Source organism: Camellia sinensis, chromosome 5 (genome assembly GCF_055761805.1).
Source record: "Camellia sinensis isolate YWXY chromosome 5, ASM5576180v1, whole genome shotgun sequence".
In the NCBI taxonomy this organism is placed as follows: domain Eukaryota; kingdom Viridiplantae; phylum Streptophyta; class Magnoliopsida; order Ericales; family Theaceae; genus Camellia; species Camellia sinensis.
In genome coordinates this window covers 187,656,547-187,800,725 of record NC_138965.1, presented here as the reverse complement: position 1 = coordinate 187,800,725, position 144,179 = coordinate 187,656,547, and the positions used below count along the sequence as shown (strand labels likewise).

Here is a 144,179-nt window from a genome sequence, read left to right as displayed (position 1 = left end):
CACTCAAACAACAGAAAGCACAGGAACTAGCAACCCACAACATACGGTAGAAGATCCAGTAGAACCAATGCACTATGAAGTAGGAGGAAGAAGACCATTAACCAATACAGGACGTAGTAAAGCAGATCCTAACAAAAAGTATAAATTTCAAAGAAAGCGAAGACAACTAGATATGAGTATACAATTACAGCCAGCAACCAACCAAGGAACCCTTTTAGACTTAGTAAGATTCGACCCTCAAATATGACAGGAAGTGATAGAAAAATGGGAAAAAGATGCGGTAAAGGCATGGATGAACAATCCTTTATGAGTTATGATTTTTTAATTTGGTTTCATAGTATTTTTATAATGCTTTGCTTTCATAATTCTTATTCTTATCTTATAATTTTTATTTAATATTTTCTTTATTTTTTTAATTTTTAGTTATATATTGTTTGTCGCTTGATTTTACTTATCTATTAGTTTATTTGCCAACAATTCCTAGTTATAAATTACATTGCTTTTGGGTCTCAATGTTTATTGTTAAAAAAATGAACGTCTCTCTCCAAATCTCCATTGAGACTATAAGTTCCGTCTCATATTTCTTGGCACTCAAATTTGTGATCTTAACTCTCGGTATTCCGGTTTCCTTAATTATGGCATTTTTGAGTTATGGATTTTATTTTGGTTATATGGTAATTATTTTTATAATGTTTTGGCTTCATAGTTCTAATTCTTGTTTTTCAAATTTTTTTTCATTATTTTCTTTCTTTTTGATAATTTTTCTCTAATTATTTGGTTTTCTTCTTGCTAAGTATATATTATTTATTGCTTGATTTTACTTTATCTATTAGTTTGTTTGCCAATAAATCACGGGAACAAATTACATTCGCTTTTGGGTCTCAATGCTTGATGTTAACAAAACAGACTTCTTTCTCACAATTTCCTTTGTGACTAAGTTCCTTCTGAGATTTCTTGGCGATCAAATTTATAATGTTAGCTCTCAATTTCTCGGTTTCTTTAATGGGTTTTTTTATTGATAAATCCTATTTAGAGGTGTTTTAACCCAATAAGTCCACCAAGAAAAATTATAACCTAATTAGTCACATGTAGTTATACTTTTATTCCATGAGGTCCTTTTTTCCTAATTTATATTATTTGTTGGACTATTATACCCTTATGTCTATTTGTTGATATATATTATATACAAAATAATGTACATGTTTCCCTCTGTTTTTGTTGTGGTAGGATTTCGTTCCTATAAGAGAGAAGACGACGGCACATAGTTCGCGGTAGTGTTTCATTGCGATACGATTTCATTCCTGTAGAAGAGAAGATGACGATTCAGAGTTTATGCTCTACTTTTTTTCTTTTTTTTTTTTGGCCATAGGTATGATTTTAGCCAGAAATCAAAGGAAGAGAAAAGGATTTGAATCAAAGAAACAGGGGTAATGGCTTACAAACTTGTTCAGTAGATTGACTAGAACCCACATTCAACTGGATTGAATCAAAGGGAAAGATGAGATGGATTTGAATGCTTGTTCTTCGAAAGTGGGTTTAATTTGATTTGGATTGGTGGAATGGTGAAATTACACGGGTTGTTAATGATAGTGATATGATGAAGCTGAAGATGTGGGTGATAATTTTTTGTTTTCAGAGAGATTGAGTTTTTTTTTTTTGGATTTATAGTTCTATTGCTGCCATTATTTTTGGTTTTTCTGTCAATCAATGTGAATGTTCACATTTCATATTGTTTGGAAGCTTAAGAAATGAGTGTTAGAATTGTGAAGAATGAGGTTTCTGATACAGTAATTTAGCTTTCTTTATAAAGAGATGAGGAGTGTTTGGTTTGATTTGGATTACTGTAATGGTGGAATTGTAAGAGGTGTTAATAATAGTGATAATGATGAAGATGGAGACGAAAATTATGAAGATACAAAGGAGGATTTGTGTGATGGTTTTTTTTATTTTTTGAGAGATTGAGATTTTTGAATTTGGAGAAGACGAATACTGTGCTCTGTTTGATTACATTGTCTTAAGGTTAGTATGTAATGGATGCATGTCATTTGTGATTGGATTTATATGAAGTGTTGTATGCTCTGTTTTTTGCTTCCAATTTCATTTTCTAGAATTGATGGACATGCAAGTTTTTTTTGGTTGTATGGGGTTATGGATTTTGGCTGGTTATGTGGTTGAGTTATAGCTCTATTTTTTTGAATGTGGTGAATATTCATATCGCATTGAGAATGTGAATGTATATGAATGATTGTATAATCTATTTCTTGCTTTCAACATCATTATCTAAATTAAATTTTGGTTGGTTATATGAGGATATGGGTTTTTCCTGGTCATGTATATTGTGAGGCATGTATGTGTGTGATGTGAATATTTACATTCTTGTTACCATTGATGGTATCAAAGTAGTTAACATGAATATTTATATCACTGTAACCATTCACATTACCAACACATTACCAAATCATTTATGTGAATATTCAATTTGTATGAGTGTTTTTTGCTAGCAAAATGGGATGTTATTGTGTATATTATGATGCACGCATGGGCGCGGTGTGAATATTGACATGTCTGTTACCATTTACAACATGAAAACATATGATGTGAATATTCACATCATCTGCAATATGCTATTTGATGTGAATATTCACATTCTTGTTACCACTGACAACATCAAAGTAGTTAACATGAATATTTATATCATTGTAACGATTCACATTATCAAATCATTTGATGTGAATATTCAAATTTGTATTACGAATTGTCATTGTGAGCATTTTCTGATAGCAAAACGGGATTTTGTTATGTATATTATGATGTATGCATAGGCACGGTGTGAATGTTGACATACCTGTTACCATTTACAACATAAAAGTATATGATGTGAATATTCATATCATCTATAACTATTAACATCATCAAATTATTTGCTGCGAATATTCACTTATGTGTTAAGAAATATGATATTCGCACCAGTTACATTGTGTTACAATAATATTTTAAGTAATATTCACATCCATGTGAATGATCAACATGAAATAGGCCTTAAAATGCGTATACATATATTGAATGAAAAATTGGAGTACAAGCATTGATGCAGAATTGATTTACACTTAAGCTAGTCTGCTCTAATATGTCAAAACTATTGATACTAAATTATCTTAAATGTGATAACAATTATGGATAACAATTACAGGTAGACACCCCCCACCTATAGGTTTTCATATTGCACTGTCTTTGTGTGATTCAGAAAAATGTGTACAATGAGTCTCTTATTTGACACCATTCAAAGCAATTAAGGCTGTCAACAAGTTCCTTACGGTATACATGCGCCCTGATGATGTAACACACTGCGGGCCTGCAATCCACCCTGAAAATGCAAAGTTGTTATTGTTAGAATTTGAAATTTAGGTGTGTATAATGGTTGTGGAAGATGTGTACAAATTGATGTAAGGCTTACCATTGGTTTGTAGTTATTATCAATATCTAACAATCTGATGTAAATATTGACATTGTGTACAATAAAATTCAGATTGAACCAAAAAAGGGTTGACAACTATTCAAGATTAGGGGATTTTCATCAACAAGCAACAATACTAACAACTTTGTTAATATCTACATCATATTCCATGGATAACAGAAGGTGAATATTGACATTGATGTTAGAATGTGAATATTGACATTATGTTCAGAATGTAATTATTTCATCACCATCAACAACCAACAACATTAACAAATCTAACATTGACACAAGGGAGGAGATAGGGAGTGTATTACAAAAGAGTGTATTACACGTGACAATTTAAGACAAACAAGTCAATACCAATATATAGCAGTCTGATGTAAATATTGACATTATGTATAATGAGATACACATTGAACCAAAAGAGAGTTGACAACCATCCAAGATTAGGAGCTCTAATTGCTATATAACCATTAACACACAATAATACCAACAACACTGTAAATATTTACATCATATTTCATTGATGTTAGAAGTTGAATATCTACATTATATTGATAATGTGAATACTGACATTGAAGTAGATATTTACATCAATGTCAATATTTACACCATATTCACATCATATTTGATCATCTTTTAAATATTATACAGATTATGTATAATGGAATACACATTGAACCAAAAAAAAGTTGATAACCATTCAAGATTAGGGGCTCTAATTGGTTTATAACCATCAACACGCAACAATACCAACAACTCTGTAAATATTTACATCATATTCCATTGATGTTAGAAGTTGAATATCTACATTATATTCATAATGTGAATATTGACATTGAAGTAAATATTTACATCAATGTCAATATTTACACCATATTCACATCATATTTGATCACCCTTTAAATATTGTATAGATTATGTATAATGGAATAGACATTGAACCAAAAGAGAGTTGACAATCATCCAAGATTAGGAGCTCTAATTGGTTTACAACCATCAACACACAACAATACCAATAACTCTGTCATATTCCATTGATGTTAGAAGTTGAATATCTACATTATATTCATAATGTGAATATTGACATTGAAATTAGAGATGTGAATATTCACATTACTGCTAGGGTACAAATAGGAGTGAGACAACACCAATATATGTTGATTTTTCATATTGACACAAACAAAATTTCACAACATAAAGGAAACAACACATGTGAAATAGCTAGCCTTAGAATGTGAATGTTCACATTGATTGTTACTCAATGACAGATAATCAACAAACAACACAAACATTGATTGTTACTCACATTACTGCTAGGGTACAAATAGGAGTGAGACAACACCAATATATGTTGATTTTCCATATTGACACGAACAAAATTTCACAACACAAAGGAAACAACAAATAGGAAATGGCTAGCCTCAGAATGTGAATGTTCACATTGATTGTTACACAAACATTTGAGACTACGAAACTGAGAATAAAGCAGATAATCAACAAACAACACAACAAACATCATAATGCAAATTTATAAAATGGCTAGCCTCAGAATGTGAATGTTCACATTGATTATTACTCAATAAAAAGAGAAACAATAAGATGCTATTATTTACAACATGCCTACAAGAATTCACATTGAACTAAAACAACGTTGACAACCATCCAAAATTAAGGTTGTAATTATTTGATCACCATGAATAACCAACAACACCAACAAGTCCGACATTGACATAAGGAGGGAGATACAACATACACCATAATGTAAATTCATAAAATGGCTACCCTCAGAATGTGAATGTTCACATTGGTTGTTACTCAATAATAATAGAAACAATAAGATGTTATTATTTATAGCATGCCTACAATAATTCACATTGAACTAAAATAGGGTTGGCAACCATAAAAAATTGGGCATCAACACCAACAAAGACAATGTAAGTTTATCCAGTAATGAACAGTAATGTGAATGTTCATCTATGTTTGCAAAATCAATTCCGAAAACAACAACAGTTATAGAGCAATGTAAATGTTTACATGAGTGATCACATTATGTTATAATTGGCTAAAAAACAAAGGGTGGAACCAACAACACCAAACAACACCCAATAACACCAACAAGTCTGACATTGATGTCACAATGTGAAAGTTTACATCATATTCCATCACATTGTTGAGTGAAGATTGGGGGTTCCATGAACATTAACAATCAACAATATCAACAGTGACAGTAATGTGAACATTCACGTCATTATACACTGATGTGAATGTTCACATCAGTATCTACTAATGTAAGTTTATCCAGTAATGAACAGTAATGTGAATGTTCACATCATCTATGTTTGCAATAACAGATATAATATAAAGTTCACACATTGAATGAATAAGGTCATATACTATGAAGCTCACTACTGTAGAAGTTCATATTGATGAAATGGGTATAAGAGATTCACATGATTAAAACATATAATAACAACAACAACATCTGAAATAATTGGCTGGGCCCAACATTTTTCATTCCCATGCAAATGTTCACAGCTTTTGACAACACAACGTAATTGCCATTGCATTATTTTTGGGTGAACAAAACCATATACTTGGAGATTGGGATTGAGGGGTTCACATTAACAATTAGGGCATGAACAATAAAAATATGAAGTTCCACACATTGTATGAATAGAAACAGGGGATATTGGAAGTTCACAATGGTGTAATTTAAACAAGAGATTTAGGGTTTACATACAAGATTGGTGAGATTACTTACTCTTTTTCCATATTGGCGGTTGGGTTGTCACAAATGGTCATCGGTGGTGATTTTGACGAAGATGGAACTTCAGGATGTTCACCAATGGTGATTTCCACATTTCCGTAGACAGATGGTGGAGGTATGACGAAGCCAACGATGAGACGATGGAACAATGAGATACGTATGGGTGTGAGACGATATGGAATACGATTTTGGGTTTTCGAAAGGGTGGAGATATTGTGTGTGATTTTCTGCAAAAAAGATAGGGGAAGAGAAGAAGGGTGTTTTGGTCTTCTAATATAAAATAGGACCTGATGGAATAGTAGAAAACACTATGGGGTTTATGGAATAGGATTCTTAGAGAATGGACTTATAAAAAGCTCCCTTCTTTAATTATGACATTTTTGTCAATTATGATTTTGTAATTTGGTTACATGGTAATTATTTTTATAATATTTCGTTTTCATACTATAGTTCTTGTTCTTGTCTTATGACAATTCTTTGTTTATTTTTTTTTTTTCAATAATTTTTCTCTAATTATTTGGTATTGTTCTTGATAAATATATATCATTTATTTCTTCATTTTACTTTATCTATTAGTTTTTTTGTGCCGAGAAATTCGCGGAACAAATTACATTGCTTCTGGTTCTCAATTCTTGATGTTTACAAAACGGACTTTTTTCTCGCATTCTCCATTGTGACTAAGTTCCTTCTCAAATTTCTCAGCAATCGAATTTTTAATCTTAACTCTCAATTGCCCAATTTCACTAATTATGACATTTTTATGAGTTATTGTTTTTTAATTTGGTTCCATGGTAATTATTTTTATAATGTTTTGGTTTCATAGTTCTTATTTTTGTCTTGTGATAATTCTTTGTTTACTATTTTCTTTTTTTTTTTTCCAATAATTTTTCTTCAATTATTTAGTTTTGTTCTTGATGAATATATATTATTTATTGCTTGATTTTACTTTATCTATTAGTTTGTTTCCCAAGAAATCTGGGGAACAAAATTCATTGCTTTTGGGTCTCACTGTTTGATGTTAAAAAAAGAAGAATCTTTCTTCCCATCTTTGTTGAGACTAATTCCTTCTCAGATTTCTTAGTGATCAAATTTATAATCTTAACTCTCAATTATTTGGTTTATTTAATTATGTCATTTTTTTAGATATGTTTTTTTTTTTTACATGGTAATTATTTTTATAATGTTTTCGTTTCATAGTTCTTATTCTTGTTTTATAATTCTTATAATTTTTTGTTTAATATTGTATTTATTTTTGATAATTTTTTCCTAATTTATTATTGGATTTTACTTTATCTATTAGTTTGTTTGCCAAGAATTCCAAGGAACAAATTACAATGCTTTTCGGTCTAAACGCTTGATGTTAAGAAAACGAACTTCTTTCTTCCAATTTCGATTGCAATTGAGTTCCTTCTCAAATTTCTTGGCAATCAAATTTATAATCTTAGCACTTATTTCCCAGTTTCTCTAATTATGTCATTTTTATGAGTTATGATTTTTAATTTTGGTTACATGGTAATTATTTTTATAATGCTTTGTTTTCATAGTGTTGTTATTCTTGTTTTATGATAATGCTTTGTTTACTATACAATGCTTTTGGGTCTTAATGCTTAATTTAGAAAAATGGGCATCTTTCTTGCCATATCCATTGAGACTATTCTTTATTTAATTTCTTGGCAAGTAAATTTATATTCTTAAATTCCAATTAACCGATTGCCTTAATTATGACATTTTTATGAGTTATGTTTTTTTAATTTGGTTACATGGTATTTATTTTTATAATGTTTTGGTTTCTTAGCTCTTATTTTTGTCTTATAATTTTTTGTTTAATATTTTCCTTATTTTTGGTAATTTTTTCCTAATTATTTTGTATTCTTCTTGCTAAATATATATTATTTATTGCTTGATTTTATTTTATGTATTTGCTTGTTTGCCATGAAATCCTAGGAACCCAAGACAATGCTTTGATGTTAAAAAAAAGGGACTTTTTTTTTTTTTTTGCAATCATCTCTATTGAGACTAAGTTCATTCTCAGATTTTTGGCAATGAAATTTATATTCTTGACTCCTAATTAACCGGCTTCCTTAATTATGACATTCTTATTATAATTTGGTTACACTGTTATTTTTATAGTGTTTTGTTTTCATGGTTCTTATTCTTGTCTTATAATTTTTTTTATTTTTGATAAATTTTTTAATTAAATATAGTTTATTGTTTGATTTTACTTTATCTATTAGTTTGCTTGCCAAGAATTCCTCAGAACAAATTACATTGCTTTTGGGTCTCAATGCTTGATGTTAAAAGAAACGGACTTCTTTCTCACAATCTGGATTGTGACTAAGTTCCTTCTTAGATTTTTTTGCAATCAAATATATAATGTTAGCTCTCAATTTTCTAGTCTCTCTAATTATGACATTTTTAAGTTATTGTTTTTTAATTTGGTCACATGTTAATTATTTGGATAAATTACAAATAAACCCCTTGAGGTTTGATTAAAATATAAATCGCTCCCTATAATTCTGAAAATTACATTTCACCCCTAAGGTTTCTAATTTCATAACAAATCGCCTCTTTTATTAATAAATCATCAAATCAATTAACAGTTTTTACTAATGTTAGAAATATGTTTCAATTAACAATTTAGGTAATTTTATTGTTGTATAGGAGGGCAATTATGAATTTTATTTTTTTAATTAATTCTATTAAATAAAAATTTTTAACAAGGGGTGTTCGTAATTTTCCAAATCATAGGGGGCAATCTATTCTTTAAGCAAACCTCAAGGGGTGCATTTGTAATTTACCTTAATTATTTTTATAGTGTTTTTTTTCATAGGATACCACGTGGCACTACCTTTTACTAATTACAAATGTATATACCCACTATTGTTCCCCAGACACTCAACATAAATATAGTGAACCCTACTACCAAAGTCAATCACAATAGTAGAAGGTACCACATGGCATGTACGCTATTCACATACAAAAATTTCTCTCTATGATAATTTTTTGTTTACTATTATCTTTACTTTTAATATTTTTTCTCTAATTATTTGGTTTTTTTCCTAACAAATATATATTATTTATAGCTTGATTTTACTTTATGTGTGTGTTTGTTTGGGAAGAAATCCTGGGAACAAAATACAATGCTTTGGGGTCTCAATGCTAGATGTTTAAAAAAGCGGACATCTTTTTTGTAGTCATCTCTATTGAGACATAGTTCCTTCTTAGATTTCTTGACAATTAAATTTATATGATGTACTCCCAATTAACCAACTTCCTTAATTGTGACATTTTTATGAGTTATATTTTTTTTAATTTTGTTACATTTTAATTAGTTTTATAATATTTTGGTTTCATAGTTCTTATTCTCGTCTTATAATATTTTGTTTTATATTTTTATTATTTTTGATAATTTTTCCCTAACTCTATATTGTTTATTGCTTGATTTTTCTTTATATATTTGTTTCTACAAAATGTTCCAAATCAAACCTTGCTGATGCAGGAACTTGGGAACAAATGACATTGATTTTGGGTCTAAATTCTTGATGTTAAAAAAACCAACTTCTCTCTTGCAATCTCCATTCAAAACCAAGCTCATGTTCCAAACCAAAACCCCGCTAATGCAAGTGCTTGGGAATAACTAACATTGGTTTTAGGTGTCAATGCTATTTCTTGCAATATGCATTGTGATTAAGTTCCTTGTCAGATTTTAGGCAATCAAATTTGTAATCTTAACTCTTAAATTCTCGGTTTCCTTAATTATGACATTTTTATGAGTTATGATTTTTTAATTTGGTTACAAAATAATTATTTTTATAATGTTTTGCTTTCGTAGTTCTTATTCTTTTCTTATGATTCTTTGGTTAATGTTTTCTTTGCTTAATGTTTTTTAAGTTGGTTACTTGGTAATTCTTTTTATAATGTTTTGGCTTCATAGTTCTAATTCTTGTTTAATAATTTTTTGTTTAGTATTTTCTTTCTTTTTGATAAATTTTCTCTAATTACTTGGTTTTCTTCTTGCTAGATATATATTCTTTATTGCTTGATTTTACTTTATCTATTAGTTTGTTTGCCAATAAATCACGGGAACAAATTATATTGCTTTTAAGTCTCAATGCTTGTGTTAAAAAAAGGGACTTTTTTCTCGCATTCAGCATTGTGACTATGTTCCTTCTCAGATTTCTTGACAATCAAATTTATAATCTTAACTCTCAATTTTCTAATTTCTCTAATTTTGACATTTTTATGAGTTATTGTTTTTTTTAATTTGGTTACATGGTAATTATTTTTACATTGTTTTGTTTTCATAGTTTTTATTTTTGCCTTATAATTCTTTGTTTATTATTTTCTTTGTTTTTGATAATTTTTCTTTAATTATTTGGTTTCTTTTTCTTGATAATTATATGTTATTTATTGGTTGATTTTATTTTATGTATTAGTTTGTTTGTCAGGAAACCATTGGATCAAAATAGATTTCTTTTGGGTTTCAGCGATCAGCAGCGATGTAGAGCAGAGAGAGAGGAGTAAAGCACAGAGAGAGGGTTAGGGTTCAGAGAAGGTATATAAAGAGAGTGTTTGTGATTATGTGATGGTATTGGGACCGTGTATCTATATATAGGGATATTTAGTCATTTTGTTTAAGCTTGTCCATTTGGCCAACGTATTTTAGCGCATGGACTTTTGATCAGACAAAATTAAAATTTAGATTTATGAACCGAGTGCCCTTTCAAAAATATCTCAAGGTTTCAACCTTTAAAACAAAATAAGCTTTAATTTTGATTTAGGACACTCGATCTAAAAGTCCAAATTTCAATTTTTATTTACTCAAAAGTCCAAGCGCTGAAACACTTTGTCCAAAAGGGCAAAGTTCAAACAAAATGACTAAATTGTCCTTCCTATATATAATATACACAGTGGACCAAAACTCCAAACCGTCTCTTTCTCTCTCTCTCTCTCTCTCTCTCTCTCTCTCTCTCTCTCTCTCTCACATCCACCGACAATTCCAAACCCTCTCACTCAAATCTTTGCCTCCGATGACCTTGCAACCGTCCACCGTCCTTTTGTCGCAATTGAAGTAGCGGCGTCGTCTCGCCTACCAGCTCTTAAATCCTCTATTCTCTGCCATTCATCGCCAGTTGAGACTTGAGATCCACTACACTAATGATCTCGTCGACCGTATAGTCTTGCAAAACGTCGCATTTTCTTTCAATCTCGCCATGCCTACTGTTAGCGTTGGAAGAGATCGTCTCTTCGAAGCCCTAGGCTGTACATACAGTAAGTTCTTTAATCGTTCAATCAATTTTCAATTCATCAAGTTCACAATTTGTTTACTCAGTTTCAGCTCTCAAATCCACTCACTGCCTCTCTCTATTTCACCTTCGCGCAATTGAAGAGTGCCATGAGCCACCATTATCATCATCTTCAAAGCTCAAAAATAGATTTGTTTATATATATAGCGAAATTAGATCTGAGAAATATATATATATATATATATATGAATATGATTTTTTCAGAATTTTTTTTTTTTTTTTTTGGTTAAGATTTGAGCTCAGATTTGGAAAAGAATAATCTGTGTGTAAGTACAGATAATCATCAAGATCCTTCTTCTTCTTTTTGAGAAAATTGGTGAAAAATTCACTTTAATAATTGTCTAAGGCAATAGGTCCAGTGAATATTTTTTTATTGGTGAGAGATTTATCTTTTGTGAAATAATTTGGTAAAAAGTCTAAAATGATATTTGTTTTCAATTTTAACCCATAATTTATCTGTTGAATTTTTTTGATTATCTATTAAAATTTATACCTATCTGTTCAAATTTTTTATCTATCTGTTTGAATTTTTTTAACCTATATGTTAATTTTTTTTATCTGTTGAATTTTATAATCTAATTTTTTTTTTCTATCCATTCAAACTCACACAATTTCCAAACTGTCTCTCTTTGTTTCTCTCTTCCACACTCTTTTCTCTCTATCTATTGAAAAAATTCCACTATTTTATTGTTTTATCTGTTAAAACAATTCTCTCTTCCTTCTTCTACCACCACCTTACATATGTCTATTCAAATTTCAAAAAAAAATTCTGTTTAGATTTTAACTTATCTATTAAATCTATCTATTCAAATATTTTATCAGTTCAATTTTTTTAACTGTTCAAATTTGTGTTTTATCTGTTCATCATCATCATCAAATTTGTGTTTTATTTGTTATTCATTATCATCATCAATAACAACAACAACAACAATCTGAGTTAAGAAGAATAAGAGGGAAAAAAAAAACGCATAGCTTTGTTTCATCATCAACAACAACAATAACTACAAAAATAAATAAATAAATAAATAAAACAAAAAAATCATGGAAACAAGAAGTTGATTGAGGTCTCTAGGGTTTCCAAAGTTCAACATTACACACACATATATACGTATAGTTGCCCTTGTCGGCAAGCAAGAAAATTCATCAATTACACAAATCCACTTCAAAATTAGAACTAAAACACAATTTCATACATATATACAACAAAATCACTGGAGCCTTGGGGTTCTTTCAGCCTGAAGTCGAGGGTCGATGAGGAAAATTGGTGGTTGTCCCCAAATGGCGGCTTCATCGAAGAGAATGGCAATTAGCGCTTCAAAGGCAGTTGATGTTGTTGTTGTGGCACGATCTGCTTTGTCGGATGATTAGCTTGCAAAGTCGACATCGAAATTGAGTGAACTCAGAAGTTAACAATTTGTTGAAGGACAGAGAGATAGATCGAGCCCTCCTTTTTGGGGGGTTTTGGGAGAGAGGAATTGGGAATTGGAGAATCTGATAAATGAAATTGAAAAAAATTGAAAGGAGAGGAATTCAATTGGAGGGTGAGATCTTCGTTGTCGCCAGCGTGGACCACTACGATCTGTGCCAGTTGAGGTGGATCGAAGCACCTTCAAGTTTCATTTGTAACTCTGACGAAATGGACTTCGATGACATCATCTCGACCAACTGTACTTTACGCTGCCGTTGAGTCGATTGAAACACCCGCTTCAGGTGGAAGTGATGTCGGCGGCGGCGATGAGGGCGACAGTCAAGCTAGCTCCGCTTTGATGAATAGCAGCGGCAACGAAGGAACTTAGGCCGGTTTGTTTTGGGAGATAGAACGGAGGGAATTGGTAGTGGGGAATTAATAGTGAGAAGATTGATAGTGAGGGAATTAATAATAAGGAATTGTTAAATTATTTTTATACAAAATAATAAAAAAAATATAAAAATATAAAAAATTAAACATTATATTTAAAAAAAAATTTCCAATGTACAAAAAATAAAAAAATTTCTAATCCCCTCACAATTTTCTAATACCATCTCTACCTCCTCCTTACTGATCCTCCTTCTAAGGGTATTAGTAATACCAAGGGACTAATAGTCCCAAGGCTATCTCTGCAAACAAATAAGGACATTAGTAATACCTTGGTATTACTAGTCCTAACACTCTCTCTATAGCCTAAAACAAACGGGGCCTTAGGGTACGGTTCTAGAAAAGGTTTACATACGCACGTACACACACGCACACACAAAGAAAGCTATTCACCTTGCTTGTTTTTATTTTTTAAAAAATATATTTTAAAAAATTTTATTTTTTTATTTTTATTGAATTTTTTTAATATTTTTAGTAATTTTTTTACTTTTTAGACACACTTAACATAAATACACTTAAAAAATAAAAAAATTGTAAAAAAAATATTTTAAAAATTCACTAAATACCAAAAATATAAAAAAAATATAAGAATTCAGTACATTTTTTGTATTTTTATGTATTTATTAATTTTTTAAAATATTTTTCACAAATTTTTACTTTTTAGATACATCTAAGTAGGGTGCATCTAAAAAAGTAAAAAAAAATGTTTAAAATTTTAAAAATATTCACTAAAAATAAAAAAATACGAAAACCAAAAATTCAATTTTTAAAAAATTTAGTCCAAAAAACTTAAACCAAACACACTGATTGTTGTTTGAGACTGAGAGTATATGACATATATATATATATATATATCAACAATGATAGAGGGCCCTAATTTTTGTGGCTCAAATGGCTCGAATTTGCCAAAACGACGTCGTTTTGAGTACAAAACAATATCAAAATTGCCAAAACGACGTCGTTTTGGCAAATTTGAGCCATTTGAGCCACAGAAATTAGGGCCCTCAAACATTTTCCTATATATATATATATATATAAGTGGGTAGTTTGGTCATCTTATAAGACTTTTTACCACCAACTTCCTTGATTATCAGTTAAATTGAAAGTTACTCTAATTTTGTGCCTTTATGTGATTTATTTGCTAATGTATGGAAAATTATGTGTCATGACTTGTTTGATGTATGTTTTGAGTAACAAATATGATGGTGTATGGAAAGACCTATTTGATCCATTAAATTAGAAGGTTAAAAAGTAAATGGGCAAAGCCTAATTCACCTTAGCAAGAGTAAGTTTGGGTTAGGTTAATTAGACTATAATGAGGATTGATTTGATTAAGTAAATTGGATTGAATTTAGTTTAAGCTTAAAATTTGACTAAAGAAAATTAGGGCTAGCTCAAGTCAACAAAAGAGGAGTATAGGGGAAGAGAGAGAGAGATAGGGTATGTTGTAGAGAGACTTGGGAGAGTTCTAGAGAAATGAAGAGAACTCTAGGGTTCAAGGAGAAGAAAAGGGAATTGAACAATCTTTATCAAATCATTAACTTAAGATAAGAAATTTTCCCCTAAACCTCATGAATTAAAGTTGTTCTCATCATAAAAGTGTGAAGAAATATGTGTAAGTTATTATGATAAACTCTAAAGGGAGAACTTGTAAGAATAACTCAAAGTCTTCTCATACTTGTCATCTTCCATGATTACTCCCTTGTTTCTTGCATGATTCTTGAAGATGGAGGATGAAACTCCATGGATTTTGAGTTAGGAAGTGAATATTTGCATAGTTGGTGATTTTTGGCTCTAAAGGCTAGAGTTTGATCTTGTTGTATAGCAAATGAGCTTTATTTTGAAATCATGGTTGAACTTGGTTATTCAACTTGTTTTTGTGAGTTTTGGGTTTTGATTTGCATGAATTTGAAATTTGCAAAAATGGAACTTCAAACTTAGAGTAGATTTTTGGCCTGAGCTTCAACCTAGACCGCTCGTGTGGCCTGGTCCACCGCACGAGCGATTAACCCTGTTTTGGCCAAAGTTGCATTCTAAAGTTCGCCCACTCGTGCGTCCCAGGCCACTGCACCAGTGGCCAGACCACCGCACGTGCGGCTAGGGCCACCGCACGTATGGCTAACAAGGCCAACCCAGTTTGACTTTTATCCTGTTTTCTCTGACTTTCGGGCCTCCAATTGCATGGTATGTGCATGGGATGAACACAAGAGGGAATGAAAGAATGAATGGGATCGGGTTAAATAATCAGTAATGGATAAGTAACAGATAAGTAATGACTAATTGAATGGAATGATTGTATAATGAACCATTGTGCTTTCATGTGTCTATGTAGGTCAGACGTCGCATCCTAGTTACATACCACACGGAACTAACTGCAAATAACAACTGTGTAAAAATATGTTTGAGTTTTATTTCTTTCTAAACTGTTATTGTTATTGTTAAGGACTGTTGAATGAATTAGTATTCCACCTCATGTCTTATGTTCACGTGGCCCATATCCGGGGGTAACAATACCGTATTTCTATTCATGTGGCCCTTACCCGGGAGTAATAATATCGTGGTCTATGCTCACGTGGCCCTCGCCCGAGGGTAACAATACCGTGGCCTATATTCACGTGGCCCTCACCTGGGGTTAATAGTACCATGGCCAACTGTGTATGAGGCATTGAGTTATATGATTATGATTTGAGAGACTGACATATACGCACGTAGATCCTTATGATTGCTAATGCTGTGTGACTTGACTTTCATGTTTAAACGAACATTATTCCTAACCTCTTTATATATGGTTGTTCACTAGGCTCACAGTTTATATCTTTCATGTAGGTGATCAAGCTCAAGAAAGGACTTAAGGACGTCAACCTACCTTCTAGCTGTCAAGCCAACTGTTGTGCCTCCCTTTGAGGTTTCTTTTGGGTCTAACTCCAAAGCTTTTGGGTGGTTATGACTTCACCCTTTTGTTAAGTAGTCAAGAGGTAGTAAAGATCTTTTGGTTCTATAAATGTTAAATGAAGGGATTAAGTCCCCAGGTATTGTATATACTTTTGGTACTGATATATGTTATGGTATTGGATAATGTGCAATGATGCATATACAAGGTTGTTTATTCATTTTGGTTCACAACTCATTAGACGATGTATTGTGATATTACTGGCTTCCGCCAACCCCGTTTACTGTTTATTGTTAAGTAGGCCTTTGGTAGTTTTGGATTACTGGCCGGTTACGTCCTTATTCCTATGGAGCGGGGGTTGGATCATGATAGAGTGGTATCAGAGCACGAGTTCTACCGCACATACGCGTCCAAATGAGCTATACGATGTCCTAGAAAAGGAATTAGGCCATTATATTGCATGTGTGAGTGTGTGTGGATTTGATATTGGCATAAATGATATGACTATGAGAACTGCCTTGCTTATGTTTATTATTTCCTGTTTTTATATAGCCAAATGGATGCAAGAAATGTAGATGATTCAGAGTCGTCGGGTGCTAGAATAGACAGACTGGAAAGGATAGTAGAAATGTTGACTAAATCTTTGAGGCAAAGAGAGCAAGTCCCACCTCCTCCTCCATTTCCGGTGCAACAAGAACCGATCAACAATGATGACATCATAGCCTTAACACAGAAGTTTAATAAATTGAAGCCGCCAACCTTCCAATGAGGTCTTGATCCGTTGAAAGCCGAGGCTTGGATCTTGGAAATAGAAAAGTTGTTTGAGGTTTTCCCATGTTCAGAGGTACAAAAAGTTTTGTTAGCTACTTTTACTCTTCAAGAGGAAGCAAGATGGCGGTGGATGCTAGTCCAAGAGGGCAACAATTCTATGATATGGGTTTAATTTAAGCAGGTGTTTTATGAAAAATATTTTCCCCAATGTGTTTGTGACCGTAAAGTATCAGAGTCTGAGTAGTTGAAGCAGGGTACCATATGCGTGGCTGAGTATGAGGCTAAATTCACAGAGCTTGCTCGATATGCACCACATATGGTAGACACGGATTATAAGAAGGCTCACAAGTTTGAAGGTGGACTTGATGTGGAAGTGTTGGGCAGGGTGAATGTTCTTCACCTAACAAAGTATATAGATATTCTTAATCGCGCTCTCATGGTCGAGGCCAATATTGCGGCACTTAAGCAAGCTAAGGCACAAGTGATTGAGTGGAAGGGAAAAAGACAAGGGTTCAATTTTTAAAAAAGGCCGAACTAATTTCCAGAATAAGAAGCAGAATACAAGGTCAACGAGTTCCAATCAAAGAAGTAATTCTATACCGCCATGCTCTGAATGTGGAAAAAGGCATAAAAGGGTGTGCTATAAACTTTCTGGGGCTTGTTTCCAGTGTGGCAAAATATGCCACATGGTTAAGGACTGTCCTCTCTTATCCCAAGGCACAAACAGACCACTAGCAAGCTCGACAACATCCGTTTCTGTACCGAGATCAAATTCTAAAGCTATGACAGGAAAAGAAACATTAAGGCAAGGCCGGGTTTTTGCTCTTGTGCCAGGAGACGTCCAGAACACAGAGACAGTAATGTCAGGTATACTCCCTATCTGTGCCCAGAATGCTTATGTTTTGATTGACTCAGGGTCTACGCATTCGTTTGTTTCATCTGCTTTTTCTCTCAAATTAACTAGACCCTTGGAACCGATGAATTCTTTGTTAGTTGTATCATCTCCAACTAGAGGGTCTATGATGTGTGCCTATAAATATCCTGCATGTGACATTGTTGTTGGGGATATGCATTTATATGTTAATTTGTTGCCCTTGAATATTGATCATTTCGATGTAATTTTGGGGATGGATTGGTTATCGAAATATCATGCGACGATTGACTGTGTAACTAAGCAAGTTATTTTTCGCCCACCTGATTTGCTTGAATTTACTTTTAACGATGTTGGTGTTGTGCCTCCCCCATATTTGATTTTATCTATGAAGGCGTGCAAACTAATAAGAAAAGACTGCAGAGGATATTTGTGTTGTGTATTGCATACGCCTATTATTGAGAAATAAAAGGTAGACAGTATTCTTATAGTCCAAGATTTCCCAAATGCATTTCCCGATGATTTGCCAAGGGATTTAATTGATAGGGAAGTAGAGTTCACTATTGAGACAATACCGGGTACACAATCGGTTTCCAAGACTCCATACTGAATGTCGACCACTAAATTGAAAGAGTTAAAAATACAATTGCAAGAGTTGCTAGATAAGAAATTTATCAAGCTTAGTACCTCACCATGGAGTGCTCCGGTCTTATTTGTAAAAAAGAAGGATGGCTCATTGAGACTTTGCATTAATTACCGTGAATTAAACAAGGTGACCGTGAAAAACAAATATCCATTACCCCGTATTGATGACCTATTTGACCAATTGCAAAGGACGCAAGTTTTCTCCAAAATCGATCTTAGATCCAGATATCACCAATTGAAAGTCAAAGCAGAAGATGTAAAAAAGACTGCTTTCCGGATAAGGTACGGCCACTATGAATTTCTTGTTATGCCCTTCGAATTAACTAATGCGCCTGTTGCGTTTATAGATCTAATGAATAGAGTCTTTAAGCCGTTCTTAGATGAGTTTGTTATTGTTTTTATAGATGACATTTTGGTTTATTCCAAAAGTCAAGAGGAACATGAACGTCACTTGCAACTTGTTTTGCAAACTTTAAGGGAGAAGAAATTGTACGCCAAATTGTCTAAGTGTGAATTCTAGCTCGATAGTGTGACATTTTTGGGGCATGTAATCACTAAAGAGGGCATTTTAGTTGATCTGCAAAAGATAGAGGCAGTTGTCAATCGACCTAGACAGACCAATGTTACCGAAGTTTGGAGTTCTTGGGTTTGATCGGATATTATTGCAGATTTATAAAAGATTTCTCCAAAATTGCCTTACCGCTTACTTAGCTGACACAGAAAGGGGTACCATTTGATTGGACTGATATAAGGGAATCAGTTTTTCAAGAATTAAAGACTCGGCTTGTGACTGCCCCAATTTTCACCTTACCCTTAGGTACGGATGGTTTTACTATTTTTAGTAATGCGTCTTATAAAGGGTTGGGATGTGTGTTGATGCAGAATGGAAAGGTAATTGCATATGGCTCCAGCCAACTGAGGCCACATGAAAAAAACTACCTGACTCATGATTTGGAGCTTGCCGCAGTAGTTCTTACATTGAAGATTTGGCACCATTACTTGTATGGGGTGACATGTGAAGTTTATACGGATCACAAGAGTCTCAAGTACTTTTTAACCCAAAAGGAGTTGAATACGAGACAACGACGATGGTTGGAATTAATCAAAGATTATAATTTACAAATCTTGTATCATCTGGGGAAGGCGAACACTATTGCTGATGCCCTCAGTCGGAAAGCAATTGGGAACTTAGCTTGTTTACTCACCGGACAAAGAGAATTGTTTCAAGAGTTAGAAAGACTTGAAATTGAAATTGTTTTGCAAGAACAAGGTGGGACTTTGGCTGCTTTAACTGCACAACAGGTACTCATTGAGGAAATTAAGGAGAGACAGCAACAAGATGAGTTCCTAAAGAAAACGCTTGATGAAAGAGAATCTAAACCGAGACCGGGTTTCATTTTTGAGAGTGGGGTATTGTAGACACCCCATTTTTGACCGACCTTAAAACTTAGACGTCACTGATTGAGTGCTCAGTGATGATGCATATTATGCTCGTTTTGAGGTTTCGGAGTCTTGGCTGAGAGCCTTGCCTCCGGACTTCGGGGCTCTTTTGTGCTTTGCCTCGGTTTGTGAACCAGGTTCTGTTTTCTCTTCCCGAAGGGAGGGAGAGGTCTCGTAGACTATCTCTCAGTGGCCGTAGGCTACGTTTCGTGGTCGTAGGCCATTTTTCCCGTTTGGAGACCAGTTTCTAGTTTTCGGAGCCGTCGGCCACGCACCTCGGTTCGGGACCGCTTAACTACCTCCGTTTGCTCTTGTTTTTGGCACACACCTTGTTTCCTCTCCCTAAAGGGACACTGTGTCCTGGGAGACCACCTTCGTGGTCGCACGCCACTTCCGGTACTTGATAGTCAGTTTTCGGGGTACCCGGCTGCGCGTTTTGACCCTTGAACCCTCGTTTTGTATCGGTGTGGGTTTATTTTTGGCATGGACCCTATTTTCATTGTTAGGAAGGTGGTACAAGGGTAGGAGACCACCTTTTCCCCTTGAAAACCAGTTTTCTCCTTAGAGACCACTTTTCTCTCTCCTCTAGCTAGTTTTCTTATCGGGAAACTGGTCTCCCTCACTTTTGGGCCATAATTTCTGGTCTCCCATACCACCATTGTGTTGCATTCATCTGGGAGGCCACCTATTTGGTATGACCGACCACCTTTGGTGCTTGACCCTTTTGACCCCTTGGTCTCTCTCACTTTTGAGCCACATTTTCTGGTCTCCCATACCACCACTGTGTTGCATTCACCTGGGAGACCGCTAATATGGGTAGGCCAACCACCTTTTCTTCTTGAACCTTTTGACCCCTGGTCGACCGGCCTTCTCCTTTTTTGTCCTTTTGAGTGCAATACAGTTGTGCCAGCTGGAAGGCATTTGCCCCATCCTCCGAGATTTAACCCTATTGTTTGTCTTCTTAAGGAAGCTTGGTCCCTTTGCTTGAGGCCTCTCCAAGAAGCCTTGGACCTCTTCTTCTATAAGAGAGGCTCTCCTCTCCATTTGCAAAGGTTGAACACTTTGGCTAAGTCATACATACACTCTTCTCCATATCCCTCTATTCCAAGCCTCAAACTCCATAGTTCTTGACCCTTTTGCCTACCACCTCACAACCACACCTCCCCATCATCCATCTAAACATCTTGGAGCTTGTTTTCAGAGGCTAAGGAGTCATATTGTTGGTCCAGAGCTGCTGGAGTTGCTGTGCTACAAGGGTAACACATTTCTTCCCTTTCAAACACTCTTTTTGCTTCATATCTTAGCTCTATTTGCAAGCATCTTTGGGTTTCGTCATAAACTGAAAAAAGTTTTTTTTTGAGCTTATAATCATGTTTGTTTAAGGTCATTTTTCTGTTAGGGGTCATCTACCCCCTTGCATGCTTCACTTCCTCATGTTTTGAGCTATGCATTAGAGCATTTGAGTTGGCCTTGGTTTAGCCTTTTAGCCACTGAAATCCATCAGATTTTCAGTGGCTAACATGTGTCTTTGAGCCTCAAAATCAAAGAGGGGTGACCCTCTCACCCCTTGATTTGTTTACTAGCTTTGTTGGCCTTCCAAAGGGGCCCCTATTTGCATGTTTCAAAGCCATATTTCAGGCCCTATTTGGTGAGTTTTAAGGTCTGCATAGGCTCTGTCCAGATCTCATTTTGCCATATAAAGTGTCTATTATGCATGTGTAGAGTAATCCTCTTCAAGGCCTTTCAAAGGGCCCTTCACTTGTATGCTTCCTAGCCTCATTCTAGGCCCTTTTTGGTGGGTTTTAGGACCCTCATAACCTCTGTCCAGAGGTGGTTTTTTCATTTTGTGTGTCCATCATGTATGTGTAGAACAACTCTTTTCATGGCCTTCTAAAGGGACACATCATTCTTGCATGCATGGACTGTATTTCAGTGGGTTTTTGGGCATATTTTGGCATGACATACTTCTATTTTTTGCTGGTTTGGTGACCTCTCATGTGCTTCATATAGTTGTAGTGCAAATCATGGTTCACTAGCTTACTTTGCGTGCCATGTTGACCCTTGTTTTTAGCACTTTTTGGCCATGCCTTAAATTGATATTGTGCATATTTTGGACTGCCCTAGCTCTGTTTTTGGGTCTCATGGTCGAATGATGCTTGTTTTGCATACTTGTAGTTCAATGTCCATGCCTAGCTTTGAGATTTGAGGTCTATTGCATGCATATACTGAGGTGTTTTCATGCTTCGGGGTCATTTTGCATCATATTTCAGAGCCTATGTGAATGTCATATCCTCATGTTTTCTCCTCTTTAAGTGTGCTTGAGAGTTGGGCATGAATGCCTTGTTTTCGGACCATTGAATGAGCTCCATTTCTTTGCATTCCGAGCCATCATTTTAGGCCATTTCCCTACTATTTCAGACCTGCCTAGGGTCTGTTTGGGGTTGGTTTTGTCATTGGTGCATTGCTTTGTGTACCTCTAGTGTAACCTGCTTCACTAGTTTCGGCACCCGGGCCATCTAGCATGCATTGTGTGACATATTCGCATGTTTCGGAATCATCTTTTATGCCATTTCAGAGCTGTGTCATGTGTGCTTGTATGCCATATTTCACCCTTTGTCATGCTTAGTTAGAGTCACATGTTGTGCCTTAGGATCGGTCCATTGCATTCGTGCATGCTTGCATGTATTTCGGTTGTCTCATTTTCATCCCATGGCCACTGATTTGGGCACGGCTGGGGCTTTTCTATTTTGGTATAAGTCCATCGTGCATTGTGTATGCCATGTTACAATGTGTTGTGCATGTTATGTTGTTTTAGGCATTGTGTATGCCATCTCATTTCCTTGCATTGCGTATGCTAGGTTGTTAGTCGCATTGTGTATGCCATATGGTTCATAGCATTGTGTATGCTAGTAGCATGTTTGCATCTCATCCTTGTATGTTTGCATGATTAGGTCGCATTGCATTAGGATTGCATGCTAGTTGCATTTGTGCATGTCATGACATCCTTATTTGTTATATTGTGTTTGGAGTAGGGTTTAGTCCAAACACGGGAAACGAGGGACGTTTCTTACTCCAAGTGACGAAACATGCCTCGATTCTCGGTCGCCGACACTCTTGACTGTCCATGATAGAGTTGTTGGCTTTACTTGCTTATATGTGCATTTATTCCATACTAAGTAGTGCAATTCGACTTCTCGGCCATCATGCATCGGGATGCGTGATTGGTGGCCCGAGGATCGAGGACTACACTCCTTAGAGCTCATGTAATGACGGGGAGAGTGGTCGTGCACACATTTGTTGAAAATACATTGCCTTCTCTCTCTCTTGCCTTTGTTGCAGAAAAACCAGAATCCAGGGGCAGAAAGTGGTCGGCCGACCAGGTTTTCTGGCAAGCCGACCACCTTTTTTAGTTCTCACCACAAAGGGTGGTCGGCAGGTGTCTCCCAAGCTAATATCTAGTCGACAGCCTTCCCAGGGTGGAGTTTCAGCCTCTTGGAGCCTTGTGCAAATTTCTAAAATCAGTCGCAAACAAAGGCGAGACGAGGCATCGCGATGGAATTTCCCAACGAGGCGACTCGAGCATGCATGCATCCATCGTTACCCAAAACAGAGCCGAAGCAGTTACATTCATGTAGTTTACATGCTTACTTAGCTAGTTTGTTAATTAGTCAATGTTGTGTAATAATTAGCTGTAGCTGTTATTTATTCGGACTGTATTATTTATTCGGACCCCTCGAGGGGGGGCAATGTTGTAATAAGTGTGCGTGTGTGTGATGTATGTCTTCCAACCCCACGTCTTTCTCCCTTTTATTTATCAGCTTATGATGGTTAGATTAGGGCATGTTTCAATTAGCATACTTATGCTCGCATGTTTGCATTCATTCATCTGTCTTGCATGCACCGAGCTCGGCGCATCATACTAACTGTATTGTATTTCAATTCCGAGTTGAATAGTTGTTAGTTATAGCATTTCACATGCCATCTTTAAAATAGCCGAGCCTATTGTAGTTGCATTCCTGCATGTATTGCATTAGGCATTTCAGCATAGTTAGGATCATGCATGGATTTCTAACATAGCTTCTGTTTTGGCTTGGAGTACTTGGTAAGTGTTTATGCTTTAGCATCCTTGCATGTGTGTGAGTGACTGTCATGATAACATGCTTACCATGAGGCTATGTGCTTATGTGATATACCTGCCTGAATGCCTGTGGGTGAAGGTTGGATTATCTGAATTGGAATAATGCATTGACTGTGAGTTTTAAGCCCACTTAAGAGTGGCAAATCATCTTGTTTTCTAAGCCCACCTGAGGGTGGCAAATTCGCATTTTAGCCTACTTGCGAGTAGCAACCCGTTTCAAAAGCAAACATGAGGTGTTTTGTTCCAATTCAGGTGATCCAATCTATACTTGTATGCTGTGCGCATCACGTAGTAAATATAGGCTAATAACCGGAATAAAAATGCATAATGTTTCAAAACTTGATATCATGGTTAGTAGAGGCCGATCTTTGATCGGGCAAGCGGGGGTGCTCACAAAGTGACCTTCTCCAATCGTACCCAAGTTCCCGAGCCGAGGCAACTTTGGTGATGACGGACACGTGGCCTTAGGCACGAGTCAGGGTTTCCTAAATTCCCCTGAAATAAAATATTTAGATGGCGACTCTGTATCTGGCAAAGCAGTCCATGTTTGGCACTTCTTTCTAAAAATCTGTTTTTCAAAACGATTTGCCGGATTTGGACTCTTTGATGATTCATCGATCTTGTATTGCACTCTGCGAGATTAGATACAGGACCATGACATTGAGTCCGAACTGTAGTGAGCCTCGAATGAACAAAATGAGATTCATTCCCGGGACGTTCGGGGACGTCTACAGGTATTAAAATTTCAAAGGAGGTTGTCTGTATCCAATAATGTTGACTTGAAGAGATGAATTATGCAAGAAGTCCACAGTTCAAAAATTTTCGTTCATCTGGGGAATACAAAAATGTATCAAGACTTGAAGTTCAATTTTTGGTGGCTGAGAATGAAGAAAGACATTGCTAAATTTGTGTCAAGGTGTTTACAATGCCAACAAGTCAAAGCCGAGCATCAACAACCCGCGAGACTGCTCCAGCCACTTCCAATACCGGAGTGAAAATGGGAGAACATCACTATAGACTTTAAGGTTGGACTTCCTCGTTCTACTAGAGGTATGGACTCAATTCGAGTTATTGTTGACCGTTTAACAAAATCTGCTCATTTCTTACCTGTGAAGACATTTTATAATGCGGATAAATTAGCTACAATCTATATTAATGGAAATGTGAGATTGCACGGAGTTCTTGTGTCTATTGTTTCTGATAAGGATCAGAAATTTACTTTAAGATTTTGGCAAAGCTTGCAAAAGGCATTAGGAACTGAATTGCAACTGAGTAGTGCATATCATCTATAGACCGATGGGCAATCGAAGAGGACAATACAAACGTTGGAGGATATGTTACGTATGTGTGTGCTAAACTTCCAAGGAAATTAGGAGACTCATTTGACCCTAGCAGAATTTGCTTATAACAACAGTTCTCACTTAAGCATTGGCATGGCGCCTTATGAGGCTTTATATGACAGAAAATGTCAGTCACCGATTTGCTAGGCTGAGGTTGGAGATAGACCTTTGTTAGGGCCCAAAATTGTGCAAGAAACAACAAAAAAAGTGAAGTTGATTCATCAACGGTTAAAGACAGCACAAAGCCGACAGAAAAACTACGTAGATGTGAGTAGGCGGGATAGAGAATATGAAGTGGGCGATCATGTTTTCATAAAAGTGACACCGATAAAAGGGTAAACTCATTTTGGAGCTAAGGGCAAGTTAGCACCCCGGTATATTGGGCCTTATGAAATCATTGAGAAAATTAACTCGATAGCGTATCAAGTGGCACTTCCCCCAAGTATGGAGCGCATGCATAACGTGTTTCACGTGTCCATGTTATGAGATTATCTTCAAGATCATTTTCATGTGATTGAGCCGACTGACATCCTTTTGACTGATGATTATACCTATGAATAACGGCCCATTCAAATTGTTAACTAAGAAATTGAAGAACAAGGAAATACCGTTAGTGAAAGTGGATTGGCAAAATCACGGTGGCATGTATGCAACTTGGGAAAGAGAAGATGATATGAAGCAAGGATACCTGGATCTCTTTCTATTAGACCCTACATTCTTCACAGAAGAAGGTATTTAAGTTTGGGGGACCAAACATCTTAAGAGGAGAAGAATGTAACACCCGCCTCCTTGATTACCAGTTAAATTGAAAGTTACTTTAATTTTGTGCCTTTATGTGATTTATATGCTAATGTATAGAAAATTATGTGCCATGACTTGTTTGATATATGTATTGAGTAACAGATATGATGGTGTGTGGAAAGACCTATCTGATTCGTTAAATAAGAAGGTTAAAAAGTAAATGTGTAAAGCCTAATTCACCTTAGCAAGAGTAAGTTTGGGTTAGGTTAATTAGACTATAATGAGGATTGATTTGATTAAGTGAATTGGATTGAATTTAGTTTAAGCTTAAATTTTGATTAAAGAAAATTGGGGCTAGCTCATCAGCTTATTAACTCAAGTCAACAAAAGAGAAGTATAGGGAGAGAGTGAGAGAGAGAGAGAGAGAGAGAGAGAGAGAGAGAGAGAGGGTATGTTGTAGAGAGACTTGGGAGAGTTCTAGAGAAATAGGAAAAGAAATGAAGAAAACTCTAGGGTTCAAGGAGAAGAAAGGGGAATTGAACAATCTTCATCAAATCATCAACTTAAGGTAAGAAATTTTCCCCTAAACCTCATGAATTAAAGTTGTTCTCATCGTGAAAGTGTGAAGAAATGGGTGTAAGTTACTGTGATAAACTCTAAAGAGAGAACTTGTAGGAATAACTCAAAATCTTCTCATACATGTCATCTCCCATGATTACCCCCTTGTTTCTTGCATGATCCTTGAAGATGGAGGATGAAACTCCATGGATTTTGAGTTGGAAAGTGAATATTTGCGTTGTTGGTGATTTTTGACCCTAAAGGCTAGAGTTTGATCTTGTTGTATAGCAAATGAGCTTTGTTTTGAAATCATGGTTGAGGTTAAAGTTAGAACTTGGTTATTCAATTTGTTTTTGTGAGTTTTGGGTTTTGATTTGCATGAATTTGAAATAAAATTTGCAAAAATGGAACTTCAAACTTAGAGCAGATTTTCGCCTTGAGCTTCAACCTAGACCGCTAGTGCAGCCTGGTCCACTACACGAGCGACCAACCCTGTTTTGGCCAAAGTTACATTCTGAAGTTCGCCCGTTTGTGCGGCCAAGGCCACCACACGTACAGCCAACAAGGCCAACCCAGCTTGATTTTCCTCTTGTTTTCTCTAACTTCCAGGCCTCCAATTACATGGTTTTCAACTGCTTTCATGTGTATGTGCATGGGATGAACATAAGAGGGAATGAAAGAATGAATGGGATCGGGTTAAATAATCAATAATGGATAAGTAACGAATAAGTAATGACTAATTGAACGGAATGACTGTATAATGAACCATTGTGCTTTCATGTGTCTATGTAGGTTAGACATCGCATCCTAGCTACATACCACACGAAACTAACTATGAGTAACAATTGTGTAAAGATATGTTTGAGTTCTATTTCTTTCTAAACTATTATTGTTATTGTTAAGGACTCTTGAATGAATGAGTATTCTACCTCATGTCATATGTTCACATGGCCCATACCCGGGGGTTAACAATATCGTGTTTCTATTCATATGGCCCTTACCCAAGGGTAATAATACCGTGGTTTATGCTCACATGGCCCTTACCCGGGGGTAATAATACTGTGGTCTATACTCACGTGGCCCTCATCCAGGGGTAACAATACCGTGGCCCATATTCACGTGGCCTTCGCCTGGGGGTAATAGTACCATGGCCAACTGTGTATGAGGCATTGAGTTATATGATTATGATTTGAGAGACTGACATATACGCACGTAGATCCTTATGATTGCTACTGCTGTGTGACTTGACTTTCATGTTTAAACGAACATTATTCCTAACCTCTTTATACAATGTTGTTCACTAGGCTTTGGCTCTCAGTTTATATTTGTCATGTGGGTGATCAAGCTCAAGAAAGAACTTAAGAACTTCAACCTACCTTCTAGATGTCAAGCCAACCGTTGTGCCTCTCTTCGAGATTTCTTTTGGGTCTAACTCCAAAGCTTTTAAGTGGTTATGACTTCACCCTTTTTTTAAGTGGTCAAGAGATAATAAAGATCTTTTGGTTCTATAAATGTTAAGTTAAGGGATTAAGTCCGTAGGTATTGCATATACTTTTGGTACTGAAATATGTTATGGTATTGGATAATGTGCAACGATGCATATATAGGGTTGTTTATTCATTTTGGTTCATAGCTCATTGGACGATGTATTGTGATATTACTGGCTTCCGTCAGTCCCGTTTACTGTTTACTGTTTAGCAGGTCTTTGGTAATCTTGGATTATTGGCCAGTTACGTCCTTAATCTCGTGGGACGGGTGTTGGGTCATGACAACTTTGTTCTTTTAGATAAATGATTTAAACGTCTGGATCTTTAGCCAAATAAAATTAAGATTGGACTTATGGACCGAGTGTCCTAAAAATAATAATTTTTACTAAAAACTTAAGGGAAAATTATTTTTAGAAAAATCATAATTTGATAATCTAATCTCACATTTTGGAGAAATGTGAATTATTTAAGTTTACCTTTGCTATCGAATGATGAAATTGAGAGGTCGTTTGTCAACTAGTTAAAAATAATAATTTTTACTAAAAAACTTAAGGAAAATTTATTTTTTAAAAAATCATAATTTGATTTTTATAACAAAATAAATTTATTGTATCAATTTAAACTCAATTTTTTTTATTTGTTTTCAATTTAAACATCCGCCAATTTCTATTAAGTAAAATTGACGAAAAAATTTATATTTTAGTCATTAAACTGTGTATGAAAAATTTCTAAAATATCCGTTTTTATTAAGTTTAATAACAAAAATATACGCTTTTGATCGTGTTACTTAATGGAAATAGGTGAAAATTTTAAATTGAAAAAAAATCAAAATATTAGAGTTTCAGTTGACAAAAATAAGTAATTCATAATTTATTTTGTTACAAGATTCAAACATTGAGATTCTTTTGTGATTTTTTAAAAAAATTTTAAAAATCAAGTGTAATTTTTTTTGCACCACAATTTTACCTCATTACATCATTTTTTAATAGACATTCCCCATCTTTTAAATAATAATTTTTTAAAAACTTAGTAAAGCTATTATGGTCTATGATAAATTATAAACAAAAACTATACCAAATAATTTGAGACAGACTTTCGAATTAAATAAGTGATAATCAACTTATTTTTTTATTCTTTTTAGATAGGTATAGATATAAAATAGATAGATAGCTAGATAGATGAGATTAAAAAACATTACCACAATGTTGTAAAATTATTTTAAAAATATTAAAATTAAAATTATTAATATTTATAAAATAAAATTTATCACTTATTTGTAATTAATTTTTAAAAATATATACTGAATTATTATTTATTGATGAGAAATTGGTGGGACCCACCGGATATTGTGTTGTTGCATATTAGTTATATAAAGTCCAAATAAAATTATCAAATGGAAGAGAGTCCAAAGGGAGTGAATCACAAAGGGATGTTGTCAATTGTTAGGTGAGAGAGGGGGATCCTGACCTACTCCCCTCCAAACTCTAAAAATCAACACTACACAGGGTACCATCAATGGTATTGTACACGGACGAACGTGCCCTCATTGGTTTTGGTTTTCAAATTTTAAATTATAGGATTTTTTAAAATTTTATTTCTTTATAATTTAATCGAACCTTCGGAATTTATTTGTAGGGAGATGTAATTTCCACTTCATTTGTTTATAAATACATTTTTTAAATATATATTAGGACGAATTACACTAATAGTTTTTAGGATTTGGACCTTATGTCATTTTGATCCTTGACTTTTCAATTGTAATATATTTGACTTTGAATTTTGAATCTCGTTTCAAATAATGACAATTGAACACATTGTTGCTCCATCTGAAGGGTAAAGTCATCCTATAACTTTTGTATTGGTTAATTTATATGTTGTTTGAAATATAATAACTTTTTTTTTAATGAATAATGTTGAAACTTTTTTTGTTATAAAGTTTTTTTATTTTGTTTTCAGAATTTTTTTCTAAGAAATTAAAAATTAATTTGATGAAAAAAATTACAAACATATTAAATTACTATTATTATTATTATTATTATTATTTTAAGTCAAACATAGTGACAGATTTGATATTATTATTAAACCAATTCATTAAATAAAAAAATCTAAAATAAAAAATATTTCATATATTAAATATATCGATTATACATTAAAAACCTAATGATCATTCATTACATGATAACCATCTAAAAATATATGTTAACAACAAATATAACCATCTACTATATGATAACCATAAAAAAAATATTAACAGAAACCACCTATTATATTATTATCATCCAAACACATATTAAAAAATAATTTGATAAAAAAATAAACATGTAAAATATTAATCATTTTTATATAATTTTATCTTTGGTGAGTATAAATAATTTTTAAAAATTTAAAAATAATTTTTTGACATTTATTTTTATCAAGTTAATTTATATTTTATTAAGTTGATGACTTTACTTTTAAAATAGAGTAATAATATCCTTAATTATCCTTATTTAAAACGAAATTCAAAATTCAAAATTAAATATATTATAATTAAAAAATTAAAAATAAAATAATATAAATCTTAAATTATAAAGACTATTAATATAATTTACCTTATATATTAAAAGTCATATTATATATGTGTTGTTTGGAAAGAGTTTATAAAGTGAATACATAGAACAATGTGAAGATTTGATGTGATTTTTTGCTCTCCCCTCCCCCCCCCCCCCCCCCAAATTTTTCATTTTACTATTGTTTTAGTTCTGTATAAATTAAAAAAAAATAACTGTGATACGTTGGTCCTTTTACATTGTAGAAGTCAATTTTTTAAATGAATAATTCTAAACTTTTTCTTTGTAACTTTTAAATTTTTTAGTTGAAACAACTTCTTCTCAAACGAGGTGATAACTTTTAGATATTAATGAGGCATTATTTATAAAAAAAAAATAATCATAACTATAATAAAAATGAGCGTAACATTCATCTCTAATTTGGGGTAATAAAAGAAACTTAATATATTTTTTTTATTAATTAAGGTTTCTTAGTAATATTATTAGAAAAATTTTAACTCTACACATAGAAATTTAATTAAAATTTTTATATAAAAATATTAAGAGATCCCAATTACTATAAAAATATCACATACCTTTAATCTTATAAAGTTATAATATCAAAGATATTAAACTAATTTTTTTTATTATAACTCATCGTCACAAGCAGGGGCGGAGGGAAGGAAGGATTTGGTGATTAAGGTGGGCATTTTGGGAAACACAAAAAATCCAATAAGGACTGTTTGGTAGTTCCGCAAATTCGATGTCTTATTCTGGCCTTCTATGTTTTTTCAGTTTTCATTACGGGAGTGCGGAGTCTACGAGAAACAGAGAAAACCCGATTAGTTTCGCCAAATCGTCACGCTCATTACTATAAGATCGTCACAACACCATCGCAGAGCAAAAACTTGAAAAAAAACAAAAAAGTCTCTGTCCAAATTCCTTTACTTTTAGAGAGAGAGAGAGAGAGAGAGAGAGAGAGGTCGATCCGTAGTTTCTGAATTAGCCATGGCGTGTTCGAGCTTGGTGAAGTTAAACGCATCGTCTTCTCAGTGGATCGGTCAGCAATCCTTCAATCAACGGCCTGGATCTTCCTGCCGATTCGCTTCTCCTCGTGTCTCCGTCGTCCGTGCCGGATCTTACTCCGACGAACTCGTCAAAACAGCCGTGAGTTCATAATATGCATCACTGAGCGGAGTTCGTTTTTATTTATTTATTTTTTGTTTTTTGGGTTTAATTATTGAAAGTTGTGAAAGTCAAATTGATTGATGATATTTCTACTTGAATTTCATTGTTTCTATGCTAATTTTTCTGGGGTAGTTTGGTTGTGATTAGTTTAGAAGGCGAACTTTTGTTGATTGGTATGAAATCAAGATTTGAAGATGGAATCTTATTTTTAATTATGGTTGATTAAATAAAATATTTCAGTCACGTTATAGTTGATGGTTTGTTGTGGAGGTGGGGTGGGGTGGGGTGGGTAGGTGGGTCAACTTGCTTTTTATTTTTTGAGGGCTACCCCTTTTTGACTTAAAATATATAAGTTTTAAGAGAAATACTGTAAATCTTACAAATTATTTTATACTATCTAATGTCATGCAATAAAGAAAGAAACTTTGGAAACTAAAACAGTACCCATTTTTGCAATATGATAAAAATTTGTAAGCTTTGTTAGTTTGTATTGCTCTGTTCAAAAGTTTACCATGTCTAGTTTTTTTGTTTTTTTTTTTTTTTTTTGGTTTGTAGTTTTATCTAAAATTTTCTCTCCCTATGGTTTAATTTGAACAATGTTAACCTTAGGTCCTTCCATCCAAAAATGGACTATGCTAAAATTGTTAAAACCGAATTAATAAAAACTAAAGTGAAATTTGGGATTCAAATTTCAAGGGTTAAATGTGTAATTTACCCTTTTGGGGGGGTTTATTTGTTGTTGGAAAAATCTCATATAAATGAAAATTGAGAAAACTAATTGCAAATCATTGGAGTGCCACAGTTCTCCTTTGCATTTCATTGATTTGCAGTTAGTTTCTTCATTTTCTACACAACGATTTTCCCCTTATGTTGTTTTGTTTTTATTTTTTATTTTTAAACTGCAATTAAGGTGAAATATGTTTCATCCTCTTTTGTACAATTTCGGGACAAATAAAATATTTTCTAACGTTCGATATATTGTTGAGAATATTCCCATTTGTGTCATCAAATTTTGAACATTTATTTTATGCAAGATATCCCGAGTTCATAAGAATTCTTTTGATTTGTGACTAATCATACTTCAGTGCTACATGAAAAATTATGGCGTTTCCACTTTCTCTTGATGCTTAGTACCATCAATTTATCACACTTTCTATATATTGGAGAGTATGAATGTGCAACACGGTGCTTATTTGCTATGGGTTTCTTCATTGATGGTGTAGAAATCTATTGCATCTCCTGGTCGTGGCATCCTTGCCATTGATGAATCAAACGCCACTTGTGGGAAGAGATTATCATCTATTGGCCTGGACAACACTGAAGTGAACAGGCAGGCTTATAGACAGCTTTTGCTGACTACTCCTGGCCTGGGTGAGTATATTTCTGGTGCGATTCTTTTTGAGGAGACACTTTACCAGTTGACAACAGATGGGAAGAAGTTTGTGGATTGCTTATGTGAGCAGAATATTGTACCTGGAATCAAAGTCGATAAGGTATGCTTTCTCGTTCATGTTAATTATTTGGCAAATTGTTCCATCTTATGACTAAACCTTTCTTTATATCTTTGTCTTGTTAAATTAACTCTCCCACTTTTTACACATGTATTCAGGGTTTAGTTCCCCTACCAGGATCCAACAATGAATCTTGGTGCCAGGGATTAGATGGATTGGCTTCTAGATCTGCTGAATACTATAAGCAAGGTGCTCGCTTCGCAAAGTGGTAAGGCTCCAAAAGAATAGTAGTACTAGTTTCTATTGACATGGAAGAGTAAATGTCATGGTTTAATACTTTATTTACATTTCTGTATGAAATTTATAGGCGCACAGTTGTCAGCATTCCTTGTGGTCCTTCTGCTTTGGCTGTGAAAGAAGCAGCATGGGGACTTGCTCGTTATGCTGGCATTTCTCAGGTATGACACCCTCTCTCTCTCTCTCTCTCTCTCTCAGAGTAAGAAATAGAGGATATTTAGTCTAAATTGAACAGAGGAAGGAAATTGTTGATATAGCTTTGCTGCACAGGTGCATTATGCTTAAAGGGAAGTTATTAAATGATAACTTCATTTTTTAATTATTGGTAACTATAGAATGCAAATGGGCTAAGTAAAATTTGTCTTGTAATATATTTGACAAGTACCTGCTCGGCAATGGATTCAAGATGATGACAGAAATTATTCATCTAAAGCAAGCATAAACATTCATGTCAACTCCACATTCTATCCTCATTGAGCATTCACATCAGAACCTCCTTATCCATAAGTTATGATTTGTATTGGAGTTGATAAAACAGTTAGAGAATTTTGCGAAGTCTAAGTTTGTTGACTGTTTCTCACATATGTTCTTTTAAGTTCTCATCACAAATTTGCCATTTTCTGCTTGATTGTGTGTGGTAGAATTCTGAGTTACTCTAGTTTTCAATATTTCCGCTTTGATAAATTCATAGAAGTTTTCTGCAAGAATATTGTCTTGTCATTCTGCGATTTAGTATAATAAACAGATTAGAAGTGAAGTTGGTAAAGCATAGGGAAATTTTTGGTCAATACAGTTTTTTTATCACTCTTAATCATTCAATATATTTTCTTTTCCGATGGTACACTAATTTTTCAGGATCAAATTTTTAATCATTTTGGTTTCTTGTGTAGGATAATGGTCTCGTGCCTATTGTGGAACCTGAGATTCTTCTTGATGGGGAGCACCCTATTGAGAGGACACTAGAGGTTGCGGAGCGTGTTTGGGCAGAAGTCTTCTACTACCTAGCTGAGAACAGTGTGATGTTTGAAGGTATCTTGCTTAAGCCCAGCATGGTAACCCCAGGAGCTGAGCATAAGGAGAAAGCTTCTCCAGAGACCATTGCCAAACATACACTCACTATGCTTAAGAGGAGAGTGCCTCCATCAGTTCCAGGAATCATGGTAAAATTGTCTGAACCATTTCTGATAAATTTGCATGCTTCATTACTTTTCTCTCTGTTTTTGTTACAATTTTGTTCAAACTCTTTGAGCTCTTATTCTCAATATTTATTGAACAGAGAATTAGCGTTCCAATTTTTCACACAAAGACCATGCTTCTAGTCTGAGTTCATAAACAAAAAAATGTTCGACTTTAAATGATTTTGGTAAAAAAATGTGGCTAACATGTGGGCCTGTTTGGTGCAATTTTTTGTAAGCTGAAAACTGATAATCAAAAAGCAGAAGCCAAAGGTACCTCTCCTGCAGCTTCCATATAATCAGTTTTTTCATGTTATGCAAGTTATTTCTATCTAATAAGCTATAAGCAAAAGCTGTACCAAACAATTTGGCACAAGCTCCGAAATTTTTTATTTTTTATTTTTAACTATAAGCTGCATCAAACAGCCCCTAGTGTTAACATTGAGTTTTATGATGGTAATTTAAATTGATTTCTCTGTGGTTTGATTCAGAGCAAAAATGGTCAATTGGTCCCCTTGGGTCTTCTAGTTGGGCAACAGATGATACCTTTTTGTGTTCATCCTGAGATCAAAATCACATGTATTCTATCAGTATCTAGATGCTGTATTGTTTTCCACTTTTATGCTAGTTGATTTCTATTTGTGGGTTTGTTGTTGATTTCTAAAGACAATGTCCTTGTTTATTTTTGTAGTTCTTGTCGGGAGGACAATCTGAAATGGAGGCAACATTGAACCTAAATGCAATGAATCAAAGTCCCAACCCATGGCATGTTTCTTTCTCTTATGCACGTGCATTGCAGAACTCTGTTCTCAAGACATGGCAGGGACATCCCAAGAATGTTGAAGCCGCACAGAAGGCTCTTTTAGCACGTGCAAAAGCTAACTCTCTAGCTCAGCTTGGAAAGTATACTGTTGAGGGCGAGAACGAGGATGCTAAGAAAGGAATGTTCTCCAAGGGCTACACCTACTAAGCCAGAGTTCAGTTGTTTCTCGGTCTCTACTAGACTTGTACTCTCTATTTTGCTTGCTTTTGCCTTTTTCTTTGTTAGCTATGAGTGCTGAGGAGGCTTGCTAGATAAGCTTATTTTTGCTCATTTGTTGTCTACTTGTTTTGAATAATGACTTGTGATAAAAGCTCATTTCCAATTGCAACCCTGGAGGAGGTGGGTTAGAGAAAGCAAAGATATACTTTTACAATTGTTAAGAGTTTATGTTTATTGAACACCACCATTGTTAAGTTTGTGTTATTGAGCAACCTTTTGGGTTGGTCAGGTTTGATTCTATTTTCATTTTTTGGAAAATAGTCCTCGAGTTCATTTCACTGGTGAAATCTGTGAATTGCTTGAAAATTCTGTGTGTTATGTGTTATACCATCCTTATTTGTTACTTTCCTGCTGTAGATGGAATATTACTTGTATGGATATTTGTGGGGGCATTACCATTCTATGATGAGGCCTCGGTTAGCAACTTGATTTTTTGGCTAAAAAATTCAATAAATTACTATAAAAAAAATTTTTAAAAAAAACCTCAGTGATTCATTTTTATTTTATTTGTTTTCAATACAATTTAAAAAGTATATTTTTAATATATTATTGTTTTTACCTTGCAAAAAAGTCATAGTCAAAAAAAATATTAAGGGATTATTTGGGGTGTTCTAAATAAGTGTATTTTTTGTCTTTTTAGACTAAAAGGTTGAAGAAAAAAATATGGATGTTTGGGTTAATTTTTTGACTTTTTATGAAAAAAATGTGTATTAAAAAATTATATAAATTGTGTAAGGAAAAATTAGAATTGGGAGTTGTGCAGTCGTAATTTTTGACTTTTAGTAAATAGTGATAACTTTTTAACTTTTTGAGTAATTTTTTTACTTTTTAAATTTTTTTGTAAGTTGCCAAACTTGATCTAAATAGGATGGCTTGTGAATTAATTGCTTTCAATACAATAAAAAAAAGTTTATTTTTAATATATATATTTTTTTACCATATAAAAAAGTCAAGAGTCAAAAAAATTACTAAAAAAGTACATTAAAATGGCTTGTGAAGTTAAATTGCGCATGTTTTTTCTGAATGCAAGTTAAGTTGTACATTGAAGCTAACATACTTAACCAAACATGAACTTGTCTAATATTATCCAACTTATCTAAATTACAACTGAGTTATCAATTGGTTGCATCTTAAATGACAAATCCACCACTATATCACCACCATCAACTCCACTGCCAAGGTTTAACCACCTCTATCACAAATTTTAATGTTTGAGATCGGACGCTTTATATTTTTTATCGTGGAAATGATTCGTTTAGACATTTCTGTCCACAAATTATTATCTTCTACAATTCTTTCGTTTCTTATTTGTACTCCTCTTTCACTCTCTCTATCTCTTGCAATGAACCACTCGCTACTGTTATCTCATTATCACTATATTATCAAGTCACTTTTATGTATCTCTTTAAATTATGGTACCCTCTTGAAGTGGGTAAAAATTAATCAAGTCTTGGTGCTAGGTCCATTGCGATGCTCACTCCAAGTGGAGCTGGGTCGGACCTCAGCCCTATGGCCAACACTTGCTCCGAAGCAAGACAATCATAGGAGTTTGGCCCAATGTACGAGCGTCACTCCAAAGTGGGGCGAGCAACATGGTGGACCTTCTGGATGGACAGAACCACTCCGAAGTGGGTTGAGCAACATGCTGGACCTCCTGGTTGGACAACCGTTCTAGAGCAGACCAACTTAGAGAATGCCAATTCACTAAAGATCTTTCTTGGGCCCACAAGAGACAAACAACCCTGCTCCTCCCCCTCTGTATGAACAGAACGTGGAGACATGGAGGCGCAGAGGGACAAGGTGCATATATGACAGACCTGCATCTGAATGACAGGCGGAGTGGTCGTCCTCCTCCAATGAGAGATGTCCGCTAATGAGACAAACAAAACAGACCTGCACCTGAGTGTCAGGCGGAGTGGTCGTCCTCCTCCAATAGGAGACGACCACGAATAAGACACATTGGACAGATGGCGGAGAGAGAAGGACTTGAACGACAAACAACCTTCTCCTATAAAAGGTGAACACTATTCACCCTCAAGGGATCCGAAATCCACACACTTAACACATATACACTCTTTGTATTCTCTCTTCTTTCTTCTTCCTCTCCCTGAGTCCCTGACTTTACCATCGGAGGGGTTTCCGACCAAACCCCGGTCGGGCAGCCTCACCGTTTGTTACTCTGTGCAGATCTTCAATTCCTAAAGCCTGATGTTCATCCACGAAGTTCAACCCTTCTTCATAGTGCGGAAATCACCCCCCCACAATTGGCGCCGTCTGTGGGAATACCACTGTTTGCTTCGTGACGAACTCCGGCGATGGGATTCGAAGATACACCCCACTCTGGGCTAGCAGAGAGGACTCCAATGACGGAGAGAACCAAAGATAAGGGTCTGGCATTCCCTCCAGCGCACGATGACCTTATGGACCACGATGGTCAGACACCCAATGCGGCGGAGCGACGCCGTGTCATTGCTGCTGAGACGTCTCAACGCCTTTTTGTTGAGAAAGACCACTGTGACCGCATCATCGACTCAATGGGTTTGGAGATCACTGAGCTTCGCACCCAATTGATGAAGTTCATGGCGACCCCAGCAGAGCCAAGAAAATCCGTTGGTGGACCATCGCAAATGAGACGTACCCCTTCTCTCCCTCCGCCTCGCAAAGAGCACTACAGTCGTGGTCCTACTGGTAGAGAGCATAGCCGGCCGATTCCGATGCTTAGTGAAGCGGCTAGCAGTAGGACGAATAACCTACAAAAAAATAACCCACGAGAGAATGCTCATAAAAAGCAAAGGACCGTTAGCCGCCTATCTGAAACCTTTCATTGTCGTCGCGACGAGCGACCACACGATTTGAGAAGTTGGCTGAATGATAACAGAGAAGAGGCGCGACGGCTATGCAGAGAAGGAGAACGTCGACGAGATAGGGAGCAGGAACGCCGGCTCGATAGGGAAAGGGATCAGTTAGATCGGTCCATACACCAACAAGAGCGTCGTGCTCTAGACCGGTTGGTGTCCACCCCCTTCTCCCCAGAGGTAGAAGCTGTCGAACTTCCACGGAAGAATAGCCCGCCGAAATTCATTCTCTATGATGGGAAGACGGACCCTCTGACCCACATCAGCCATTACCGCCAGATGATGTCCCTCTAGAACCGTAACGACGCACTCATGTGCAAAGTCTTCCCCTCTAGCCTTAGAGAACTTGGCCTCCGATGGTTTGACAAACTCCCCAATGGCTCGATTTATGACTGGACGCAGCTCTCGGAGGCGTTCTTAGCCCGATTCGTCTCCAACAGCAGAGTCCTAAAGCAGTTAGATACCTTGTTCAATATCCGAAAGGACAGGAAAGAGACCCTACGCCAGTACGCGCGACGGTATTGGGAGGAGTATGGTGACCTGGAGGAAAATGTTTGCAGTGAACAATTGGCCGTGCTATACTTCAAGCAAGGCCTACCTCCTTCGCACAAGCTAAGACAGTCGTTGACAAAACGACCTGCCTCCACCATGAAGGATTTGAGGGCTCGAATAGAGCAACAAGCTCGCGTGGAAGATGACGCTGCTTCAGTACATGTTGCGGTTGCTGAAGAAGAAGTCAGACCGCCTCGACCGCCTAAGACTGAGCAGCCAAGGAGGGATGAGCAGCGCAAGAACTATGGCCAAAGGAACCGCTCCACAGTAGAAAATGAGGAGGAAAGGGCCAAGTCTTATGAAGGCATCACCACCGTCTTCAAAGAGCCAATATACAGGCTCGTCGAGAAACTTAAAGGGGAAGCCTTCTTTGTCTGGCCAGCTAAGATGCCTGGAGACCCTGCTCGGCGCAATCAGACACTGCGTTGCACCTATCATCGAGAGAAGGGACACAAGACGCAGAATTGCAGAGCTCTCAAACAACACTTGGAGGACTTAGTTACGGCGGGACACCTCCAACAATGGATAGACGTTGATAAGACGAGGGAAAAGAAAGGACTAGACCAAGCCCCCCTTGAAGAGAACCATGCCCCGAGGTTGGTCATCAATGTTATCCATGGAATGACTGACCCCGAAAGAGAAAACATCATTCGAGGAGAAATCCAGCGAGCCACCCACATTCAGCAGGTAATGTCGGTAGGACCTCCTCCCAAAAAGTCCAAGACAGAAGCTAGACCTACTCGGTTTAACGTCGTGTTCACCGAAAGGGACCTAGAGGGAATCCAGCACCCCCACACCGATGCCCTTATCGTTACAGTTGGTGTGGCCAACAAGTTCGATGTGAAGCGAGTCTTGATTGACCAAGGAAGTGCCGCAGACATCATGTATTATGAGCTTTTCAAGAAGCTCGGCCTCAGTGAGCAACACCTGACACCGGTCACCTCCCCTTTAGTTGGCTTTAACTCACAAACAGAATGGCCGCTCGGCCGAATAACTCTGCCTATCATAGCTAAGTCCAAGGTGGTCTCTGTTGACTTCTTGGTGGTAAACACCCCATCTCCCTACAATGCCATCCTCGGCCGACCTTGGATTCACCAGATGGAGGCAGTCCCTTCCACCTATCACCAACTCGTTCGCTTTCCAACCAAGTATGGCGTAGAGGAGATTCGTGGAGACCAAGTGGCAGCCAAACACTGCTTCATTGCCGCCATGAAAACCAAACAAGTCTGCGACCAAGTACAGATGGTAGAAGTACCTGACCAGCCAGTTTTGGAAGACGTCGGCGGAGTGCCGACCGAGAAGATGGTAAAGGACTTAGAGACGGTCTTGGTAGAAGAAGGAAACCCAGATAAGTTCTTCCTGCTCGGCACTTCCCTCACTGTTGGAGAGAAAGAGCAATTACTGGCTCTACTCCGTAAACACATCGAAATGTTCGCCTGGTCGGCCTATGACACTCCTGGGTTAGACCCCAACTATGCCTGTCATCAACTTAACGTCCAATTAGGAGCGCGGCCGGTTATTCAGAAGAGTAGACGATCATCCGCGCAACACACCGATGCAGTGATCGAAGAGGTGGACAAACTTTTGGCTGCTGGAGTCATTCGAGAAGTGCAGTACCCAAAGTGGCTGTCCAACACCGTCGTGGTGAAAAAGAAGAATGGCAAATGGAGAGTCTGCGTTGATTTCACTAGCCTTAACAAAGCTTGCCCCAAGGATAGCTTCCCCCTTCCACGAATAGATCAACTTGTTGACGCAACGGCTGGACATGAGCGCATGAGCTTTCTAGACGCCTATGGTGGCTACCACCAGATTCCTATGTTCGGTCCTGACCAGGAGAAAACGGCTTTCATCAGCCCTAGAGGCACTTACTGCTACAAAGTGATGCCCTTCGGCTTGAAAAACGCTGGTGCGACCTAGCAACGAATGGTCACCAAAATGTTCAAGGACCAGCTTGGTAAAACCATGGAAGCATACATTGATGACATGGTCGTCAAAAGCAAGTTAGCCGCGCACCATCTAAGGGACCTTGAGCAAGTGTTTGGAATTCTGAAGACTCACAAGCTTCGATTGAACGCCTCAAAATGTGCCTTTAGAGTAGGATCGGGGAAGTTCTTGGGGTATATGGTAACTAGGCGGGGCATTGAAGCCAACCCCGACCAAATCAAAGCCCTCCAAGACCTTGAAGTACCTACAAAGGCTAAAGAACTCCAGAAACTCGCTGGTATGGCTGCAGCACTTAACCGTTTCATCAGTCGGTCCTCTGATCGGATGAAGCCCTTCTTCCAACTTCTAAGGAAGAAAACCAGTTTTGAGTGGGGAAGTCAGTGCTCCGAAGCGCTAGAAGATTTGAAGAAGTATTTGTCCTCTCCTCCCCTTCTATCAACACCTGTCGCCAACGAAGAGCTTTTCCTTTACTTGGCTGTTTCTGATTATGCTGTCAGTGCAGTGCTAGTCAGAGAGGATGGGAAGGAGCAAAAACCAGTGTATTATGTTAGCAAGACACTCCTTGATGCCGAAACTAGGTACTTGTCATTGGAGAAATTGGCATATGCACTATTAATTGCCTCTAGGAAGCTTGTTCACTATTTTCAAGGACATACCATCAACGTCCTCACTGAATTCCCTCTCAAGTCGGTGTTCAGTCGAGCAGATTTCTCAGGCCGAACAGCAAAGTGGGCGGTGGAGCTTGGAGAGTTTGATATCAAGTTCCAACCTTGAACAGCAATCAAAGCTCAAGTCCTAGCAGACTTTGTTGCAGAATTCACCCCGGGACCGGCTGTCCCCTCCGAAGGGAGCTCTGCTTTGGTCACTATGACTGCCCAGCATAAAGGGCAATCCCCAGCCGAAGCATGGAAGCTTTTTGTTGGAGACGTATGGAAGCTGTTTGTAGACGGTTCTTCTAACCAAAAAGGCTCTGGAGCAGGAGTTGTCCTTATTTCTCCTGAAGGATTCATGTGGGAGCAAGCCATTCGGTTGGGCTGGAAAGCTTCTAATAATGAAGCAGAGTATGAAGTTCTACTAGCCGGCTTGCGAAGTGCCGAACACTTCAACGCGGAGGAGCTACTCGTCTTTAGTGACTCCCAATTAGTGGTCAACCAACTCTCTGGAGTTTACGAGGCTCGCGATGAACGGATGGCCACTTATGCAGAACATGCCAAAAATTTGATCAGAAAGTTCCGAGCCATCAGAGTCGAGAAGATTGGCCGAGAGGGAAATGGTCATGCTGATGCTTTAGCTTGCCTAGGTTCCTCGGTCGACTCCAGAGACGCCGGCAAAATATGGGTGGAATATGTACCCCAACCAAGTATTCGACTAGTCGAAATGGTCCTCTGCACAGATTTGGGCCCAAGTTGGATGGACCCACTCCTGGCCTTCTTGAAGAATGGCACCCTTCCTGAGGACAAAAAAGAAGCGCACAAGACAAGGCATAGAGCTGCTCGATTTTGGGTCTCCCCATCTGGTAAGCTTTACAAGAAGTCCTACATGGGCCCTTATCTACTCTGTGTTCATCCAAGTCTGGTGGAAGACGTGCTTTATGAGATCCGTGATGGAATCTGTGGGAGCCACACTGGTGGTCGGTCCTTGGCACACCGAGCCCTAACACACGGGTATTGGTGGCCGCGCATGCAAAAGGAGGCCCAACAATATGTCCGCAAGTGCGACAAGTGCCAAAAGTTTGCTCCTCTCATTCACCAGCCAGCCAAAGCCCTAACTCCCCTCACCAGTCCTTGGCCATTCGCTCAGTGGGGCTTAGACATTGTTGGACCATTAGCTAGGGGAACTGGGAATAAAAGGTTTTTCATCGCTGCAACTGACTACTTCACCAAGTGGGTGGAGGTGGAGGCCTTATGCAAGATCAAAGAAGCAGACACTAAGAGGTTTGTTTGGCGCAATGTTGTGACTCGATTTGGCATTCCCAGAATCCTTCTCTCTGACAACGGTACACAATTTGATGGAAAGATCTTCAGAAGATTTTGCGCTGACTTGAAGATAGAGTTCCGAAACTCCACTCCGGCCTACCCACAGGGCAATGGCCAAGCTGAAGCGTCCAATAAGACGATCATTGATGGGCTAAAAAAGAGTCTTGAAAAAGCCAAGGGCAAATGGGTGGAGGAGATACCGAATGTCCTCTGGGCTTACTGAACTACTCCTCGTCGGTCAACCGGTGAGACACCTTACTCTCTTACTTATGGGATAGAAGCAGTCATCCCTTTAGAGGTTGGCCTTCCTACCATCCGTTCTGAGATCTTTGAGCCGACAGACAATGATGAAGCCATCGCCCAAGCTCTGGACATGGCCGAAGAACGTAGGGAAGCTGCCCTTATTCGGTTGGCGGCCTACCAGCAACAACTCACTAAGAGCTTCAACAAGAATGTGCGTCCAAGGCAATTCCTACCAGGTGACTTGGTACTCAGGAAGGTAATGGATCACAAGAAAGTCCCTGGGGAAGGGAAACTCGGTGCTAACTGGGAGGGGCCCTACAAGGTTACTTCAGCACTTGGCAATGGCGTATACTATCTGGCTGACTTATTAGGGAAGGCAATCCCTAGACCATGGAACGTCGCCAACCTAAAGAAGTACTTCCAGTGATATGATTCTTAGGATGAAGTACTTACAGTAATGTATTTCTCAGAACATGCCTTGATGTAATCAAAAGTTACAAGTATCAATGAATGAAAATTTGTTTTGTAGTTTGTCCTTATTTACTTGTGTTGTACATTTATGCTCGGTGGAGCAAATTGGCCACGGGTCTTAACTCAAGCCAATCCCGGATGCTCAACCCTTTGGTTGGAGCGGGGTGCCAAGTGGTATAGCTTGGTGGAATTTGTGCCAAGTATCGTTACTTAAAGCACGGTCCAAATTCACAATTTGCGCTCGAAGACGGGCAGAATTACACTCTACGAAGGGTTAAATCACGCCAAAACTTGACCAAGTCAGGTGGCGGCCGACCAACATGATAAAAAACTTTCACAATTTTTTCTCTATGAAGGCATAAAGGATGGTCTGACCGAACAGACAACCTTCCGAGCCACAGAGCTCATGCTCGGCTGGGGGCATCAACAAACTCACTCAATTTTTTCTAAGGCACGAAGCCTGATCAGACCGAACAAATGGCCTGCTAGGCCACAGAGCCTCTGCTCGGCCGGGGGCAAACATTACATACAAGCAAAAATTGAAGATAAGTAGTTCAACACTTGCGAAAATGTAAGATCGAGTGCATTGAAGTGAAACTTCGATTACAAAAAGAGTTCGGCCTTACAAAAGAAGAGGTCCAGTCGACCGAACTCCAAGACAAATAAAAAGTACAAGTTGCAAGTTCAACAGTTGGCAAATTTAGAAGTCACTTCATTACAAAAGAGAGCTCGGTTTGTATCATAGCCTATCCAACCAAGCACTAAAACAAAAGTCGAAGATACTTCATTAACTTCCAAGTTTCATTACAAAAGAACTACTAAAAAGCAGAAGTAAAAGCAAAACTCGAGGCAACCTAACAACTTACTCCTCGCGTTGCTCCTCCTCGTAGTGTCCATCCTCGCGATGCTCCTCTTCTGTAGGATTGACAGTCTGTCTAACCAAGGAAGAGCTCGGCAGGAAAGGAGAAAGGCCAGAAGGATCAACATCCGTAGCTCCACCTTGGCGAGGCCTTCTCATCCTAACCCTTGCAGCGGTCTTCAAAGGGACTGGGATATCGTCAATATCATAAAAAGGAGAAGCCTCTTCCACTTTAGCAGCACGCAGAGCCCCAGTCCAACCCTTAGTAAAGATCTTGTCCCTCAGCTTCAAAATCTCCTCTGAATAGGTCTTTTCGGCCTCGTCATAGCCCCTCTGTTCGGCCTCGTCCACCATCCTTTGATAATTAGCCTTTAAAGACTTCAAAGCAGCATCGGCATCTACGGCCCTCCGCTCGGCCATGAACATCAGTGCTTTGGCCTTCTTCTTTGCATCTTCCATCTCCTTTATATCCTCTCTGGCCGCCTTCAAGGACATATCAGCATCAGCCAACATGTTGATCGTCTTAACCTTCTCTTGCTCCTCACGATGCCGCCTTTCATTCATGATGTGCATCCTCTGAATGCACTGCACCAAACCAAAATGTCATATTCTCAACAACCAAATTTAAGTAAATGACAAAGACATAAAAGAAGACTTACTGCGGTTAACATCTGCACCGAACCCTTGATCAACACGTCGCTTGAAATGTTTTGCTCTGCCATATCCAAAGGTAACAGCAATGTCTTTGATAAGTCAAAGGCCAAGTCGCTTGAGTAGATTGTGCTGTCCGATGTAGTGATTGCTCGGCCGTTATGCTCCAAGGGAGGCACCCATTCTTCATCTGAGCCCTGCTCATTAGAACCCCCAGCAACTTCTTTACCTTTGGATCTCTTCCTCTTTGAGGCCCTATCAGCAGGAAGAGCAAGAGTAGCAACGGGAGGAAAAGGAATAACAACATGCTTTTGTCCACCCTTAGACCTCTCAATCGGTGGAGAAGAAACTCGTGTGTCGACCGTCGAAACAGCTAGAAGGTCCTCATCATCAGATCCAAAGACTAAGGCATCAAGATTGAGCTTTTGGCGACGAGCCATTTCGCTTGCTAAGTCTGGCGACGGAGAGTAGCCTCTACTGAGTGATCCACTTGATGAACAAACAACAGCGGAAGAGGAAGCTCCGGTAGTATGGCCAACTTGTTCTTCGGTTTCAATCTCAAGTGAGTCCCTCGCGAAGTTGTTTACTTTGGGTTTCCGTTGGATGACATGTCTGTAAGTTCGCACATAGTTAAGCAAATGTGAAGCCGACCGATCTTCGTACCTTAGTGCAACTTTGATATCCCTCGGATGCTCTTTCTCTGGCCTCCTTTTTAGCTTCTTTGAACCTGCAAGTACGAACAATAACACTTTAAAAAAAATCACAGGCGATAAGCGAATGGATAAAAGGAAGCTACAATAAAGAATGACCTGGGTGGCCGTTCTCTCGTGGAACCCGCTTCGATCGGCCCACCTCCTCGGCCGCAAACTCCCAATTACCTCCGACTTGAAGGAAATCAGAGCAATGCTTGTCATTATCAAGAAGTTCAGTAACGAGTTGGAGGTCCAACGACCGAACTTTGACATAATAGGTTTTACCGCCTTTATTACGACATAAGGAGTAGCAATGAAGGATATCCCAAATACCCAAGTCCAAGTCTAAGAGGTCATTCAAGACCGAGACACCGTTTACCACTCTAAACGTGTTCATTGATATTTGCATTGGTGTAAGTTCAAAATAAGAAAAGAATCGACGCAACAAAGGGTTCAACGGAAACCTAACACCCCCTCTACGATAGAGGCAATTGAGAAAGGCATTGTGGTGCTTGTACATGACCGATCTGCGTCAACCGCCGCCAATGTCAATGCGACATCATTGGGAATGTTATATCTTCGGCAGAACTCATCCATTCCTGCCGGAGTGTCCACTAGGTTCCGAAACTTACCCATTGGAGGTGCGACGTTCCACCAAACAACCACACTAAGGATGACTTGCAAGGTTGGAGGTACAATGGCCGACCAAGCAACCGTGTGCTAAACGACTCTCAGCGTTACACTTAACCAAAAAAGTAATGGTGAAGGTGGAAAGGAAATACATGGGTTCTACGACTTACAGTGCCAAAATCAAGGGGAACTTGATGGCGAGCCTCTCCGATGAAGCAGTCCCACTGTGGCAACCAAGAGAAAAATTATGAGTTGCAAAAAAAAATAAAAAAAATAAAAAATAATAATAATAAATAAATAAAAAAAGAGAGCAAAAAAAAAAAAAAAAAGCAAAAAAAAAAAATATATATATATATATTTATACATGTATTTTTTTAAAATAAATAATAATAATAATAAAAAACAAAGAGTCAAATGTGGAACCTCGTGCAGACAGAAATTATTTCGAATCAGTTTCATATGATAGTGAAGGAGATGGGGAGAGCACTTGATATATTACCTCTGAGCTTGCTTGATCTAACTGTAGACACTAAAGAGCAGATTGAGCTTCTTCATAAGCAAGCGAAAAGAGTCCAATTGTTTGTTGATACAAGGGAGATTCAGAGAAAAGAGGAACTTCTCCAAGTTATGGCTGCAAACAACGAGAAGAACAGCAAAAACAAGGGTCATTGATGCAAGCTCTCAATTTTCTAAGGAGGAGTTTGGAATTTATAGAAAAAGAGCTGGGGGTCAAGTTATCAGATTATTAAATTTCAAAATTGCTTTACAGTTCCAAGAAAAAGAAAGATGTAAGAGCAAAACTAAAGTCAGACTTTTTTTCCGAAAATGGGTTCTGTTATTCCTGGAGTCAAAAAGTGAGGTAGGAAGGAAATGGGAAAAATGGGTTTGGAAATCCAAATTTCTAGAGGGAGAAAGTATTAAGCAAAGTGGGTTTGCTTGTTTTCATTAAAAAACTTTGAATTGGGCTTGCTTTTACGTCACATTAGCAGCCCTAAACTAATCAGATGTGGACGCGTGGTAGCTCGACAGTCAAGTATGTGCTTCCGTCAATGCCGAGCTTGAAATCTAATGGCAAGACGAAGATGGTGGCCAGCCGAGCACGACACTGAAAAGATGTAACCGAGCACAAACTGGAGGCCAACGAGCAGCGTGAAAGCTGGTGCGAACCAAGCTACGGAATAACGGCAACCGACTGAACTCATTCGTTGACGGCGACGAGCCGAGCTAGCGACCGAGCTACGAATTTGATGGCATGCTCCTCTAAGGCTGAGCAGTGGCAAACCCATGGCCGAGCAACGGTCCAACCGAACAACAAAGACCACGGAAGAAATATGCTGCTGGATATGAAAAAAGATGACGACCGAACAAGAATGAATCGAGCAAAATTGAAGACAACCGTGCAACGCTACACAAATTTGAAGACCAAAATAATGACTGAGCTGAGTAGACGTCGTGTGAAAATTAAATGGAGTTGCTCGGCCCATCAAGGGTCGAAAAAGGGTCAACCAGGTAGCAACGATGACCGACCGAATTGCAACATGCATAAGGTAGGCCAAGATGGGTGTGCGTAGAATCTATGGACTGAAATGAATCGAAGAAGCTGCGTCGGGCCGAACAAGACGCAAGTCCAACCGAGCTACAACACGAGCAAACCAGCCAAAGTATTTTCGACCGAGCAGCAATCAAAGACATGGCCAACCAAACTCTGAAGGGACGCACGGGATCGTGAAGAGCTGCGCTGTGCAAAGGGCCGAGGGCCCATTCAAATTGAAACTACCGATCTCCATGCTCAACAATGATATTTAATTCCTGAGTACGAAATGGCCTACAATGGACCAGACACGCACCAACAAACCGAGCAGAAGAGATGAAGTATGGGCTGAACAAAGTGGGGCATGATTGAGATATTTTGAAATAAGTCAAAGAGCTCCACCGATTGGGCAATAGACAACCTTCCTAAACTCTATCAAAACCGAGCAAAATAAGCAGCTTAACTTCTGGGTGATGGGCCCAAACAAGCACTGGAAATATTTCTTCGGACGAGGTGAAGGCTTGGCCGATCAACTAAGCAATAACAAACATGACAGAGGACCGAACAATGCAAAAACACATCCATGACCGACCAACAAAGGCAGAGCTACAGGCAACAACAAAATAGGCCAAGCCCATTTTTATTTTTATTTTCATTTCTTGGCAGTAAAGAGCTTCACAGATGACCGATATACACACTATATATGCAAGAAACGGCTCAGGCGGGACCAAGCATACACGAGGCCGAGCTATAACCAATCTCAGAACGTCCAGTATGCTATCTGAAGTCCATTATTTGATTACAAACCAATTTTTATAAGGCATGAATATGAACAAGAAGTCAAGCAGCGGGCCCACCAAACAATTAAGCTAATTGTTTACACAAGTTGGACATTATGTGAAGTGTGCTGAGTAAAAGAATGCATGAGTTGCTTAGTGGGTATTGGGGCTGTCACGACCCAAACCCGGCCCTATGGGTTTAGCACCGTAACCGGCCAGTAATCCGAGATTACCGAAGGCCTGCTTAACAGTAATACAGTAAAACAGAGTACAGGGCCTGGCGGAAGCCAATACAGTAATTAGACAATGTCCAATGAGCTGTGACAGTCTGTATGCCAAAAAGATTTTTCATGCATTAATACATAAACAGTACAGAACAGTATGCACAATATTTACATTCATTCAAACTAGGGACTCTACCCTAGATAGCGGTACAGTGGACAGTCAGTCTATACAAAACAGTACGGTCTATACAGAATTTACAGTCACTCAGTACAGGGACCTAATCCCTTTATAACAGTACAGTAGTCCAAACAGTATGGAAACAGACGGGGGAAAACAAACAAAACACCCCCAAGCCATAGCATGGCAACTCGGAACCTCGCAGTGAGGCACATAGGCTGGCTTGACAAAACTGGAGTTACCCTGACGCTCCTAGCTCCGATCTGGTGCCTGCACACCTACATATATATATAAACAGTGAGCTAAAGCCCAGTGAATAACATAATGCGTAAAGGGGTTTAGAATGAATGTCCTTACAGTGATGAAAACAGTTCAATTCAATCAGTATTTCAGTTGTTCAGTACAGTAAACAGTCATATGTGGTACATCCATTAGCATAACAGTAACAGTAGGTCTTAAAAGACCGAACAGTAATGATGGCCATCAGTCAGTAAACAGTAGTGGTTCCACGAGGGAACCGACAGAGAATTCTGTCGCAGTAACAGTAACAGTAAACAGTAAGTACTAAGGATGCCACAGTACAGTTCAGAAATAAAGGACATACATTCATTCAGTAAATAATACCAGTTCAGTAAACAGTTCAGTTCCGTATTCAAAAGATATCAGTTGAACATATCTTTACACAATTGTTACTCACAGAGTTCTGGGCTACAGTATGCTAGAGCGTGTCTCCCCAGTTGCCAACCCTACACAGTTCACAGGTTGAACACACACTAAGCTACACAGTTGGGAAATATCATAACTTAATCCCTAATTTGCCTTGGTGTGTTCTACAATGATATCCTCATCTACATGCCTTAAACTAGGCCTAAGAATACCTAGGATGGGATGAGGATGCAAAAATGCACATTTAAAAGCATTTTCAGGATTTTCAGAAAAACAGAGTCCCGCTCGAGCTCAGGTTTCCCCGCTCGAGCGTACAGGCAAACAAAGGTACACGCTCGAGCGTAAACTTTCACGCTCGAGCGTACTGTAAAAGTACTGGATGGGTGAAATCCCCGCTCGACGCCCGCTCGAGCTTGAGACATGACTCCGCTCGAGCGCCCAATACTCCGCTCGAGCGGACTGTAAAACAGTGCAAGATGCTGGAAGCTCGATTTTCCCGCTCGAGCGGCACTTCCCCCGCTCGAGCGGACGACTGAAATCTGGAAATCCCAGATTCGAGCTCCAGGTCCAAAACCAAGCTCAAAAGCATCAAAACCAATCCTCTTGGGCCCATTTTCTGGAAAACATTTAAAAACACATAGGATATCATGTTTCAAAGCGCAATTTGAGAAATCAAAGCCCAAGGGTGTTTAATTCAAACCCAATTTCAAATCATTTTCAAGAACAATCTTCAAACATGACATGCATGATCTTAAATCATTTTCAAAGCTTTAATGCTGTTTCAAAAGAGCTCAAGCCGTCAAAACCAAGATGAACTCATGGAGTATGACCAAAAGATGGACATGCAAACATGCATGAATTCAAACCATTTTGAAGCTTCAATTTGATGCTCTCAGGAGCCAATTCTTTTCAAAACATGGTGAAATCATGGACTTAAACATGATTATGAACATGCATGTAACCCTTTGCCATGAAAACAACTCAAACATCTACAATACAAACATGCATGCATGAAATGAGCTTCAAATCAACAACAATGAACCAAAATATGACTTAGTTCTACAATGAAGCATGACTCATGCAAGAACTAGCTCAATTCACAAACAAGAGAGTAATTACTCTACCTTAGGTCTCCAATGCAAGGCTAGAGGCTCAAATTAGTGATCTACACTTCAATTACCAAGCAATTCCACCAACAAACTCGAACTCAACTCAATTCCCTCTCACTCTCTATTTCTCTCTCTCTAGTCGGTGCTGTGCTCAAGAATGAGCTAACAAAATGTGTATGTATGAATGTAATGAGATGAGCCAAGTAGTGGGCCACTCTAGTGGCAAAATGGTAAATAAGACCAACTATGCAATTTAACTCATTTTAATCTAATTCAATCATACCTAATCAGTTTTCAGATAATTATACTATAAAATCACATTAATTCTAAGGATCATTAAACATCAATCGATTCCGGATTCGGCCGCCGATAAGGCCTTCAATTAGCAGTCTAAACACTAAAATACGAACAGATCAAATAAACAATCAATAGATAGAATGCAGTTCAAACAGATGTATTCATTCAATTCAGTTTCAATTTCGGTCAGTCAGTTCAGTATTTTAATCAGTTCAATTATCAGTCATTATCAGTTCCATTTCGCAGTAGTCTATGATTAACGGTAATCATTCAGTCATTAATCAGTAAACAGTATGAGGGTTGTTACAGTCTCCCCTCCTTATAAAGAGTTTAGTCCTCTAAACTCGAGTTACCTTCATTCTGGAAGAAAACAGGATTCAGTGGAAACAGTTCGGGATATCGTTTAGCCATGTCATCTTCCCTTTCCCAAGTGGCGTACACACCACTATGGTTCTGCCAGTCAACTTTCACTAGCGGAATCTCTTTGTTCCTCAGTTTCTTGATCCGTCTGTTAACAATCTGTATAGGCCGTTCCTCGTAAGTGTAGTCATCACTCAACACTACGTGGGTAGGCTCTATTATATGAAAGGGATCCCGGAGATAGTCTCTCAACATAGAGATGTGGAAGACGTTATGCATGTGCTCCATTTCTGGAGGAAGCGCAACTTGATACGCCACCGGATTGATTTTCTCAATAATCTCGTATGGTCCGACGTATCTCGGTGCTAGCTTGCCTTTGACTCCGAAACGAGTCTGGCCTTTCATTGGTGTCACTTTCACAAAAACGTGATCACCCAGTTCATACTCTCTGTCCCGTCTTCTAACATCTGCATAACTTTTCTGTCTACTCTGTGCAGTTTTCAGTCTTTGCTGTATCAGTTTCACTTTTTCAGTTGTTTCATACACGATCTCGGGCCCAAGCAAAGGCCCATCTCCAACTTCTGCCCAGCAAATTGGAGACCTACATTTCCTGCCATACAATGCCTCGAAAGGCGCCATACCTATACTCGAATGGTAGCTGTTGTTGTAGGCGAATTCAGCTAAGGGTAAGTGACTTTCCCAGTTTCCCTGAAAATCAAGGACACACATTCTCAATAAATCCTCCAGAGTTTGGATGGTCCTTTCTGATTGGCCATCTGTCTGAGGATGATAGGCACTACTCAGTCTCAGTTCAGTACCCAGTGCAGTTTGTAGGCTTTGCCAAAACCTCGATGTAAACTTCGAATCCCTGTCAGAAACAATAGACACAGGCACTCCATGCAGTCTCACAATTTCATTAATATAAATCACGGCCAATCTATCCGCATTATAAATTGTCTTGACAGGTAAGAAGTGAGCAGATTTAGTCAGTCTATCAACAATAACCCAAATTGAATCCATACCTTTTCTGGAGCGAGGTAACCCAACGATAAAATCCATCGTGATATGCTCCCATTTCCATTCTGGTATGGGTAGGGGTTGCAATAATCCGGCAGGTCGTTGATGTTCAGCTTTGACCTGTTGGCAATGGAGACATTTGGATACAAAATCAGCAATTTCTTTCTTCATTCCCGGCCACCAGAAATTCTGTTTCAGATCTTGGTACATTTTCGTATTCCCCGGATGGATAGACAATTTCGAATTGTGGCCTTCTTGCAGAACTCTTCTTTTCAGTTCAGTATCATTTGGTACACACAGTCTTTCTTGAAATTTCAGTACATTATTCTCAAATTTGAATCCCGGTCTCTGCTTGGATTCTCTTTCCTCGATGATCTTCTTCAAGAAATCATCCAGTTGCTGTTTTTCTTTAACCTCTTCAATCAGTGCCGGTTGAGCAGAAATAGCAGCTAAGATTCCACCTTGTTCTCTCAAAACAATTTCAATTTCAGATTTTTCAAGGTCACAAAGCAACTCTTTCTGTCCTGTAAGCAAACAAGCTAAGTTTCCAATCGACTTCCGGCTCAATGCATCGGCAACGGTATTGGCTTTTCCCGGATGGTACAATATCTGTAGGTCATAGTCTTTAATCAGTTCTAGCCATCTCCGCTGTCTCATGTTCAGTTCTTTCTGTGTGAAGAAATACTTTAAACTCTTGTGGTCGGTGTATACTTCACATGTCACCCCGTACAGATAGTGACGCCAAATTTTTAGTGCAAACACCACTGCAGCAAGTTCCAGATCATGGGTCGGGTAGTTCTTTTCATGTGGTCTCAACTGTCGGGAAGCATAAGCAATGACTCTCCCATTCTGCATTAAAACACACCCCAGACCCTTATGAGAAGCATCACTAAATACAGTATAACCATCCGTACCTGAAGGTAAGGTAAGAACCGGTGCAGTCACTAATCGAGTTTTCAACTCCTGAAAAGCAGATTCTCTTTGGTCAGTCCAGTCAAATGGTGTCCCCTTCTGAGTCAGTTGAGTCAATGGCAAAGCAATTTTGGAGAAATCTCTGACAAATCTTCTGTAATACCCAGCCAAACCCAAAAAGCTTCGGGCCTCAGTCACATTTGTTGGTCTAGGCCAGTTCACTACAGCTTCAATTTTCTGCGGATCAACAGAAATCCCATCTTTGCTAACAACATGCCCCAAAAACATAACATGGTCAAGCCAAAATTCACATTTAGACAGTTTAGCATACAGTTTCTGTTCTCTTAAGGTTTGTAGGGCAAGTCTCAGATGATGTTCATGTTCTTCTATACTCTTGGAGTAAATCAATATGTCATCAATAAATACAACAATAAAGTCATCAAGGTACGGTTTAAAAATTCTGTTCATGAGGTCCATAAAAGCAGCAGGTGCATTCGTGACTCCGAATGGCATAACTAAAAATTCATAATGTCCATACCTCGTTCTAAAAGCAGTTTTATCAATGTCTCCTGGTTTAACCTTCAGTTGATGATACCCCGATCTGAGATCGATTTTGGAAAACACTTGTGCACCCTGTAACTGGTCAAATAAATCATCAATACGCGGTAATGGGTATTTATTCTTTACAGTTACCTTGTTCAATTCACGGTAGTCAATGCACAGTCTCAGTGAGCCATCTTTCTTCTTTACAAACAAAACAGGCGCACCCCATGGCGAAGTGCTAGGTCTGATAAACTTCTTATCCAGTAGTTCCTGTAGTTGCACTTTCAACTCCTTCAGTTCAGTTGGGGCCATTCGGTACGGAGCTTTAGAAACTGGTTGTGTTCCGGGAATCACATCAACGGTAAATTCAATCTCCCTGTCAGTCAAATCTCCTGGAAGATTATCTGGAAAAACATCTGGAAATTCTCTGACTATAGGAATGCAATTCACATCAGTTTTAACACTATCATCAGTAGACACAGTCAGTACAGAACACAGATATCCTTTACACCCCTTTCTAATTAATTTAACAGCCTTCACAGATGAAATCAGATACGGGGGAGGTACTACTCCAACCCCATTAAACACAAATTCAGGCAGACCAGGTGGACGGAAAACAACTTGCTTGGTCACACAGTCAATAGTGGCATGATATTTTGTTAACCAGTCCATTCCCAATATGACATCAAAATGATCAATGTTCAATGGCAGTAAATCAATAAACAGATGCATATCCCCAACAATAATTTCACATGCGGGGTACATATAAGCACATGTCATGGATCCCCCTACGGGTGATGATACGGCTAGCAGATAGTTCATAGGTTCTAAGGGTCTATTCAATTTCCGTGAAAAAGCATGCGATACATAAGAATGTGTAGACCCCGAATCAATTAATACATATGCATTTTGTGCACAAATAGAAAGAATACCTGACACAACGGTCTCGGTATTCTGCACATCTCCCGGTACTAGTGCGAACACTCGGCCTTGCCTCACAGGCTCTTTCCCGGTAGCTTTAGGGTTAGGCTTTGGTGGAGCATTTGATGCTGCGCCGCTGGCTGCAGCTTTGGTATTGCCTTGAGGAGCAGAAGGGTAATCTTTAACCATGTGGCCCACCTTGCCACACCTGTAACAGGCTCCAGATAATTTGTGACAAACCCCTTTATGCTTGTTACCACATACAGAGCAGGGTGGAATGAACCCACTCCCTTGGCTGGGGCTAGTCATTGATCCCGTGTTCTGTTTCTTATTGGCTGGGTTGTGCTTGCCTTTCTTGAATTTGAAACCCTGCCTTTTACCATGCCATTCAGTTGTTGGTGTTTCAGATTGTTTCACTGCTGCAATGTTCGACTCGGCCATCAATGCCCGGTCGAGAACACCTACAAAAGTCGGTAATTTCAAAACATTTATCCGGTCAAGTATTGCCACATTAAGGCCACCTTCAAATTTTCTGGCCTTCTTATATTCAGTATCCACCATGTGCGGTGCATAACGGGCAAGTTCAGTAAATTTCGTTTCATATTCGGCAACCGACGTGGTGCCCTGTTTCAGTTGCTCAAATTCAGTCACTTTCCTATCCCGGACACACTGAGGGAAGTACTTTTCAAAGAAGGACTCCTTGAACTGAGCCCAAGTCATAACAGTATTTGTATCACGGATCAACATCCACCACCTTCTAGCTTCTTCTTGGAGGGTGAAGGTAGCTAACAATACCTTATTCGCTTCCGAGCACGGAAACACTTCAAATAATTTCTCTGTTTCCAGAACCCAAGCTTCAGCTTTTAACGGTTCAAGGCCTCCCTGAAAGGACGGCGGTTTCATTTTGCTGAACTTCTGGGTAAGAGCAATAATATCCCCATCATTCACATTCACATTAGGTTCCGGCTGAACAGGAGGAGGAGGAGGTGGGGGCGGTTGGTTCTGTTGTTGTTCAAGTCTAGCAGTTATCAGTTCTATCATTCTTTCCATTCTTTCCATCCTTGCCTCGGTAGACGAGGATTCAGGTTCATTTGCATTATCCATTTCACTATAAGCAGTTATAACAGTTTTAAACATAAGCAGTCATTTGTTTAACAGTTTACCACATTAGCATGTATTCAGTCATAACATAACCACACACTTATCAAGTTCATGAAATGCCCTAATCACTTTCTAGGACACCTTATAGCTCATTTGGACACGTGTGTGCGGTATAACTCGTGGTTAAGTATCGCTCTGATACCACTCTGTCACGACCCAAACCCGGCCCTATGGGTTTAGCACCGTAACCGGCCAGTAATCCGAGATTACCGAAGGCCTGCTTAACAGTAATACAGTAAAACAGAGTACAGGGCCTGGCGGAAGCCAATACAGTAATTAGACAATGTCCAATGAGCTGTGACAGTCTGTATGCCAAAAAGATTTTTCATGCATTAATACATAAACAGTACAGAACAGTATGCACAATATTTACATTCATTCAAACTAGGGACTCTACCCTAGATAGCGGTACAGTGGACAGTCAGTCTATACAAAACAGTACGGTCTATACAGAATTTACAGTCACTCAGTACAGGGACCTAATCCCTTTATAACAGTACAGTAGTCCAAACAGTATGGAAACAGACGGGGGAAAACAAACAAAACACCCCCAAGCCATAGCATGGCAACTCGGAACCTCGCAGTGAGGCACATAGGCTGGCTTGACAAAACTGGAGTTACCCTGACGCTCCTAGCTCCGATCTGGTGCCTGCACACCTACATATATATATAAACAGTGAGCTAAAGCCCAGTGAATAACATAATGCGTAAAGGGGTTTAGAATGAATGTCCTTACAGTGATGAAAACAGTTCAATTCAATCAGTATTTCAGTTGTTCAGTACAGTAAACAGTCATATGTGGTACATCCATTAGCATAACAGTAACAGTAGGTCTTAAAAGACCGAACAGTAATGATGGCCATCAGTCAGTAAACAGTAGTGGTTCCACGAGGGAACCGACAGAGAATTCTGTCGCAGTAACAGTAACAGTAAACAGTAAGTACTAAGGATGCCACAGTACAGTTCAGAAATAAAGGACATACATTCATTCAGTAAATAATACCAGTTCAGTAAACAGTTCAGTTCCGTATTCAAAAGATATCAGTTGAACATATCTTTACACAATTGTTACTCACAGAGTTCTGGGCTACAGTATGCTAGAGCGTGTCTCCCCAGTTGCCAACCCTACACAGTTCACAGGTTGAACACACACTAAGCTACACAGTTGGGAAATATCATAACTTAATCCCTAATTTGCCTTGGTGTGTTCTACAATGATATCCTCATCTACATGCCTTAAACTAGGCCTAAGAATACCTAGGATGGGATGAGGATGCAAAAATGCACATTTAAAAGCATTTTCAGGATTTTCAGAAAAACAGAGTCCCGCTCGAGCTCAGGTTTCCCCGCTCGAGCGTACAGGCAAACAAAGGTACACGCTCGAGCGTAAACTTTCACGCTCGAGCGTACTGTAAAAGTACTGGATGGGTGAAATCCCCGCTCGACGCCCGCTCGAGCTTGAGACATGACTCCGCTCGAGCGCCCAATACTCCGCTCGAGCGGACTGTAAAACAGTGCAAGATGCTGGAAGCTCGATTTTCCCGCTCGAGCGGCACTTCCCCCGCTCGAGCGGACGACTGAAATCTGGAAATCCCAGATTCGAGCTCCAGGTCCAAAACCAAGCTCAAAAGCATCAAAACCAATCCTCTTGGGCCCATTTTCTGGAAAACATTTAAAAACACATAGGATATCATGTTTCAAAGCGCAATTTGAGAAATCAAAGCCCAAGGGTGTTTAATTCAAACCCAATTTCAAATCATTTTCAAGAACAATCTTCAAACATGACATGCATGATCTTAAATCATTTTCAAAGCTTTAATGCTGTTTCAAAAGAGCTCAAGCCGTCAAAACCAAGATGAACTCATGGAGTATGACCAAAAGATGGACATGCAAACATGCATGAATTCAAACCATTTTGAAGCTTCAATTTGATGCTCTCAGGAGCCAATTCTTTTCAAAACATGGTGAAATCATGGACTTAAACATGATTATGAACATGCATGTAACCCTTTGCCATGAAAACAACTCAAACATCTACAATACAAACATGCATGCATGAAATGAGCTTCAAATCAACAACAATGAACCAAAATATGACTTAGTTCTACAATGAAGCATGACTCATGCAAGAACTAGCTCAATTCACAAACAAGAGAGTAATTACTCTACCTTAGGTCTCCAATGCAAGGCTAGAGGCTCAAATTAGTGATCTACACTTCAATTACCAAGCAATTCCACCAACAAACTCGAACTCAACTCAATTCCCTCTCACTCTCTATTTCTCTCTCTCTAGTCGGTGCTGTGCTCAAGAATGAGCTAACAAAATGTGTATGTATGAATGTAATGAGATGAGCCAAGTAGTGGGCCACTCTAGTGGCAAAATGGTAAATAAGACCAACTATGCAATTTAACTCATTTTAATCTAATTCAATCATACCTAATCAGTTTTCAGATAATTATACTATAAAATCACATTAATTCTAAGGATCATTAAACATCAATCGATTCCGGATTCGGCCGCCGATAAGGCCTTCAATTAGCAGTCTAAACACTAAAATACGAACAGATCAAATAAACAATCAATAGATAGAATGCAGTTCAAACAGATGTATTCATTCAATTCAGTTTCAATTTCGGTCAGTCAGTTCAGTATTTTAATCAGTTCAATTATCAGTCATTATCAGTTCCATTTCGCAGTAGTCTATGATTAACGGTAATCATTCAGTCATTAATCAGTAAACAGTATGAGGGTTGTTACAGGGGCCCACCAATTTGACAAGTATTTAATTTAACAATTACAAAGCATGGCAGCAAAGCAAATACAAACTTGGCCTACTAAAAAAGTTTTGGGTGGGCCGAGATGCTCTTACTTATTCTTATATAAATATATAAATCTAGTTTTCTTGTAAATTGGAGGGACGAGATCCGTCTATAAACGCAAAGGTAGTACATTTTGAACAAATCAGGCCGATGAACAACAATGGCTTCCACACAATAAATTTGAATGCAAGGCAGGGGGCAAATGAAGTGGGTAAAAATTAATCAAGTCTTGGTGCTAGGTCCATTGCGATGCTCACTCCAAGTGGAGCTGGGTCGGACCTCAGCCCTATGGCCAACACTTGCTCCGAAGCAAGACAATCATAGGAGTTTGGCCCAATGTACGAGCGTCACTCCAAAGTGGGGCGAGCAACATGGTGGACCTTCTGGATGGACAGAACCACTCCGAAGTGGGTTGAGCAACATGCTGGACCTCCTGGTTGGACAACCGTTCTAGAGCAGACCAACTTAGAGAATGCCAATTCACTAAAGATCTTTCTTGGGCCCACAAGAGACAAACAACCCTGCTCCTTCCCCTCTGTATGAACAGAACGTGGAGATATGGAGGCGCAGAGGGACAAGGTGCATTTATGACAGACCTGCATCTGAATGACAGGCGGAGTGGTCGTCCTCCTCCAATGAGAGATGTCCGCTAATGAGACAAACAAAACAGACCTGCACCTGAGTGTCAGGCGGAGTGGTCGTCCTCCTCCAAAAGGAGACGACCACGAATAAGACACATTGGACAGATGGCGGAGAGAGAAGGACTTGAACGACAAACAACCTTCTCCTATAAAAGGTGAACACTATTCACCCTCAAGGGATCCGAAATCCACACACTTAACACATATACACTCTTTGTATTCTCTATTCTTTCTTCTTTCTCTCCCTGAGTCCCTGACTTTACCATCGGAGGGGTTTCCGACCAAACCCCGGTCGGGCAGCCTCACCGTTTGTTACTCTGTGCAGATCTTCAATTCCTAAAGCCTGCTGTTCATCCAGGAAGTTCAACCCTTCTTCACAGTTATTTCAAAATTAACTTATAGATGATATCTTTGTGATTTATGACTCGTTTATAAATTAACTATTTTAATTGATTTTTTATAAAATTATATATATATATAAATAGAGAAAGTAATGTTATAATTTTGAGTGACTTTTTTACTATTTTATTCACTCTCCAAATGAGGCCTTAAAGCATTAGATTTACTTTGTTGGCTATTTCCTACAGTGAAATTTCAATATATTTTTACATATAAATTTTAAAATTGATAGGTAGAAATGAAAAATGAAGGAGTAATCATTTTGATTTTAAAGGTTAAAATCTCAAAGTTGAGGGGTAAAAAATGATAAAATTATTTGAATGTTTATGTTATTTTTTTTTTTTGTAATAGTAAAAGTATACTGTATTTGAACGGTGATATCTTATTATTTATATATATATAAATCTATAAATAAAATAAAAGTTAACAAAAAAATTACTAATTTGTTAGCAGTAAAATCATGGGTTTTGAAGATATAAAGATATATATTTTTTTAATTTTATAATTTGTTGAGGAGTGGTGTTTGTGGCTATGATGACAATGGTAATTTGGGGTAGAATACAATAAAATAGATGTTGTACGGGGAGTAAATATTCGTCATTATCCGTACTCTCCGTGTCTAAGATTCGCTTTGCTCTGAATAACCTGAAAATACAACGACGGTGAACTACCCGGAGGGTGTGCTATCGGAAAACCCCTCTGACAGTCAAGTTAACACCCTTAGAGAAGAAGAAAAAGAGAGAGGAGACAAAGTGGTAGGTGAGCTCTGATCACAAGATTTCCCAGACCTGTGTATGGAGGCGCAGCACCGTTTTATATAGTTTCTGCACGCGCCTCTACGTCCATTCCCCTCTGAACGCATGGACCTGCTCTCCTCTTACGTTCTCCCATGTATCAACGCTAATACAGCTAAACACCAAATGACGAAACCACCAAATGGTATTGACACGTGTGGATGATGGAATCTTCCTCCCGCAGCCCTGATGCGCCGCATAGCACTTCCCACCGAGCTATGCTAAGTGCAATGCCACACCCTCACTTTAGGACCGTGCTACTTGTCTGGTCTCGTCGATAGTTCTTAATTATAAGCTCAACTAAGCTCCACAATCATGACCGAGCTTCCACTCGATCGAGTCTAATCTTCTAAGGACAAATCCTGTCTAACTTAGCAGGATGCACAACTCCACCGGGCTGAAGGTTCAAAGTTGTCCTAACTTGACTAGATTGAATCTTCCATCTTGTGTGCACCTAACGCTTGACCAAGTAGAGACCCCGGACTCTGGCCCAAACTAGCTCGGCCCATCATGTTAGAGAGCCATCGAGGGTAGTACACCTCCTAGATAGCCCTTGCTTCCAGCAAGTTCTTCACCTCTTCCGCCACCACCTCGGCGTAATGAAGTATCGATCTTCGTGTTTTTTAAATGACAAGCCGGGTGTTGGGGAAAACATTGAGTTGATAGAAAATGAAGCTTGGATCGACGCCAAGCATGTCGTAAGGCACCCATGCAAACACTTTGATGTTTGCCACCAAGAAATTGACCATCTCTAATCGTTCTTGAGCGGTCAAGCTGGATCTCAATAGAAATAACTTCTCAGGATCGCTCTCATTGATCCTTACCTCTACCAAGTCTTCAACAGCCTTCTTTTCGACCCTGGTATCTACATCGTCCAGGACACTTTGATTTTCCGGTCCTTCGATCATTTGTACAAAACCTTTGGCTGCTCGGCTTCCGTTCACGGTCACGAAACACTGCTTGGCCATGACTTGATCACCCCAAATTTCTTCTATTATCCTGGGGGTGGAAGGGAACCTCATGACTTTGTGGTAAGTCGACGCCACCGCTTGCATGACATGAAGCCATTCTTTACCTAAGATCAAGTTATATGTTGAGGACACCTTTAGGACCTAGAACTCCACTTGCTTGACGACCGACCCACTTTTGACCGGTAGGATGATCTTTCCTACTGGCCATCCCAGCTGTGAGTTGAAGCCGACCAATGGTAAGGTTTCTGGGGCCAAGTCTCTGTCATTCACTTAAGCTGTTTGAAGGCGTCATAATACATTATTTCAACCGAGCTGCCTTGGTCGATCAAAATGCGCCTAATGTCAAAATCCTTAACGTGAAATGTGACCACCAATGCGTCATTATGTGGCGTCTGAATGCGGTCAAGATCTTGGCTTGAAAAGCTGAGTACGTTTTTTTGCCTCGGTCTTGTCCCTCTTGACTGCGGGCTAGACAGATAGCACTTCAAGCATGTGCTCTACCTTTTTTATCATTCCCCGGAGCTCACATACCCGCGCCGGCTCAACAATCCATGGATCAAGTTGATTACGCCTTGGGGGGGCGTCTAAGGCATCCAAACCGTTAGGTTCGGCTGGAGCTTGGGGCATTACCTTGACGCCTCTATCAATATAATGGTCCAAGTGGCCAGCAGCCACCAACTCCTCCAGATGTTGTTTCAAAGGCCAAAAGTCCTCGGTACGGTGCCCTCGCTTATTGTGAAAGGTGCAACAATATTGTGGATTGAAGCCCCGTTGTGCGTCGCCCAACTTTAGCTAGAAACATGACGTATGTCTCGTCGCGGATCTCGCTAAGGATGCGGTAGATTGGGATCTTGAAAACCGTAGTGATGCCTGTTCGGGAGTTCAACTTTATTTTTGCATCTTTTGCGGCATTGTGGGGGTAGTCAGCTCGGTCATTGCGACCTTTATCCCGATTGTTGTGGTTACCACTGCAATCTGATTATCTTTTACGGTTATTTGGACGGTTTTCCTCCTGTCCAACCGCGTGAACCTTTCCGGCCACCATCTTGTTCGTCGCTACCGGATTCGCCTTCACGGTAGCTACGGTCTCATCATCCTCAACTCGGATATGCTCGTTGATACGTTGCATTAGCAGCTTCATGGTAGTTGGTTGACTTATAGCAAGCGAGTCCCGCAGTCTATGTCCGACCGGGAGACCGCGCTTGTATTGGGTGATTGCCAGGTTGGTTAGGAAATCGAGAATTTCGTTAAAGGTTTCCCAATACTTGGCGTTGTATGCCTTAAGTAAGTCGCTTGGTTCTATCTTGACGATGAGAAGGTGGTCGACTTCCTTAGACATTTTGGTGCTGGTTTTAAATAGGGTTACAAACGCCTCCGCCAGCTGCTGCCACCTCTTGATACTTTCCTCCGACAGCCTCTCGAACCACTTTAGGCCCAACTCACCCAAACTTAATGGGAAAATAAGACACATAAGGGCGTCATTTCGCCTGTAGCCAGCCATGACTTGTCAGTAGTGGCTTTACGTTCATATATGGATTAGTTTTTCCGTCGTAGAGTGTAAACTTGGGTTGGTGGAAGCCTGCAGAAAGTGGTGTGATTTCTATCTCGAGGGAAAAATGAGTGGCACTTAGCCTTGCCAAATCTTTGTCTAAAGACACATGTGCAGCTGGGCGTGGTGGCGGCATTACGACTTCTTCACTGGCACTAGCATGACTTCCGCGGGATAGCCGTTGCAATGCCGGCACCTTTGTGCCTCACACCGGCGCGCTCACTTTTCCAGGACATCCCTCAAATCCTCCGAACGGGCAAAGTAAGAGTATCTCGACGTCGTCAACGGACTTGAGGGACGATAACTGCTATCTCGCGCACAAGACTTCTCCACCGACTGGCCAGAGTCACCAACCTCATAGTTTTTGGTGATAGAAAGGGAGGGGGTCCTCCGTTGGTTTTAGCTGCCTGAGCGACGGGATAGGTTGCGCTCACTGTGTTTACCTACTCCAGCAACACCCTTTTCTTTGACTTGCTGCTTCAAAACTTCTATCTCCGCTACCATTTTCCTAATGATAGCATCTTGGTCTCTCAGTTTGTGCTCCAGACGATGATCGTGTGACTCTTTTCACCGCTTGTGCCCATCTAGTGTCACGACCCAAACCCGGCCCTATGGGTTTAGCACCGTAACCGGCCAGTAATCCGAGATTACCGAAGGCCTACAGAACAGTAATATAGAAAAATAGAGTACAGGGCCTGGCGGAAGCCAATACAGTAAATAAATAATGTCCATTGAGCTGTGACAGTCTGTATGCCAAAAAGATTTTTCATACATTCATACATAAACAGTATAGAACAGTATGCAATATTTACAATCATTCAGATTAGGGACTCAATCCCTACATAATAGTACGGAAACATTCAGTCTATACAGAACAGTAAAACAGTACAGAAGGGGGAAGTGTAAAACACCCCTAAGCCTTAACACAATAGGCTCGGAACCTCGCGGTGAGGCACAATGGTTGGCTTGACAAAACAGGAGTAACCCTGACGCTCCTAGCTGCGGTCTGGTGCCTGAACACCTACATATATATATGAGCAGTGAGCTAAAGCCCAGTAAATAACATAATGCGTAAAGAGGTTGAGAATGAATGTCCTTACAGTAATGAAAACCGTTCATTTAAACAGTAGTTCAGTTGTTCAGTCAGTACAGTCATATGCGGTACATCCATTAGCATAACAGTACAGTAAACAGTAGGTCTTAAAAGACCGAGCAGTAATGATGGCCATCAGTCAGTAAGCAGTAGTGGTTCCACGAGGGAACCGACAGAGAATTCTGTCACAGTAACAGTAAACAGTAGATGCTAAGGATGCCACAATACAGTTCAGAATATAGGACATACATTCATTCAATTAACAGTAACCAGTTCAGTAAACAGTACAGTTCATTTTGTTCAGAAGATATTCGTTTATGAACATATCTTTACACAATCGTTACTCACAGAATTTGGGCTACAGTATGCTAGAGCGTGTCTCTCCAGTCGCCAACCCTACACAGTTAACAGATTGAACACACACTAAGCTACACAGTTGGGAAATAACATAACTTAATCCCTAATATGCTTCGGTGAGTTCTACATCTATATCCTCATTAAGATGTCTTAAACTAGGCCTAAGAATGCCTAGGATGGGATGAGGATGCAAAGATGCTATCAGAAAACAGTTTCAGAAAAACAGAGTCCCGCTCGAGCGCATGCTTCCCCGCTCGAGCGGTTATGCAACAAAGGTACACGCTCGAGCGTAAACTTTCCCGCTCGAGCGTACTGTAAAAGTACTGGATGGGTGAAATCTCCGCTCGACGCCCGCTCGAGCTTGAGACATGACTCCGCTCGAGCTCCCAATCCTCCGCTCGAGCGGACTGTAAAACAGTGCAGAGAGATGCTGGATGCTCGAATTCTCCGCTCGAGCGCCAAGTTCCCCGCTCGAGCGGAAGTGCAGAATCTGGGAACTTCCAGATTGCACCTCCAAGCTCAAACTCAAATCTAAATGCATCAAAACTCGACCTCTTGGGCTGTATTTCCAGAAAACACTTGTAAACACATAGCACAACATGTTTTAAAGCTCAATTTTGAGAAACCAAAGCCCAAGGGTGTTTAATTCAAACTCAATTTCAAACCATTTTCAAGAACATGAAGAACATGCAAACATGCATGAATTCAAATCGATTCAAAGCTCCAATTTGATGCTCTAAGGAGCCAATTCTTTTCAAAACATGGTGAAATCATGGACTTAACATAATTATGAACATGCATGTCACATTTTTGCCATGAAAACAACTCAAAACTCAACCAAGAACACATGCAAGCATGGAATGAGCTTCTTTCAACATGTATGCACCAAAACATGGCTTAGCTCTACAATTGAAGCATGAATTGTGCAAGAATGCATTCTAAGACAACAACAAGAAGATGAATATCCTACCTTAGTCTTGTGTTCAAGGTCTAGGAGCTCAAAGTAGCAATCAACACTTCAATTCCAAGCAATTCAAGCCAAAACTCTCAAGAACAAATCAACCCTCTCTCACTCTCTAACTTGGGTCGGTTGAGTGCAAGAATAGGAGAAGAAAAGTGTGTTTTGATCACATACGTGGAGTGTAATAAGGCTCAAGAGGTGTGAAGTGGTGGCCACTAAGTGGCGAAACGGTAAATAAGCCAAACTATGCGATTAATCAATATTTAATCCAATTTAATCATACCTAATCAGTTTTCAGATAATTATACCATAAAATCACATTAATTAAGAGGGTCCTAAAACACTAATCAATTTCTAATTCGGCCGCCGATAAGGCCTTCAATTAGCAGTTCAACCATATAAGCATGAATAGATAATCACACAGTCAAACAGATAGAATGCAGTTCAAACAGATATACTCAATCACTTCAGTTTCAATTTCAGTTAGTCAGTTCAGTACCTTCATCAGGTCAATTATCAATCATGATCAGTTCAGTTATCAGTAATCAATGTTTAACGGTAATCAGTGGTGAGGGTTATTACATCTAGGCTCTTCGAGTGGTCATTGCTCCTTACGTGCTTGTCTCGTACATCTCTGGGAGGCACTCTATAAGAAGTTTCCAGGCTAGCCATGGTCGGGATGGCTAGAGGACCATCTCTTCTCCAGACGGACTCCAGAGTGATGCCATCGATGGCAGTTAACGAAATGTCGTCGTTGTTCGCCACGAAAGATGATCGGATAAGCGAGGATGGAGGACAAGGTTTTGTCTGTCAAAGCTTCCCATAGACAACGCTAATTGCATGGGGAGCAAATATTCGTCGTTGTCCGTACTCCTTGTGTCCAAACTTCGCTTCGCTCCGAATAACTTGAGAATACAACGACGGTGAGCTACCCAGCGGGTGTGCTACCGGAAAATCCCTCCAACGGTCAAATTAACACCCTTAGAGAAGAAGAGAGAGAGAAAGAGAGAGAGAAAAAAAAAAAGGAAAAAAAAAAAACAAAGTGGTAGGTGAGCTCTGATCACAAGATTTCCCAAACCTGTGTATGGAGGCGCAACACCGTTTATAGTTTCTGTGCGTGCCTCTGCATCCATTCCTCTCTTGAGGTGTGGACCTGTTCTCTTCTTACGTTCTCCCACGTGTCAACGATAATACAACTAAACACCAAATGATGAAACCACCAAACAGTATTGACGCATGCGGATGACAATATTTTCCTCCTGTGACCTCGGTGTGCCGCGTGGCACTTCCTACCGAGCTATGCTTAGTGCGGTGCCACGCCCTCACCTTAGGACCATGCTACTCGTCTTGTCTCGTTTGTGATTCCTAATCGTAGGCTCAACCGAGCTCTATAATCATGACCGAGCTTCCGTTCGATCGAGTCCAGTCTTCTGAGAACAAATCCCGTCCAACTCCACCGGGCTGAAGGTTCAAAGTTGTCCCAACTTGACTAGCTTGAATCTTCCATCTGGCGTGCACCTAACATTTGACCAAGTAGAGATCCCGGACTCCGCCCCAAACTAGCTTGACCCATTATTAAGTTATAAATGTCCATCTTAAATGGAATTCTTATAATTGATGGTAAATTTTAAAATTGTGAAAGAGTTAATATAATTATATTAAAATTATAAGATTATTATACGTGTAATTTAATTAAACTTAATTTACAAAATAAAAATAAAAATAAAAATAAAGTCTATGTTTGGTTGTATTTTTTAAATATATTTCTATCATTTTATTTGCGTTTAATGTTTGTTTACGGTTTTCAAAAGTTAATTGTACTTTCAATTTTGAAAACTCTGTCCGAGGCGAGAAAATTTGTACTAAACGGTCGTCCCGCCAGACGTCCCATCGATTGACTGGAGCAGTAATTTTTTTTTTGACACATGTTAATTTTCATATATTCAATAAAAAAAAATTTTAAAAATTTTTATGAGCTTTAAATAGAATTTTGAGTTGTGTATTTAGTTATGAGTTGTAAATTTTTGTATCAAATATCATATGCCACATAAAAAAATTCCCACTCAATTCAAAAAAAATTTTAAAATTCATTTACCAAACAAATTTTTCATACTTAAATCATAATTTCAAAACTCACAAATTTAAAACACAAATCTTATTCTAAATTAAATTATATTTAAAAAACTCTACCAAATCTATCAAAAATACAAATAACGATGTTGTACTTGAAGTAGTGTCGAAGCTATGATCAGCCAGCCCAAAAGAATCAATATAGTACTTGAAATCAACCAGTCGTGCACAATGAAATTCACCGAAGAATCTCCAAAACCTTGCATTAACGCTGCTCATACTTAGCTCCAATTTCTCCATCTACATTTATTCACCTCAAAACCCTAATCCATAAAACCACCACCACCTCGCTGCCGCAATGAAGGACCGGTCGCCACCGTCATCGTACGGCGCCGTCTACGTTCCTCCCCACCGCCTCCGCTCCGTCATCACTACCCCTGCTTCGTCCAATCACTCTTCCTCTGCTTCCGTCGTCGACTCCAAGACTGTCAGCACCAACAGCTTCGCAAACCCTAGAGCCAATCCCTACCCTTACTTGCCCCACAATCAGTATCAACACAATCAACAGCACCAACAGCAGCAGCGAAAGAAGAATTATCAGTTCGTTTTCGACGATGATTTTTGCGAGGCAGGTTCCGATCGTGACATCGAGCCTTCGTCCAATCCAGTGAGTCTCTCGATGTCTCTCTGATTTTAAGTTGACTTTTGTTTAATCAGTGTGGTCGTGAAGTGAAATTACTTGGCTATGCCAAAGCTGAAATAATTTATTGTTAAGGTGGACTGGCAATTTCAATTCGAGGTCCACATGCTTACATTTTGTTTCAGAAAATAAGACTGTAAACTGTATGATTGAATTCAAAATCTGAAAATTGAAATGAATCTGAAAAATTTGAAAGTTGAGAGATTTGAATTTAAAAAAGAATAAATAAATTGAATATTGTGCATAACTGCCCATATAACTGATATAGGGGTATTTTTGAAAAACCCAAAATCTGAGACATAAACACCAGAGAAGACTTCTCTTTTATAGTAGTACTAGATATATATATACCTTTATTCAGTACTTCACTTGGTAATATCAAGGTGGGGTTATATACTTGAATCTGCCGTCTATTATACTATGAGAAAAGGTATTTGTCACCTGATTTATTTCACTATACTATTTTACCCTCTAGGTGTATTTATTCAATTCAAGACAATGGGCATATTTAATAAAGGGCAAATTTTACTTTAATGTGCATGTGCAAACTACCCATATCATTTGGAAATAACTATAATGTTCTTGTGGTTTGTGGACTAAATGAAATATACCGTCAAACGTTCTATCCAAATTAACATTAAGTGTGAAACATGTGCTAGGTCATAAGGGGGTTATGTTCTTATTTTCAAATATCAGAGGTAAATCACACATGGAGTAAAGCAAATGGGGTTAAAGTCAATTTTATCTTTCAAAAAAATGACAAAATGCCATTGATTTACTTATATACAATACTATTCTAGCCTTTTTGCTTAAGGAGCTAACGGGCCTAACGGTACACTTTAGTCTACAAAACACATAGGGGTTAGGTGTTTATATCCAAATGATTAGGGGTTTATGTGCAGTTGGGCCAAAGCACTAGAGGTTAAAGTGAAGTTTGTCCTAAAATAAATGATGGATCCACTATACCACATGAGAAACCACATAGAAGGTGCAGTGTTCCGATAAAATATTCCAATGATATATAGTAGATCTCTTATAGTTTTGAATATTTTTAATGGTTAGCAGCTGTGACATTGGCCCGAAATAACACATAGGTTGGTCAATTTTATCCTAATGGTAAATTTTTGACTCAGCTGGAGTCTAAGTGACATTAGTTCTATCTAGGTTCGTAATTACGTTAAAATTACATGTTAGAACTTTATTAGCATATGTCCCTTTTTTTCCCATAGACAAGTGGGGGGAAATGTGCTAAAGAGTGCCAGAAGGAAGCAACTCTTGTGGAAGTCATTTTCTCTGTCTTCTGGATATGTCAATTTTGGTTTTCCCCTTGTTCTCATTAGCCTTTAATTTGAGCCATGTCAAGTCTGCACCTTGGTTCAGTTTCTTATGAATGTTCCATTTTTAACTGTCTTTTTTTGCCATGTCACTCGTTCATCTCGGTATCCATTGCTCTGTGTAACTGGTTTCATATTCGCTGGATTAGCTTTGTGTGTTTGTCTGTATGGACAAATGATTTCCCCCCATGGCTGTGGGTTTGTTACTGGTTGTCTGAACTTTCTACTATGTTCTACAGGGCGCTTCTATCTCTGATGACGTTGGCGGGTGGAGATGGAAGTTGACTACATTTTTACGTAGCAAGGATAAACAAGAATTGGTGTCTAGGGAGAAAAAGGATAGACATGATTTTGAGCAAATAGCGGCTTTGGCAAGCAAAATGGGTTTGTATAGGTATCTTCACTCTTCATCTAAATTTATAAGAACAGATTATTTGTCGTTACATTTGTTACTGAATGCTTTTTCTTGGCAGCCATTTATACATAAAAGTTGTCGTTGTTAGTAAGGTCCCACTGCCAAACTATAGATTTGATCTGGATGATAAGCGGCCACAGAGAGAGGTACTTTCTTGAGGTTTTCTCCACTTAATGCATCGAGTTATTGTTTGACCAAATTCTGATTTCTTTGGTATAATGCTGTTGTGGATTTTTTAATGTTCTATAAAATAATTGGTTCCTTTTTATTTGTCCAAAACTTAATCCCTTATTTTAATTTTGAGTAAGATTAATGTTATTGCGTAGGGTGTTACGTAATGATTCCCTTCTTTTTATTATCGACAACATTTTAACCCCTTTGTTAGGCCATTTAACTGGATCTTTTAAGGATTGACAGGTGATCTTACCTCCTGGTTTACAAAGGAGAGTGGATTGTTATCTTGGAGAATGCCTTTCTCAAAAGTCAAGGAGTATGGAAGGTTTTTGGGATATTTCAAGATCAAACAGTAGCTGTAGCATTGCCACTGACGAGGGGCTTTTTGAGCAACCAGAGCCACTGCCACAGAGTAAGGCTGCCATGGAGAACATCATTTGGAAAAGAAGTTTGCAAATGCGCAGTCAGCAACAAGTTTGGCAGGTTCATACCTTCTTGGCATTTACAATAGCGTCCTTTTTGTTTAATTATCTGAATGCATTTGTTTTGCTTGTCCTCATTTCAGAGGTTGGAAACGAGCATGTCTTTGGGTCACTTTTCTATACGTGGAAAGTGCTTTTTCTAAATCAAATCATTCATGTGTAGGTTTAGGAGATAAAACTGTTAGTGCAATTTATGGTGCTATTACATCTGTTGATTGTATAATACTTGTTTGATTGTGTCATAATGAACTTAATAACTGAATTATCAGAAACAAGAAACAAAAAACAAGAAACAAGAAACAAATGAAACAAAATAAGGACTCTCACTTGGATGTTGAGAATGATTAAATTCTTAATGCATACATGTGGTCAATCAACAACTGAAGTCTTATACCCTGTTGCTATTCTAGCACATTTTATTCCTAATAACATCTACTTTTGAAACATAAATTTATATTAATAAATATCAATTATACAAAGACAAACCTTCTATTCAGGGGAAAAAGAACACAACGAAACACGAGGAAGCCCTCCAAGTCAAATTACAATCGTAACCTCACCTAGGGTGAGGAGGAGAAAGCTTGCCTCCCACCTAGTATGATGATACAGATCATGGAGATTCTGTGTGTCCTTATCAAGATACAGTCTCCAAGGTCTCTCTAGACCACTGAAAACCTCCTGGAACCACAGCTTGAGCAAGGAGACCCCCAAAAAGAGTGTGAGTGTAGTAGTAGAGCATGCAAAGCCATCATCACAACGGGGAGAGCTGTGGTGGCAGAAGCGGATTGGGCACCTGTTCCAGCTCAGCAGATGGAAGTGACCCAGCAGTATGCACCACGCGGGAAAAAGGCTGGAGGGTGTGAAGGTGACAAGTGGATGGATAAGGACCCTCACAACAAAGAGGAGGACCACCAAGGAATAAAAGGGTTGTATAGAAACAGACACTTTAGGAAAAAGAGGAACACACACACCCCAACCCCAACCCCCCCCCCCCCCCCCCCCCCCCCCTCTCTCCATTTTGAGTGTTAGTTTGGTTTGGCCTCAATGGTAAAATGAAATCACTTTTTTTGTTTATCAAAATGTGCTTTTTTACAAATAGCCAGCCCATTTTAGTAGGTATTTCATTCATTAAAAATAAACATAGCACAAAGCTTGTTTAGGTGTTCACACTAGAAAACACATAGTGAACATAAGGACCCATAATTGTCTTCTTCTTCTTCTTATAAAGAGTGTTTTTTCTTTATTTACTTCAGGAATCATGCAAGTTATGGTAGTTTGTCTGATCCTGAATTTTTAGAATAGAATGGTACAAATGTTGTGATAAATTGATTTGTTATAGGAATCTTCAGAAGGTAGAAAGCTGCTGGAATTTCGTAGGAGTCTTCCTGCTTATAAAGAGAAGGAGGCTTTATTAATGGCCATTTCACAGAATCAGGTATGTCAGGATTTCAAATTCTGCTTTTGTTGATTGGTTGCCTGGCCCCAGGTTGCTATGAACTTCTTCTATTTGAAATGATGGAAAAAAGACTATTACAAATTTACGATGACTAAAGAGGCATGCCTTTTTTTCCTATTAATTTTTTATATTTGTGTTATTTGACTAATGAAACTTTGGCCTTACTTGTTTACCGGACATAAAGGCCGGATATGGGTGTGGGACCGAATATAATATGAGGTGGGTCCCACATTTTTTGTTTTTATCTCCCTATATCCCGTGTTTGGTTGCTCCATGTGGAGTTTGGATAGTATGTGATACAAAGGGGAGATATGTAATAACACCCCCCCCCCCAACACCCATAGTATTGTATAGCCCCCACCATTGGATATAGCTCATATTTCTTCTAAAGGTCAAAAATAATTATTCTCCTCTTATCCCATCTTATATCCTATCTTGACCAAATATAGTATAAGTGACTCCACAGTATATATAATCCATCTCATATCTTATAACATATTTATATTCCATCCTTATCTTTAGGTATTACATATCTTCCTCAAACTCTTATGTCCAATCTGGACAATCAAATGGGGCTTGTTTGTCTAAAAGGATGTGAAGTCCTTATCACCACCCACAATAATGTATAATTTTATTAAAAGTTTTTATATATATATATTTTAAAACTTGCTTTTCTTGTCTTTTGCACGTTGTTTGGATTGATGGTTTAGGAGGGAAAGTGAAGGATTTGGAGAAGAGTTAGTTAATATCATGATTGGTTTATTTTTAAGGAGGGAAAAGGAAGTGTGTGGAGGGTTATGAGGAGGAGAGCGAGTGAACATGCTAAGCATTGCGCTTTCCCTGCAAAATTGGGAGGGAACGGAAGGGAAGTAAAGTGCTTCTCATAATAATATTTTGTAATACCTAATGTGTCCCTCACCCCTTAATTAAGTATTGTGTAGCCAAATAAGTTGGAGGATACCTCCTCTGTTCCCTTTTCCTTCCTTCCCTTCTCCTCTTAACTAACTTTTCCCTTCACTCTCCCTCCCCTCAATTAGAGCCCCAAAAGTTTGTAACCAATTCCTATTATGGCCCCATTTGGGATGCCAAAGTATGGCTAAAATAGCCAGTTAAGAGAAAAAAGGCTAAAATAGCTAGTAAAACAAAATGTCACATCAAAACCATAGCCATTTTACATTCTCTCACAACCATCAAATCAACTACAAAAAAAAAGAAAAGAAAAAAAAAAGCCAACTATCATCCAAAACACAACTTTTTTAGCCAGGCTAAAATAGCCAAATAGCCAAAAAGTCAACTAAAATAGCCAAGTTCCCAAACAGGACCTATGTATGGAGTAGTGTAGACTTAATCTTTTTTATCCACGAGAATGGTAAATGATTTTGTCTTTATTAGCTACAACACCAAATGATGAATTGTGGTTGCTCTACTTGATTTGGATACGTGGGTGGTGTCCCCTTAAAGCCTTTATATTGCACATCTTTAATTATCAGGATTTGTAACTTTATAAATGATATAACTTGTTTTGAGTAGTGTTTATGTCCCTTTTCTTTTTCCCACCGGCATTAAGTGATTTGGTGCAATTCTATAATAGGTAGAATTTTGTATTTTTACAGGTTGTTATCGTCTCAGGTGAAACTGGGTGTGGGAAAACCACTCAGATTCCCCAATTCATTTTAGAATCTGAGATTGAATCTGTTCGTGGAGCACAATGTAGCATTATCTGTACTCAGCCTCGACGAATATCTGCTATGTCTGTTTCTGAAAGGGTTGCCACAGAGAGGGGAGAGAAATTGGGTGAGATGGTGAGTTTTCTGATGCAAATACAGCCACTTGAGGTCACTGTGCCATCCATTACCTTTCTTGGGGTTTTTATCCTAAGTAATATTTCTCTCTTTGTTGGTTTCCTTCTTTGAAGATTGGTTATAAAGTTCGGCTGGAGGGTATGAAAGGGAGGGACACCCACCTACTCTTTTGCACCACTGGCATCTTATTGAGAAGATTACTGGTAGATAGAAATTTGAAGGGTATAACCCATGTTATTGTCGATGAGATTCATGAACGTGGAATGAATGAAGGTAAAATGTTGCCTTAATGGATGTTATCCTTGAGAATATGGGATGTGGTTTCTAACATGATGCATATTTGATTCTAGATTTTCTACTTATTGTACTGAAAGATCTTCTGCCTCGGCGGCCTGAACTGAGGCTGATTTTGATGAGTGCAACCTTAGATGCAGAGCTTTTCTCTTCCTACTTTGGTGGGGCTCCGACTGTTCACATTCCGGTGAGATGCTTGTGAATAGTGTTATTCTATACATAAGTGAATTAAATCATCTAGAATATTAATTGAGATTCTTTTGCCTCCGTTTAGGAAGTGGGTTGGCTTTTTGGCTTTTTGGCTTTTTTGGCTATTTTAGCCTGGGCTTAAAAGCTTGGTTTGGGAAGGGCTTTTTGGCTTTTTGGCTTTTTTGAGTTTTTTTGTGAGAGAATAATGTAATGATTATGGGTTGGATGTGATGTTTTGTTTGTTATGGCTAAAATAGCCTATTTTGTTTTTTGTGGCTAAAATAGCCAAAAAAGCCCAAACCATGGCTTCCCAAACGAAGCCTTTGTTGTGCTGCTATGCATGTTGCATTTTGTAGTTTTACTAGTAATCAGTAGTGTTGCCCATTTTTAGGCACAAAATTTTGTTTAAGTTAGCTTCTACTTGCGGGTAGCGCATGTCAAGTTCTGATTGATGCTTTAGATTTTTCTAACAGTATGATGCTTAATGATAGAGCCAGTGTTTAATGCATAATCTATGTTTTTTCACTGGATATCATTTTCTGTGGTTTCTTTTGGCATAGTCTTTGAGCTGTCTTCCTGTTTCGATTTCCTTTGATTCAAGGAAATAGGAATGACTGAATCTGGTAATACCATGGTTTATGTGAGTTCAATATTAAAATCAAGGAATCGATTACTCAGTTGAGGCTGTTCTCTTAATAGCAGATGATTTTTTATTTTTATTTTTGTAGTGGAATTGCAGAGTGGATAAAAAAAGGAGTATTTTCTTTTGTTTTTTTGAAATTGCATAAAACATTATTTCTACACTATTTTCTGTGAATGAAGACCGATGATAATAATATATGCCCCACACCCATGTGAGATTGTGTAGGATAGTGTGTGCCTCTGACATTATTAATACTTTAATCATATCACTGCTTAGCCTCTATTGTTGTAAATTGAAATCAATCTGTCGAGGACATGCACAACTAGAATGATGATAACAGATCAATTAGACCCCAAAATGTTTAGCAGGTCACTAATTAAGCCGACATCCTAAGAAGCTTGCTAGCCTTTGGAGCTGTTCTCGTTGAACATCGATGTCATTAATTGGGTGTGCTTGGTGATGGCGCCAAAGTATTTGTGGACTACTTATGGATGGGAACTTTGATTTGTTCCTTAGAGGAGAAAAATGATAAGCAATTGTGGAGTAATTACTTCCATCCTATCCCTACCAGCCTGAAAACCTTCAATGGTAATCAAAGCCTTAGTTTTCTTATTAAATCTGTTGAGGATGTGCACACCTAAAGTGAATTGGGGGAAGAGGGGAGTGGATCATGTTCCTCAAAGTGCTAGAGGAATTGGACCAATCTTTAGGTTCCCCATTGAAAATAACAGCAAAATTAGTAGGATATTACATGACCATAACAACGATCTTTGTTTCTCCTTACTCTTTTCTTTTTTAAAGCCTTTCCTTTCAAGAATCTGATCAAGGATGCCCCTCTCAACATGGTTGTTGGATTTTTTTTTTTTTTTTTTTTTTCTGGAAATAACTTTGAAAGCAATGTGGGCTCAACTGCAAATTTGTCTCACAAAAATCAATAAGGGATTTGCAAATGCCTAATGAAAGAAGGATTGGTTCTTGGATGATTACACAAACTCCTAAAATGCCCAAATAATTATCTTCTAATGACTATTTTTCCTTTTTCCCTCTATGTGAACCCAAAAAATGTGTAAAATAATTTCTTAATATTATGTAAATATCCCAAGTATTGTGAAAAGAAATATAATTAAAAACTTACCAGAACCACCCTTGGCCTGGGCATATAATTACGATTTCTGTTATTATTTACTTGGTAATCCATGTCTTTGTTTGTTGTTTGCAAGGCTTCCTTCAGTGACTTCTCGTACACAAATTAGAAGGTCTTCTTCTCTACACAAAGGAAAAAGGAAGGGGCGGGGATTGTTATTCCCTTTTTTGTTTTTTTGGATAAATAACCAAACTCTATTGAAAAAGCATCAAGGTGATGCAAAAAATACAAAAATACAGATCAACAAAGGCCGGAAAGCTAACTAATCAAATCCTCCACAAAATCTACAAATGCCAAAACATCCGGATCAACAAATAACGTAACCCAACTATATAACACATTAAGAAGCTTCCCCTCCAACCACGCAATTGAACGAGACACCCCCTGAAAAACACGCCTATTCCGTTCTAACCAAATCACCCACATTAAGCAATGGCAAGCAAGCATCCACGCCTTTTGGCGCCTTCTCCCCAACTACATAAAACCTCCACTACAGAACCCAGTTGCACCCAAACCAAACCACAAGTTGCAACAATAAGCATCCAAAGATGATGTGCCAGACAGTGAATAAGCAAGTGGCATCCCTGCAACACAATTGTTTATTGTCTAAGAAATCAGGTAAACTAGAATGTTTATTGTTGTTTGTACTTTGTAGCATATCTTTGCATGAAGAAAGATATTCTAGATGGGTTTATGGCGCACAAACTGGTTAGACTGCCAATTGATGGTTGAATTCTCCTATTGGGAAAGATTTTTGTTTAGGCAAATATACAATTCTGAAAGTGCATGAGACTGTTGAGGGCTGCCATCATTTAATAATTTGGGTTTTTGTCATAATTTCCCCTGCAATATCCTGAGGGCCCCTTATGCATAATGGTTTGACATCATTATCCTCGTTTTGTTTTATGATGATATTTACATACACAAGTAATTGTTGTTTGACTTCAGAGAAAATTTAGGTATTGTAAAAAATCTGAAGGGATACACGGAGTGGGAGTTTCTTTTTAATAATGGGGTATATAATATATATATATATACATATATATTTACATAAAACACTTAAAAAAGTTATGTGTTACTTGTGAGGGTTGTCCTTTCAAGTTTTAGGTCTCATCTTACTTGTTTCTTATTTCATGCTACAGCAATTTTATTACCATTTTCTGGCAGTATTTTTTATCAGATTGCAAAGGATGATACTTTCATTTAATGTGATATGCACATTTAACGATTCTTGTCTGATCATGTTACCTATCGATTTAATATTGAGCATAAGTTTTTGTCTTCTGGTTTAATTAGGGCTTTACCTACCCTGTTCAAACTCATTTCCTGGAAAATATTCTTGAAATGACGGGGTACCGATTGACCCCATACAATCAAATAGATGATTACGGTCAGGAAAAGATGTGGAAAATGAACAAACAAGCTCCAAGAAAGAGGAAGAGCCAAATTGTTTCTGCTGTTGAGGTAGATAAAATTGTGGCAGCTACTTCATAAAATTCATGTTTTAGGATTTCCTGTGCTGATATGTTCTTTTGGAAAAATGTAATTAGGAAGCACTAAGAGCTGCTGATTTAAAGGATTTTTCTCCAGACACACAAGACTCTTTGTCCTGTTGGAATCCAGATTGCATTGGTTTTAACCTCATCGAATATCTTCTATGCAATATATGTGAGAAAGAAAAGCCTGGAGCCGTTTTAGTTTTTATGACGGGGTGGGATGATATAAGCTCTCTGAAGGATAAGCTCCTTGCTCATCCTATCTTGGGAGATTCAGGCCGAGTTTTGTTGCTTGCGTGCCATGGTTCAATGGCGAGTGAAGAGCAGGTAATTTGGACATATAATAATTGTTTTTCCCGTGCTTTGGCTTTGGTCATGTATGCTACTCATCTTTCATGTATTTCAGAGTAATATTAACTAATCCATTAGTGTACCTATAGCTGTGGTGTTTCATTTAATTGATTTTGCTTATCAATTGGTGTTTGGGCATTTAAACATCTTTCTGTTAGTTCAGCAACCTAAATAAGTGTTAGTTGGGTCTTTTGGCCTATAAATTGGTAGTTAGGTCCTTTAGTAGGGAGCTTTATGATATTTTGACATTGTATTTTGTGTGCTTGAGAGCTCTTGTATCTCTAATTGAGATTTTCTCTCTCTAATGAAATCCATTTGTCAAATTTGGTTCATCATCTTCATTTTACTAATTAACATATTTTTGGTTTGTCTCATCATTGGCATTTTGGGTTTTCTAGGTTCAGTTTTATTTTTGAGTTCAATGTTATAGTTGCGATGTTTTCTTTTTTTGGTGCTTTTACATTTTTGTTCTCTTTTGGTAGCTGAGACATGGAAGGAAAAGAAATGTGGAGGAAAAAGTTTAAGGTAGCGTTTGGTAGAGTTTTCTAAATATGATTTGAGAATAGAGTTATATTTTGAGTTTGTGAGTTTTGGAATTATGATTTGAGTGTAAAAAATTTGTTTGGTAAATGAGTTTTGAATTGAGTGCAGAATTTTTGATGTGACATGATATTTAATACAAAAACTTACAACTCATAACCAAACTTACAACTCAAAATTCTATTCAAAGTTCATAAATTTTTTTAAAAAATTCCAATTTTTTTTGTTTGAAATATAAAAAATAAGAGGTGCCAATTGTGTAAAAAATAAAAAAAATTGCACTGTTTTGATCAACCAGTCGGGCTAGACATCCAGGAGAACGACCGGCCGGACGTCCGGGAGGACGACCAGTTAGCCCAAATTTTTCCGCCTTGGAAAGAATTTTCAAAAGTGGGTGTGGAATTAATTTTTGAAAACTATAACCAAACACCATGTTCTAATCAAGAGGTGGAATTACATTTCTAAAACTCTTCCAAACAATTTTTAGGCTGTGTTGGTTTTGATTCTTGAGAGTACAAATTTTGGCCTTTTGAAATCAAAATTTATTTTCTTTAGTTGTCTTTGTGTTTTGATCTACTGACACTGTTGGGTTTGTTTGGCTGGTGAGAAGGTTGAGTGGAAAAAAGGAAAAGCAATTTGAAGTCTTTCATTTATTCGTGAGTGCTGCAAATAGCAACCCACTTTTTTCTTTGGATCTCCACCACTCCATATTTTTATTACATTTTTACCCTAGCATAAAATTCCCATTTTATCCCATCTCTGACATCCCTAATCCTACCCCTACCCACCACCACCACCACCAGCAGCAGCTCCGGCCCACCATCCGTCTCCCCTCCTAGCCCTTGTCTGCCCCTCTCAGCCACATAAGCGGTGGGGGTACCTATCACCGTCCCCAACCCAACACCCATCAGGGATCCAAAAATTAATACTGTCCCCAACACTATAGGGGGAAAAATGGCAAAAACTGCCATAGTAGCTGAGGGGAGGGGTAGGGCCAAACTGCTATTTCTAGTAGTTCATGACTGTTTCCAGGGGGTCTCTAGAGGCGGGACATGCATGTTCATGATGCGTTCCCAACATGTCCAATGAGAAAAAAGTAACATGAAATAGACACGTTATGTGGTGTGTCCGTCATGTGTCCCAGAATATCTGACATATGTCAGATAACTACGACGACTAATTTGAAGTTTCCGTGCTTCATAGAAATCTGCTAATCGGTTTTGTATCTGGCTCGTCTGAGTTTTCCTTGTTTAATTTCACTGGCATATCTTGTTTTATTTTATTTTGCCTTCAGAGGAAGGAAAGGTTTCAAATTTCATTGTCCAGCTCTTTTTAGATACTTCTTGAAGATTAAATTTATATATCCATATGTTTTTTGTTGATTTTTTTAGTTAACTGATTTTTTCTTTTTTAAATGCATACAGAGGTTGATATTTGACGAGCCCGAAGATGGAGTGAGGAAAATAGTATTAGCAACTAATATTGCTGAGACTAGTATAACAATTAATGATGTCGTTTTTGTTGTTGACTGTGGAAAGGCGAAAGAGACATCATATGATGCACTGAATAATACTCCTTGTTTGCTTCCTTCCTGGATATCAAAGGTTTCTGCTCAACAAGTAAGTTATTTTTGCAGTTGAAAAATCAATAAGGGGATTATTGTATTTGTTGTTCATGGCTTACCTGACATTTATTGAATGTTTGATTAATATTTGTCAGGCAAATGGAATCTATTATATTTGTTGCACAGGAAAAAGTTTTTTTTTTCCTGCAAGTGACATTACAGCTAATATTGGTATTCTATTTATTTATTTATTTGATAAGTAATATTGTTGCTCTCTTTAATGTGATGTTGACGGCCTTGTACATGGTCCCCAGCCAGTGGTAGGAGTATTGATTGCCAGCTTAAAATCTTTATTTAAATCCTTGACAAACATGAAAATTTCCAGAGTTGAATTATTGGCACTTCCCAGTCAAGTCAGTCTCATTGACAAACTGAAAGCCGGCAAGATTATTGATTGAAGCCAAAAAGCTCGACGAGTAATTGTTGTTCTCCTGTAGAAAAGACGTGAATTGGCTATTTTAGTTGTTTTTTTTATTTTTTACAAGATGTGTAAAAAACGAGAGAGAAGAGTTGACTTTTTTGTAGTGGCTTTTTGGCTATTTTAGCCAATTGCCAAAATAAGCTGTTTAGTACACACATGAAACGACCACATAAGATGAATGCCACACAACTTTCAGGCACATGCAGGAGGCTGTACTGTACATGGGAGTCTTCTGCGTTTTCGACTACATGAGGGGGCTCATGATACTTCTAATACTGTGGCCTGGATACTCCAACCATAGCAAAGGAATTCAAGCAGCTCATCACATGGAGGGTGAGCAATGCTTAGAATACATGTATGGTCTACTAAACTAGTCAAACTGGAGATTTTCAGTGATACAGACTTAGCCCACATGAGAAAATTATAAGAAACCACGGAAACCAGTTGCCAAATATTTCTTTGGGAACAAGTTATGCCATGCGCACAAGGCAGCAGTTTCTAATTTTCAAACTAGAGGTCAAGATCTTTATCTTGAACTCATAATGGATGACATTATTATTGTAGGAAAATGATCAAAAGACTTGTCCTCCATACGACCCTCTATAAATTTTCCTTTGTAGGACTCTCTATAAAAGAAGAAGTTGGGATTTGTACCACATTATACACAGATTTACGTGGTTTGGCCCAAATTGCCTAAATTCACGAGAGAGAGAGTTTCCACTATGATTAAAATAGAGAATACATGTGAGATAGCCGAAACACTCAAAACCCACACTACCTGAACCCCATTTTCAAAGGTAGTTGAGCCCCTTTCCCACCTCGGTGCCCTTGGTATTTTTTCTCACCCCTTACATCTCTATTTTTTTTTTCCCCTCACCATTCTTTTAATCTCTCTCACAAGAAACCCTATAGTTCACATGACTATTTATAATAATCTACCCACGAGAACTTAATTTCATATAATTAGGCATCCTACTCATATTAGGTTTCTCAGTAGATTCTAAACTCTACTATCCTAACCCAAATGCATGTATAAACCAACTTAATAACTTTATGGGATTCACTTTTTATTACATGGGTGGACTAATTCTAACAATCACCCCTTCCACCCATGTGGGGTAAATTTTATATACATCCTCCAACTTGGATGTCGTAGTTTGCATGAAACACTCCACTCTCACCTAGAAGATATTGTGAACACTCCACCTTCACCTGGAAGATATTGTGCCCCTTTGAACCAAGTGCCCACATTATTCGCACCTCATGCCATAGTGCTCAAATGTGTCCATCGTAGCTTCCTTTGTTCTCATGCTCGAGCCCATGAGAACCGTAGCACCTCCCTAAGGTGTCTCCACTACCACGGACCAAAACCTTCATAGAAAAGAGAATCGCGTCCTCCCTTGGTGTACACCATCTCAGATTCTATGCCCGAAGCTTCCTTTTATGAACATCCAGCAACCCGTTGTCTTCCTATTGGTGACCACCAAATATCCCTACAATTGTTGCTCACCAATGTTCACCCACGACTCATATTATTCGTCTGATGCTTGACAGTAACTCCCCTCTTGTCACAACATACTTTATGAGCCTGTACAAGTTGCCAATCATGATGCCCGATCAAAAAACACCGTCTGATTGTCCCCGCAAGGACTAGACTTCCTGGTTGATTGAATTAGATTACTCCTAGATCACCCTTGATCACCTGCGGTCAAACCTGATCACCTAGATCACCGTTGAATCTGTCCAATCCCTTTAAACCTGTTCAGAATCTGAAAATTCTGATTGTACTAATGAATCCACAACCCCTGAAAACCTTGAGATCTATTTTGCTTTCTGCCATGTTTCTTCTTGCGGAAGCCTTCATTAGATTTGAGCATTTTTTTTCCCTGTATCACCGGGATTTCTCTCTTTTGTGTGAATCCTTCGTGTGCAGTAATCGCACCCTCTGCTAACCGTATCTAGAATCGGTAACCTTTATATCTGATTTTACTTTTTGGGATTTATTTTATACCACATCCTACCAACGCAAACAGAAGTACACACACACACCAAAGAGAAAAATTGATCACACAAAAATTTATGTGATTCGGCCCAAATTGCCTACCTCCACAGGCGAGAGAGTTTCTACTATGAATAAAATAGAGAATACATGTGAGACGGATGAAATACTCAAAACCCACACCACTACCTGAATCGCATGCTCAAGGGTAGTGGAGCCCTTGGCTCATCTCGATACCTTCGGTATTTTTTCTCTTATCCCTTACATCTCTATCTTTTTTTCCCTCACCACTCCTTTAATCTCTCTCATATGAAACCCTATAGTCCATATGACTATTTATAGTAATCTATCCACGAGAATCCTAGTTCCATATAATTAGGTAATCAAATTCTATACATATTAGGTTTCCTAGTAGATTTTGAACTCTACTATCCTAACCCAAATACATGTATAAATTGTTGGAATAGGAAATAAGTGATTGTATTTTATTATTCTTATTTATTCCTTTGGTTGGAGTAATTGGCTGGCCCATATATTATGCCCTATGGCACTCCTGTAATTACTCAGTATTATTAATATAAAAGGGAATGAAGTTTAACTCATTTCCTAATTACTTCTCTAAACCTACATAGTATTAGAGCCAAAACCCTAGCCCCATCTCTCTGTTGCCTTTCCTCTCCCGTCAAAACAGTCCAGATCAACCACTGTAGCCCACACCCAGCCTACCTACAGTCAAACCCCAGTCCCCACACCTTTGCCCAGCTTTCTCGACAGCCTCTTAGGCGTCGTCGACCGTCCTTCTCCCCTTGTAGGGGGCTATCAGCAGTTCTTCTGGCTTCCTAGGGAGTTGTCGGTAGTCCCTCTAGTTTCTTAGGCCTCTGTCGGAACTCCCTGGGGGGTTGTCGGTAGTCCCTCTGGCCATTTGGGCCTCGTCGACCAGCCTTCCGTCTGCCTCTGCCTCTGCCTCTGCCTCTGTTGCCATCTTCAACTTTGACTCTTGCCTCTAGGTCTACCTTCGTCTGTCTTTGTCTCCCTTCGTTTTTAATGGTTGGTTATTAAACACCCTTTAATTCTCTTTCACAAAAAAAAAAAAAAAAATCATAGTTCTTTATGCATTTCTAGTTACTATTGTGCTTGTTTCTCCACTCTCATCTTTCAGGTTTGTGATTGGCATTGTGATTGAGGAATAGTTAGTAGTGTCCCCATGGCAGATTTAACTAGTGAATCTACTACCTCTCAGGGCGAGCGTTATGTCCTCCCTTCTACTATGATTGATACCCTCCACACTGGCCTTAGAATCACCACCTCTCTATTCAATTTTCAGAATTACCTAGCGTGGTTGCAGTGTCTGACTATTTTTTTAAAGAGCAAGGGGAAGATGAGATATGTTGATGGGCTGGTTCAGGCACCCAATATTATCGACCCTCATTATGACCAGTGGGAGATCACCAATTCTCTGATTATGGACTAGTTGATCCATTCTATGGTTCCGGAGATTGGAGAGGGCTATTTGTCTATGGACACTACCCAGGATATTTGGGAGGCCGTAGCAACTACTTACTCCAGGAAGGGAAACTTCTTACAGGTGTTAAGAGTTACGCCGCTCCATTGAAAGGTCGGTACAAGGTGAGCAGATTATCCTCCAGTATTTGACCTTCCTTAGTAATAGGTGGAAGCGGCTTGATCATCTTCAAGATTATAAGCCTGTCTGTCCCACTAATTTTGCTGGTTACCGGAAGTTTGTGGCGCAAGAGCGGCTCTTCAAGTTCTTGGAAGGCCTAAATGTGGAGTATGATCCGGTTCAGAGTAGGGTACTTGGCATGGATGTGCTTCCTTCTCTCCAGGAATATTTTGCTTTTGTGCAGAATGAGGAGAGTCGCCGTTCTGCGATGCTTTCTTCTGCTGCTACAGATTGCTCAGCCTTGGTTTCTGCACCCTCTCGCGATGGTGACCGTGTGACTCGTGGGTCTTGTCCTTCATCTGAGAAGGATAATCTGTACTGTGACTACTGTTGTCGACCTTGCCACACACGAGGGACTTGTTAGAAGCTGCATGGCACTTCCTCTGGTGGCCGAGGCAATCGTCCTTGTACTCGCGGAGGTTGGTTTGGTCCTAGAGGCCACGAGGCCAATGCACGAGCCCATCTTTCAGACACTGTTGAGCCATCATCTTCTTCTCCAGTTGTCTCCTCTGCTGCTGATGTTTCGGGGTTATCTGCCTCAGATTTTGAGATTGCTCTTCGCCATTTGCTAGACCGTCACGCCTCCACTTCTGCTACAGGTGCACCCTCTTCTTCCTTTGCCAGTTCAGGTAACTTAGCTTCCTCCCCATGTGCATTGCTATCTCATACGACTGTACTATGGATTATTGATTCCCGTGCTTCCGACCATATGTCCGGCTCCTCTAATTTATTTTCTGAGTATAACTCCTCGTCATGTCAGGAAAAAGTGCGTATAGCTGATGGTACCATTTCGCCTATGTTAGGGAAAAGTTTAATTCATGCCACCTCTTCCCTTCCTTTGTCTTCTGTCCTTCATGTTTCCAATTTCAGCGTTAATCTTTTATCTTTGAGTCGTATTATCCGTGACTTAAATTGTAGCGTGACCTTTTTTTCTAATCATTGTCTTTTTCAGGACCTTATCACGAGGAAGAGGATTGACAGTGGTAGAGAGGAACATGGGCTCTACATTCTGGATCAGACAGACAAGTTGGCTCATTCCTCTATTTAGTTGCCATCCACTAAGGATGACATTTGGCTGTGGCACCGTCGCTTGTGACATCCCTCTTTTTTTATTACTTAAGCATTTATTTCCCTCTGTTTTTGAGAAAAATAATGTGTCTGATTTTCAACGTGAGTCTTGTCAATTTGGAAAACAACACAGAGCCTCTTTTGCTTATTGTATTAATAAAAGTTTAGTTCCTTTTTCTTTGATTCATTCTATTGTATGGGGGCCATCTCATTTTGTGTCTTTAATTGGTCAAAAATGGTTTGTTACCTTCATAAATGATTGTTCCCAGGACACTTGGGTCTATTTGATGAAAGATAAAGTGAAGTTTTTTTTGTGTTGCAAAACTTTCATAAAATGGTTTGTACTCAGTTTGGGGCGGTAGTCAAAATTCTACGTTCTAATAATGGGGGGGAGTATATTGACTCTGGTCTTGCCACTTACTTCGCCACACATGGCATTATTCACCAGATTTCTTGCACTAATACCCCTCAACAAAATGGTGTTGCAGAACGCAAAAATCGCCATCTCCTTGATGTCGCTCGTTGTCTATCTTTTGAGATGTGGGTTCCTCGATCCTATTGGGGGGAAGTAATTCTCACTGTTGCTTATTTGATTAATCATCTTTCTACCCAAGTCCTTCACAAACAAACACATCTTCAAGTTTTGTTCGGGTCTACCCCTTCCGGGTTCTCCATTCCTCCTAAGACTTTTGGCTGTGTTTGCTTTGTCTATAGTCATTCACCCACTCGTGGTAAATTGGATCTTAGGTCTCTTAAGTGTGTTTTTCTGGGTTATTCTGTCACCAAAAAGGGTTATAAGTGTTGTTATCCTCCCACTCGCAAATGATTTGTCTCCATGGGTGTCACTTTCTTTGAGTCTCAGCCTTACTTTCCGACCCTCCTGGTCTCACAGTCATCCTTTCAGAGGAAGCCTTGGTGTGAAGAGATTCTCGTTCCACTTCCGCCAGTGGTTGAACAGATAGAGGATGATGAGCCAGTAGTTGTTGAGGAAAAGGAAGCATGCAAAGTTTATATCAGGGACAAAGACAGACAGCAAGTCACCTGGATGCAAGAGACTACTTTCCTTCCTCTACTGGTAACTTCTTCTCCAGATGAGTGTCCAGAGTCGCCCCTTCTTCTGAGAGTCCAGGTAATTCTGATTCTAGTGTTTCTATTCTTGTTTTGTCAGATCTTGATGTTCCCATTGCTAATAGGAAGGGGGTTAGGTCATGTACTCAGCATCCTATTAGCAATCATGTCTCTTATTCTCATCTAAAGCTTTTCTGTCTAAAGTGTCTTCTGTGAATCTACCTACCAATTTTCAGGATGCTCTCTCTATTCCTGAATGGAAGCATGCCATGATGGAAGAGATGAGAGCTCTCAACAAAAATGACACTTGGGAGTTAGTGGAGTTACTTAGAGGGAAAATCCAGTTGGGTGTAAATGGGTGTACACGGTAAAACACAAAGCATATGGTTCCATAGAACGGTACAAAGCAAGACTAGTTGCTAAGGGCTTCACTCAGACTTATGGGGTGGATTACCAGGAGACATTTGCACCGGCTGCTAAGATGAATTCTATAAGAATCTTACTCTCTTGCTGCAAATTTGGATTGGCCACTTCATCAAAGAATGCCTTCCTTCATGGAGACCTAGCAGAAGAGGTCTACATGGATATTCCTCCTGGTTTTGCGGATGCTAAGTCCAACGGTAAAGTATGCAGGCTCCGAAAGTCACTTTATGGGCTAAAGCAGTCTCCTAGGGCTTGGTTTGAAAGGTTTGCTCAAGCTATGCTGAAATATGAGTTCAAGCAAAGTCAAGTTGATCACACCTTGTTTGTGAAACACTCCTTAGATGGTAAGACCACAGCTCTTATTGTCTATGTTGATGATATTGTTCTGACAGGAGATGATGTTGAGGAGATTCCTCGTTTGAAAGAATATTTAGCCAAGGAGTTTGAAATCAAAGACTTAGGCTATTTAAAGTATTTTTTGGGCATTGAAGTAGCTCGATCCAAGGATGACATCTTCATATGCCAGAGGAAGTATGTACTTGACTTGTTGAAGTAAACTGGAATGCTTAGAGGTAGACCATGTGATACACTTTTAGAACCAGGCCAGAAATTGAGTGAGGATCAAGAGGGAGATCCACTGGACATGGGGAGATACCAGAGACCATTCGTGTCCAGACATTGCCATTGTTGTGAGCATGATGAGCCAGTTTATGCATGCTCCTAGAGCTTTCCACTTGGAGGCAGTTATGAGAATCTCGAGATATCTGTAAGTCTTCTCCTGAAAAGGGTCTTTATTGCCATCTCAGTGTGGAGGCATTTACTGATGCAGATTGGGCTGGATTAGTCACTGACAGACGATCAACTTCCGGATACTACACATTTGTTGGTGGCAACCTAGTAACATGGCAAAGTAAGAAACAAAATGTGGTTGTTAGATCTAGTGCTGAGGCAGAATTCAGGACTATGGCTCAGGGTGTATGTGAGTTACTATGAATTAAACTATTGTTGGGTGACTTGGGAATCCATCAGATTGAGTCCATGCGACTATACTGTGACAATAAGGTCGCAATCAACATAGCTTGTAATTCAATTTAACATGATAGAACTAAGCATGTAGAGATTGATAGGCACTTTATCAAGGAAAAACTCACTACTGGTATCGTATGCATTCCCTTTGTGAAGACTGGACACCAACTAGTCGATGTTCTTACCAAGGGGTTAGGGAGCAAACCATTTCATGGCATTCTCAACAAGCTGGGCATGAGAGATATCTTCGCACCAGCTTGAAGGAGAGTGTTGGAATAGGAAATAAGTGATTGTATTTTATTATTTTTATTTATACCTTTGATTAGTGTAATGGGTTGGCCCATATATTATGCCTTATGGCACTTCTGTAATTACTCAGTATTATTAATATAAAAGGGAATGCAGTCTCACTCATTTCCTAATTTCTTCTTTTCTCTAAACCTACATAAACCAACCTAATAACTGTATGGGATCCACCTTTTATCACATGGGTGGACTAATCCTAACGATGGTACCTAATGAAATAAGGTATTTCTCTGAATTAGTCATATTTTTTATTTTAATCTAATGAAATGACATTCCAAGCCTTAGAAGTGCCTCGTGCATTTCAAATATTGTCTTGGCATACTGTCACAAGTTGACCTTTCAAGTCCAACTCTGTGATGGTTGCATGTGTGGTGACCTTTGGAGTGCTCAAACAAGGCCTTTAGGGGTGCTCATGCACGTGGCATTGAGATTCCAAGTCAAGTGGTTTGACACATCCCAATGTGGCTTGGAGGATGGCCCCGAGTAGTCCAATGCGTGCATGTCGAGTAGCACACCCAACGGCCCGCCTAGCACAATACCCGCCCAAGCTTGCCCATTTGTGCATGTCAGGCAGTCTGGTGGGGCATTTTGGCTAAACCTTTGTCATAGGGGTTTAATGGTCAAATGATGGAATTCGCTATTCCAACACACTAGATAATAGTAACCCTATGAGTTCAATTTTTGGCATAGGGTATATTGTGAAAGGGCATGATTACTATTAGCCAAACGATGACATAATTACTTTAGTACTCAGGCAATGTGGGACTTCGCTTCACAGTGTACACATATCATAAAGTTGAAGATTATTAGTTGCAATGTACATGTTTGAATGTCATGCTTTGGTTCTCGTGACCTGATTGTGCGATAAGGAGTAAAGGGATTGGAATGAAACCAAGGCCAAACCGGTCAACGAAATGTAGAAAGGTCTTAAAGAGGTTAATCCAATCAAAGGTTCAAAGGTAGAAAAGTCAACAAAACTAGTCAAGTGGGTCAAACAATCCGCAACTAACCAAACAACGTCCAATTCTAGAAAGTAATTAAATGATACATTCTATAATTTCCCATGGAATCTTATGCAATCTCAACCCATACATTTTATCAAAACCTCCTTTCTCATCCCATTTTCACAAAATTGAGCTTGAGGCTCTAGTTTCCAATGCACACAATTCATTATTCTCATTCAATGATTTTTAGATTTGTGTATTAATTAGTGACTCTCAAACACGAGTTACCTAATCCCCACTTCTTGTGCTACTAATCTCAAGGATATTTGGTAGCTACATTGCTCTGGTTTCCAAACTTCAACTTACTCATTCCCAAACTCACAAATTCAATTTTGAAAACCATTTCGAGGTTTACCCATTTCATCTCAAAATATCCATTTTATTTTACAATTTGAGTTTTCAACACCAAAAGCAATGCTTGAAGGCCCAATTTACGTTTCAAATATGCATTTCACAATTTGATCCTATATTTCCAAAATCTCACAATTTCATCAAAACACCCTACATGAGATTTTTAACAATGACTCTATTTACAAGTTGAATATAACCTTTCTCATATATTTCCAACACATAGTAGATAATAGTAATCATGCCTTTTTACAATATATCCAGTCATCATGTTAATCAACATATACGTAAATTTTGAACATTTATTGTAGCCTACGAAGCATGGATACTCCAAAATCGGTGCCGTGGCGGTGTCCGACACGCAGACACATCGGGGACACGTACGGGACGCGCCAGATTGCGTGTCCCTTTAATTTAATGATTTTTTGGTAGGGGACACAGCTGGGACACACGTGTCCATATCAGGACATGCCATGGGACACGGCGGGGCTTATTTTTAAATTTGTTATATTTATTTGGGGTCAAAGTGTAAAATTTAAAAAGTTTTTTAAAAAAAAAACAACGATGTAAAGCCCTAATCGAACAAATGAAAGAGTGAAGGAATAGAGTCAGACCTGCGAAGACCCTCTCTCTCAGTCGAAGACCTCTGATCTAGTCGTCTCAGTCTCTTATCTCAGTCGATCTGCGTCCAGTCTTGCTCCATCTAGTCGTCTTTCATCCAGACGACTTCGAAGGTAAGCCCCCCTCTCTCTTACGCTCGCTCTGTCTTTGTCTCTGTCTCTCGCTCTCTCTCTGTGCTCTGGTTCTCGACTAAGTAAATTGATTTTTATTTTTATTTTTTTATACGTTTATATATACGACTTTATTTTTTTTGTAATTATATGTTTATATATCTAAAACTGTATTTTTTTTTAAAAAAAAAAAGCTATAAGTTTATATATATATATATATAGTATGTAAACCTTTTTTTTTTAATTATTTTTTTTAATCCTTCTAATGTTAATGTTTATTTATAATGGTTATAATTTATAAGAAAAATGTCTAGTTCAAATTCTGCCAATGACACACAATCTGCCTTCGATGCTGAAGATGATAAGCCACTGTGGAAATATGTGACTAGATTAGAAATATCTGGTGCAAGAGGGGGGAATTGTACTTTTCAATGTAACTTTTGTCGGGCTACACGTAAAGGTTCATACACTAGGGTAAAAGCCCATTTGATGCAAATTAAAAATCAAGGGATAAGAGTGTGTCCAAAAGCAGCAAGTAAGGATAAAGCTGAATTTGAGAGAGTAATTGCAGAAGCAGAGTTGAAATTGAAAAACTCTAGGTTAAAGAAAGTCCCATTGCCTCTTTCTAGTTCAAATGCATCATTAGGTTTATGTTTCAATTACTCCGAGGAGATCTATGGATCAAAATGGAAGAGGTCAACTGCTATAGGGAGTGGAAGTAGTAACCTTGTCATGAAGGCATTTAACATTGGGGCTCGAGAATGATTAAATAGTGAGATAGCTAGAATGTTTTATTCAGCAGGCTTGCCATTTCATTTGGCAAGAAATCCTTACTATGTTAGTGCATTTACTTTTGCTGCAAATAACAATGTATAAGGATATGTACTGCATGGGTATAACATGTTGAGAACTACATTGCTTCAAAAAGAAAAGATAAACATTGATAGGTTGTTAGACCCTATTCGAGGCACATGGAGAGAGAAGGGTGTGAATATAGTCAGTGATGGATGGAGTGATTCCCAACGAAGGCCATTAATAAATTTTATGGCTGTTGCTGGAGGTGGGCTTATGTTTCTTAAAGCGGTTGATTGTTCAGGGGATACAAAGGATAGTATTTTATTTCCAACTTGATGAAGGGAGTAATCATGGAGGTTGGGCCTAAAAATGTGGTTCAAGTCATTACAGATAATGCCCCAAATTGCATGGCCGCGGGGTACCTAATTGAAGCACAATTTCCTCACATCTTTTGGACTCCTTGTGTTGTGCACACCCTCAATCTTGTCTTGAAGAATACTTGTGCTGCCAAGAATATGGAAAATAATTCAGCTGCATTTGAAGATTGTAATTGGATTAGTGAGATTGTGGGTGATGTGATGATGATCAAAAATTTTATTTGTAATCATGCCATGAGGTTGGCAATGTACAATGAGTTTGTGAGTTTGAAGCTTCTTTTAGTTGTCGAGACACACTTTGCTTCTTTCATTGTCATGCTTAAAGAGGGTCAAGTTGATAAAGTAAGGTTTCCGAACGATGGTAATCAGTGACAAATGGAGTTGTTATAGGGATGATGATATTGGTAAGACCAAGTTTATGAAGGATAAGTTGTTGAATGACTTTTGGTGAGATCAAGTTGACTACATACTTTCCTTTGCTGCTTTATTTATGACATGATTGGAGTTTGTGACACCGATAGATCTTCTCTTCACTTAGTTTATGACATGTGGGATACAATGATAGAAAAAGTGAAGATGGTGATATATAAGCATGAAGAAAAGCGACTAGAAGAAGAGTCTACATTCTATAATGTAGTACATCAGACTCTTGTAGACCGGTGGAACAAGAACAACACACCATTATATTGCTTGGCACATTCATTGAATCCAAGGTGATTACAACATAATTTACTATTTTTATTAATTTAAGTTTAATATTATTCTTTCACATTTATAATGAGTAATACGTTTTTTTCATTTTAGGTATTAGAGTGATGTGTGGCTTTATGAGAATCCAAGCTGAGGCCCCCCACATAGGGATGAGGTGGTCTGCCTTGAGAGAAAAAAGTGCTTGAAAAGGTTCTTTGATGATCCAATGGAGCGCACCAGAGCGAATTTGGAGTATGCTAAGCTCTCAACCAAAGAAGGGCCATTTGCTGACATTGATTACCTTGGAGATAGATGTGATATGGATCCTCATAGTTGGTGGGTTGTTCATGGCGCATTTGCACCCACTCTTCAATCTTTGGCTTTAAGGCTACTTGTGCAATCTCCTTCTTTGTCATGTGTTGAGAGGAATTGGAGTATGTACTCTTTTATCCATTCAATGAAAAGAAACAAGATGACACCCCAACGTGTAGAGGACTTGGTTTTTGTTCATAGCAACCTCCGTCTTTTATCAAGGAGAACCCTACAATACCTTGAAGGAGAGACCAAGTTATGGGATATTGTGGCGACACATTTGATGATATTGGGATGCTTGAGGTTGCAAATCTCTTACTTGATGAACTTGAGATGGAGGTTGTGTTGTTTACAAATGATGGAGGTACAAACGAAGAAAAAGATGGTGATGCTAATGCTAATGATGATGAAGACGTGCAAGAAATTGGATCTACTTGAAGTTTTGGAAGGCCAACTCTTTTTTTTTTTTCCCTCTTATTTAGTGCTTTTGTGAAGAATATTGTTGGATGTTGAATGTTTTCTCTTTATATTTATTGTTGGATGTTGAATCTTTTGCCTCTCTTATATTTATTGAATTAATGTTACTATGTTAGTCTATGATGCACGGACACGGGACATGACACAGACACGTGGACACGCAATTTTTCAAAAAATAGGAGACATGACATGCTGGGGACACGTTTAATATATATAATTTTATTTATTTGTTATATGTCTAAAATAAATAGAAAATCATTAATTCTTATACAATTACAATAATAATAAAATAAATAAACACACTTTTTAAATTTTTTTAATAGAAAATGAGTGTTTTTAAATAAAAATAATTTATTCTATGAATTTTAGGTTTAACAAAAAAATAAGGATAAAAAAAAGAAAAAAGAAAAAAAAAGAGAGGGAGAGAGAAACGGGAATCAAGAAAAAGAGAAGAAAAATAAAAAAGAGAAACAATAGAGGAGAGAGAGAGTGAAATCAAAAAGGCATAGAGAGAGTCAGAAAAGGCAGAGACGAAATGGAGGAGAAGAGGAAAATGCAAAGAAAAAGAACAGAGAAAATGGAGATAGAGAAGACGAAGAGAAGAAGGAGAAGATAAAGAAGAATACCTTAGTTTCTTCGATTGACAGGTTAGGCTTCTTCCTCTCCCTCGATCTCTTTCTCTCTTTCTTTATCTCCTCTCCGCCCTTGATCTCTTTCTCTGTCTCATCTCCTCCCTCGATCTCTTTCTCTGTCTCCCTCGATCTCTTTCTTTTTCTGTCTTCTTTCCAACAGTTAGGGCTTCTTCGATCCACTCACGCGTGTCCGGAAAGTGTCTCGGCGTGTCTATGGCGTGTTCGACTGGAAAATTTCAAAAAAAAAAAGGGGACATATTAGAGAGAGTGTCGGACATGTGTCTACTGCTTGTCCGACGCGTGTCCTTGTTCGACACTCGTACGTAGGGCCTGGGAACGTGTCGGTGCTTCATAGATGTTAGTGTTTGTTAATTTTGATTTAGGATGAATGTAATATAAATCTACATAACACATAAAAATATATAAAAAAAATAAAATAAAAATTCGCCGTGTCCCCATTTTTTGGAAATTTCTGTGTCCTGTGTTTCGTGTCCGTGTCTGTGCTTCATAGATTGTAGCTCATTCTACTTAGTTCCATGATGTGAAGATAATATATGAAAAAAAATCAACATTTGACAATTCTCTTTCCAAATCGTCATTTTGAGGGTTCATATGGGAAATTAGCCTTTTTGTTTGTTTGTTTGTTTTGTTTTGTTTTGTTTTGTTGGTAAATAAACAAATTTTATTGAAGAAGCATCAAGGCGATGCAAATAATACAAAAATAATCAACCCACACGCCCAAAAACTAACTAATTAAATTATCCACAAAATCTACAAAAGTCAGCACATGCGGATCCACCGAAACCGTTACCCAACTATGGGAAATTAGAATTATTTGAGTATATCATTGTATTCATGAATTTAAAGCTATTTTTCATAGGTAAAAACACATTCCTAACATGAAATTCAAACCAAAATTTAAGGCATGCAATTTCTCGAAGTTACTCTACCATTTCATATGGAACCTACCACACAAACACTAAAATCTTATATTAAACAAAAGCAGAAGAGAGAGAAACCCTAGAAATGGAAAGGTGACGAAATTCAACTTTGTCCAGATGGATTTGATGCTCTCGTCGCTTAAGACTTTTCTCTTTCAGTCTTTGCACAAATTTAAGCTACCCTCCAAAAATGGAGTTATATAGATGGAGTAGAGAGAATTAGAGAGGGAGAAGAGAAAATTTTAGAGAAACAAAGTGTCTTGAGTTCTGAGGTGGGTATTTATACGTGTGTAAAAATCACTGTTTAGGGCAGAAAATCACACACATCTGCAGGAGTTTATTTCTGTTCAGGTGGAACAATCCAGAGTCCAGAACCTCTGCCTGCTGATGACCTCGACTCATGTGGAGCTTTCTTGCCGCTCAGGCAGAGCCAATGTGTTGCTTGGGGAGACAACTCTCAAATCCATCCCCTCTACTGCCTGCGTCTGCTCGCATGGAGCTACCTTTTGCAAAACCTGAAGAAAACACCCCAAGTCCAATAGTAACCATCCCCTCTACTTCTCCAGTTAGTTATAATGGATATCGTGCCCGGGGTTTCTTCTTTGAATAGTACAATAGAATAATACCTTCATTGCTTTCAGTAGGTGTCAATTTTGTTGTTGGCTGATGTAGCAGTATTTTTTTTGGCAGCCTACATTTCATGTCACCCAAAAAGTTCTATTAAATCAAGCATATATTTGAAATATTGTACAAGAATTTTGGCTTAATGTGACAGATTTCATTGTGGAATTGTAAGAAGAAATTGTACATTGCAGACCCAATCTGGGTAATCTGCAAATGTGAGCTTCACGTTTTACCTTTTTCTTTCCACCGGGTTGCTGGACATGTTTTATATGAAATGGCAACAAAAGAAGAAATGAAGTAAGCGAGGAAGAAAACCACATTTCCTATAAAATGATGTCATTCTCACTAATATAGTTCCTATAATTATCGGCATTTTAGTTGTATTGTACCTAAAGCTAGGAACTATACCAATCTTTTGTGCATGTTTGAATGTGAAGTTGTGTTATTTGCTTTATACAGAAAGTATACTATATTTTCCTGCTACTAGGTGTTTAGATGGAGGAGCATATCTGTTATGCACTCGCTATGTTTTTTGCTAATTTGTTTGGTTTATCTACACTAATAATATCTTTCTTTTCTGTGTTTTATGGAATAATTAGAGAAGAGGAAGAGCTGGCCGTGTTCGACCAGGAGAGTGCTACCATCTTTATCCCAAATGTGTATATGATGCTTTTGCAGATTATCAGTTGCCAGAAATTTTGAGGACACCTTTGCAGTCACTTTGTCTGCAAATCAAAAGTTTGAAACTTGGAAGTATATCTGAGTTCCTATCTAGGGCTTTACAGTCGCCAGAATTACTGGCGGTAATACTCGATGATATGTTAGCTTATAAATTCTTTGCATCATACATATCATCTTTCGGGGTTGTTCTTGTTTGTAAATGTTTTCCCTACCATTCATGCATGCCTATTATTTTCATGTGTAACACAGCCATGTAACTCTTGGATTCAATTTTATTGTAGGTTCAAAATGCTATTGAATATTTAAAAATTATTGGGGCTTTGGATGAGAATGAAAATTTGACTGTTTTAGGTATGCAAATTTGCGTTATCTTTCCTTATCCATTTTGGTATTTACAGATTGTACGAACTTTAATGTTTCTCTGTTAGAATATTTAACCTCATGTGGTCTGAGCCCTGGACAGGTCGCTACATGACGATGCTTCCGATGGACCCCAAACTTGGAAAGATGCTAATACTTGGTGCTGTATTCAATTGCCTGGACCCAGTGTTGACTGTCGTTACCGGTCTTAGTGTCCGAGATCCATTCTTAACACCAATGGACAAGAAGGATGTAAGTCAAGCTTCCCATCTTTGTATGATTAGATGACGGTCGCATACTTTTTCTTGGATAGGCTCAGGCTAAATGATTCATTCTCTTATTTAGATGTTCTTTATAGCTTGCACTTGTAGCTACACTATTGTACATTTAACTCTTTTGTTTAGTTGAATGGATTCACCATAGATGCTTGTTTGGCTTATTTAGATTCTTCTAGGAAAGACTGGCGCCCATTCAGAAATGTGGCCTTTTTATTCTGTACTCTTGTTCCCCCCTCATTGTAGCAATAATTGTATTGAGCAGATTAATTTTGGATTTGGTTGTGATCTTTGTTGTGAGGTGAGATGGTGATTGTTTTGACCTACCCTCAGTTACCCTCTTCGGGTAAGCTTTAATTCACTTAGACTACTTCAATGACAATACAGACTTGCATAATGGGTTAGTGTTGTTTTACTTTTTGTCTTATTTTTTCCTCTTTTTTTGGGGTGTGGGGGTGTGTAGTACAGTGCGTGACCGGTTGGAAAACCGACCTAAGATAACCATATTTATACATCACATGAATGAAATTCTCTCTGCTACAGTCCTATGATAAAAATATTTTCTGTTTCCCTCCTTCCTAGATCAAAAAGATGTGCTTTGGACCTAGTTTACAATTTTTTGTGCACGTCTTTATAATGAGTTGTTAATAGCTTCAAGATGACGCGAACCATTCTGTCATGTACAAACTTCAGTTGGCAATTTATTTGGTTCAGGTATATGAAGCTTTTCTTAACCTTTCAGCATTTTGAGTATTATATAAATAACCAAATTAAAAAGTCATCTTGTGGCTTCTCACTCACAGTGCTTGTGTTCACGTTCAGCTAGTAGTGTCTTCACATCAAATCAAGCTACTCGTCATTAGTGAGTATTCTGTGTCGTGTCACACAATCTTGAAAACTGTTCTTATCTGATCTTTGTTTGTTGTTGCTTCATAACTCTTGCAAATGCATTCATCAAATTGTCTTTTTATGCTACTGTTATCATCCTCAAGATAGTTACCTCTCATCCCTATGAACATCATTGTTCAAGTTATTTTCATTTCTTTGCACATTCTTCCTCTGATGCACAAAAGATGTACTGGAGGCTGAACCATTGTGTAAGCCTCTTGAGATTGTTAACTTTCTTCTACTCTACGCATTTTCATGTTATTGTTGCGACTTGCTACATTGAGCATTTTCTCATTTATATTAATATATCTAGTTCACAATCCCTATTTTTTGGGGGGCACAGTACATCATCTCAGTGGGAGCCTATGATCTTTAAGTCCATAAATGGCTTATAGAGACGCCTTTTGTTTCTTTGTAAAAATCTTTACATATGTTCATCCATATGTTTTTGGGTAGTTTGGTTCGAAACTTACAGTTGCAATGGTGTGATGCTTTGTTATTGACTTTTTCTTAGAGGGTGAGGTTTGTTGTTTGTTGGGCTGGTTATGAGGTGGGGTGGTTAGGGAGTAATGGGTAGTTGGATCTGGGGTTTGCATCTAATTTTGATAGTTGGTTTTATCCACTCAGGTATGATATAATGAAATTGAAAAGCATATTAATATTACATAAGCTCTTGTTTTTGTATATCTGCAATGTTGCATTTAATGTATACTTATCCAAAAAGGGAGGGCAATTGATTTGTGTGTCTCTCTTTGCAGCTAGCAGAAGCAGCAAAAGCACAATTTTCACGTGATTACAGTGATCACCTTGCTCTTGTCCGGGCTTATGAGGGCTGGAAAGAAGCTGAAAGAGACCTAGCTGGATATGAATACTGCTGGAAGAATTTTCTGTCTGCTCAATCAATGAAAGCTATTGATGCTCTGCGAAGGGAGTTCTACTCCTCACTTAAGGATACTGGTCTTGTTGATAGCAACAATGCCACCTGCAATGCATGGAGTTATGATGAGCATCTCATTCGAGCTGTTATTTGCTATGGCTTGTATCCTGGAATTTGCTCTGTTGTGGTAAGCCATGATATCCATGACTGTTGTACTGATCATATTTTTCTTTTTTTGACATCCCTATCATGTGGCTTAAAACGGAAATGCTTTTGATGCCTGATCTGCTCAATTCATCTCCTGGAATCATTTTGTACTATGCAAGAAAGTGTGCATCTGTTTTGTTAATTTAGTAAATGAAAGATAAATAGGGATTTAACTATAGAACTTGATGGAATGATTTGGCAAGATTTCTGTGTATAATTTTTGTTACTTCATCTAATCTATGCGAGTGCTGACATATATGCATTGGCAGCACAATGAAAAGTCATTCTCGTTGAAAACAATGGAGGATGGTCAGGTGCTCTTGTACTCTGTAAGTTTCTCCCTTGAGTACCAATTTAGTTTCAGTAACAACTTAACCCTTGTTCTTACTATGAATACCCTTGTTCTTACTGTGAATTGAGATATTATTAACTGGGTATTTTGATTGATTCCACTATAATTGCATATTATTTTCTTCCTGTTATCTGCCTAGAACTCCATCAATGCTCGAGAATCTAAGATTCCGTACCCATGGCTAGTTTTCAATGAAAAGATCAAAGTGAACTCTGTTTTTCTTCGAGATTCAACAGCTGTTTCTGATTCGGTGCTGCTCCTATTTGGTGGAAGTATTTCAAGGGGGGATACTGTAAGTTTCTTCTTTTTGTGATTACTTACTGGAGTTCTCCCTCTTCCTCACTCCCTTGCTGGGATAGACATGCACATGCATTTGTGCATGTTGTGGTTTTATTATTTTTTATGATGATTTGGTGGTATCATTTTCTTGATTTTACAGGATGGCCACTTAAAAATGTTAGGAGGATACTTGGAGTTCTTCATGAAACCAGCCCTAGCAGAAATGTACCAAAGCTTAAGGAGAGAGCTTGACGATTTAATTCAGAACAAAGTAAGTGAAGCTTCTGTTCATGTTATAGGGAAAACTACACTTTTCCCCCTTGAACTATTACTTAGTATCACTTTAACACCCCCCCCCCCCCCCCCCCCCCCCCCCCCCCCCAAAACTAAAAACATTACACTTTGTCACATTGAACTATCAATTTGGATCATTGTGAACCTTTTGTTAAAGATTCATTACTTAAATAAAAAGGAAAAATTGATAGACATTTCAAACATTGTAAAATGTTTACAATAACCTTATTTACTTTTTTCCTTGTTTACTTCCACCCACGGTGGCACCCATAGTTGCTGACGTGGCTAGGAGAAAAGAGGGAAGGTGAAAGAGAAAAGAAGGGGAGAGAAGAATAAGGTCATTTTAAACATTTTGCAATACATGAGATGTCATGTGTATGGCACATGTCAAATTTTCATGATGTAATGGATCGTTAATGGAAGGCTTACATTGATATAAATTAATTGTTCAAGGTGGCCAAGTGTAACATTTTTTAGTTAAAGGGGGTAAAGTGATAACCAAGTGATAGTTCAATGGGGTGAAGTGTAACTTTGCCTTAATCATATCGCATGGAATTTCCATATAGGGGGATTATCATGAACTTATAAACTAAAATTACTGGATCTCTATATGCAGTTGGTGAATCCCAGATTGGAGATACACACCCATCATGAACTTATGTCGGCAGTGAGGCTTCTAATCTCAGATGATCGATGTGATGGCAAATTTGTGTTCAACCGGCAGCTGATAGAGCCCTCGAAGCTGTCTATTACAGCAGCACCTCCAGCATTGGTTTCAAGAACAGAGAGTGGTCCCGGGGGTGATAATTCGAAGAGCCAGCTCCAAACATTGCTCACACGGGCAGGCTATGCGGCTCCCACCTATAAGACTAAGCAACTAAGTAACGGCCAGTTTCAAGCCACTGTGGAGTTCAATGGAATGCAGATTGTGGGGCGGTCTTGCAACAACAAGAAGCAAGCGGAAAAAGATGCAGCTGCTGAGGCTCTTGAAAAGCTTATGGCTGGGACGCGTAGAGGCCATGATTATATTGAACAAATGTCAATCTTGCTGAAGAAGAGCAAGAGAGATCATAACTAAACTTTGATGAGCACAGTATCAAGTGCTGTTTTGATTGCAATTCTGAGGTAACAGTGTCAGTAGGCCTATGAAATCCTGAACAGCATAAGCAATCAGATTGATACTTCAGTGTCGAAAATAAGAGAGAAGTCAAAGGTAAAATACCCTGAATGGTTGTGATTGCATGGACGTTTTGGATGCGAAGATTAGCCTATTTTTCTGCGTATGATGGCCTCAACTTCTGTAGCGAGGTGGTTGGTAGTTACTTCGAAGTGTTCATGGGAGGCAGATGATGCAGCATTGGAAGCAGCAGCTCAAAGAGAAGATTGTGAGATTTGTTTTTTGTTTTTGTTTATGTCATGTCAGAGGTCACATTGATCCTGACTCTTCTCTTTGGTTTATGTATATATATCATCATAATATTTCAGAATTATTAGAATGCAAAAAGTTCCTAGGGGATTCAATTGTGCTGATAATTCTTGTGGGATTGTTAGTGTTTGTGGACAGGGGGGGAGCTTCTATTTCCACACATGATTTCCTCTCAGTGCACACCTTTTTGATTCGGAAATCAATTTCCAAATAAAACTATTTGGTTCAGGAATTAACTTTTGAACAAAATCATTTGGTTTGATTGTATCTTTGATTCGGAAGTTGATTTCCGAATAGAACTCATTGGTTTGGAAGTTGATTTTTGAACATATTTTGGGTACTATTTGATATGGTACGAGTGCAATACTAAAATGATTGTAGTCTATGTTGGTTGATTTTGGACAATTTGCTTGAACTAGTCTTTCCTAATAAGCTCACATTATTCACAATCATCACCACCTGCATTACATCACTTATTATATACAAAGCTTGAACCTTTTGGTTAACTCACATCTTCAAGTTGTAGCCTTTTATTATCTCTCATTTCACTTTCCTTTCAATTTAGGACAAATTTCACTATACCTCTCTCTCAGTGATTTACTCTGTGATTTATCGCTTGATATTTGAATATAAGTATATAAGCTCTTGTGATTTATAAACTATAGTGCATTGTTTGCACCGTTAATGGCTTAAGCAAAAAGATTAAAATACCCTTGTACATAAATGATGCCTTTTTTTTGAAAAAAATTATAAATAATGTCATTGGGTAAACTAGAAGCATTTTCATTGCTTTTGTTTGGGACCCAAAATGCACTTTACCTTTTGCGTTTTGCCGCACATGTGGTTCATCCCCTAACATTTGCATTTGAGTACGTAAGGGGTGGGCAACGGTTTATCCGAACTGCTCAAACCGCCCAATCCGCCCAACCCGCATATAAATGGGCGGTTTCGCAAACATAATGCGGGCGGATGCGGTTTGAAATATGACAAATTTGCGGGTTGCGGGGGGGTCGCGGTTTAAACCCGCAACCCGCAAAAACCGCCCGCACTTTAATTATTATTATTATTATTATTATTATTATTATTATTATTATTCTTTATATACCAACTTTGTAACTTTTACAAGAGTACTATTATATTCTCTATGACACTAGGATCTTTATTTTTAAGTATTTCTCAACTTTCTTAATGCCGTAGAATTATAAAGTCCTAAACTTGATTTCTTATATGATTTTCATTGGTGATTCCTTTACTTTTTCCTAATAAAATTTTCCTTCTAATGGTCGATGGAACTTATAGTTTGATTATTGATAACTGAACTGGCAATTCTAATTGAGTACAACCTTTAATGCATTGATATACATTTTTTTCATGGCAAAAATGCTAGTGTAGGGTCTCTTTGTTTTGGGTACTTTCATTTAATGCATTGATATTCAATTTTTATTTGTAAACTCATCAAAAAATTGTTATCACAAATATATAAAATGAATCTGATGCCTAAATTCGCTGGGAAAAAAAAACTCGAAAATTAACTTTTAAAGAAAAAAGTGTAAACCGCAAACCGCCCGCAACCGCCCGCACATTTGCAAACCCTATCCGCACAAACCGCAAACCGCACTGCGGGCGGTTGCGGGTTGACTTTTTCCCAAACCGCATAGATGCGGGCGGGTCAAAACCGAACCGCAAACCCCACAAAACCAATCCGCGAACACCCCTTATGTCCTGCTACCTGGTTCGTAGTTTCTATTAACATGGACATAATTTTTGGTGGTGCACTTAGTCTCAAAATCATAGGGATGGTATGTGGTTTTTTCAAAATAATTGGAGGATAAACCTTAGAGGGGCCAAGTGAAGTTTATCTTCAATTTATAATTGGAAATTTGAAAATAAACCAGGATGTTGGGCAATCCACTATATGCTCCAACTAACTTCAGCCCATTCAAACATTTGGTTGAATATGCTTTCTAAATCTTTTAAACATGTTGTGATTCGCAAACAAGATTAGCTTGATAAGTTCTGCTGACGAGAGCATTTTAGTCATTTTATAGTGACAGTCTTATCTTAAGACAAGTTAATTCCTCCTTTAAGGCAAAATAATCATACATATATAGGGATAAGTAATCCCGATCACAAAAAATCTAAAATTGAACACAAAATAAGTTTATTCTAGAATAAAATAATCATATCATGCCCTTTTATACGCAAATTAAACATGAATTAGATCGAAAATGGCATGATGGAGAGGTTTCTTTTCCATGAGGTCATTCCTCTAACAATCTCTTCATTTTTGGCCTCTCCTTTGATTTGGAGTAAATGTGTATACCTAAAGGGCACCTTATCAAAGCACCCTAGGAGTCCATTGCCTTCAAGAATTCCAGATGCCATAGAAAATCCATTTTGTAAACTCATGCTAGTGTCTTGTTTGGTTCCATCTTTAAGAATTCCATCTTCTTGAGGTTCACAAAGGGATTGAACTGTATCTGAACTTTCACATTCTCTCCTGTATTCTAGTATCATACCTGACAGTTGATGGTTCTCCAGAAATTGATCAGGGATGGTCTGAATGAAAAATTAAGAATAATAAACAATTACCCACTCGAACTAGGACTTAACTTGAGCAGTAATGTTACAAATCTAAAAAAAATTCAGTACATTGCATTCAGGATGAAGTCAGAAAAATCGTTTAATAGGGTAAGTGTAGTTTTAAAAAAAAAAAAATGATAATTTCTTAGATAAGCATTGTGAAAAATTAGCAAAAGAAATTAATAGATTTATATCAATAATTGACTCAATTATTTTATGCAATTCCGAGCTATATAATAAGGTATTTTATTAGTTGATATGATTTATATAGTTAAAAAAACTTATTTATTTATTGAGGGTCATTCTAAAGCTCATCAATTGTAGGGGTAATAGTAAAATTTTTAAAAGCTTGGGGGAGCTTTTATTTCCACACACTTAATATTCTCTGTACACATTATTCTTCAAAGCACACCCTTAATGAATTTGAGATCTAATATTTTACTCAATAAATAACTTATTATACAAAAAATGTCCTCATCTCCTTCCTTATTCAAACCCTAATCCTAACCCTATATCTTTTATAGTTCTATTGGAAAGTAAGAAATCAAAAATTTTAATCATGAAGTTGGCCCTTTTAAATCTGATGCAAATTGATAGGTAGTTGTTTGTATGTATATATTTGTGTTTGGTGGGCACCTGGTAAGAAATTCATGAGTTACATTGATAAATTGGGTTTATTGAGAGAGTAGAAATTGACTTTGGTTACATTTGAAAGAAGTTAATGCTAATGAAACATCAGTTAACAAGAATTTGCTTCAGGAAAACCATTTTAAATACACCCAAATGTAATTCCCAATTGTTCACATGCATTCATGATTTTGAAATTCATTTGACCTGTAACAACAGTGGCTTTTTAGCTATCCCTGCCAACAAGCAAAGTTGGTATTTTTGACTCTTTAACAAACATGAATCATTCATAGGAAACTTTATGGTAAATAATACATTTATGGTCATTTTACAGAAACATTCTACTATTTACATCATAAGATTTTGTGTTCAATTAGAGAAATTGATTGCTAATTACTTTTTTTTTTTGCTTTCTATTTTTTCCTTGCAACGATGCCATCAATAAAAATTGGTAATGAGATAATGGCGGTTGTGGAGTAAATGGCAATAGGGATGATGGCGGCAATGGTGGTGGTGGTGGGGAGGTTCAATGGAGGTGAAGAGCATGATTAGGGTGGTCAAAGAGGAGGCCAAGGGCTTAAGATTTCGGTTGGAAAGATGGGGATATTTTGGTAATTTTATTTTAGAATAAAAATGTAATATAAAAAAAATTCATTAAGTGTGTGGATTGAGGAAATTTGGTGTGTGAAATAGAATTTCCCAAAACTTGGGGTGTCAATGGCCCCTCTTGGCCGTTCTTCGTCCCTAATTGCATTCATTCTGTGGAATGTAAGCCCATCTAAAACGAATACAGTACTATCAACACAATATTTCAAAGACATTTCTAGAAAAACTTTAGGGTCTCCTATTTTCCTAAAATAAGAAGTCGGGATAAGAAATGGTGGCAACGTTTTGATTTTACCTCAAGCATCCATCTTAGGTACTTAACATTGTTAACATGGTGGTTCATGTCCAAGTCACTCCTCTTTGGCTGCAAATTAAAATTTTCATTCATTAGTGAAGTTTTAGCATCATATCATTTGTTGAAGTTCAATTCTAGCTGGGGAGAGCTTTACCTTCAAATCAGTGTTCACATATTTGGCTTTCTCATCCAATTTTTCAATCTTTTCATTCACATCTTCTTTGATTGCTCGCTTCTCAATAAACCATGGGGAAATCTCAGCCCTAACCTCTTCTGGCATCTTGGAAAGGCGTCGAGTTTGCTGGTTCATCATAACCCAGGTACTGTTCCATTGCCATATTCATTATTTAAACCTTTCAGTGCTAATCTAAATGATGAGACCTGTGAAATGAAAAACACCATTGAAGATATATGTATATATACCTGGTTGCACGAGCGAAAACGAGGCCTGAGGCTTGACTTCGAATGAGCCAGTCTCGGCGCATTCCATTCTTCCCTGAGGCTCCGACCCATGTGTCTATTTCCAGTACCTCACCCCTGCAAAAAAAAAAAAAAAGAAGAAACAAAATCATTAATTTAATGATTTTGAACCGGTTCTTATTGTATCTGAATAATTGGATCATACTTTTTGTGACTTGTAATTCTATAGATGCTTGTTGGTATTCTAACTACTTTGTTTGAGAGATCATCTTGTTAGGTTTGGATTCACAAGAATTTTTCATAGATTTGTTATTATCATGTTAGTTGGATTTGAGGCTTTTTTATGGTGATGATGAATCATGAGTGTAAGTTTACTTTTAAATGTCAGCGAGTGTGAGTTAATATTGTTAGAATTTGAACACGTCTAATTCAAAACTAATTGAGAGCAGGCAGAGAGACTTGTGAGATATATGAACTAAATTTGAATGGCTTAGAAAAGTGATATAAGTCAAGTCTCTAACACTTGCTATACATGCAATCAAATGCAACTTAGTTGCATATGATGATGATGGAAATGACAAAAACGAGTCTTTGTAAACATTTTATGTGTAACAATTTTTATATGCTCTCAAAACTCAAGACTCTTAGTGGGTTTGACAATTATTTTTTTAATTTTAATTTTTTTCACTTTTAGGTCATACTAAACTAGATGGACTTGAATAAAATATTTGCAAAAAAACCCATTCAAGACTAAAAAAAAAAAAACTTGAAAAAGTAGCTTTTTTTTTATATAAAATTTTAAGATTTTTTAAGACTAGGCAGAGCTAAAAAATAATATATATATATTTTTTTTTACATCAGTTTTTAAAAATATTAATAATAAAAATATGATTTTTTTAGCTGTTGAAAAACAGAGAAAATATAAAAAGCAGGGGATCATTGGCTCATTGCATTAGACAAGAATGTTGAAACAAAAGGACCACTAACTTTGGTTTAATACCATATTTCTCTTGAGATTTGAAAAAAATATCGTAAATTTTATAGTTTTGACATAATTTTACAGATCTCTTTTTTAGTAAGGTTAAAAAAATCAAAATTAATGTAGATAGTATAAAGATACACTGGTACACAATATAAAATGTACATTTTAATATAAAAGAGATGACTACATCATTTTTTATTAATACGACTAATGGAATTATGATGAAAATGGATTCAAGCGTTATATGAATTAAAACCTTGAAAGAGTCTGATATAATTATGCTAGACTTGTGGGACTGATTGAATTTTCTTAAAACTTTAAGAGAGGTTAGTGTAATGTATCCCAAATTAAATGTTTGAATATCAATTTTTAAACAAAAATCAGTGTTCTGTGTTTATACCTGACCAATTAATTAATATCTAAATGATATATAAAAGAGTATGAAGTGAGAACTTATGTGAATTGTCAAGAGAAATTACCAGATTGGGTAATGATCAACTTGGACTTCCATTCTTGAGACAACCCATATGAGATTGTTTCTCATCATTCCATGAGTTGCTCCAAATCCATCACCCAGAAGCCCTGACATCCACACATGATTCAATGCTGTTTCCTGCGTATGCATACACATTCATCAATTAATATACTTTTAGGATCTTCATGCACCGCTTTGTTTGGCATTTTTTTTTTTGTCTCTTTCTGTTTTCTATTATCCAAAACATGAAAAACAGAAACTGATATGGAGTACTTGTCTGAAAAAGCATCATACTTGTTTTCGCTCAAAAATAAAAATAATATGAAAATGATTAATGGGTGTTTCTAAACTTTCATTGTATTTATTTATGAAAACACGAAAAACAAAAACAAGAAATTTGAAAACGATAGCAAATAGGGCATGAGAAAGTTCCAAGTCAGAACTATGGTGAACTATGTCTATATTCACGTGTGCTGGAAACACAATGTATAAATTTTTCCTATTTTGCTTTGTATAAAACAGAAACAGCTAAAACTGAATAAAAGAAACACAAAACAAAATTGGGAGAATCAAAATATAAACCAAAAGAAAACAGAAACTCACAAATTGTTTAAATGCAAAAACTGGAGATGATCAAGTACGTTTGTCTCTCATGATACAGTTTTGTTTTTTTTTTTTTTTTTGGGACCCACTATAATTCTAGCTCAAAGTTGATCAAACCTGAAATTTCAAAACTATTTTCTAACAATGTGCAAGTGAGTGTTCACCTGAAGAAGGTTGAGGATGGTCTCCATTGTTGCAGTTTTATCAGGACCGACTTCGTAGGAACGAATAACAACAGTCTGTCTATATCCAACTCCCTCTTCAACCAGGAGTCCTTGCCTGTAAGGATCCTCAAACTGTTTCTCCGTCGGAATGTTTTGTCGAATCTGCTCTCTTGGGATGCATCCATTTGCAGCACCTGGTGCAACAATTATAGTGCTAACAGCTCCATTTGTATGTGCACCGATCTCAGTTGTCGACAAACTAGAAATCCCATTTGTGTTGATTTTACTGAGTTCTTGGTTCATTGGGTCATGGTGATCTCCAGTATTGGATGAACATCTAGTGCCACAGCAAGCCAGGTAGGAAAGAGAAGCCATTTTTCTTTGTCAAATCTTTTTCTTTTCTTTTCTTTAGTAGGATGTGGAAAGGAAAGAAAATTTTTGGAAAGGAAGTTTGGGAACATGTTTTTATAGTTATACTAAGAGGGGTGGACAAAAGAAAGATTGGATTTAGAGCATAAAAAGAGGGAACTTTGTCTTGCTGTTATCAAAGGCTGTTGGCAAGTTGAGTATTGGTATTTTTAGAATTGATCGATACTGATTCCAAAAATAAAAAAATAAAAAAAAAATCGATGCTTGCAAAACGACAAGCAACACAAGTTGTGTGTTTTTTCCTTATCATATAATTCCATTCCTTATCTGAGCACTGCTGGAGACCCCGAGTGGGGGGTGACCCCCAGCTCCCCCCACCTCCACGTGGGGGGCTGTGAGGGCAAGGTAAAAAAAAAAAAAAAAAAAAAAAAAAAAGTTTTTAGCCAATCAAAAATCGGTGGGGTTGGTGGGGGTCCAAAGTATTTTTCCTTATTTTGTTATTAATTTTTTTTTTTAGTATTATGTAATATTATTTACATAAATTTTTAACTAATTAAAATTACAACATGCACTAAGTGATCATTAATTCTTTATTTCTTAATTGTTTAATTAAAATGAGTCAACATGCTTCACTTGCGATTTTTTTTTCCAGGTGATTGGTTTGAAGCACCACAGTATTACATAGTATTCTAGAACTACTAAATAAGGAAAAAAGAAAATAATATATAAGCTCATTTTTCAGATTCAATAATATGTAAAATAGATGATTGGCCGGTAATTAGAGAATATATGAAAGAGATAATTAGATAATCTAATAAACTGCCACATCATTAAGTTTAAAAAAGAAATCTAACTTTTGAGATAGATTAACACTATTCACTAAATAATTATCCCAATTTTCTCACCTCAAAAGCAAGTGAATAGGTCCCCCATATACATTTATTAATATGAGTCTCGTTGTATTAGGAAGTGAAAAAAATTGGGAAAGAAAATGGACTATGTATATAACAATTATCTTCTTTCTTTGTGTGTGTGTGTGGGGAAAAAAGTTAGAAAAATACTACATATTATCTGTTTTTTGTCACAATTTTTGTATCACTACTTGTTTAGATATTCAGGATTGATTCTTTATTTGGAAACAATCATTAAGAAAACAATGAAGATGTGCCATGTACGTGGTGATATAAAATGGTAAAAAAAAGCAGGTAATATATAGTTGTCTTCAAAAAGTTATAAATAAACCAATTTTTTTACCTAATTTTCTTACTGCTATAGGACAAAACATGATTTTGGGAATACGATTACGTAGTACTCTATGATAGTATGATTAATGGAGAAAGTATGGTATTAAATCTAAAAATTAGACCCACTTTCTAGACCTAGTGATGTGTCAAGAAGATGATTGGTTTCTTGACACATCACTAGGTCTAGAAAGTGGGTTTAAAAAATAGACTTGTATATTATTTTCTTATGATTTTGTACTGGGTGATTGAGGAATATGAGAGACATAATGAATAATAATTGATGAGAGAGCATAGCCATGTGATATTTTAGAAATACCTAATAATTTTCCAAATTACACTTATCTTTATTAATAGGAGTCCCATAACTTTTATATCTAGCTACAAGAAAATTTACTCAAAAATCCATGTATATATTATTGGATTTTGGGAAGTTGCCAAGCAGTTTTTTGTGTGATTGGTGCAAATAAATAAACAGCTAATGATGTCTTGCTCTTGCAGCTGTCTGTCTATGTATATATGCAATTTTGATTTTCACATATGTATTTTGTCATAATGCTGTCTAATAATTTGAAAAATTCTAATTAATTACTTTGTTAGAGCCTTAAAACTGGTTTTCTGTGTCTGGACCAACTAGGGTTCTTATCCAAATATTTGGAAATCTTTTCATAAACTCAAATTGGGGAAGGATATGTCTTTGGCATTGTTGGTACTTTGGTTCCTTTTATTGGAATTATGTTTTTTTTTTTTTTTTGTTTTGTTTTGAATTGGTCATGAGCTTTTTATTTAGCTTGGAAAATTATACAATTACCCCATGGGAAAGAAATTTATTAAATACTCTCGGGTGGGGTTTGGTATATTGAAATGAAATTATCATTCCATCAAAATATTTATTTTTATGTTCTGTAGACTAAAAAATAATTAAAATTGAAATCATCATTCAACATGGCAAGAGAATAGCCATTCTATAAAGGAGTTTAAAGAATGACCGTTTCATTCTATTTTATCTTATTCTAGTGAACTAAATATACATGTTTCATTGTCTTTATGATACTCCCGATAAATAAAAAATTACAATAAATATAAAGCGAATCTTCATTTCTCTCAATTACTTAATAAAAGTGAATAAGCATGTTTACTTCTAAAATTTTCTGACATAATTGGTTTAAAACACCATATGAACAATATCAAACAGTATTTCAGGGATATGAATAACAAAAATGTTTGAGAATCCCTTTCCCTCCCATCCCCTTTGACCCCCTTTCCCTCCCATTGGCCAGGTTTTCTCTTCTATTTTTTTTCTTTTCCTTTTTCTCCAATTACCACCCGTCACGTATGTATGGAAGGTGATGGGGGTGGTGATTGGAAGGGGTCTCTATCAATGCTCTATAAATAATTACTTGAGAGGGAAATGATCGAGCCCACTAATGAAACAAATACTACTATTATTGTTGCTTTGCCTTTACATCCATCACATATTTCTATGCAAGTTCTATCTAGAAAGCCCTTCAAAATAATTTGATTACTAAGAATACTCCAACAAATTTTAATAGATAATATATCTTGCTTTTATGCTATGTTTGGTTGAGGGATTTGAGTAGGGATTTGGAAAGAGAAATGGAAAAGGTAGGTGAAATGTGAAAAAAATATACCTACATTTCATATAGTTTCACGCACCTTTTCCCTTTCTCTTTCCCTTTTCAAATCCCTCCCCAAATCCCCCAACCAAACACAGCATTAGGAGTTGGAGGAGAATTAAATAAGCTTTGCCATTTCGTAACCTTAGTTTGGGTAATTTGGGTCTTTTAGCCGTCAAATTTAAATTAGATACTTTATTGTTCTGTTTTATTTCATTTTGCACTTTTTAGTGCTCAATTTAAATTTTCTCTGTTTTGAAAAGGCAGAAGCAGAGAAATTTCGCTGTTAATGTATAGTGAAAGTTGAGATAGTAAAATTTGATGGTCTAAAAAGAGAAATTGTATTGAAATTTTATAATTATTTTTCAAAATTTTATATTTATCATTAATTTTATTTGATACATCTTAATGAGAGGATTTCAAAAATAGCAATTTATAAAAAGAAATAAAGATCTATATAAAAAGTTAATGAGTTTTTAAGTTTTGAAATGATTTGAAAACAAAGAACAACGTGATACCTGTAAAGAGCATGTATGTCAAATATTCATCCTCTCTTATATGAGAGGACTTTAGCTAAAAACATTTCTTATAATATTTTAAAATTATCCTCTCTTATATATATGTTTTTTTTTTTTTGAAAATCAATGAAAAATATTTTAAAATTAGTAAAAAAATATCTTGCAATGTCTTGTATTTTTCACCTTATTTTATTTTTAGGTTTAGTATAATTAGAATAAAAGTGGTGGAAAGTAATGGAAATAAAAAATAAGAAATAAAAAATATTTTAAATTTGTTTAGCATGAAAGTGGTAAAAATATAAGAAAGTTAATTTTTTAATACAATCCATATTAACTTCTAAAATAGATAAAGATAAAAACTAAATTTTAATTATTTTTTAACTCAAGAAAACGTTAAAAAATTTTAATTTATCTATGTAATAGTTACTTATATTAAAATTTCAAATTTTTATATCTCTTGCCTACCGATTTTTTATTCTAATCAATTAGAAAATATAATTGTCTTCAAAACAATGATTTAGGACAAAATATCTTTAAATTTTTGTTTCATATTTTATTTTTTGGTAATGGCAGTATTCTGAATTAGTTTGCTCGTACGAGACTAATATTTTTTATTATTACTATTGTCAAAACTTTATTTGGTATAAAACATTGGCAGTATTTTAACTTATTTATTTGGTATAAATATTGGTTTTCAAATTTTATTTAAAAAGAATTAAAAGATAATTTAGTAAATAAAACCAAAAAAAAATCATTACTTTTATATTTATATTTTTTACAAGGTGAATAAATTTTAAAGATATATTTGTTTGGTTCATTTTAACCAAATTAAATTGTATTTAGAAAAATAAAATTTGAAAACAAACCAAATAAAATTCAAAAAGCAATTAAACCTAATACATTGAATAGATTATACTACTAATAATTTCTTGGAGAAATTATAAAAAAATCCTAGAATTTGAGTATTGTAACAAATTAAATTATTTTCATTAAATAAAATTGACAAAAAAATAGTATTTTAGTCAATATACTCAATGTAAGGGTACAAAAAATATCTAAAATATTTTTTTTCATTCAATTTAATGAATAAAATCTCATTGTTTCGTCAGTTTTACTTAACAAAAATAAGCAAATAGATTAAAATGAAAACAAATAAAAAAATTAGAATTTAAATTGATAAAATTAAAATTTCACGATTTAATTTGTTACTAGACATAAATCTAAATATTTTTTTTAATAAATTTTCCTAATTTCTTTCCTTTTAAATATATAGGTAACATCAAATAATTAAAACAATAAAATTGATTATAAATTAATAGAGTGCATCGCCTCTTTTGACAGTATCTAAAGAAAAATGTTTGGTCTACCAAAATAGATTCCATCCGAATGAGGTGGTGAGATGACTGGTTGAATGATCTCTCGAACTATCAATTGGAAGACTGCCATCTCTTGTCAATTGCGATTGCCACTCTTGTTATCCAGTCTATCAATCGATATTTGCATGGATGACCGATATTCTCCTAGAAGACCGGCCAAACGACTGTTCGGATGATCGGCATACTCATATTCAGATAATTCGAGCGAGCTAAAATTTAATGAATATAACATTGCTTGTATCTAAAAAGATCAACTCATTAACTTATTTAAGTCATATTATTTATTTATTTTTTATATGTTTTTTAATAATAAGTAAAAATTAATTTATTTAAGACACATCCACTCTTTTATTTTATTTTGTTTATTTTTTTAATTTTTTCAAAAGATGTATATAGAAAAGGAGAAAGGAGAGTTTTAAGGCCTTGTTTGGTTTGTGTTTCTCAAAAATTTTTGGGAAAAATTCTCTACAAATAATTTTTCAAAAGTAATCAAACCAAACAAATTTTTCCAAATTTTTTTTCTAAAACTTGTTTGGTTTACAAATTTTTCCAAATTTTTTTTTTCATTCAATTTAATGAATAAAATCTCATTGTTTCGTCAGTTTTACTTAACAAAAATAAGCAAATAGATTAAAATGAAAACAAATAAAAAAATTAGAATTTTAATTGATAAAATTAAAATTTCACGATTTAATTTGTTACCAGACTTAAATCTAAATATTTTTTTTAATAAATTTTCCTATTTTCTTTCCTTTTAAATATATAGGTAACATCAAATAATTAAAACAATAAAATTGATTATAAATTAATAGAGTGCATCGCCTCTTTTGACAGTATCTAAAGAAAAATGTTTGGTCTACCAAAATAGATTCCATCCGAATGAGGTGGTGAGATGACTGGTTGAATGATCTTTCGAACTATCAATTGGAAGACTGCCATCTCTTGTCAATCGCGATTGCCACTCTTGTTATCCGGTCTATCAATCGATATTTGCACGGATGATCGACATTCTCCTGGAAGACCGGCCAAACGACTGTTCAGATGATCGGCATGCTCAAATTCAGATAATTCGAGCGAGTTAAAATTTAATGGATATAACATTGCTTATATCTAAAAAGATCAACTCATTAACTTATTTAGTTCATATTATTTTTTTATTTTTTTTATATGATTTTTAATAATAAGTAAAAACTAATTTATTTAAGACACGTCGACTCTTTTATTTTATTTTGTTTATTTTTTTAATTTTTTCGAAAGATGTATATAGAAAAGGAAAAAGGAGAGGTTTTTTTTTTGGGTTAATGTAACAAGTAATCTCACCTTCTCATCGAGAGGCTGCAGCTGAACAACAGAGGCTAGCCATGGGAAGCACGAGTGCTCTCCCCTCTCATCTACACCTTAACAACACTAGTTACTTCTTCAAATGTCTCAATTCTACCAGAAATCAACCGACTTCTCTGCAATTCAACCGAAGAAAATCCAAGTTCGGTGTCTCATCGAGAAGAGAGCACAAAAAGCTCATTAGTTTTGCTTGTTTTGCTGTTGACGACGAAGTGAATAAGCAGCAAGAACAATTGGGCAGTGCTGGTGGTCTTGTCTCGGCTGTTGAAGATAGACCTGGTATCAAAAACTCTTCTAAATTAATCAATCTGTGCCTTACTTGGGTATTATTTTTTTTGATGATTTCATGGATTTCTTGGCGTGGATGGGTTTTGATTGGATTTGCTGTAATGGGTTGTTTTTCAATTTAGTATACGTGCTCTCAGTATTATATTAATTCGACTTGCATCGATGAATTGTTTGTAAACCTGTTATGAGGGTTTCTTGGGTTTGTTATTGTGATTATGTATTTGTTTTATTTCTTTGCTTCTTTATGTTTTGGGCTCTGCCAACCAAGAAACCAAATTAGCTGAATGGTATGGGGGACATGATGAAATTCATTTTAGGATAAAGACATGAAAATTTCAGTTTGTGGGCTACTTTCTACATGACAATTTAGTGAGCCGAAATTGTTTCCGTAGATGTCATAAATTACTGAAACTTTAAAAGGGCAACCTCGGTTCACAAGGCTCCCCCACCTCTGGGGTCGGGGGAGGGTGAGATGAATGCAGCCTTACTTCTGCATATAGAAAAGTATGCCCAATTCAGTTCAGAATTTACTGAAAAATTACAAAGTAAAATCAAAAGAGATTCAAATCACGGAGGAGCCTTTTCTTCCAAATCTAGGAAACCCATGACTGTTAACTGGCAATAGTTATCCCATTCACCAAGTTTTGCCAAATACCCCTTAAAACACTGTTGGGGTTTGTAGGTTCCAAACTTTTAAAGCTTTATTTAGGCTCGTTAAGGCAAAATGCATCAAGATTTTGATTTTTAGGTGTCACTCCTCAGAGGCTTACGTATCATAGTTTGAGACGTCCGCCTTAGGTGCACTTTGTATGCTTTTTTGCGCATAAGCATACGATGATTACGTATATCGAGAGCTTGTCGTGAGCTATTGTTAAATTTAATCTAATACATGGTTTAAATATTAAAAAGAAGAATCTCTTTTGTAACGATATTTCATGGGCAAAATTAAGTAAATGACTAACTAAGAAAAAATATAAAGTATGACTCAAATGAGAAGTTCAATAACTGTAGCTTAGAATATCAATTTCACCTTCAATGAGCGCAAACTTCCTTTTTTACATGAGGATAGAATCAATTAGAGGGAATAGATATATGTAGCCGGCCCCAAGTAATTGGGATAAAGGCTTGTTGAGTTGAGCCGGGTTGAGTTGGGTCGGGGCTCTAGGGACAAAACAAATGGCAAAAAGGAGCAACCTACAGTGTTTTCCTAACTTTCTTCTTTGGACAATCCAAATAATAAACAAATCTCCTATTGAAGAAGACCTCACATCACCCAATAAACACAAGTTGAAAACACTAAGCTTCATAACTCACTTGCCATTAGATGGTGAAGTAATAGATGATTTAGACTTCCCTTGCACGTACAACACCAATCTATGATCACCTTACACCTCTCTTAATTTGTAGTGAGGATGGCCTTATGAGTTGTCTATTTAAAAAAGCTACCTCAGGGGGGATCCTACATCTCCAAATGATTCTAAGAAGAAAAAGTGCATCCCCATCCAACAAATATTGTTAAAAGGATTTAACTGAAAACACTCCATTCGCCATAATAAGGAACGTTGATTATACCCTCGAACTCCAAAGTCATACAAACAACAAAAAAATACCTCCTATAAATTCCACACTTATCTGCTAACCACTTCAGTGTAATCCTGCTACTGAAGCATTCTGTCCATTGCCAAAGAGAACAAGTTAGGAAACACCTCCCTCAATGGTCTATGTTCACACCTCACTTCCAACCAAACTGCAGCCTAACCCATCATCCACATTAATGAAACCCATTTGGCAAAATCATCCTAGATCCTCACGATGCTCCTTCAATTACCCTAACCTATAAGGCCCCACAACTGTGCCATTAAACCAATTACCCAATCCCTCCCATATTGATCTTCCATCACTTTTCTCCACAATCTCTCGTACTTCAAAATCCATAACCACTTACTCAACAGCACCTTACTGAAAAATTCCAATTTATGAATCCACAAACCTCCCATTTGGATTGTCAGACACACCTTGTCCCAACTAACAAATCATTCTTAAATTCCTACCATCTTCCCCAGGAAAAAAGTTCCTCTCCAACTTTTCTGACTTCTTAGCAATCGAAGTAAGAATAATGAAAATAAACACCATAATATGTTGGTAGGCCAGAAAAAGTGCTTCTGATTAAAATCAATCTACCACTTGTAAGCTATTATCTCTTCCAAGCATCAAACTTTCTCTCAAACCTCTCCACCGCCCCATTTCAAACCACCTTGGCCTTAAAAGGTGATCCTAGAGGCAATCCCAAGTAAGAGGTAGGCAATGAATCAACACAAGAACCTAGAATCCTTGCAAGACCATCCAAATTCTCCACTTCCCCTAGCATCTTCTTGTTGTTGCTATTGTTGTAATTATAATATAACTATCTTGTTGTATTATTATTTTGACATAGATGGTTGTTGTTCCCCTTTTTTATCTGGTTCCTAGTACTGATATGGTGTTTCTAGCCTATCTGATTTTAATTAACTGCATGTTTAAATGAAAATTATAGATGTGGCTGATGGTTCAAGAGAAGTTACATTACAAAATGAAGGCCCATATAAAGAAGGAAGTGATCTTTATAATTTGCTTTATCCGAGTAAAGAGCAGCTCCCGGATGATAAGGAAATGAGTATATATGATCACCTAGAGGAGCTGCGGCAGAGGATCTTTGTGTCAGTTTTGGCAGTTGGAGCTGCTATTTTGGGATGCTTTACACTTTCAAAGGAATTGATACTGCTTCTTGAAGCTCCTGTTAAAACACAAGGTGTTCGGTTTCTGCAACTAGCTCCTGGCGAGTTTTTCTTCACAACTTTGAAGGTTAGAATGAGTTAACCTATATTTTATTTATATTTAATTTTCCTTGATGCCAATGTAATAGTGTTTTGGATAGTTATTATTTTCAAAAGCAGAAAAGAATTGCTGTGATTACAGTGCTTACTTGAAATGCAGCTGCTGTCTTATAAACCCTTGCATTTCCAATTCAACAATTTCTTCATCTCTTTTTTTTTTCTTTTCCCTAGTAAAGATGCAATTTCTGTCATTCCTGTTATGTTATAGAACATGTATCTGCCACTATTGGTAAGCATTTTGATTATTTACAATTGCATATTACATTTGATATATCTCCAATAGTTGTTGTCATTTTGATTATTTACAATTGCAATACACTTATCATTGTTGTCATCATTATTATTATGGTTTGCAATTTTTGGAGGGAAATTCAATGTAATTGGAAAATATCCACTTGTACATTGGTGTGACAATATCTGCACACTGGACATCCATTCCCTACACTGCATGAGCGGTACCTCAACTGGGAGACGTATGCACTTTCTGCTGGGTCTTTAATAACCATAAGCAACTTAAAATGATTATATGTCTGCATTAGTTTATCTATGAGTTGATTTCATTAAATAAACAATTACTCATATCATACATGACATCTTTAAAACGTATAAATAGTGTTAACATAAACTTACAAGTATTTAAGTTAGTTATTATCATTTGCTTTTTGTTTTGGTTTGTTTTTTTATTTTTTTATACGATTTATCTCATAAATCTTTGTGATGACATGATTTTCCTCTGTGTTTTGTTTGCATCTTTCCTCCTCTATCATCATCATCATCATCATCATCATGATTTGTCGCTCTCTGGCTTGCCCAAAAATACTATGTAGATGAGAAACCTGCAATCCGATTATCAGTAAATAACTGCAAAGGTAGTGACAGTGGACATGATTTCTGAAATTTCATGGAACCTTACTGTAACTGTGGAGTAGGGGTATGTCTCTAGCTGGGTTTTTGAATTTGACCCTACTAGGAGCACTAGCTGTGAAGGTTAGTGAGAAATAAAAATTGTGTTTATGGTGGCACTTGCTGTATGTGTTGCTCCATTGTGTTTGTGATCAATGGCAAAAGAATAACATTTGTCAATTGATTACTTTTAACATTAAAGAATCTACCAAACAACTTTCCCACAAGTGAGCATAGATAAAGACAATTTTTATGGACTCAAGTTGCATCATTTGCACAATTGCTGATACTGTGGCAGCAAGGCTGGGACTATTCAACTTGGGCAATTTGAGTTTCAATATTGTTTGCTTCATTACTTTGACTTTTCTTACCCCTTTCTAATATGATTGTAGTATAATTCTATTCATGGTTGTTAGAAGGTTACAATTCACTATTCAATTCATAAGATTCATACAAGTTTCAACCAAAACGATTTAATTTGTTCTGTTGGATCTCAAATTGAGTGAATCTTATGAGTCAATTGTGATTCACTACGATTCATTGCGATTTACTATGATTCACTATGATTTAGTTTTGTTTGCACAAGGCATGAGCAACGTCGTTTTCGCAAAATAGAAAAAGAAATCAATTAATTATATTGATATATATATATATATATATACTATTTAGTTATATCGATATTTATTTCATTTTAAACATTATGTATTTTTATATGTATATGCATATATAAAATTATAGATTATGCCAAATAAAGTGATCTTACAATTCAATATGATTCACGATTCACTATTTTAGCAAAACGATTCACAATTAAATTCGCTATTTGACAACAATGATTCTATTTATGTTGTACTGCAGGTGTCAGGTTACTGTGGCCTTCTTTTAGGGAGCCCCATTATACTCTATGAGATCATAGCCTTTGTTCTTCCAGGTTTAACGAGGGATGAGAGAAGGTTTCTGGGTCCAATTGTTTTAGGCTCCTCAGTACTATTTTATGCTGGTATAGCATTCTCATACTTGGTTCTCACTCCAGCAGCCTTGAATTTCTTTGTTAACTATGCGGAAGGGGCTGTGGAGTCACTGTGGTCCATTGATCAATACTTTGAGTTTGTCTTAGTGCTCATGTTCAGCACTGGGCTGTCCTTCCAGGTATATTTCTTAGCAGATAGAAGTTACATCTCTATACTCATGATATAAAATTGAAGCTTACATGGGACTAGACTAATAGTCCTAATGTTATCAATCCCTTAGGATTATGTATCTTATCCCATGTTAGGAATGTCCTTGAATTAGGCGAGAGGATTAGTAGAATCCTATCATATCCATGTTTGTCTAGAATCATTAGATAATTGACTACATACGTGGTGTAATAACGAAGTTTGAAGATATTTTGGTCACCCCCTAATCCGGACCCCTCTTAATCTCTCCATTTTGTATATCACTCCCCCTATACGACTCAATAATCCCCCATGTAGGGGATATGTAGTTTCGAGAGACTGTCAATCCCGAGGTCCACTTGTGTATCAACACATTGGATTCAGGATTGACTAGGATATAGAGTCCAATCCCATGGCCTAAACCCCCCAAACAAGCACAACCTGAGTTTCTTATTCTGCAAGACAAATTCAAACAATTTCCTGGTTGTAGTAAACTTTGTGTTTGTGCTTGCTATTGCATGTTTGCTAAACATGTTTAAAACATATTAGCTTATTCAAATTTTACCTTATGAAATAAACATTTTGGTGTTACCATGTTGGTTGTGGTTTCTTCATGGTTAATCTATGCATTTTTAGTCCTTTTACAATAGGATTATTTATTTATTCATTTTGTTTTTTCAAATACAGTGGTCAATAGTGGCTCTGCCAAAGGTCACTCCTCAGGTTTAAGGAGTACCCTCATTTTTTTTTTTTTTTTTTTAATTTTTTTTTAGGGGTGTATCTAGGTAACACGCATGCACAGAGGCAAGCAGAACGACCTAGTGATGTCAAATGTACAATAAAATTTGCTAAAAAGTATAAGACTCTTGTGCATCACAAGCCCCCATCAGTAGATGTAGATCTAGTTTCTTATACAAATTGCCTATTAAAACGCGGGGGGGGGGGGGGCACAAGCTCATCAGCAGAGCTAGTCTCTTTTACAATAGGGCTATTGATTCTTATCGTTTACACTTCTACAGGTTCCTGTTATACAACTTCTATTGGGACAAGTTGGTTTAGTCTCGGGAGACCAAATGCTGTCGATTTGGAGATATGTAGTGGTGGGAGCTGTAGTTGCGGCTGCTGTGCTCACACCATCGACTGATCCTCTTACTCAGATGCTTTTGGCTGGCCCACTTCTTGGTCTCTACTTGGGCGGTGCATGGATGGTCAAGCTCATAGGCCGGTGACTCATTTTCTGCGATGTGAATGCATGGAATCTGCTGCAGCATCCAAGTTTTAAAACATGTATAGTTCAACTGGATCCCTTATGTATGTACTATAAGAATGAGAAAACATCTAGATCCGAAAAAAAAGTGTAGAAGTGAAAAGAGCATGCATTATCTTACTCAAATCTGTGTACCAAATTCTTGTAGGAAAATTCTGCTACTGGTGTAAAATGAGAGTTTTTCTTTTCAAATTTTTGGGGCAGCTCTAGAATGTGAATTCCATCATAGCCATGTTAATATGCCCTTAAAAAATGGGGTATTGAATGTGTTTTCAATTGAACACACTTCAATCTTGTGAGTCTACTGGTTCAATCTTGGCAGGGGGGTAACCTTGTCAATAATGTTGCAAAAAAGGCAAAACTATTCAAGTTTAACTTGTGTTTGAATACAATTAAGTGGTTTGGCAACCACCTAAGTAAGCTGCCTATTGACTTATTTGTTATAAATTGTTACATCATCTCTCTACTTTTTTTTTTGTACATATTTTCATAAAAAAATAAAAAAGTCACTAAATAAACCCATACCCAAAACCACAAGCTCATTAAAATTTTAAGTTAAAAGTTTGAATAAGCTACATTTTGACTAAAAAAGCTTACATTATTTATTTAAATAAATAAAAAAATTCAAGCTATTCAAGCTTGGTTCATTATCAGTTTGATTCGCAACAGAATGTAAGATAGCAGCTGCCTTGGCTTGTATACAGTATACCCTGGCACAAACAACAATGGTTTCTCAATCTGACAGATTCAAAATGGGATTCAGCAACAATTGATCAAAACACAAGGACAAAAATGGAACATTCAGTATTACACCTTTATACACTAAACAAGAAATATAAGAGACATATGATTCAGCAAAGTAAACCTTGGCAACGTTCAACCACAAAACACCATTTATAGGTGGATCAGTAAAAATTCTGTCTCTAATTGCTCACAACGAGGTTCTGCATTTCTGGCAGTAGGTGGGTAACACAACCTAGCTCAGATTCCATTTGTCTCAACGAACGCCTTACACCAGTGCATGCTTGAGAGAATGCTTGCGACGAGCCTTTAAGATTATCTATCTCCACCTGCATTTCATCAATATTGCTTGACATACTTTCCATGGCTGACTTCATAGCAGGAAATTCTTGTGGCGGATAAAGACAAGCTCCAAGCTCATCAACCTGCAATCCAATTCCTTGGCAAATCTTCAACAATCTCTCCAATGGGTTCACAAAATCATTACTGTTATCTTGATTTTCCTGCTTGAGCAGACCTGTGATGAATCGGATAAGTTCCTTTATGACTTCCAGTGTTTCAGAAACAACCCCAATAGCCAATTGAGAAATTTTCATCTCTTCGGGTGACAGGTCATTGCCCAGATCACCTCCAATTGAATTATCACTATCATGGGGCTCGCTTTCGTCTTTCACAGAAGCCTCTTCAGAAGCTGGCTTGAGTTCTTTCATCTCGCGAAGAACGTCTTTCATGGAAACCGCAACTTGTGTCATTGCTCGGCCTACTGCTGTGATATTTGTGGCAGGAGTCTTCTTAAGAGCAGAACATGCATCCCATACCTTGCCTACTAATGGAGGGATTGTGAGTTTTTGGTCTTTGTTACCAGATCCTGCAAGATCATTCAGGAGAACTAAGGCCATGCTATTTTTAAAAGAAAATAGAAGGGTTAATTTACCTTTTTATTCCCCAAAAAATGTTATTTGTGTCATTTTGGGCCTTCATATTTAAATTGAGTCCATTTAGTCCCCAATGTATAAGAAGTGCTTCAATTAGGTCCCCTAACTAACTCCGTCAGTCGACATTGTTAAAGTCAGATAAATGTCAACATTCATTTCAAAATTATACTTCTATGATATCAAAACCAGAATATATGGAGAATTGATCCAAAAAAGAAGCTAAAAAATATGGAGACAAATAAGAATAGAGGAAGGAGAACAAGAGTCACAACCCTAACACACAAAAACAGCGACAACCTTAACTCAATATCAATAATTCAAAGCTAGCTAAAACTTGTTACGTAAAAGCCATATATATAAGCAATGTAAAAAACCCTAATTAAGGTTACCAAAAAAACACTAACCAAATAAAACTCAAATTTAAATTAAACATCATACAGAAAGACTAATGGGTCTGAGAAAATCAAGGGTTACAAACTAGTTGGTCTGAGAAAAAACTAAAGGAAATTCCAATTTTGTCATTTCTAAACTCCTATTACTTTCCAGCTTCAGCAGAGTTTTAGTTGAGTCTAATAATTTATACTAGTTAGATACCTGCATGCCACAAGGCCACTATACTATTTAGTTTGAGCCAAAGAATAGTCAAATTCCTGCCATCTTTCTATTTTCTCCAAAAGACTAAGACCACAATGATGTTACATAAAACACTTGTGGACATAAGTTGTCGATTGAACAATATTGAAATTTTCAACAATTGATAAAATATGCGTGCTTGATGTGGTCTGATGTGCGTGAACAAGTGCGTGTGTGAGAGAGAGAGAGAGAGTACCATAGGAAGAGACAGACTCTTTAAACAGCATGAAACTGCAATCAACAACTTGCTTCACAGATGCATGTATGCAAGAAGAAAGCGTAGGTCCTGCACCCACTTTACTACCATGGGACAGCAGAAGGAAACCCTGTAGCATATTGAAGTATGCTGCCATGTTCTCCTCAAGTTCTTTAACTTCTGGTCTTTCACCAGTCCAAATCATTCCAACTGCACGGAAAATCATAATTCAAAATTTATTTCTTCAACACCACTTCACACCACATGGAAGGAGGTAACAGGCAACTGGTATTGCCCATACACTCTTGCCCAAAGGAAACAACTGAAGGAAAAAATCACAAGACAAGCAAGGTGAACAAATCAAGGAAAAAAACGCAAACAAGACTCATTGCTTCCTAACCCCAAGGGGTTGGTCTGGTGGTAAGGCCTTGGGTCTTGGGGGTGTGCTCCCTCAAAAATTCAGAGATCAAAACCTCTTGAGTGCTAATAATTTCTTGAAGCCATCGGACTGGAAAAAAAACCCTTGAATTAATCCTTGCTGAGGGCTTGTGCACCCTTGAGGATTAGTTGGGCATTGATCCAGACATTCCAATGCCAATAAAAAAAAAAAAAAGAAGACTCATTGCTTCCCGTTTTATGTGAATACTGCTTTTCAGATTCACTATGGACAGCTCAACATTGTACTATTCTCGTTTTAACATATAATTGCATTGAAATAAACAAAGAATTCTGCAAATTTAAAATGTGTTTTACTAAGAAGAATAAGAAAGATCAATGAAGAAGTTACTTTTATTCCCACATCATCTATAATTACAACCAATTTATTATGAAGTGCATATAAGACATATTCATAATCAGAACATTTGTTCTGTGCAGTGCAGTGAGAGCAGTGTATGTCAATATGTACAAGAATTTATTTTTCTGATGCAGTCCATAAAAAATGTACTCTACATAACATTCAAGGAAGCTAGAAATCTTGGAAAGTGATTTAATTTCAAAGGATGTCCACTTGCAAATTTGCTTAATTGAATTTTAGTCTTAGTACAATTTTATTTGTATTTACTTTAGGTTAAACATCTGGTTGGTTAGTTTTTATTTATTCATTTTGAAGAGGGTATTTTGATAATTTTATATTTTATTTAATTCAATTTCCACAAACCAATGAAATAAGGAACATAACATTTATACAAGTGGAAATTTCAGATAACAGGGCAATGGATAATAAACAAATTGCAAATCAATGGAGTAAAAGTGAAACATGCGCCCAGTGCAAGTGAAAGTTATGCTCTCACTCGTACTAGCATCAATTTGCAATTAGTTTCTCCGTACTGTTTCCCATTAATCTAATATTTTCCCTTTATATAAAACTAGAAAGAACCAATTTGATTCATGAATAAATAAACATGACCAGTTTTACAGATTTATGTTAATCTAAAAATGATTGCATAAAAGTAAAAATTGAAACCGGAAGACAGAGAGAGAGAGAGAGGGAGAGAGAGAGACCTATAGTAGCTTGTTTGGAAACTTGGTCTCCCATTTTAATCACCTCATTCCAGCTGACTTTATCAAGAGATGAAGCAGGTGTTTGATCCAATACCTTCAAATCGAACAACGCACAGATAGAGAGATATACATAAAAATTTACATAACTATGTATGTATGTATGTAATCGAAAGCGATTAAAAGGGTTTTGAACCTCAAGGGTTTCATGGATGGTGTTGAGGTGCTCGGTCAGAGTCCGATTCAGCTTCTCCTTCGCTGCTTTTCCCATCTCTCTCTCTCTCTCTCTCTCTCTCTCTCTAGCTTGCTGGTTCTCGCACAAGGGTTTGGGTTTATGCAGGGTCGAATATCAATTCACTGCAAGGGGGTGTAAATAACGACGTCGTTTGCACGTTGTGCCTGGCTTTGAATCTGATTCGCTACCATCTGTTGTGATAATGGACCGTCACAGGCATATCACTTCCATCCGATTTGCCACGCTGGCAATGAAGATAGATGGATGTGGATATCATCACCAGTTATGCATAATGCGTTAAGATCCTCTAGAGTAATCTCCTAGAGTGATCTCTTACAATAAAAGAGATGAGCCCGACACGTATCCCACTCAGTCTCTAGGAGTTGAGATTTAAATTCACCAAAACGATATCGTTTCGGTAAGTAAATTGAAAAAAATATATATGATAACAGATGTAAGAGAAATTTTGAATAAGAAGTAATCAAACTAGTAAAGCAAAGGGTTTTGGTCTGTAAGATCTAAATAAACAAAAAAGAAGATTCAATCTATTCGATAATAAGAAATGTACTACTAAAAAAAATTCATGCTGAGATCATTAAAACAATCCCCTATCATTTGTCTATCAAACCAAAACAAACTCAAAAATCAACTTCAAAGACCTCACAAAACAACAGATCAGAGCAATAACTAGTCACCATTACTTAATCTTTATCCTAAGATTCTTATTCACATCCTTCAGTTTCTTCAAGTGCTCTTGCATTCTCTGCATAATCAACACAAGCATAACACAAACCTATACGAATATGTATTTCTATGTACATATATGTATATTTACAGACCCTATAGTGCGAGTACCAAAGATTGATTCTCAAGAGAGTTCATGAATTCAGATCTGTATCATTATCATCATCAAAATCAAAATGAGCAACAGAATCAACAGATTCGGTCAACGGACATAGAGATCGGCGAAGGAAATCAAAGAAGATGGTGCGAATAGGGTTCAACTCGTCGACAAATCTGTGGTCTGCAAATGCGATTGAACCAAAGGTGTTGGAGTGGTGGTGGCGGCGGAAGAGATCAAAGACGAAGGCGCGCGACAAAAGTCTTCTAAATCTCCGCGACAATGGCGAAGCCATGCCGGCGACGAAGAGCAACAGTTGTGTCACGGAGGTTGTTGGCAATGACAATGAGGCGAGGCGGTGGGGGCAACGAGATCGGAAAGGAGAGAGAGAGAGAGAGAGAGAGAGAGAGAGAGAGAGAGAGAGAGAGAGAGAGATATGAAGAGAGTTGAACCCATGAAGGACTTGAAAAGAAACCCAAAACAAAAGATATTTAAATTTCTTTTTTTCAATTTACTTACTAAAACGACGTCGTTTTTGTCACGACCCAATCCCAGGAGCTTAGGATTGGAATCGCAACTTACTAATTTATTCTATTCGTAGCAAATTAAAATGCACAAGCGAAAATAAGAATAATTAAACAGAAAATTTACTTCATTTTACTATTTAAAAAAAAGAAAATACATTTATAGGGTTTTAATTATTTTATTATTCAGTGACCGGCCTCGAGTAACACAAAAAGGGAGCAAAAAAAAAAAAGAAGAAAGATAAAAAGAAAGGTGGTTCAACAACAATCCATGTGCGGGTTCCATTTTGGTGAGGTTATGGGTTTCGCTTAACACAGCAGAGTGAGAAACCCATAGATAGTACAGGGAATACAAAATAACTATAGATAGTTAGTTAAGGCAAAACACTTACGTAACTCAATTTGGTAAATAAATCACTTAAGTGACAGAAAACTGAAATATAGAAATTATGTACATAAATAATCATATCCATGGTACAAAACAAAACAGAACAAATGTCAGTGACAATCAGAACAGAGGTCAATGGATCCATGACAAACAGAGAATCATAAAGTGGCTAAACAGAGGCCAATGGTTATTTAAGTCTCCTAAGGCATGGGACTCCCGTGGTGGTACTTACAAAACATAATTGATTATAAGGTTATAGTCAAATATTCTTTAAAATTTAAACAAACATATCAATGAGTTTCATTTTTAACAAATAGAGTTTAAAAAATAATCCACGTAACTAAAATATTAATATAATTTATAATAATTTATAAAACGTAACTTATATAAAATAAACTATGATAAATTAAAACATGCATAAAATACATTATAATAACTCAAAATATAATATAACTCACCTTAATATTAATCCTTATCCTTTCCTTCACTAACACAACCTTCCTATTTACGCACCTTCGTCTCCCTATTTTCTTTCCTTTCTTTTCCTTTCTGTTCCTTTTATTATTTCCTCACTGATTTCGGTCACTCTAACGCTTCTGATCAGTTCTTTCCAATTTATAGAAAAATAGAAACACCCTGCGGCTGACACGTGGCAATCTCGCCGATTCTCAACTCTTTTTTATAATGGGTCATGCTCCGGAGCTCTAATTAGAGCTGCAAAAGTGCAGCTCTAATGAGCTGTCACCTGTATAAAAAAAAAAAAAAAAAAATAGTGAAGTAAAAGACAAAAAAGAGGGAAGAAAAAGACAAATTAGAGATGCATTAGAGGTTCTTTTTTAGTGGTCCAAATCATTTTTGTTTTATAATTCATTCAGACCTCCATTAAGAACATAGATTATCACTTATCTAAATATATATATATATATATATAAAAGATATTTACATTTTGGGCCCAAATTCTTATTATAACTATATAAATAAATTAATTCTTGACTAAATTATACTTTATCGCATACTTATAGAAAATTAATTAATTATTTTACTACATCCACTATTTTTATTATTATTATTATTATTATTATTTAGTTACTATCTTTAATTCTAATTTTGGCTCAACTAGTATTATAATTTCATATTAGTGTTAATTTGGCTCCAAATAATAGTTCCTAATTAATCTCATATTTGATAACCTAATGCCGAATTAGATTTATATATTTATTATTATTTATTTATTTAATCATAGATCATCACATACAACCATAATTATCTTTAACTATAATTATTTGTGTGGTATTTAATTCGTTTAATTATATTTATACATGCTAATCTTTTCACATTAATTAGTGATTAACTTAGCCCTAAATAAATTTTCTCGTCACATATTTGATAACCGCAATGACAAATTAATTTACATAACACGTATAGCTTATTTATTTTATTACTCCTATTATTATTAAATTTTACTTTATCGCATACAATCACAAAATTAATTCTTCTATTTTACTATTATAGATTATTATTATTTTTTTATTAATAGTCGTGATTAGTTGTGGTATTAATTAAATATTTTGGGATGTCACAGTTTTGATGAGTTTGAATCTCAATCCTTGAAGGTTGAGTGTGACATGTGTCCAGCTCATCTCCTTTACTGGAGGAGATCACTCTTGGGGGATCATTCTAGAGGATCTTAATGCATGCATAATTACACAGATTTAATTCATATAAGGGTAATATTAGGGATGTAAAATTTTTTACTAAATAAATGACCAAATCTCTTGCATGGGTGTGTGGTCTACACTTTTGTGGACCCTATACCAATGTGAGACAATCGGTCATTCATTAGGTAGAATATTTGGGTCGTATAACATTTTCTTTCATATAATAATATTTTGTTCTCTTGCTATCAGTTTTTGTGTCATATATTTTATAAGGTAAATTACAAATATACCATCTGAGATTTGATTAAAATATGAATCACCCTTTATAATTCGGAAAATTATATTCTACCGTTTGGAATTTCTAATTTCATAACAAATTGCCCTTTTTATTAATAAATTATCAAGTTAATTAATAGTTTTTAATGATATTACAAATACGTTCCAATTAATAATTTAGGTAATTTTATTATTGTATAGAAGAGTAATTATGAATTTTATTTTTTTAGTCAATGTTACATAAAAAAATCTATCACAAAAAATAACACTTAAAAGTTTTAGCGACAATTTAAAAATATTGTCACAAAAAAAATATTAATTTTCAACTTTTAGCAACATTTTGAAAAATTCGTCACTAATTTTAAGTTTTAAGGACAATTTATAAAAATCGTAACAAAAAAAAAACACTAATTTTCAATTTTTGGTGACATATGCAAAAAATATCCCCAAAAGTTATTTTTAGCGATAATTTTACTATGACTTATTTTTAATAGGATTTTATAAGAATTAAATCTAACTATTATGATTTATTGATAGTTTACCCAAGTATTTATTGGGTAAATTGCACATCTTTTCCTGAAATTTTAAAAAATACAATAAATCTCACAATTTAAACATAATTACATTAGCCTCTCTTTGATAAGAACAAGTCTGGAACCTAGAAAAATCTTTTGAGTTGGTGATTGTGTAGTGGAAATTAAGTTTGGGTAGTGTAAGGTTCATATGTAGAAAAAAAATCTAAAATACAATATAATAATTTTGGATAATTTCTGAATAGTTAAATCTGAGTTTGTAGTATTGTTGTTTTAATAAAGTTAAAAGAAACTAAAATGAATGTTAATAATATGAAAATACAAGATAAATTTACATTTTTGTATGTAAAAAGATTTTTTTTTTTATTCATATGACTAACAAATTAATGATGAAATGAAAATTAAGCGTTATGTGAATTTTGTTCATGTTCTGCTACCAAGAACAATGAAAAATTGAGGCATGAATCTCATTTCTTTAATTTTTAGTGATGCTTTTATTTTACAAAATAAGATTAAAAGACTAATTCAGTAACAATCTATGGCCTTGTTTGGTGAAACTTTTTTTAAATTAAAAATTGATAATCAGAAAATAAAAGTTAAAAGCATTCTTATCCCAACTTTTAAATAATCAGCTTTTTTCAGTTTATTTAAACTATTTCTGCCTAATAAGTTATAAGCAGAAACTGTACCAAACAATCTGGCACAGACTTCTAAATCAAAATAAACTATAATCACGCCTCCAAAACTCCCCCATTTCACATTAATCCACTATTTGCTGAGATCTTCCCTCCAATAACCTCTCCCTCGCTTGAGTTGCCTGCAACATAAAATTGTCCCCAACAAAATGCTATTAAAATGGCAAAATTTAACAAAAATACTTCCAAAATCATATAAAGTCGTTGCAAGTTTTTTTTTTTTTTCTTTCTTTTCCTCTTCTTCTTGGGTGCAAGGTTTTTGGTCCGGTCCTACCAAAGAAATTGCCACTAATATACTGTTTGGATGGACTTTTTAGTGGCTTTTTCGCTACTCACCTTGTCATTAGTGGTTTTTTTTTTTTTTTAAATTCAAAATATTTTACATTTACGAATTCTATTCAATCAGACAAGATAGACAGAAAAATTAACTTTTGTTTTAAATTTGAAAAAAAAATACTAGATACAACATAGAGAGAAAAAAAAAAAAAAAGAGAAGCTAAAAGCAATCAGCATGCTTGGTTGGAGTTTTTTAAAAACTCTTTTCAAAAAATTCTACTTTCTTGTTTTTCGTATTTTTTTATTTTTACTGAATTTTTTTAATATTTTAAGCAAAATTTTTTTAAACTTTTTAGACATACCTAACATAAATATACTTAAAAAGTAAAAAATTTGTGAAAGAAACCTTTTAAAAATTCACTAAATACCAAAAATATAAAAAAAAAATACGAGAATTTTGTACATATTTTGTATTTTTATGTATTTATTAATTTTTTAAAATATTTTTTCACAAATTTTTTACTTTTTAGATACATCTAAGTAAGGTGCATCTAAAAAAGTAAAAAAAATGTCTAAAATTTTAAAAATATTAACTAAAAACAAAAAAAATACGAAAATAAAAAAACTCAATTTTCAAAAAACTTAATCCAAAAAACTCAAACCAAACACAGTGATTTTTGAACTTATTTTTTACCGTTTAATTTGTTTATACAAAATGGACTTAAAAAGTAAATAACTTTGACGTAATTTAGAAAAACAAAAAAAGACTAATTAATTGTATGCCAAACAATTCAGACTAAAGCACCGTTTGGGAGGAAGGTTTGTAGGTTTTTTTTGGCTATTTTAACCGAAAAAAGATAAAATATGCTATTTTAGCCACAACCAATAAAACATCATATCAAATCCATAATTATTATACTATTCTCTCACAAAAAAAAGTCAAAAAAGCCAAAATATCAAAAAGTCCTTCTGAAACTAAGTTTTTTAACCCAGACTAAAAAAATCAAAAAACCAAAAAACCAACCCACTTCTAGTTTTAATCCAAATCTTTGGTCATGATCTTTTATCTAGGCGTACTAGCTCATTGCATTTCATAAAAATCAATTTTACTAGATATGGTCAATATACCCATTTCATAACCAACAGGGCTAGTCCTATACCCATTTCTAGTTTTAATCCAAATCTTTGGTCATGATCTTTTATCTAGGCGTACTAGCTCATTGCATTTCATAAAAATCAATTTTACTAGATATGGTCAATATACCCATTTCATAACCAACAGGGCTAGTCCTATTGTTTAGCAATCTTACACCTCATTAAGAGATCAATAGTTCGAAACTCCCCACGTACATGTAAGTCTTATTTCTCATATATTAATTGGGATTTTCTGTCTCACTTTGGGAGTTTATTTGTAAAAAAATTTATATTATATTTGATTTTCATTATTATGATTGTAATTCATTAGGTTTCATTGTAATAATATTTTATATGAATCAAATTATTAAAAAATAAAAACAGTACCCATTTCATAATTGTTGGTACTCCATTCATTTGCTAAAACGAATGAAGAAAGTGAAAGAAAATTAGGATCTCCATGGATAGAAATTGACTTTCAACATTCCACATTTTTTCTCCTTTAATTTTTCCTTAGTCAAGCGATTGCTTTTCAAATGTTTTGTCCAGTTAAACCAAATAAATAGCTTGAAGAGATGTGAGATAGAAAATGGACCTGTTTTTCCCAATTTGTGAAACTTGTTATTAGGAAAAGCATAATTGATTGCACAATAGCACCAACTTGTATTCCAATCCACAAGCCTTTTCCTCTTAATTGTACCCAAAAACCCAATATGGCAGCAATAGGAATTCCAACCAGATAGAATGCTCCAAGGTTGACGTAAGCCCCTATGTGTTGCCACCCACATCCCCTTGCAACACCTAATTGAAAAAAATAAATAAATAAGTAGAAGAAGAAGAAGAAGAAGAATAGTTAGCTAGTGTAACAAGATATTATCATTTAAAATTCAAATATATTAAATACTAGATAGACATTGAGAGGCAAAATTTATAACCTGAAAGGACCCCTTGTATGCTGTCCAATATAACCGATAGGCAAACTAGAGGCGCCATGGCTGTGACATAATCCACAACTTCTTTCTCATTGCTGAAAGTATAGCCAAAAATGCTTCGGGTGGCAAAGAGGGTTGCACTCACTATTGTAGTCTCTGTGATTGTAAGGAACATCACGGCAAATACAGCTACACGAGCCCCTTGTGGGTTCCCAGCTCCTAATTCGTTTGAAACTCTAGTGCTAAAGAAAAAAAAAAAAAAAAAGAACTATTAGATTGGCATCATACATTATTATGTGGAGAAAACATTTTTTACATGTACAAGTGCACATATTGCATGAGCATACCTAACAGCAGCACCAAAGCCATAAGGTATTGAGTAGAGTGTAGTGACCGTATTGAGACTGTTCATGAAATTGACAAAGAAGTTAAGAGTAGTTATCTTAAACCTCAAAATCACAATTTGAATTTACAGTTTAGAACATTCAAATCATCATCATCAAACATTATGGTAGAGCACATACCATACAGAGAGAACAGAAGTTTCAAGCTCTGGATTTGGCAAAAGTCCAGACAACAAGATAAGAAACTCAAATGACCACCACTGGACACTGCATTCATCACAATTTAAAATAAAAAATGAATGAGAACCTCATAGCAAACAAAAGCCTTGAAACTTTATTTAAGAAATTCGCAAAATAAAATTACCAAATCATAACAGCAGAAGGAATAGCAAAGCGAAAGAACTCTCCCACTCCTCGTACCACATCCATTGAAATTGGGACCCGGGTTTTTTCACAGCTAGAAGAGTACTTCATGTACAAAACGAGGAAGATCACATTCAACCAATTTGAAATATCAATCGCCAACGCACCTCCAAGGTTATTCAATCCGGACTTGAACACTAGAACCCAACAAAGAGGTATGTGCAATGCAAGAGTGGCACATGAGCTTATGAGCATAGGAATGATCAAACTTTGCATTTGAAAGTATCGGACAAGTGGTTGAAGAATCGCATAAGCAAAGAGGGCGGGAACAAGACAAATTATGAATTTACCGGCTTCACGTGAAATTAAAGGGTCTTGGCCTATGAAAATGAGTATTTTCCCCATATAGATCCAGATTATAGAGAGGGGGAGACAAACAATGATGAGGGAGAAAATAGCAGTGTGAGTTTGAGTTCCAAGTTTTTTGTATTGTTGAGCTCCATATGCCTGTCCACATAGAGTTTCCAAAGCACTAGCCATCCCTAACTGTTTGACAAGGTAGAAAATCTAGTTAGTTATAGTAAAAATTCAAGACTATATCAATCTATTAGGTAACATCAATTGAATCTTTAATCCATTCATCATATTTCATATAATATAAGTCTCTTGTATGTATGTAATTGTAATTTTAAGTTTGTTGGTCATTGTTGATAGCTCAACAAACTATATTTTCCAGTCCTGAATTGAAATATAACATATGAAATGATTTCACAAAACATGTAATCATTATATAAATGCTTGTAACTGATTATTACAACTGAAGTACTAAAATGAGTTTATCCACTGCTCATTTACCAAATTTGAGTTCTTTAATAATTTATTTATTTTAAATGTAAGTTGTTCTAAATTTATTTCCTAACTTCATGTTGTTTTTTTGAGGTCTTACTTTTAAAACGCGACTTTAAAATGTTTTTATAGCAGTTAATCGTTCAGCAATGTTGGTTTTTTTGGCTTTTTTTTAAAAAAATTTTTAGCTTGATACTTTTTTGTTCGTTTGGTTTTCTTGTTTGGCTTTGTTGTATTAGAATGACAAAATTGCTCTTCACTTGGAAATGAGGCTTTTTTGACTTTTTGTTTGTATATGGGTCAAATTGGTAATTTTGCATCAAAAGTCAAGTGTTTTTGTCATTTTGTAATTTTGTAGTTTTTTTTTTTTTTGTCCATATATGCTTATTTAGTCCCAACTTAAAACCAAACTGGGGCTAAAGTCATATTTTAAAAACGCGACCTTAATGATAATGTGTGTTTTTTTTTAAAATGTAAGTTGTTTTGAATTTATTTCCCAACTTCAAGTTATTTTTTTGAGGTTTCTTTTTTTAAAACGTGACTTTAAAATATTTTTGAAAAAGTTAATTAAAATCATATTTTAAAAATGACTTTAATAAAATCGCATTTAAAAAAAAAATAATTTCAAATAAGTTTACAAATACTTGAGTTTGATAGATATATATATATATATATATATATATATATTATATAAAATAAAAAACAAAGGCTTAGATTTGTCTTTAGTGGATTGGAGGGTGTTATTGGATCTCGTGACGTTATCACAGGGCCCATGGAGTCTCATTTTTTGTGTAGGTCATTTATCAAAAAAATATCATATTGATCTGATAATTGTTATTATATTTGTTTTAAAAAATAATTGTGTATTTTTAAAATTATAATTGATGTTTATTTTTTAAAAATAAATATAATAAAATTATATAACTATAATTATCGAATCAATAAATTTTTTTTTTGAATAATCTACTCATAAAATTTGACAAAAATGAACAATAGTAAAAAAAAAAAAATTATAAAAAATTCAAAGGGGCATCTTTGTTTACTTGACTAAGCCTCCGTGTGGGAAGTGGGTTGGCTTTTTAGTTTTTTGATTTTTTTGATTATTTTAGCCTGGGCTAAAAAACTTGGTTTGGGAAGAGCTTTTTAGCTTTTTGATTTTTTTAACTTTTTTGGTGAGAGAAGAGTGTAATGGTTATGGATTGAATGTGATGTTTTGTTTTTTATGGTTAAAATAACCTATTTTGTCTTTTGTAACTAAAATAGCCAAAAAAGTCCAAAAAAGCCCTTCCCAAACGGACCCTAAAATGCCATCATACAGAGACGTGTCACTTGGAAGTTGCTATGAATAGACCTCTCTGAAAATAACAAGAATGATTTATATCATTAAAAAAAAAAAAAGATCATTAATAACATTAACGTTGAAAATATCAAAAAACAAAGGCATAATTAATGGTATTATTAGAGCATCACTTTTAATGCTTTTAACTATTTTTCTTAAAATAAATAAAAAAAATACTATTAGGAATACTAATTTTTTTATTAAATAAATTTTTTTTACTAAATAAATGATTAAATATGTAAAGTCTATAAAAATAGATTTTATATTCATATGAGATATTTAACCATTTATTTAATAAAAAATTTGAGATCCGTAACAATTTTTTTTTTTTTTTTGAAAGGATTGGGTGCAATGTATATTGACAAATTAAAAAAGTGGCATAATGACAAAAGAGTGGTTTTCTTGGAAAATTCCAAGAAAAATGTCACCAATACTGTTCAAAATCTGACCAATTCTTTCACTTTGCTTGGTTTCTAAGGCTCTGAGTGACAGTTTTTATTTTTATTTTTATTGTTAATCAAAAATTTTGGATAAATTACAAATAGTATATTGTTTTTGTTCAAAATACAAGTTATTTTTTATAGTTTAAAAAATTATAAATATTTTATTATTGAAATATTTTATTTAATAAAATTAATTAAAAAAATAAAATTGATAATTACTCTCTTATATAATAATATAATTATTTAAGTTATTAATTAAAGCATATTTCTAATATCATAAAAACTGTTAATTAACTTAATAATTTATTAATAAAAAATATGATTTATTATGAAATTAAAAATCTTAAAGGTGAAATATAATTTTTAAAATTAAAAGTGTATTTATAATTTATCCTCAAATTTTTTAACTTCTTAGGTAGGGCTGCTCGCGGGTCGGTTTTGGTCGGGTGCGGGTCAAAACCGACCCGACCCGCACTTATGCGGTTGGGGAAAAATGGACCCGCAACCGCCCGCGATGCGGTTCGTGGTTTGTGCGGGCGGGTGCGGTTCGGTTTGCGGTTTAGTGTTTTTTTTTTTTTTTTTTTTTTTTTTTTTTTTTTTTTTAAACTTAAGTAAATTTGACATTTTTTGTTACTTTCTAAACATTTTTTTTTTAGAAGAGTTATAAATTAAATTACAAGATATACAATTCATGATCATAATAAATAGTCCACATGTTAGATAAGATGATATGGAACCATGCTTGAGGATAGTAATTAATCTTCCTCCTTAGCTTGCAAAAACAAACCCTTAAAAGTCAAACTAGTAACACTAATTTAAATATGCAAAAACAAATCCTTAAAAGTCAAACTAGTAACACTAATTTTAATAGTGGATTAATCTTCACTGTTTAGTTTTTAATATGCAATAATGTAATAATAGAATGACAATTCAAAATATCATATTTAACTGTGTCTACTAGACTAATGGAATATAATGATTTTTTTTTTATATATATAAATAAAAGTCAAACTAATAACACTAATTTAAATATTATTAGATCATGATAATGTATATAAGTGCCCATATAATAAATTTTACTTTCATCCAAAATGTAAAAATAAAAATAATAACTAGTTATTTTTTCTTTTTAAAAAAAAAAAAAAAAGAGATGCGACCCGAACCCGATCTTTTACCAATTTCTTGACCCGCACCCGCCCGCCTACCTACATCGAAACCGCCCAAAGCACTGCGGGTAGGGTAGGGTCGGGCGGTTTGTGCGGGCGGGTGGGTTTGTTGCCCAGCCCTATTCTTAGGTGTTGTCGGAAAGTTAGTTTAAGAGTGAAAATAGCCTAAAAGCAAAAAAATAAAATAAAATAAAATATATAAATAATTAATAATGATTTAGACCACTAAAAAATACACCACTAATAGCATTAATATATTAAAAATGACAACAAAAAATAAATAAAATAAAAACAAGGCATAGAAAGTATGTGGGACCACATCCTTAATGTTTTTTCTAGTGATCCTTTTTTAGTACGAGAAAAGTTAGGGATCATGAAATTTTTTTCATGAAAATAATCATGAAAGAGTTATGATTCTTAGATTACCTTAATTAGTGTGTGGTGTTTTATTTTAAGTGTAATCTAAAGATCACAAAACTTTCATAATTATTTTTATGAAAATTTTTACATAATACCTAGCAGTGTTGTTTTAGTACTCCTAAGTATTTTTCATAAACAAAAGTGAATCACGTGCCTTGGGAGAACTGTCACCATAGGTAATGAAATGTCGGTTTTGCCCCTAAGCATTGAATAACACACCAACCGGAGATTTTTTGCCCCTAAGCATTGAATAACACACCAACCGGAGATTAAAAAAAAAAAAAAACCAAAAGGGTTGTGTGAGGGGCAATTTAGTCAATTTTTCATCCAAACATCACGTCAAACACTTTTTTTAATATAGCAATTCAATAAAAAAAAATCAATTATCTCTCTAAATACAAAAATTAAAATAACATGATAACTCTTAAAAAAAAAGTCATTTTCCATCCCAACACTAATTATTATTTTGGCTTATTTTGGGAAGATGGTAAAAAGTAATTTTTTGACTTTTAACCAAGCTTTTGGCTTTTTTAGACAAATGATTTGGGAAGTTGATAAAAAGTGACTTTTGACTTTTTTGATTAATATTTGTTTATGATGTCAAATCATAATAAAATGACTAAAGTACCCCTATTTATTTAAAATATTTACAACTTCACCTATGTAACACATTTTGACCCATGAGGGGTAAAATTATAATTTCACCATTGGCTAAAAACCAACTTTCCAAATGAAAAAAAAGTCAAAAAAGTCAACTTTTAGCTTTTGTTACTAACTAAAAAAAGTGACTAAAAACTATGTTACCAAAATAAGCCTTTATGGACCCACAATCATAAAATAATAATTAACGTGATAACTCTTTGAAAAAAAAACTTTCAAAAATGATATCAATGGACATAATTTTTTTTTTTTTTCAAAAGAAAGGAATGGACATCACCTTTAAATTACTAAAAATAATGTTTAATTAATAGCCATTATTATATGTTTAGAAGAGAAAATATTAAATGTATATTTAATCTTTGACATAATATAATGATTACCTTAAAAGTTAAATTCATAACCTCAATAATTGAATACTTTTTCTTTGTGGTCATCAGCAAATTAAAAAATAAAGAGAGAGTTATACAAGCCCTTAAACAAATGGAAAACTATTCCATACTCCTGGGACAATGCCACAAAATGACACAATCAGTTCAACATAAATACAGGTTGCAATTGAAAGGAACCTCAATGCATGCAACTCTCATGCCTCCAACTGTGAGTTTAGCACTAGTATACAAACAATAACAAGCTAGAAGACAGAAAAAAAAGGCTAAATTATTATTCCTTTAAAATATTCATACTCAATGAATAATAAAATTTTGATACTTTAATATTAACTCAAGTAATTCTAAAAAATTTGAGAATAGAACATCACTGACAAAGAAAGATGGCTTACAAGAAGACTGAAGCCCGTGACAGTGGAGAGAGAGATGGCTATGGCGGTGCTAGAGAGAGAAAGTTCGCCAAGGTGACCGACCATCATGATGGATACAACTTGCAACAAGTACTGTGATAGTGTCACAGCCATCATGGGTGCAGCTATGCAACCCAACCTCTTCACCTCCTCACCAAACACACTCCATGTTACTAAACCACCCCCTTTCTTTTCTCCCTCTTTCAATAACAACACACCTTCTTCTTCCATTCTTTCACTCTCTCTTTCTCTTTCTCTAACTCAATAGTTGTGTCTATAGATATATATGTGTAGAGCATAGGGTGTTTTGAAAAGTGGATAAAAAATTAACTTTTAAAATAATTTTTTTGATAAAAAATTGACTTTTTTTAATATTTTTTTTATAAATTTTGTTTTTTTTTTTTTTTGAGAGAACTTGGTAAAGAGTCAAAAACTCACTTTTTATCAAGCTGCCAAAAACGCCCCCTCTAAGTTTGGCATGTCATGGGTTCCTTGGAAGATCTCTTTCTTGCAGATAGGCCATAAGAAAGCGAAATGATGGGGTAATTGAGAGGGTAATTTATATGAAAATTGGGCCGAGCTGCGTAAATAGGCCGTTGTGGGCCTTAGGGCAAAGGGATGAGTATAAAAGCCGTTAAAGTTACTCCAGTCCCAAAGAGGTTAGCCCGGTCACCATACTAAATCCTACATCGGTTAAGGCGCAGTATGGTTAGTTCGGTCTAAAAGCCTTGCTAGAAGTTAGATCGGTTTAGACTTAACACTGTTGACACAGGAGGAACTAGGGTAAGAACATTGAAGGTAGAACCGAACTAACGATAGTTCGGTCTACTCTGTGGCTCGGCGTGATCATGATTACTTCGGTCATATTGGAGTTCGGCCATGGTAAAAACCATCTCACTTGGTTTAAGCAGTGAGGGGGGTGTTGAAGGATAAGCATTATCTTTCAGGAGTATGAATCCTAGGAGGACTCTACATGGAGGAGTAAAAGTCCTACTAGGATTGTGCCACGCAAAACCTGTAAAAGCTCACAAACATCACCTATGGAGAGGTAACACAACTTTGATTCTTGAATACACAGAGCTTTTGTCTTTGTCCATTTTTCTGACTTAGGCATCGGAGGGGTTTCCGGCACACACTTGCCGGCTAGCTCACGTTTGTGTTTTCAGGGAATAAAGCGACGACGTTTGGAGGAGCACAGACTTGATCAACAGGATTATACGAGAAGGTTTATTTCTTTCCCGCACAATTGGCGCCGTCTGTGGGAACAAGACACAGAACAAAACCTCTTGATCAAGCTTTTCCTCTTTAGAAGCAATGGTGCACAACCAAGATTTGCCGCAGTCCGCCATCGACGGACAAACACCAGAGGGGGGTGCGAGGCGCGAAGGCCTACCTTCTATCCCTCCCATAGCGGACTTAGAACCACAGAGACAAAATCCCAGGAGGGATACAAGGGGGAGGAGGCGGACTAACAGCCCCCGTCACTCTCGTTCACAAAGTCCTGACAGACAAATGAGGAGTATTGATCCTCAAGTTCTGGAGAACCGCGTGAAGGAGCAAGATGAATTAATAAGGAAGATGGCGGCGGACATGGAGGCCTTGAAGCGCCAGATGAAGGGAAAAGGAGTGGCGATAGGAGAGGGGCGCAAAAGCAAAACGCTCCTTCGCCGCTCAGAAGACCGTGGAAGGTATTCCATACCATCACAAGCAGAGAGTAGAAGCCTCAGGACAGGCGATACTTAGTCTAGAACCTCCAGAACTCATTATTCTAGGTCTGAGAGAACGAGATCATTGAGGTCTTACACAGAGGGAAGTACCTACCGATCCTCACACTCGCACCAAGCATTATCCAAACAGACGGAGTTATCCAGATCATCCGATTTGCAGATCATGCTGGAAGAAAAGGCACGATGGAAGGAGGACACCAGGGCGCGTGACCCTCGCAGAGTTTCTGCCCTTCAACGATTGGCTCCTCGATTGCATGGAAGCGTCGAGGTTGGAATGCCATTACCATGCCCTGCCTACGAACCGACGGACAAAGCATTAGCAAGGCTGCAGACCTCGCCGTTCGTTCCGGCAATTGAAAACGCGCCCCTACCTATATGCTTCCTTCAGCCCAAATTCACTACGTACGAGGGGAAAATGGACCCCTACATTCACCTAAGTCACTTCCGCCAGGTTATGGCGGTATATCGGCGAAACGAGGCTCTAATGTGCATCCTCTTCCCATCAAGCCTTAGCGATCTAGGCTTGACTTGGTTTGAAAAACTTCCAGAAGGCAGCATAGCCTCCTGGGCGCAATTGGCGGAGGCGTTTGTCACAAGGTTCAGAACAAACACCAAAACCCCGATGGAGATTGACCAGCTACTCTCCTTCGACATGGGTGAAAAAGAGACATTAAGGTCCTACAATAGTCGCTACTGGGAGACATTCAACCAGATTGGAGACTGCCCCACCAATCCCGCCATTGCACAGTACAAAAGAGGCCTTCCAGTCGGGAATAGACTAAGGGACTCAATCACCATGACACCACCCCTCACCATGGAAGCCTTGATGGAAAGAGTGCATCAGCACATCAGGGTAGAAGAGGATGGCGCACATGCCGAAACAAAATCTGGCACGACCACAGTACCAGAGAAGAAGGCCTCAGCAAAGGTCAACGCGGTAGACCGTCCAAGCAAAAACGGACGAGGCAGGTGAGACAACGGAGAGGACGAGGATAAAAGATGGTTGAGAGTCCGCACTGCCATAACCACGGTCTTCAAGAAACCGATCTACCGAATTCTAAGTGAAATACGGGATGAGCCTTTCGTCAGATGGGCAGCTAAGCTTGGGGAAGCTCAGAAAGACTATGACGAAAGATCACGGTGCACCTTTCACAAAGAAAAGGGGCACCGCACTGAAAATTGCACGCCATTGAGACAGCACCTGGAGGAGTTGGTGGCAGCAGGTCACCTGGATAAATACATTGAAGGAGGGGCCCAACCAGCCCCCCAGGACCATAACAACCTCAACAGAAGCCAATCGACGCCCCACCTCAAGGCGTTATCAATGTGATACATGGAGTTTTCAAACCTGAGCTTGTATACGAGCTCAGAGGATCAATTAAAAAGGTTGAGCATTTAAGAGAGGTACAAAGTGCCCAACCTGCCATCAAGAAGGAGAAGACAGAGGCCACGAATGTCATTTCTTTTTCGGATAAGGACTTGGCAAGGATATATTGCCCTCATAATGATGCCTTGGTTGTCACTCTCCGAGTCAAGGATTTTGACGTCAAGCGGATTTTGATAGACCAAGGCAGTTCATGTGAAATAATGTACTACGACACCTTTAAACAGTTGAAGTTATAAGATAAAGACTTGGCACCTGCCGTGTCTCCCCTGATTGGATTCAACTCCATGCCAGAATGGCCCGTTGGCAAAATAATCCTCCCAGTCAAGGTAGGAAGCGTGACGAAACAAGCGGAGTTCTGGGTATTAAAGGTCCCCTCCACTTATAACATCATCTTGGGCAAAACATGGCTGCATGCCATGCGATTGGTGGCGTCATCCTACCACCAAGTAATGCGGTTCCCCAACGATACCCGTGTAATTGAAGAGGTCTGTGGAGATCAGATTATGTCCAAGCAATGCTTTATCATGGTGAATGGCAGCCGCGCTGCCAAAGGATACATTCATTCGGTGGAAGAACCTGAGAGCAATGAACTGTTCGCAGATGTAGGCAAAGCAGCTAATCAGAAAGCGGTGGAAGACTTGGTAGAGGTAAGAATAGATGAAAAGAACCCGGATAAGTTCTTTTTGCTCGGTTCATCGTTGTCCAGCATTGAGAGATTAGAGGTCTTGGAATTTTTAACCTCTAATATCGAAGTGTTTGCCTGGACACCATACGACATGCCAGACATTGATCCCAACTTCATCTGTCACCAACTCAATGTCCATCCATCCGCCAGACCAATCATTCAACGCACCCGTAGATCGGCACTCCACCATGCCGAGATAGTGGCGGAAGAAGTAGGAAACTTGCTGGAGGCAGGAGCAACCAGAGAGGTGCACTACCCAAGATGGATCTCCAACACAGTTGTGGTGCCAAAGAAGAATGACAAGTGGCGTGTCTGTGTTGACTACAAAACAGTCAACAAGGCATGTCTGAAAGACAGCTTTCTTCTACCACGGATAGATCAACTGGTCGACCTAACGGCGGGGCACAACCGACTTAGCTTTCTGGATGCATACAGAGGCTACCATCAAATCGCCATTCATGAACCAGACCAGGAGGTCACATCCTTTATAACTCCAAGAGGACTATACTGTTACAAGGTCATGCCCTTTGGCCTAAAGAACGCAGGGGCAACATTCCAACGGATGGTCACCAAGATGTTTAAACCATTGTTAGGCAGAACAATGGAGGTTTACATCGATGACATGGTGGTCAAGAGCAAGGATGAGAATGACCATCTCAAGGACCTAGGTGAGATGTTTGAGATCCTGAAAAAGCACAAGTTGCGCCTCAATGCATCCAAATGTGCATTCGGAGTAGGATCTGGCAAATTCCTAGGTTTCCTTGTGACCAACCGAGGTATAGAAGCAGACCCCTCTCAGATCAAAGCAATCTAGGATTTGGAGAGACCAAACTCAGTAAAAGAAGTGCAGCATCTCACCGGCATGGCAGCTGCGCTCAATCGGTTCATAAGCCGGTCATCAGACAGACTACGACCATTCTTCTGTGCCCTAAAAACCAAGTTTGAGTGGGACGAAGAATGCGACCACGCTCTGGAAAGCTTAAAGGAATATATGTCTTCTCCACCACTGCTGGTGACCCCAATTCTTGGAGAAGAACTCTTCCTGTACCTGGCAGTCTCTCAGCACGCAATTAGCGCAGTGTTGGTCCGTGCGGGAAGAATCCAATATCTGCCCATCTATTATGTCAGCAAGACATTGCTGGGTGCCAAAACAAGGTACTTGCCACTGGAAAAACTGGCATTGGCCTTGATGATGGCCTCAAGAAAGTTATCACACTACTTTCACGCCCACACTATAGTCGTCCTCACAGCTTTCCCATTAAAAGCTTTGTTTGAGAGAACAAACTTTTCTGGGCGAATCTTAAAGTGGGCAGTAGAGTTGGGACAATTTGACATCAAATTCCAACCCAGAACCGTGATAAAAGCCCAAGCTTTGGCAGACTTTGTCGCAGAATTCACC

General features: G+C 36.9%; 7 protein-coding genes across 10 annotated transcripts; 3 read left to right on the top strand and 4 right to left on the bottom strand.

Annotated features, from left to right (window-relative positions):
- The first annotated feature begins 31,405 nt into the window (after positions 1-31,405).
- PDE345 (Aldolase superfamily protein) lies at positions 31,406-36,256 on the top strand. The gene is made up of 6 exons (XM_082870843.1): positions 31,406-31,964; positions 33,209-33,478; positions 33,595-33,704; positions 33,804-33,894; positions 34,624-34,893; positions 35,600-36,256. Exons 1-6 carry the CDS (start codon positions 31,806-31,808, stop codon positions 35,876-35,878), a joined length of 1,179 nt encoding a protein of 392 aa, XP_082726969.1. The 5' UTR covers positions 31,406-31,805; the 3' UTR covers positions 35,879-36,256.
- An 8,788-nt stretch (positions 36,257-45,044) lies between these two features.
- Positions 45,045-47,433, bottom strand: LOC145791060 (uncharacterized). 2 transcript variants are annotated; one of them, XM_082870842.1, is made up of 3 exons: positions 47,323-47,433; positions 46,311-47,047; positions 45,045-46,228 (listed from the first exon to the last, which is right to left on the bottom strand). In XM_082870842.1, the coding sequence occupies exons 2-3, from the start codon at positions 46,711-46,713 to the stop codon at positions 45,462-45,464; spliced, it is 1,170 nt and encodes a 389-aa protein (XP_082726968.1). In that variant the 5' UTR covers positions 46,714-47,047; positions 47,323-47,433; the 3' UTR covers positions 45,045-45,461. The 2 variants fall into 2 exon arrangements, 1 of the variants encoding a protein (XP_082726968.1); XR_014330711.1 differs by having other exon boundaries at positions 46,091-46,228; positions 46,994-47,047.
- Positions 47,434-68,312: 20,879 nt separating this feature from the next.
- Positions 68,313-101,489, top strand: LOC114263795 (DExH-box ATP-dependent RNA helicase DExH5, mitochondrial). 2 transcript variants are annotated; one of them, XM_028204383.2, is made up of 19 exons: positions 68,313-68,843; positions 70,450-70,604; positions 70,684-70,771; positions 71,043-71,282; positions 72,621-72,716; positions 74,351-74,539; positions 74,653-74,812; positions 74,890-75,020; positions 78,106-78,273; positions 78,360-78,632; positions 80,621-80,815; positions 96,343-96,546; positions 96,706-96,775; positions 96,888-97,036; positions 98,706-99,011; positions 99,301-99,360; positions 99,523-99,675; positions 99,823-99,933; positions 100,573-101,489. In XM_028204383.2, exons 1-19 carry the CDS (start codon positions 68,535-68,537, stop codon positions 101,032-101,034), a joined length of 3,519 nt encoding a protein of 1,172 aa, XP_028060184.2. In that variant the 5' UTR covers positions 68,313-68,534; the 3' UTR covers positions 101,035-101,489. The 2 variants fall into 2 exon arrangements, with proteins under 2 accessions (XP_028060184.2, XP_082726967.1); XM_082870841.1 differs by lacking the exons at positions 74,351-74,539; positions 74,653-74,812; positions 74,890-75,020.
- A 1,955-nt stretch (positions 101,490-103,444) lies between these two features.
- Positions 103,445-108,683, bottom strand: LOC114263803 (palmitoyl-acyl carrier protein thioesterase, chloroplastic). Its single transcript, XM_082870840.1, has 6 exons — positions 108,138-108,683; positions 107,375-107,508; positions 105,917-106,030; positions 105,648-105,816; positions 105,494-105,562; positions 103,445-103,941 (listed from the first exon to the last, which is right to left on the bottom strand). The coding sequence occupies exons 1-6, from the start codon at positions 108,510-108,512 to the stop codon at positions 103,600-103,602; spliced, it is 1,203 nt and encodes a 400-aa protein (XP_082726966.1). The 5' UTR covers positions 108,513-108,683; the 3' UTR covers positions 103,445-103,599.
- A 5,860-nt stretch (positions 108,684-114,543) lies between these two features.
- Positions 114,544-121,299, top strand: APG2 (Sec-independent periplasmic protein translocase). Its single transcript, XM_028204381.2, has 4 exons — positions 114,544-114,898; positions 117,441-117,748; positions 119,542-119,832; positions 120,860-121,299. The coding sequence occupies exons 1-4, from the start codon at positions 114,640-114,642 to the stop codon at positions 121,067-121,069; spliced, it is 1,068 nt and encodes a 355-aa protein (XP_028060182.1). The 5' UTR covers positions 114,544-114,639; the 3' UTR covers positions 121,070-121,299.
- A 537-nt stretch (positions 121,300-121,836) lies between these two features.
- LOC114263794 (uncharacterized) lies at positions 121,837-127,870 on the bottom strand. The gene is made up of 4 exons (XM_028204382.2): positions 125,309-127,870; positions 125,116-125,209; positions 123,613-123,822; positions 121,837-122,716 (listed from the first exon to the last, which is right to left on the bottom strand). Exons 1-4 carry the CDS (start codon positions 125,381-125,383, stop codon positions 122,031-122,033), a joined length of 1,065 nt encoding a protein of 354 aa, XP_028060183.2. The 5' UTR covers positions 125,384-127,870; the 3' UTR covers positions 121,837-122,030.
- A 2,244-nt stretch (positions 127,871-130,114) lies between these two features.
- On the bottom strand, positions 130,115-139,458 carry LOC114263792 (protein DETOXIFICATION 12). 2 transcript variants are annotated; one of them, XM_028204378.2, is made up of 8 exons: positions 138,964-139,261; positions 133,662-133,857; positions 133,313-133,508; positions 133,129-133,215; positions 132,952-133,008; positions 132,608-132,846; positions 132,268-132,473; positions 130,115-130,384 (listed from the first exon to the last, which is right to left on the bottom strand). In XM_028204378.2, exons 1-8 carry the CDS (start codon positions 139,210-139,212, stop codon positions 130,328-130,330), a joined length of 1,287 nt encoding a protein of 428 aa, XP_028060179.2. In that variant the 5' UTR covers positions 139,213-139,261; the 3' UTR covers positions 130,115-130,327. The 2 variants fall into 2 exon arrangements, with proteins under 2 accessions (XP_028060179.2, XP_028060178.2); XM_028204377.2 differs by having other exon boundaries at positions 133,313-133,857; positions 138,964-139,458.
- Between the last annotated feature and the right edge of the window lie 4,721 nt (positions 139,459-144,179).

Coding starts and splice junctions, on each gene's coding strand:
- LOC114263792 (XM_028204377.2), bottom strand. CDS start 139,212: ATGGAAGAAGAAGGTGTGTTGTTATTGAAAGAGGGAGAAAAGAAAGGG. Junction 133,858..138,963: donor TCACGGGCTTCAGTCTTCTT/GTAAGCCATCTT, acceptor CTTGTCAAACAG/TTAGGGATGGCTAGTGCTTT. Junction 130,385..132,267: donor TCACAAATTGGGAAAAACAG/GTCCATTTTCTA, acceptor TTTATGTTGCAG/GCAACTCAAGCGAGGGAGAG.
- LOC114263794 (XM_028204382.2), bottom strand. CDS start 125,383: ATGGGAAAAGCAGCGAAGGAGAAGCTGAATCGGACTCTGACCGAGCAC. Junction 125,210..125,308: donor CCATCCATGAAACCCTTGAG/GTTCAAAACCCT, acceptor TTCGATTTGAAG/GTATTGGATCAAACACCTGC. Junction 122,717..123,612: donor AGAGTCTGTCTCTTCCTATG/GTACTCTCTCTC, acceptor ATGATCTTGCAG/GATCTGGTAACAAAGACCAA.
- LOC145791060 (XM_082870842.1), bottom strand. CDS start 46,713: ATGTACAAGCACCACAATGCCTTTCTCAATTGCCTCTATCGTAGAGGG. Junction 46,229..46,310: donor ACGAGAGAACGGCCACCCAG/GTCATTCTTTAT, acceptor TCGTACTTGCAG/GTTCAAAGAAGCTAAAAAGG.
- APG2 (XM_028204381.2), top strand. CDS start 114,640: ATGGGAAGCACGAGTGCTCTCCCCTCTCATCTACACCTTAACAACACT. Junction 117,749..119,541: donor TTTTCTTCACAACTTTGAAG/GTTAGAATGAGT, acceptor GTTGTACTGCAG/GTGTCAGGTTACTGTGGCCT. Junction 119,833..120,859: donor GCACTGGGCTGTCCTTCCAG/GTATATTTCTTA, acceptor ACACTTCTACAG/GTTCCTGTTATACAACTTCT.
- LOC114263795 (XM_028204383.2), top strand. CDS start 68,535: ATGAAGGACCGGTCGCCACCGTCATCGTACGGCGCCGTCTACGTTCCT. Junction 74,813..74,889: donor TGAACGTGGAATGAATGAAG/GTAAAATGTTGC, acceptor ATTTGATTCTAG/ATTTTCTACTTATTGTACTG. Junction 99,361..99,522: donor GTCAGGTGCTCTTGTACTCT/GTAAGTTTCTCC, acceptor TTATCTGCCTAG/AACTCCATCAATGCTCGAGA.
- LOC114263803 (XM_082870840.1), bottom strand. CDS start 108,512: ATGGCTTCTCTTTCCTACCTGGCTTGCTGTGGCACTAGATGTTCATCC. Junction 105,563..105,647: donor ATGTGAACACTGATTTGAAG/GTAAAGCTCTCC, acceptor TTTAATTTGCAG/CCAAAGAGGAGTGACTTGGA. Junction 103,942..105,493: donor ACCTAAGATGGATGCTTGAG/GTAAAATCAAAA, acceptor TTTTTCATTCAG/ACCATCCCTGATCAATTTCT.
- PDE345 (XM_082870843.1), top strand. CDS start 31,806: ATGGCGTGTTCGAGCTTGGTGAAGTTAAACGCATCGTCTTCTCAGTGG. Junction 31,965..33,208: donor ACGAACTCGTCAAAACAGCC/GTGAGTTCATAA, acceptor TTGATGGTGTAG/AAATCTATTGCATCTCCTGG. Junction 34,894..35,599: donor CATCAGTTCCAGGAATCATG/GTAAAATTGTCT, acceptor TTATTTTTGTAG/TTCTTGTCGGGAGGACAATC.